Raw genomic sequence first — 144,179 nt, 5'->3', positions numbered from 1 at the left:
GGGTGTCATTCAAAGCCATTGTTTCCCTATTGATTTTCTGTTTAGATGATATATCCATTCCTGTCAGTGGGGTGATCAAGTCCCCTACTATTATTATATTATTATCAATTAGTTCCTTTATGCTTGTTATTAACTGTTTTATGTATTTGGGTGCTCCCATGTTGGGTGCATAAATATTTACAATTGTTATATTTGTTTGTTGTATTGTGTCCTTATTATTATATAGTGTCTTTTTTTGCCTCTTGCTACAGTCTTTGTATTAATGTCTGTTTTGTTGGATATAAGTATTGCTACTTATGGAGAGATTTTTCTAACGTGGTATCAAATTGTGGTTTTTAGTTGTATTTTCTTAATGGCCTGAGGTGTCGAACACATATTCATGTACATATTTCCCATCCATGTATCTTCTTTGATGAACCATCTGTTCTGATCTTTTGTCCACCCCTAACTTGGTTGTTTCTATTCTTAATATTGAGTTTTGAAAGTTCTCTCTGTGTATTCTGGATAACAGCCCTTGATCAGATTTATGTTGTGTCTAAGGAAACTTGGCCTAACACAAGGTCAAAAGAGGTTTCTGTATGTTTTCCTCTAGAATTTTCTCAAGTTTACATTTAGGTCTATGATCCATTTTGAGTGAATTTTTGCCCATATATAGTAAGAGGGATTGATCACTGCCTACATTTGGGGAATAGGAATATCTGATTGTGCTACCACCACTTCTTGAAAGACTATCCTTTCTACACTGAATTGCCTTTGTATCTATGTCAAAAAATTTGTTGTCCTTACATGGATGGGTTTATATCTGCATCATCTCTTCTGTTCTAATGGCCCATTTGCCTCTCTTTATGCCAATATCACGGTGTTTTGATAACTGTTACTTGATTGATAGTAAGTCTTGAAATAAGGTATTGTTAAAGTCTCCACCTTTGTTCCTCATTTTTAAGGTTATACTGGCTGTTGTACATCCTTTGTAATCCCATATGAAACTTAGAATGTTCTTGTTCATTTCTACAAAAAATTCCTTCTGGGATTTTGAATGAGATTTCGTTGATTCTATAGGTCAATTTGGGGAGAACAGGCATGTTAACACTATATTGCATCTCCTGATGCAATGAGCATGAAATATCTTTCCATTTATTTATGTTTCCTTTAATTTCTCCCAAGAGTAGTGTCAGGGTATATAGTTTGAAAGTATCATCCCTAAGTATTTCATATTTTAATATTTTCTTATGCAGTTGTACATTAATTTCAATTTCTCACTGCTTGTTACAGTATATCCAAATATAACTATTGTATGTTGATGTTGTATTGTATCCTGCTACCTGCCTAAACTCACTTAGTAGTCTAGTTGCTCGTGTGTGTGTGTGTGTGTGTGTGTGTATTCCTTAAGATTTTATGCATACCAGGCCATGACATCTTCAAAGAGAGATCATTTTACTTCTTTTCCAACCTGAGTGCCTTTTATTTCTCCTTTATGCCTTTTTGCCCTGGATAGAACCTCCATAGAAGTGGTAAGTGTGGACATCCATATCTTGTGCCTGATCTCAGGGGGGAATAATTCAGTCTTTCACCATTAAGTATGATTTTAGCTGTTGGATATTTATAAGTGTCCAGTATTTGGTTGGTGAGAGTTTTTACCATGAAATGGTGTTGTATTTTGAAATATCTGTTGAGATGATCATATGGTTTTCTGATTTTAGTTTGTTAGCATGGTGAATTGCATTATCTGATTTTTGAACACCAGGCAAACCTCATACTCCTAGGATAAACCCCATTTGGTAATGATGTATAATTTTTTAAATGTATTGTTAGATTTGATTATTAATGTATTCTTTAGTCATTTTCTATCTTAGTCATAAGTGATGTTGGTCTATACTTTTCCTTTCCTGTAATGTCTTTTTCTGGTTTTTGGCATGAAAGAATGAGCAAGGACATTGAAATGAAGTTATCTGAAACAGCTCATGTTAAATTGGTACTATTTGTTCCTTGAGAGTTTGATGCATTTCACCGGTGGAGCTATCTGCTATTTTCTTTGTGGGAATATTTGTAATTGTAAATTTGGTTTCCTTAGTAGATACAAGACTCTTCAGGATATCTATTTCTTTTTTTAAAAGAGATTTTTTTATTTATTTGACAGTGAGAGAGAGAGAGAGAGAGAGAGAGAGAGAGAGAGAACAGAAGCAGGGGAAGTGGCAGGCAGAGGGAGAGGGAGAAGCAGACTCCCCACTGAGCAGGAAGCCTGAGGCAGAACTCAATCCCAGGACCCTGGGATCATGACCTGAGCCGAAGGCAGATGCTTAACCAACTGAGCCACCCCGGCACCCCCAGATTATCTATTTCTTATTGAATGAACTTTGGTAGTTTGTATAATCTGTCCATTTTATCCAAGTTGTCAAATTTTTGGCATAAAGTTTGCCACAATATTTCCTTATTATCATTTTAATATCTGCAAATTCTGTCTTTTAAACATTTTTTTAAATTTTTATTTATTTATGATAGAGGGAGAGAGAGAGAGAGAGGCAGAGATATAGGCAGAGGGAGAAGCAGGCTCCATGCACCGGGAGCCCGATGTGGGATTCGATCCCGGGTCTCCAGGATCGCACCCTGGGCCAAAGGCAGGCGCTAAACAGCTGCGCCACCCAGGGATCCCGCAAAGTCTGTCTTGATATCATCTGGCTTGTTGTGATATTGGTAATTGTGTCTTCTCTCTCTTTTCCTGACAGTTAACCTAAAGGCTTATTAGATTGATTTTCCTCAAAGGAAATAGCTTTTATTTCGTTGATTTTCTCTAATTGTTTTGTTTTCCTGTTTTCTGTTTAGTGATTTCTGCTCTGATATTTATGATGTCCTTTCTTCTTTACTGTGTCTGGGATTCAGCTTTACTTTGGTTTGATTTTCTCTCATTCTTTTTTTTTTCCTCTCATTTCTTAAAGTGGGATCTGACATCATTGATTTGAGGCTTTTCTTCTTTCCTTTACATATAAAATGTGTTTCTTGTAGACAACCTATAGTTGGGTGGTCCTGTATTTTTTATATCCACTCTGACAATATGCTTTTGAATTGACTTATTTAGACCATTCAAATTTAACATGGCTATTGACATAGAGTAATATCTACTATATTTGTAACTGTTTTCTATTCATTACACTTGTTCTTTGTTTTTCTCTCCCCCTCTTTTACTGGCTTCTCTGGATCAACTGAGCACTTTAAATGATTCCATTTTATCTCCTCCTTTAGCATATCAATCATGCTTTAAATATTTTTAAAAACGATTACCCTAGAATGTGTAATACCTGATCAAGTCTATCCTCAATAACACTATGCTGCTTCATGTGTATTGCAGGTACCTTATAACAGAGTTTCTCTGATTTTCCTGATTTCCCAGAGTTTTTCCTGATTTTCTTCTCCCTCTGTCCCTCATAGCAGTGCTGTCATTCACTTCACTTATCAGTATGCCATAATCATTGAATACGGTGTTACTATTACTTTAAATGATCAGTATCTTTTAGATCAGCCAAGGAACAAGAATAATCAATGATTTTCTTTCACTTTCATTGATTTCTTTGTTCTCCCTTTCCTAATGGAGTTCTGAATTTTTGGTCTTTCTTAGTTTCCTCCTCCTCTCTGAGGAACTTCTTTTAACATGTTGTGCACAGTAGGTCTCCTGTCAATGAATCGCCTCAGTTTCAGTTTATCTGGGAAGTTTTTACTCTGCTTTCATTTTTGAAAACAATTTCACTGGATATAGATTGTTCAACTGGTGGATTTTTTTTTCCTCTCTCAACATTTTCACATCCGTTGCACTCCACTCTCTTCTTATTTGCATGGTTCCTGACCAGAAGCCCAATGTGATACTACCATTGTTCCTCTATACTATGAACTTTCCTCCCGCCTCCCCTGGCTTCTGTCATGATTTCCTCCATTGTCTGGTGTCTCTGCAGCGTAAACATAATATTCCTAGATTTTCGTTCTGTTCTGTTTTGTTTTTGCATTATACTGCTTGGCGTTCTCTGAGCTTCCTACATCTTATGTTCTGGTGTCCATCATTTGAAATATTCTCATCCATCATTATATCAAATATTTCTTCTGCTCCATTTTCTCTTGGTGTTCCATTATGCTTGTGTTTGCTCGTTTGAGACTTACCCTACAACATTCGATGCTATATTATTTTTAAATATTTTCTTTACATTTCAGTCAGTTTGCAAAATTTTTATAGCCATATCTTCAATCTCACTAGTTATTTCATCAGTTGGTCCAGTATACATCAAAGACAGTTTTCATACCTTTTAGCATTTTTAATCTTCAACCATTTGCTTTTGATTCTTTCTCAGTTTCCATCCTTCTGCTTACAACACCCATTTGTTCTTGCATGTTGTCTATTGTTTTTCCGTTAGGGGCTACTTTTTAAAAAAGATTTTATTTATTTGAGAGAGTGAGGAGAGAGCAAGAAAGCTCACAAGCAGGAGGGAGAGAGAGAGAAGCATGTTCCCATTTGAGCAAGGAGCCCAGCGTGGGGCTCGATCCCAGGACAACCGGGATCATGACCTGAGCCAAAGTCGGATGCTCAACTGACTGAGCCACTCAGGTGCTGCATCCATTAGAGCTCTTAATATATTCATTGTAGTTGTTTTAAGTTCCCTGTCTGTTTATGTCTTTGAATGCATGAGTTGTGGCTGATGCTTGGTTTAGGGAAAAGACTCTGACCCTGTGACTGGTTGGTAGTGTTTCTCTAACAAGGGCCTTGGCCTCTGTTCTATAGAGCTCAAAAGAAAGACTTATACCCCGTGCAATATACAGGTCTATCAGGTGGTTGCTCATGAAAAAGCAGTCATTAGAGAGTAAAGAACATAAAGATAGAAAAGAGGGGCAGGGAGGGAAAGTCAGCTATGCTGAGGTCTGTATTTGTAAGAGCCATCAGCTTACCAAGATCCTTAAATCCCTCTGATGATGACGCTGACTATGCTTCTCTCATACACATCCTGATCCTCAGGGTTGTAGGTTTTAGGAGAAAACACCCATTGCGTCCTGTCGCACAAATATTAATGAATAGTGGCCCTGAATGCCTTATCCCCAAACCTCTTAATGGGCCAGAAGACACCATGATCCTACTGGTCAGCTTTAAGACAGACAGTGAACATGGATGGGTCCTCTTAAGTGCTGAAGCATAAGCCAAAGAGATACTCTGCACTCTGCTGCTGGCTTAGGCCCAAGGTCTCTAAAGCTAATACAATAGTAACCATGGAGGATTCTCCTACTCCTGATGATACTGATTGAGACTGCCTGGAGGAAGAAGCTTTGGTAGACTGAATAAGGACCTCCCAAGATTTACACATCCTATTGCTGAACCTTTGAATTTTATCTTATATAGCAATGACTTTGAAGATGCAACTAAGGATCTTGAGATTTGGAAACTGTGCTGGATCACCCCGAGTGGGCCCTAAATACCACCACAAGCAATCTTGTGAGAGGTAGCCTAGGGGGATTTCATACAGAAGAAGAGAAAGCAATTTGATCACAGAAGCAATGATTGGAGTGATGCGGTCATAAGCCGAGGAATGCAAGCATCCATCAAACACTGAAAGAGCCAAGAAGAGGTTATCTGCTAGAGCCCTCTGGAAAGAGCACAACCCTGTAGACAGCTGGATTTCAGCCCAGTGAAACTGATTTCAGACTTCTTGCCTCCAAAACTGTGAAGTTATTATTTGTTTTTGTGCTAAGCCACTAAGTTGGTGGTAATTTGTTACAGCAGCCTCATGAAACTAGTAGGAGCTTACTAACACGAACCAAGTAGAGAAGGTCCCCCTTGAAGCATATGTTATAAACCACCCAAACATAAAAAAATTAGGGAAGAGGGTGCTGGAATAGAAATCTAGGTTTGATTTGAACGGAAAATTTTTGAAAAAGTAAAGATTTAAGCAATTAGCAGGTGAAGAGGGTGCTGATTGGCTCCTGTGCCTATATAATGCTGGCTTTAAATTAACTTCAACTTCTGCCAAGGTGAGTCAATTGGCTGATACATCTTCTGTTCCTCAACTTAGCAATTTATTATGGGATCCACGAGGCTTATGGAAATAGGAGTGCACACCTATGTTGTCCACCCACCTTCACATTGACAGGCACAGCTTGTGGACTTTTCCTTGCTCCTCTGGGTGTTCGTAGCGTATACCATTGATGTAAAAAAAAAAATGAGCATGCCTTCATGAATTGAAGTACTTGGTGGTGGGAGCAATTCTTAAGGAAAATTGGTACAGTGCAATCAGTATATCACTATTCCGAGCACTTCAATGAGTGGAAGACCAGAGCCAGTCTCAAGTAGGTTCCACTTGAAAACCAACATCAGGGAGTTATTTCTCACGGGAGCATCCCCAAATGATAGGATTTCCCCACTACCTTTAATTATTCAACTGGCTATTAAAGCGGCCCTAGAATCGACTGACTGCTCATAAAGAGGGCCCTGAGACCTAGGTCTTCAATTCCCAAGGTGACACTACTGCAGAGGTGAGCCCCCATTTCAGAGTTTCCAGGGCCACCTCCCACCACCACAGACCCCACAGACCTGATATTGATGACTCTGTGATCACATCTGGGCTTCCCCACCTGTGTGATTTGGGGTGATATCCCTGAGGAGCCCCACCTCTTCTATGACAAGCTATTCAAACCATCCCATCTTTTTCTCCCTGGAACCTATCCCCCAAGGTATAGAGCCAACTGCCCCCCCCACCCCCGACATGAGGCAAGTTTCCAGGTCTCCAGTGCCCTCTTGAGGAAAATCTCCCATGCCAGTCCATTGGCTGTCACACAATACCTTTTTGGCCTTAACTGATACGGGTTCCCAAATTACAGTGATCCTCAGAAACCCCACTAAATTTAAAGGGAGGACTCTATGTTTCTCAGGACATTACTAGACATAAGATGGAAAGCAAGCAAGTCTGCCATACATCAGCCACTTGACAGTAATTTGCCTAATTTTTCTGTGGTCACAGCTCCTACACATACCCACCTCCCTGGGTTTCCCTTTAATGGGATAGAACTTCTAACTGGCTCAGTGGCCTACTAAAATAACATAGCTGAAGTCTGTACTATCAGTGTCACCAAATGGGACACTGTGCAGCTGCCCCAACTCCTTAGAACTGTTAATGTGACCCAGTATAAATTGAAATGGAGCTTTCAAGTATTGGGATCCATTATACAAGATCTCTGAAGCAAAGGCGGTAATTATCCCCACTGTTTCTGTTTCACAGCCCAATTTTGTCCATTTATAAACCTGAGAAGAAAGAATGGTGCCTCACACTGGATCACCACAACCCTAATGCCACCATCTCACCTATTAAGGTTCCTGGACCTAATACAATTGATATGACCGATGCCATTCAATCTTCCATTCAATCTTCTTGCTGCTATAGATTTGGCTGATATATTTATGTTGCCTACTTTAACAGTTTCTAGGCCTCAATTCACACTCTCTCTTGAAATGACAAAATACACCTTTATTCAATTGTCCATCAGGTGCCTCAATAGCCCAGCCATAGCATCCAACCTCTGGTGGCAATACCTTAACCTGATTGAGTTGTTCTGAGATACCCAGGTTTGGAACTACAATGATGACATCCATCTACGAGGAGAATCATTGAGGACTCTCATACAGGACATAGAAACACTCACCACTACATTTACTGAGAGGAGATGAGCTAATGCCTGACCATACATCTCAGTTATAAATTCTTAGGCATCACCTAGACTGCTGAGGGCTGCTCCATTTCCTGATGTAGTTAAAAAGAAACTCCTAAATTTGTCATCCTTAACCACTCTCAAGAAAGCCCAACATCAAGAATTAATATTGTGAAAATGTCAATGTTACCCAGGGCAATTTACACATTTAATGCAATTCCTATCAAAATACCATGGACTTTCTTCAGAGAGTTGGAACAAATCATCTTAAGATTTGTGTGGAATCAGAAAAGATCCCAAATAGCCAGGGGAATATTGAAAAAGAAAACCATAGCTGGGGGCATCACAATGCCAGATTTCAGGTTGTACTACAAAGCTGTGGTCATCAAGACGGTGTGGTACTGGCACAAAAACAGACACATAGATCAACGGAACAGAATAGAGAATCCAGAAGCGGACCCTCAACTTTATGACCAACTAATATTCGACAAAGCAGGAAAGACTATCCCCTGGAAAAAAGACAGTCTCTTCAATAAATGGTGCTGGGAAAATTGGACATCCCAATGCAGAAGAACGAAACTAGACCATTCTCTTACACCATCCACAAAGAAACTCAAAATGGATGAAAGATCTAAATGTGAGACAAGATTCCATCAAAATCCTAGAGGAGAACACAGGCAACACCCTTTTTGAACGTGGCCACAGCAACTTCTTGCAAGATACATCCATGAAGGCAAGAGAAACCAAAGCAAAAATGAATTATTGGGACTACATCAAGAGAAAAAGCTTCTGCACAGCAAAAGAAACAGTCCACAAAACTAAAAGACAACCTACAGAATGGGAGAAGATATTTGCAAATGATCTATCAGATAAAGGGCTTGTATCCAAGACCTATAAAGAACGTATGAAACTCAACAGCAAAGAAACAAACAATCCAATCATGAAATGGGCAGAAGACATGAACAGAAATTTCACCAAAGAAGACATAGACATGGCCAACAACCACATGAGAAAATGCTCCGCATCACTGGCCATCATGGAAATACAAATCAAAACCACAATGAGATACCACCTCACACCAGTGAGAACACCAGTGAACATTAACAAGAAAGGAAACAACAAATGTTGGAGAGGATGTGGAGAAAGGGGAACCCTCTTGCACTGTTGGTGGGAATGTGAACTGATACAGCCACTCTGGAAAACTGTGTGGAGGTTCCTCAAAGAGTTCAAAATAGATCTGCCCTATGATCCAGCCATTGCACTGCTGGGGATTTACTCCAAAGATACAGATGCAATGAAACGCCGGGACACCTGCACCCCGATGTTTCTAGCAGCAATGTCCACAATAGCCAAACTGTGGAAGGAGCCTCGGTGTCCATCGAAAGATGAATGGATAAAGAAGCTGTGGTCTATGTATACAATGGAATATTACTCAGCCATTAGAAACGACAAATACCCACCATTTGCTTTGATGTGGATGGAACTGGAGGGTGTTATGCTGAGTGAAATAAGTCAATCGGAAAAGGACAAACATCATATGGTCTCATTCATTTGGGGAATATAAAGATTAGTGAAAGGGAATAGAGGGGAAGGGAGAAAAAATGGGTAGGAAATATCAGAAAGGAAGACAGAACATGGAAGACTCCTATGTCTGGGAAAGGATCTAGGGGTGGTGGAAGGGGAGGAGGGCGGGGGGTGGGGGTGACTAGGTGGCGGGCACTGAGGGGGCACTTGATGGGATGAGCACTGGGTGTTATTCTGTATGTTGGCAAATTGAACACCAATAAAAAATAAATTTATTATTAATAAATAAATAAATAAATAAATAAATAAATAAATAATAAATAAAAAGAAAGAAAGAAAGAAAGAAAGAAAGAAAGAAAGAAAGAAAGAAAGAAAGAAAGAAAGAAAGAAATCCCGACATCTTTTAGGTCTCTTCGGCTCCTGGAGCCAGCATATTCCCTATTTGCATACCACTACAGCCCATTTATGCAATCTCTCACAAATTGGCCCACTTTGAACTGGGCCCTTTAAAGCAGAATGCTCTAGCATCAGTCTAAAGGACCGTATACCAGCCACTTTTTTTAGTGCTTTCTGGAGATTCCTTTATGGTGAAATCTCTGGAAAAGACCTCCTACGCTTTTTGGAGTCTATGGACTACACATGATGGCCACCTTGGTCTTCTGGTGCAATAGACTGCCCATTTCCGCTCTGCATTATATGTCATTAGAACCACTTCTGCTTGCATAGTGAGCCCTCCTGGAAATGGAGGCTCTCACAGAACCTTAACTTGTGACCCACTGCACCCAGCTGCCCATTATACCCTGGTTCAGGCAAGAAGCACCTCGCAAGCTTTGCATCACAACCAATGCCTCCCTGCTGAAATAAAAACAGTACATGCAGGATAGGGTCAAACCTGGCCCTCTAGCCTATCCCACCGGCAGGAGGGGATAATCTCCCTTATCCTCAGTCCCTTGCCAGATGCCATGGTACTGGAGGAGGTCACCTCCCTTTCAGACCCCTCGGTTACCTGGAATCTTCTTGCGATCAATGGAGTGAACAACAAAGGAAGTTCATTTGCTTTATGATGTCATCACCATCATCAAATGTGATGGAGCTTGAGGAGGTATGGTAATCTTTATCTCTTAACCAGGACATCCCAACCAAAGGATGGCACCCACAATTAACACAACTGACCAAACTCCAGGAAGTTATGTTGGTTTTGGATGATACCCTGACCAATAATTGGCCAAAGCACATATGTTTACAGACTCTCTAGGGTCATTGCCAATGGTCTAGCCATTTGGTCTGGCCACTTGCAACAATAACAGTTTCTCATTCAAGGCTATCTACTTTGCGGTAAAGATTATCAGAAAATTCTTTGCCTTTCAGAGACAGAAAGATACATATTAAGGTGATGGACATCTCTGCCCACACCAAGGATTATTCCACTGATGCCCAATTTAATGCCCAAGTTGATAGATTAGCACAAATTTTTGAGTCTAGGACCAAACATCCTCAGATCCCATTCTATTAATTTTGACCCAAAGGGCCCATGAAACAAGTCATAGTAGATCATCTGCTTTTTAAAAAGATGTATTTAAATTCCAGTTAGTTACCATACAGCATAATACTAGTTTCAGCTGTACAGTATGTTCACTCAAACCTTACATATGTCACCTGTTGCTCATCACAATAGTTGCACTCCTTAATCCCTAGCACCTATTTAACCCATTCTCCCACCTACCTCCCTTCTGGTAACCATCAGTTTGTTCTCTGTTGCTAAGGGTCTGTTTCTTGGTTTATCTTTCTCTTTTTTTTTTTCCATTTGGTCATTTCTTTTGTTTCTCAAATTCCACATATGAGTGAAATCAAATGGTGTTTGTCTTTGCCGGACAAACTTCCCTTATCTTTTTTTTTTTAAAGTTAATTTATTTTTTATTGGTGTTCAATTTACTAACATACAGAATAACCCCCAGTGCCCGTCACCCATTCACTCCCACCCCCCGCCCTCCTCCCCTTCTACCACCCCTAGTTCGTTTCCCAGAGTTAGCAGTCTTTACGTTCTGTCTCCCTTTCTGATATTTCCCACACATTTCTTCCCCCTTCCCTTATATTCCCTTTCACTATTATTTATATTCCCCAAATGAATGAGAACATATAATGCAGCCACTCTGGAAAACTGTGTGGAGGTTCCTCAAACAGTTAAAAATATACCTGCCCTACGACCCAGCAATTGCACTGTTGGGGATTTACCCCAAAGATACAAATGCAATGAAACGCCGGGACACCTGCACCCCGATGTTTATAGCAGCAATGGCCACGATAGCCAAACTGTGGAAGGAGCCTCAGTGTCCAACGAAAGATGAATGGATAAAGAAGCTGTGGTTTATGTATACAATGGAATATTACTCAGCTATTAGAAATGACAAATACCCACCATTTGCTTCAACGTGGATGGAACTGGAGGGTATTATGCTGAGTGAAGTAAGCCAGTCGGAGAAGGACAAACTTCCCTTATCTTAATACTCTCTAGCTCTATCCATGTCACTGCAAATGCCAAGATTTCATTCTTTTTTATGGCTGAGTAATACTCCACTGTTTATATATACACCACAATTTATTTATCCATTCATCAATCAGTGGTCACTCAGGCTGTTTCCATAACTTGGGTAGTATAGATAATACCCTTATAAATGTCAGTGTGCATGTATCCCTTTGAACTAGTGTTTTTGTATTCTTTAGGTAAATATCTGGTAATGCAATTGCTCGTTCTTAGTGTAGTTCTATTTTTAAGTTTTTGAGGATCCTCCATACTGTTTCCCAGAGTACCAGTTTGCATTTCCATCAACAGTGCCAGAGGGCTCCTTTTTCTCTACATCCTTGCCAATACCTGTTCTTTCTTGTGTTGTTGATTTTAGCCACTGTGACAGGTGTGAGGTGATATACCTCATTTTATTTTTGATTTCTATTTCCATTTCCCTGGAGATCAAAACAGTATAGTATTGGCACAGAAAGAGACAAACAGATCAGTGGAACAGAATATAAAACCCTGAAATGAACCCACCATTCCATGGTCAGTTAGTCTTTGACAAAGCAGGGAAGAATATCCAATGCGGGGGGGGGGGGGGGGGGGGGGGGCAGTCTCTTCAACAAATGGCATTGGGAAAACTGGACAACAACATGCAAGAGAATGAAACTGAACTGCTTTCTTAGAACATACACAAAAATAAATTCGAAATGAACTGAAGACCTAAATGTGACACAGGAAGCCATAAAAATCTTAGAGGAGAACACAGGCAGTAACATCTTTGACATCAGCCATAGCAACTTCTTTCTAGATATGTCTCCTGAGGCAAGGGAAACAGAAGTAAGAATAAACTATTGGGAATTCATCAAAATAAAAAGCTTCTGCCCAGCGAAAGGAAATAATCAACAAAACTAAAAGGCAACCTATGGAATGGGAGAAGATATTTGCAGATGACGTATCTGAAAAAAGATTAGTATCCAAAATATGTAAAGAACTTATACGACTCCACACCAAAAAACAAATAATACAATTATAAATGGGCAGAAGTCGTGAGTAGACATTTTTTTCAAAGAAGACATCCAGATGGCCAACACACATGAGAGTATGTTCATCACTCATCATGAGGGAAACGCAAATCAAACTACAATGAGTATTACCTCACACCTGTCAGAATGGCTAAAATCAACAACACAAGAAACAACAGGCACTTGCTAGGTTGCTGAGAAAAGGCAACCCTCTTGCACTGTTGGTGGGAATGCAAACTGATGTGAGCACTCTGGAAAACAGTATGGAGGAGGTTCCTCAAAAAAGTTAAAAAATAGAACTACCCTCTGACCTAGCAATTGCGCTCCTAGGTATTTACCCAAAGAATACAAAAACACTAATTTGGGGGGGGGGTACATTAACCCTGTTGTTTATAAGCAGCACTTTCTATGATAGCCAAATTATGGAAGCAGCTCAAATGTCCATCAACTGATGAAAAGATAAGCAAGATGTGCATATATATATAAAACAAAATGTACTCAGACATAAATAAAAGAAGGAAAAATTGTCATTTGCAATGACAAGGATGTAACTAGAGAGTATTATGTTAAGTGAAATAAGTCAGTCAAAGACAAATACCATATGATATCACTCATATGTGGAATTGAAGAAACAAAACAAATGAGCAAAGGGGGAAAAAGAGAGAGACAAATCAAGAAACCCACTCTTAACTACAGAGAACAAAGTGATCTTTAGCAGAGGGAAAGTGGGGGGAGGTCGATTAAATAGGCAATGAGGATTAAGGAGTGTACTTGTTGTGTGATGTATGGAATTTTTGTTTGTTTTTTTTTTTAATTTATTTTTTATTGGTGTTCAATTTACTAACATACAGAATAACACCCAGTGCCCGTCACCCATTCACTCCCACCCCCCACCCTCCTCCCCTTCTACCACCCCTAGTTCGTTTCCCAGAGTTAGCAGTCTTTACGTTCTGTCTCCCTTTCTGATATTTCCCACACATTTCTTCTCCCTTCCCTTATATTCCCTTTCACTATTATTTGAATCACTATATTGTATACCTGAAACTCATGTAACACTGTATGGTAACTATATTGAAGTTAAAAAAAACTTTAAAAAAAAAGAAAATCATGTAAAGAAGGAGGATTCCTTTGATCCTTATATGACAAAGGAAAACAGAGATTACCCCTGTTAGATAAATGTAGAAAGAGGATTGTTTTAGGTTTTTGGGGTTGTTATAATACAATACAAAAGAGTAAGTGGCTTAAACAACAGACATCTCTTTTTCACACTTCTGGAGACTGAAGAATCTAAGACCAAGGTTTTGGAAGATTTGATTCCTGGTGAGAGGCTACTTCCTGATCTGTAGTCAGATGCTTTCTTGATATATTCTCATATGGCCTTCCCTTTGGTGCATGCATTTGGAGATAGAGGGAGAGATTTCTCTCTTCCTCTACCTATAGGGGTACTAATCCTATTATGAAGGCCCCACCCTCATGACTTCATCTAAACCTAATTACCTCTCAAAGACCCCACTCCCAAATGCTGTCATATTGGGGATTCCTAATCCCCATATATTCATATATTCAATATATGAATTGGGGGGGGATACATTCAATCCATAATATTCGACCCTCTGGCTTCCCAAAATTTATGCCCTTTTCACATATAAAATACCTTTATTCCATTCCAAAGGCCCCAAAGTTTTTACTCATCCTAACATCAACTCTCAAGTCTGAAGCCCAAAGTCTCATCAAAATATCAAATATGGGTGAGATTCAAAGTATGATTCATATTGAGGTAAATTTCTCTCTAGCTGTAAACCTGTGAAACCAGATGAGTTATATGCTTCTAAAACACAATGATGTCACAGACATGGGATAGATATTTTTACTCCAAAAGGTAGAAATAGGAAAGAAAGAAGGGATTACGGGACTTAAGCAAATCCAAAATTCAGCAAGGCAAATCCCATTTAGATCTTAAGGTGTGAGAGTGGTCTTTCATTCAACGCTCTGCCCTCTAGGCCCACTGACTGGAGTAGCAATGTCACCCCTGAGACTCCATGGACCAGCCTCAATCCTTTAGCTGGGTAGGGTACTGCCCACATGGCTCTCTGGAAAGGCCCTGCCCATGCCACAGCTCTTTGTAGTGAGCCTGCCCTCTGAATCTGAGGTGGAGGCAGCTTTGTGCTCTGGGCCTGTGCACTCTGGGCCTGTGGTGGGAGTGGCAGCCCTGATGATCCCTGATTTGCCTTTATGATACTTCTTCCTTTTTTTTCAGTTCTTGGTGAAAGCCCACTTCCGGGCTTGTGGACAGCCACTATCTTGATGTGTGCTCACGTGGTTTTTCCTCAGTGCATGTGCATGGAAAGAAAAGGAAAGATTTCTTCTTTCTTCCTTTTATAAGGGCACTAATCACATAAGAGTTCCATCCCCTGACCTCATATAAATGTAATTACCTTTCAAATGTTCCACCTCCAAATACCACCACAATAGATATTATGGTTTTAACAAATACATTTAGGGAGGACACAAACATTCACTACATAACAGTGCCTCAATACCTAGAATGAGATAGAGAACTGAAGGAAGGAAACCAGAGACAAGGATGAGAGGCAGTGGACATGCCTGTGGCTATCGGTGATGGGAGCAGGGAGGAGAAAATTAAGGTTGTCCAATGAGCTATCTAATTCTATCTATATGAACATTTTTTCTTTGTAATTCACAAGTTAGGATCTCCTCCAACCCAGTACGGTGGAAGGCCTATATTTACGGGGATCATGGCATTGCTGCATCAAGTAACACAGTAAGAAATTCCTTCCTCTTTTATTCTAAGAGGGAGAGGATGAAAAAGTGCTTAACCTGACAGCATGAATGTCCATTCAATTGGCTATTTGTCCTCTTTGTCATAATCATGAGTCTATCATATTTTAAAATAACCTTACCTGTAATTTCTTTTTTTAAGATTTTATTTATTTATTCTGGGGGGAGCAGAGGGAGAAGCAGAACCCCGCAGTGGGGAGCCCAATGCAGGGCTCAATCCCAGGACCCTGATATCACAACCAGAGCCGAAGGCAGGTGCCCAAGCAAACAAGCCACCTAGGAGCCCCTTACCTCTAATTTCTACTTGAAGATTTTAACTATAAAGTTAAGCAGTGACACAGTACTAAATTCCCTCCTTGCTTATCAGTTAGCAATTCAGAAGAGCACTGCGGTTCAGAGCACCAACTTTAGAGGCAGGCACATCCGAGTTTGAATCCCATTTCAGCTCTTCCAGCTGTGTACTCTTGTGACATTTCCTTCAATCTTCCAACCAGAGTTTCCTCATCACTGAAATAGCAGGTAAAGTAAAATGTAGTAGCAGATTTAAAATCTACATTTGCGGCAGCAGAAAAAAATGTTTGTGTGTAGGGAAAGGAAAAGTATGTATTAGTGGTTTCAAGGAAATTAAACTATCTGTTGCAAAAAGTAGATAGGTGAAAAGGATGACAAAGCAATAATAATAAGAGAAAACAGGGAAAGAGCCCTAGATTAGTGGGTGTTCCTGAGGAGGATCCACCCTAGTTGCAAATGAAGTAATACTCAAAATGTACATGAAGAACATCCGGCTAAGTAAGAAAAAGTTGTGAGCATGCAGATCAAGAGAACTAAACACATTCCAGGGGGAAAAATAAAAACACCACTCTTGGACACATTAAACACATCCAGAAAAATCATCATATGTGAACTTAGAAGAAATCAAATGAAAATAAGAGCCACAGGTTGTATGAATATTATTACGAATGTTTTAGGCAGCAAATAACAAATAATTAACTCAGATTACCTTAAACCCTGAGGAAAGTATCATCTTGAATAATAGGAAATCCAGAGATTGAGAAGGATTCAGATTTGGTTGCTACAGTGGCTCAATGAAATCATGAAAAACCAGGTTCCTGAAATATTTCTCCTCCACTCTCCACCATGTCCACCTAGGTTGCAAACTGACTGGGAGTAGTATTAAGAACAATATTTAATGTCCACCAGGGGATGAAGGCAAGTTTTCAATGGTTATCTTTTTCTAAGTTAAACTTGTTATTTTGAGATAAATGAAAGTGTGATTGTGAGAAAGAATACAGAAAGATCCTGTATGCTCTTTGTCCAGTTTCTGTCAATGGTAACATCCTGCAAAACTGTAGTACAATATCACAACCAGGATGTTGGTATTGCTATAATCTACTGATATTGTACAGATTTTTCCAGTTTTACCTTGATTCCTGTGTGTGTGTGTGTGTGTGTGTGCGCGCGTATGTGCACACATGTGCTATTTGGTGCTCTTTAGATTTTGTCATATTAGATTTCAGTTTTGTATATCTATGTATCTACCACCACTGTCATGATACAAACAATTTCTATTACCACAAGCATTTCACATATTACCCCCTTTTTAAACCACAACGGACTTACCTATCCTCTACCCTACCCGTAAGCTCTGGCAACCACTAATCTGTTTTCAAGTTCTATAACTTTGCCATTTCAACTCCTTTAACTTCAGGAAAATTATGTAAGTGAAATCATACAATATATGACCTTTTAGGATTGGGTTTTTATTTTTATTGATCACAAAGTGCTAAGATAAACCCAAGTTGTTATATATATAAACAGTTCATTCCTTTTTATTGCTGACTAGTATTCCATGGTATGGATATATATCAGTTTGTTTACTGTGATTTTTTTCAATTGACTTGTTTTATTGTTTTTTATTGAAGTATAGTTGACATAAAATGTTACATTAGTTTCAGGTGTTCTATATTGTGATTTGACAAGTCTATATATTATGCTATGCTCACCACAAGTGTAGCTACCATCTGTCATCATGTTACACATTACATATTACATATTACATATGGCTATTATAATGCCATTGACTATATTTCCTAACCTGGGCCTTTTATCCCCATGATTAATTTGTTCCATATTGGAAGCTTGTTCCGCCCAGTCCAGTTCACATATCTTGCCCATCCTCCCAACCTCTTCCCCACTGGCAATCATCAGTTTGTTCTCTGTATTTATGGGTCTGTTTATGCTTTTTGATTATTTGTCTTATCAAATTACACATGTAAGCGAAATCATATGGTATTTGTCATTCTCTGTCTGACTTAATTCGCTTAGCATATCCTCTAGGTCCATCCATGTTGTCCCAAATGGCAGGATCGCATCCTTTTTTATGGTTGAGTAATGTTTCTTTGTAATACATACCACATCTTTTTTTTTTTACATTTTAAAAATTTAAATTCAAGATAGTTAACATATAGTGTAGTATTGGTTTCAGGAGTAGAATTTAGATCCATCTTTTATATATAACACCCAGTGCTCATCCAAACAAGGGTTCTCCTTAATGCCCATCACCCATTTAGCCCATCCACCCACCCACCTTGCCTCTAGCAATTTTCAGTTTGTTCTCTATACTTAAAAGTTCCTTGTGGTTTGCCTTCTTTTTAGTTTTTATCTTATTTTTCCTTCCCTTCCCCTATGCTCATTTGTTTTTTTCCAAATTTCCACATATGAGAAAAATCATATATTTGTCTTTCTGTGAGTGACCTATTTTGCTTAGTCTAATACCCTCTAGTTCCACCCAAATTGTTGCAAAAGGTAAGATTTCATTCTTTTTCATAGTTGAGTAATATTCCAGTCTGTGTGTGTGTGTGTGTGTGTGTGTGTACGTCTTTATCTATTCATCAGTTGATGGATTTTTGGGATATTTCCATAATTTGGCTATTCTTAAAAGTCTGCTATAAACATTGGGGTGCATTTCCCCCTTTGAATCACCATTTTTGTATCCTTTAGATAAATCCTAATAGTGCAATTGCTGGGTCATAGTGTAGTTCTATTTTTAACTTCTTGAGGAACCTCCGTACTGTTTTCCACAGTGGCTGTACAATTTCATATTCCCACCAACAATGCAAAAGAGTTCCCTTTTCTCACACCCTCATCAATATCTGTTGTTTACTGAGTTGTTAATTTTAGCCATTCTGACCACTGTGAGGGGATATCTCATTGTACTTTTGCTTTGTATTTCCCCGATCTGAGTAATGTTGAGCATTTTTTCATGTGTCTGTTAGCCATTTGTATGTCTCCTTGGGAGAAATATTTGTTCATCTCTTCTACTCACTTATTCAAGGATTTTTTTTTTTGGTGTTGATTCTGATGATTTCTTTATAGATTCTGGATACTAGCCCTTCATACAATATTTCACTTGCAAATGTCTTCTCCCATTCTGAAGGTTGCCTTTTAGTTTTGTTGATAGTCTCCCTTGCTGTGAAGAAGCTTTTTATCTTGCTGAGGACTCCATAGTTCATTTATGCTTTTGTTTCCCTTGCCTCTGGAGACATGTTTAGCAAGAAGTTACTATGGTTGAGGTCAAAGAGGTTGCTGCCTCTTTTCTTCTCTAGGATACTGATGGTTTCCTGTATTACACTTAGGTCTTTCATCCATCCATTTTGACTTTATTTTTGTTTATGCTGTTAGAAAGTGGTCCAGTTTCATTCTTTTGCATGTCACTGTCCAGATTTCCCAACACCATTTGTTGAAGAGACTGTCTGTTTTCTGTTGGATATTCTTTTCTGTTTTGTCAATGATAAGTTGACCATAAAGTTGTGTGTCTATTTCTGGATTCTATTATGTCCCATTGATCTATGTGTCTGTTTTTGTGCCAGTAACATATTGTTTTGATGATTATAGCTTTGTAATACAGCTTGAATTCTTGAATTGTGATGCTTCCTACTGTACTTTTCTTTTTCAACATTACTTTGGCTATTTGGGGTCTTTCCTGGTTTCTTATTAACTTTAGGATTGTTTGTTCTGCTTTTGTGAAAAATGCTAGTGGCATTTTGATCTGGATTGAAATGAATGTGTAGTTTGCTTTGGGTAGTATAGATATTTTAACAATGTTTGTTCTTGTAATTCATGAGCATGGAATGTTTTACCATTTCTTTGTGTCTTCTTTAATTTCTTTCATAAGTGTTCTATAGTTTTCAGACTACAGGTCTTTTACTTCTTTGCTTAGTTTTATTCCTAGGTATCTGATGCTTTGGGGTGTAATTGTAAATGGGACTGATTCCTTTATTTCTTCTGTTGCTTCATTATTGGTGTATAGAAATGCAACCAATTTCTGTACATTGATTTTATATACTGTGACTTTTCAGAATTAATGTATCAGTTCTACCAATTTTTGGTGAAGTCTTTCATATTTTCCTCATAGAGTATCATGTTTTCTGCAAAGAGTGAAACTTTGGCTTCTTTCCTTGACTTGGGTGCCTTTATTTCTTTTTGTTGTTGGTTTGCTGACAATAGGACTTCCAGTACTCTTTTGGATAACAGTGGAGAGAGTGGACATCCCTGTCATGTTCCTGGCCTTAGAAGAGAAGGTCTCAGTTTTTGCCCATTAAAGATGATATCACCTGTGGGTCATTTATATATAGTCTTTATGATGTTGAGATATGTTCTTTCTATCCCTACTACACTGAGTTTTCATAAAGAAAGGAGGCTGTAATTTTGTCAAATATTTTTCCTGCATCTATTGAGAGAATCATATAGTTAACATTCTTTCATTAATGTGGTGCATCACGTTGATTTGCATATATTGAATCACCCCTGGAGGTCAGGAACAAATCCTACTTGACCAAGGTGAATAATCCTTTTAATGGATTTGTTAAGTAATATCCTGTTGAAAAATTTTGCATCCATGTCCATCAGGACTAGTGGCCTGTAATTCTCTTTTTTAGTGGGGTCTTTATCTGGTTTTTGAATTGAGGTAATGCTGGCCTCATAGAATAACTTTGGAAGTTTTACTTACAGTTCCATTATTTGGAACAGCTTAAGAAGAATAAGAATTAATTATTCTTGAAATGTTTGGTACAGCACTGGATTCTTCCAGGAAAGAAAGGCGCTTAGCAGGGAAATCAGGCAAAACCACAGGAGGGGTAGTGGAGCCTCCAGTCTCCCGGAGTCACTAACAGAGGAAGTGCACCCTGGGGGAGAGCACGGTAAAAGGCTGGAATGCGCGACAGGCGGAGCGTGGGGAGAAGCTCAGGCGGCAGCTCCAGATGGAGGGGTCTGTGCCCTGCTGCCTTCGGAGCCACGGCCAGGGGAGCACGATTCCAGCATTGCAGAGCCTGGGCTCCAGGGCACCGAACGGACACAGCCCAGGATCCTGCACTCCCCCGGGACAGGTGGAGGCGGGGAGGGCACAGGACAGTGAGGACTCTCCTACCACCAGGCGACCCCAAGCTGTGCAGGTCAACAACCTCCACCCCTGGAGCATACAGGCCAGTGTGGACTGGGAGACTGGTAGTTACTACTGGAGCTGACTCCAGAGCTAGAGAGCTGGCCACTGCCAGTGTTGTCATTCCTCCTGGTGTCACCCTGTGCCTAGGACGGAGTGGGGCCACCAGGGAACAGGGGCCTAACAGGATAAACAGCTCCCACTGAACCGTGCACCTGGCAAGGGGCGGGGCAGCTTCCCAGATCACTTGAGAATCAGCACAGCACGCCCCTCTGGTAGAAGACCAGCTGGAAGGACAGGGGAAGAGCAAAATCTTGACCAAGCAGCGCTGGAAAGCGCCAAGAGAAGTTGAAGGATTTACAGTGTATAGAAACAGAGGATATCCCTCCTTTTTTTTTCCATTTTCTTTTCTTCCTTTGTCCAGTACAACTTGTTATTAGCCACTTTGCACTGAGCAAAATGACTAGAAAGAAGAACTCACCACTAAAGAAAGAATCAGAAACAGTACTCTCTCCCACAGAGTTACAGAATTTGGATTACAATTCGATGTCTGAAAGCCAGTTCAGAACCACAATTATAAACCTACTGCTGGCTCTGGAAAAAAGCATAAAGGATTCAAGAGACTTCATGACTGCAGAATTTAATCTAATCAGGCCAAAATTAAAAATCAATGAAATGAGATGCAATCCAAAATGGAGGTCCTAGCGAGAGTTAATCAGGTAGAAGAAAGAGTGAGTACATAAAAGACAAGTTGATGGCAAGAAAGGAAGCTGAGGAAAAAAGAGAAAAACAATTAAAAGATCATGAGGAAAGGTTAAGGGAAATAAATGACAGCCTCAGAAGGAAAAATCTACGTTTAATTGGGGCTCCAGAGGGCGCCAAGAGGGACAGAGGACCAGAAAGTGTATTTGAACAAATCATAGCTGAAAATTTCCCTAATTTGGGGAGGGAAACAGGCATTCTCATTCAGGATATAGAGAGGTTCCCCCCACAAAATCAATAAAAAACCATTCAACACCTCAACATTTAAGTGAAACTTGCAAATTCCAAAGCTGAAGAGAAAATCCTTAAAGCAGCAATAGACAAGAGAACCCTAATTGATGGGGAGAAATATTAGATTAACAGCACACTCTCTCCACAGAGACCTGGCAGGCCAGAAAGGGCTGGCAGGATATATTCAGGGTCCTAAATGAGAAGAACATGCAGCCAAGAATACTTTATCCAGCAAGGCTCTCATTCAAAATGGAAGGAGAGATAAAGAGCTTCCAAGACAGGCAGGAACTGAAAGAATATGTGACCCCCAAAACTGGTTCTGCAAGTAATATTAAGGGGGTCCCTGTAAAGAAAGAGGAATCCCAAAGAAATGTTCCACAAAAACAGGGACTGAATAGGTATTATCATGACACTAAATTCAAATCTTTAAATAGTAACTCTGAATGTGAATGGGCTTAATTATCCCATCAAAGAACACAGGTTTTCAGACTGGATGAAAAAGCAAGACCCATCTATTTTCCATCTACAAGAGCACTTAAGACCTAAGGACACCTACAGCCTGAAAATGAAATGCTGCAAGAACCATTTACCATTCAAATGGCCCTCAAAATAAAGCTGGGGTAGCAATCCTCATATCAGATATATTAAACATTATCCCAAAGACTGTAGTAAGAGATGAAGAGGGACACTATATAATACTTAAAGGATCTATTCAACAATCATGAATATTTATGCCCCTAATGTGGGACCTGTCACGTATATCAATCAATTAAAAACCAAAGTAAAGACACTTAGATAATACACTACTACTGGGAGACTTCAACACAGCGCATTCAGCAAATGACAAATATTCTAAGCACAACATCTTCAAAGAAACAAGAGCTTGAAACAATACACTGGACCAGACGGATTTCACAGATATTTACAGAACTTTCCATCCAAATGCAACTGAATAAACATTGTCTCAAGTGCACATGGAACTTTCTCCAGAATAGATACAAACTGGGTCACAAATCAGGTCTCAATCCATACCAAAAGATTGGGATTGTCCCCTGCGTATTTTCAGACCAAATGCTTTGAAACGTGACTTCAATCTCAAGAAAAAATTTGTAAGAAACTCAAACACATGGAGGTTAAAGAGCAACCTGCTAAAAGATGAAAGGGTCGACCAGGAAACAGGAGAAGAATTAAAAAGATTCATGAGAACTAATGAGAGCTAATGAGAATGAAGATACAACTCTTCAAAATCTTTGGGATACAGCAAAAGCAGTCCTAAGAGGGAAATATATCGCAATACAAGCATCCCTCAAAAAATTGGAAAACACTCAAATACACAAGCTAACCTTTCACCTAAAGGAGCTGGAGAAAGAACACAAAACCTACACCAAGCAGAAGAAGAGAGTAATAAAGATTCGAGCAGAAGTCAATGAAATAGAGACAGAAGAACTGTAGAACAAATCAACAAAACCAGGAGTTGGTTCTTTAAAAGAATTAATAAGATAGATAAACCATTAGCCAGCCTTATTAAAAACAAAAGAGAAAAAACTCTAATAAATAAAATCATGAATGAAAAAGGAGAGATCACCACCAATACCAAGAAAATACAAATGATTTTAAAAACATATTATAGGGCAACCTGGGTGGCTCAGCAGTTTACCACAGACTTCAGCCCAGGGCATGATCCTGGAGACCCAGGATGGAGTCCCAAGTCGGGGTCCCTGCATGGAGCCTGCTTCTCCCTCTGCCTGTCTCTGCCTCTCTCTGTGTGTGTGTGTCTCTCATGAATAAATAAATAAAATCTTAAAATACAAAACAGATTATGAGCAACTATATGCCAATAAATTAGGCAATCTAGAAGAAATAGACGCATTTCTAGAAACCACAAACAACCAAAACTGGAACCAAAAGAAATAGAAAACCTGAACAGGCCGATAACCAGGGAGGAAATTGAAGCAGTCGTCCAAAACCTCCTAAGACACAAAAGTCCAGGGCCAGATGGCTTCCTAGGGGAATTCTATCAAACATTTAAAGAAGAAACCATACCTATTCTACTAAAGCTGTTTCGAAGGATAGAAAGGAATAGAGTACTTCCAAACTCATTTTATGAGGCCATCATCACCTTAATTCCCAAACCAAGGCCCCACCCAAAAGGAGAATTATAGGCCAATATCCCTGATGCACACAGACAAAAAATTCTCAAAAAGGTACTAGCCAAAAGGATCCAGCAACACATTAAGAAGATTATTCACCATGACCAAGTGAGATTTATCCCTGGGATGCAAGTCTGGTTCAACACTCGTAAAGCAATCAACGTGATAGATCATATCAACAAGAGAAGAAACAAGAACCATATGATCCTCTCAATAGACGCAGAGAAAGAATTTGACAAAAGACAGCATCCATTCCTGATCAAAACTCTTCAGAGTGTACGGATAGAGGGAACATTCCTCAGCATCTTAAAAGCCATCTGTGAAAAGCCCACAGCAAATATCATTCTCAATGGGGAAACACTGGGAGCCTTTCCCTTAAGACCAAGAACACAACAGGAATGTCCACTCTCACCACTGCTATTCAACATTGCACTAGAAGTCCTAGCCTCAGCAATAAGGCAACAAAAAAATAATAAAAGGCATTCAAATTGGCAAAGAAGAAGTCAAACTCTCGCTCTTTGCAGATGACATAATACTGTACATAGAAAAGCCAAAAGACTCCACCCCAACATTGCTAGAACTCATACAGCAATTTGGCAGCATGGCAGGATACAAAATCAATGCCCAGAAATCAGTGGCATTTCTATACAATAGCAATGATACTGAAGAAAGAGAAATTAAGGAGTCAATTGCATTTGCAATTGCACTGAAAAGCATATGATAACTAGGAATAACCCTAACCAAAGAGGGAAAGTATCTATACCCTAAAAACAACAGAACATTTCTGGAAGAAATTGAGGAAGACACAAGGAGATGGAAAAACATTCGCTGCTCATGGATTGGAAGAATCAATATTGTGAAAATGTCTATGCTACCCAGGGCAATGTACACATTTAGTGCAATCTCTATCAAAATACCAGGACTTTCTTCAGAGAGTTGGAACAAATTACTTTAAGATTTCTGTGGAATCAGAAAAGACCCCGAATAGCCTGGGGAATATTGAAAAAGAAAACCAGAGCCGGGGGCATCACAATGCGGGATTTCAGGTTGTACTACAAAGCTGTGGTCATCAAGACAGTGTGGTACTGGCACAAAAACAGACACACAGATCAATGGAACAGAATAGAGAATCCAGAAGTGGACCCTCAACTTTATGATCAACTAATATTTGATAAAGAAAGAAAGACTATCCACTGGAAGAAAGACAGTCTCTTCAATAAATGGTGCTGGGAAAATTTGACATCCACATGCAGAAGAATGAAACTAGACCATTCTCTTACACCATCCACAAAGTTAAACTCACAATGGATGAAAGACCTAAATGTGAGACAAGATTCCATCAAAATCCTAGAGGAGGGATCCCTGGGTGGCGCAGCGGTTTGGCGCCTGCCTTTGGCCCAGGGCGTGATCCTGGAGACCCGGGATCGAATCCCACGTCGGGCTCCCGGTGCATGGAGCCTGCTTCTCCCTCTGCCTCTGTCTCTGCCTCTCTCTCTCTCTCTCTCTCTCTCTCTGTGACTATCATAAAAAAAAGTTTAAAAAAAAATCCTAGAGGAGAACACAGGCAACACCCTTTTTGAACTCGGCCACAGTAACTTCTTGAAACATACATCCACGAAGGCAAAAGAAACAAAAGCAAAAATGAACTATTGGGACTTCATCAAGATAACAAGCTTTTAAAAAAAAAAAAAAAAAAAAAAAAAAAAAAAAAAAAAAAAAAAAAAAGATAACAAGCTTTTGCACAGGAAAGGATACAGTCAACAAAACTAAAAGACAACCTACAGAATGGGAGAAGATATTTGCAAATGACGTATCAGATAAAGGGCTAGTATCCAAGATCTATAAAGAACTTATGAAACTCAACACCAAAGAAACAAACAATCCAATCATGAAATGGGCAAAAGATATGAACAGAAATCTCACAGAGGAAGACATAGACATGGCCAACATGCACATGAGAATATGCTCTACATCAACTAATATTTGATAAAGGAGGAAAGACTATCCATTGGAAGAAAGACAGTCTCTTCAATAAATGGTGCTGGGAAAATTGGACATCCACATGCAGAAGAATGAAACTAGACCACTCTCTTGCACCATACACAAAGATAAACTCAAAATGGATGAAAGATCTAAATGTGAGACAAGATTCCATCAAAATCCTAGAGAAGAACACAGGCAACACCCTTTTTGAACTCGGCCACAGTAACTTCTTGCAAGATTCATCCACGAAGGCAAAAGAAACAAAAGCAAAAATGAACCATTGGGACTTCATCAAGATAAGAAGCTTTTGCACAGCAAAGGATACAGTCAACAAAACTCAAAGACAACCTACTGAATGGGTGAAGATATTTGCAAGTGACATATCAGATAAAGGGCTAGTTTCCAAGATCCTTAAAGAACTTATTAAACTCAACACCAAAGAAACAAACAATCCAATCATGAAATGGGCAAAAGACATGAAGAGAAATCTCACAGAGGAAGACATAGACATGGCCAACATGCATATGAGAAAATGCTCTGCATCACTTGCCATCAAGGAAATACAAATCAAAACCACAATGAGATACCACCTCACACCGGTGAGAATGGGGCAAATTAACAAGGCAGGAAACAACAAATGTTGGAGGGGATGCGGAGAAAAGGGAACCCTCTTACACTGTTGGTGGGAATGTGAACTGGTGCAGCCACTCTGGAAAACTGTGTGGAGGTTCCTCAAAGAGTTAAAAATAGACCTGCCCTACGACCCAGCAATTGCACTATTGGGGATTTACCTCAAAGATACAGATGCAGTGAAACGCCGGGACACCTGCACCCCGATGTTTATAGCAGCAATGGCCACGATAGCCAAACTGTGGAAGGAGCCTCGGTGTCCAACGAAAGATGAATGGATAAAGAAGATGTGGTTTATGTATACAATGGAATATTACTCAGCCATTAGAAATGACAAATACCCACCATTTGCTTCGACGTGGATGGAACCGGAGGGTATTATGCTGAGTGAAATAAGTCAATCAGAGAAGGACAAACATTATATTGGCTCATTCATTTGGGGAATATAAAATATAGTGAAAGGGAATAAAGGGAAAGGAGAAAAAATGAGTGGGAAATATGAGAAAGGGAGACAGAACATGAGACACTCCTAACTATGGGAAATGAACAAGGGGTGGTGGAAACGGAGGTGGGCAGGGCGTGGGGGTGACGGGGGTGATGGGCACTGAGTGGGGCACTTGATGGGATGAGCACTGGGTGTTATGCTATATGTTGGCAAATTGAACTCCAATAAAAAGAATTTTAAAAAAAGAAAAAAAAATCTGTAGTCATCAAGACAGTGTGGTACTGGGACAAAAACGGACACCTAGGTCAATGGAACAGAATAGAGAACCCAGAAATGGGCCGTTAACTCTATGGTCAACTAATATTCGATAAAGGAGGAAAGACTATACATTGGAAAAAAGACAGTCTGTTCAATAATTGGTGCTGGGAAAATTGGACAGCCACATGCAGAAGAATGAAACTAGACCATTCTCTTACACCATCCACAGAGATAAACTCAAAATGTCTATAAGATCTAAATGTGAAACAAGATTCCATCAAATCCTAGGGTAGAACACAGGCAACACCTTTTTTGAACTTGGCCACAGTAAGTTCTTGAAACATACATCTAGGAAGGCAAGGGAAAGAAAAGCAAAAATGAACTATTGGAACTTAATCCAGATAAAAAGCTTCTGCACAACAAAAGAAACAGTCCACAAAACTGAAAGACAACCTACAGAGTGGGAGAAGATATTTGCAAATGATGTATCAGATAAGGGGCTAGTATCCAAGATCTATAAAGAACTTATTAAACTCAACAGCAAAGAAACAAACAATCCAATCATAAATGGGCAAAGACATGAACAAAAATTTCACCAAAGAAGACACAGACATGGCCAACAAGCACACGAAAAAATGCTCTGCATCACTTGCCATCAGGGAAATACAAATCCAAACCACAATGAGATACCACCTCACACCAGTGAGAATGGGGACAATTAACAAGGCAGGAAACAACAAATGTTGGAGAGGATGTGGAGAAAGGGGAACCCTCTTGCACTGTTGGTGGGAATATGAACTGGTGCAGCCACTCTGGATAACTGTCGAGGTTCCTCAAGGAGTTAAAATAGACCTGCCCTATGACCCAGCCATTGCACTGCTGGGGATTTACCCCGAAGATACAGATGCAGTGAAACGCCAGGACACCTGCACCCCAATGTTTATAGCAGCAATGTCCATAGTAGCCAAACCGTGGAAGGAGCCTCGGTGTCCATCGAAAGATGAATGGATAAAGATGTGGTATATGTATATAATGGAATATTACTCAGCTATTAGAAACAACAAATACCCCCAATTGCTTCAACGTGGATGTAACTGGCGGGTATTATGCTGAGTGAAGTAAGTCAATCGGAGAAGCACAAACATTAATGGTCTCATTCATTGGGGGAATGAAAAAATAGTGAAAGGGAATAAAGCTGAAATGAGAGAAAATGAGTGGGATATAGCATTGAGGGTGACAGAACATGAAAGACACCTAACTCTGGGAAAGGAACAAGGGTTGGTGCTAAGGGAGGTGGGCGGGGGGTTGGGGTGAGTGGGTGGTGGGCACTGATGGGGGCACTTGACGGGATTAGCACCTGGTGTTATGCTAGATGGTGGCAAATCGAACTCCAAAAAAATATACAAAAAATAAAAATAAAAAACAAATAAAAGTAAACGTTTTGTAGCATTCCCTTGGGCCATCTGGCCCTGGACTCTTCTTTATTGGGAGATATTTTTATTACTGCTTCAATTTCTTTCCTTTTTATAGGTCTGTTCAAATTTTCTACTCCGTTATGTTTCAGTTTTGGTAGTCTATATGTTTCTGGTAATTTATCCATTTTTTCTAGATTGCCCAATTTGTTGGCATATGGTTGCTCAAAATATTCTCCTATAATTGTATTTCTGCAGTGTTGGTTGTGATCTCTCCTCTTACATTTGTGATTTTATTTATTTGAGTCCTTACTCTTTCCTTTACATAAGTCAGCCTAGGAGTTTATCAATTTTGTTAATTCTTTGAAAGAGCCAGCTCTTAGTTCTGTTAATCTGCTCTACTGCATTTTTTATTTCTACATCACTTCTTTCTGCTCTAATCTTAATTATTTCCCTGTTCTGCTGGTTTTAGGCTTTATTTTCTTTTATTTTTCAAGCTCCTTTAGGTGTAAGGAAATGCTTGCACATTTAAGACTTTTCTTGCTTCTTGAGGGAGGACTCTATTGCTATATACTTCCTTTTTAGGACTGCCTTTGATACATCCACCAAAAAGGAGAATTACAGACCAATATCCCTGATGAACATGGATGCAAAAAGTTTTAAACTGTTGTGTTTTCATTTTCGTTTGCTTCCATGTATCTTTAAATTACGTCTTTAATTTCTTGGTCAACCTACTCATTCCTTAATAGGATGTTCTTTAACTTTCATGTATTTTAGGTTTTTCTAAATGTTTTTCTGGTGGTTGACTTCAAGTTTCATAGTATTGTGGTCTGAAAATATACAAGGTATGATCTCAATCTCTTTGTACTTGTTACAACCTGATTTGTGACCTAGTATGTGATCTACTCTGAAGAATGCTCCATGTGCACTTGAAAAGAACGTGTATTCTGCTGCTTTGGGATGAGATGCTCTGAATATATCTGTGAAGTCCATCTGGTACATTCAAAGCCCTTGTTCTCTTGTTGATCTGCTTAGATGACCTGTCCATTGCTGCAAATGGGGTGTTAAAATCTTCTATTATGGTATTAATATCAATGGGTTTTTCACTTTTGTTATTAATTGATTTATATAATTGGGTGCTCTCAAGTTAGGGACATAAATATTTACTATCGTTAAATCTTATTGGATAAATCCCTTCATTATGATATAGTTGCCTTCTTCATCTCTTTTTATGGTCTTTAGTTTAAAATATAGCCTTTCTGGGGGCATCTGGGTGGCTCAGTGGTTGAGCGTCTGCCTTTGGCTCAGATAATGATCATGAGGTCCTGGGATTGATTCCTGCATCAGTCTTCCTGCAGGGAGCCTGTTTTCCCTCTGCCTATGTTTCCGTCTCTCTGTGTCTCTCCTGAATAAAAAACCATTTTAATATAGTTTTTCCGATATAAGGATGACTACTCCAGCTTTCTTTTGATGTCCATTAGCATGATATATGGTTCTCCACTGACTTTCAATTTCAATCTGGAGGTGTCTTTGGTTCTAAAAGGAGTCTTTTGTAAGCAACATATCAATGGGTCTTATTTATTCGTTTATTCATGACAGAGAGAGACAGAGACAAAGAGACAGAGACACAGGCAGAAGGAGAAGCAGGCTCCCAGAGTCTTGTTTTTTCATTCATTCTGGTACCATTTTTTTATCAGAGCATTTAGTCCATATAAATTCAGGGTAATTATTGATAGATATAAATTTGGTGCCATTATATTACCCATAATGTTGCTGTTCCTGTAGATTGTCTCTGTTCCTTTCTAGTTTTTGTTTCTTTTGGCCTTTATTTCCCACTCCAAGGGTCCCCTTTAATATTTCTTCCAGAACTGGTTAAGTGTTCACTAACTCCTGCAGTTTTTGATTGTCTTGGAAAACGTTGATCTTTCTTTTTATTCTGAATGGCAGCCTTGCTGTATTAGGTATTCTTAGGTGCATATTTTTCCCGTTTTGCACTTTAAAAGTAACATGCCATTGTCTTCTGGCTTGCCTAGTCTCTGTGGCTAGGTCTCCTGCTAACTTTTTGTGTCTACTCTTGTAGGTTAAGGACATTTGGTTGCTAGCTGCTACAGAATTTTCTCTTTGCATTGTGCAATTTTCACTATATGTCCTGGTGTTGACCTGTTTTTGTTGATTTTGAGAAGAGTTCTCTGTGCCTCTTTGAACTTGAATGCCTCTTTCCTACCCCAGGTTAGCAAAATTCTCAGCTATAATTTGTTCAAATAAACCTTTTCCCTTTTTTTCCCACTCTTCTTCTTCTGGCATTTCTATCATACACATATTATTGTGACTTGTGTAATCACTGAGCTCTGTAAGCCTATATTTCTGAACTAATAGTATTATTTCCCTCTTTTGTTCATCTTCACTATTTTCCATAATGTTATCTTCTGAGGGAGGCTTGTATTGTGATGTATTTCCCTCTTAGAACTGCTTTTGTTGTATCCCAAAGATTTTGAACAGTTCTATCTTCATTTTCATTAGTTTCCATGAATCTTTTTAATTCTTCTCTAATTTCCTGGTTGACCAATTCATCTTTTAGTAGGATGCTTTTGAACCTCCACGTGTTTGAATTTCTTCCAAATTTCTTCTTGTGATTGAGTTCGAGTTTCAAAGAATTTTGGTCTGAAAATATGCAGGAGACAATCCCAAACTTTTGGAATCAGTTGAGACCTAATTTGTGACCCAGTACGTGGTCTATTCTGGAGAAAATTCTATGTGCACTTGAGAAGAATGTGTATTCATTGCATTCAGATGCAAAGTTCTGTAAATATCTCTGAAATCCATCTGGTCCAGTGTATCACTTAAGGTTCTTGTTTCTTTGGTGATCTTCTGCTTAGAAAATGTCATTTGCTGAGAGTGCCGTGTTGAACTCTCCCAGTATTAGTGTATTATTATCTAAGTATTTCTTTACTTTGATTATTAATTGATTGATACACTTGGCAGCTCCCACCTCAGGGGCATAAATGTTCATGATTGTTATGTTTTCTTGTTGGATAGACCCTTTGAGTATGATATAGTGTCCCTCTTCATCTCTTACTACAGTCTTTGGGATAAACTTTATCTGATATTAAGATTGCTACCCCAGCTTTCCTTTGAGGACCATTTGAATGGTAAATGGTTCTCCAACCTTTCATTTTCAAGCTCTAGGTGTCCTTACGTCTAAAATGAGTCTCTTGTAGACAGCAAATAGATGGGTCTTGCTTTTTCATCCAGTCTGAAACCCTGTGTGTTTTGATGGGATCATTAAGCCCATTCATGTTCAGAGTGACTATTGAAAGATATGAATCTAGTGTCATCATAATACCTATTCAGTCCCTGTTTTTGTGGAACATTTCTTTGGGCTTCCTCTTTCTTTTACAGGGTCCCCATTAATATTTCTTGCAAAGCTCTTTGGGGGGTCACATATTCTTTCAGTTTCTGCCTATCTTCAAAACTCTTTAGCTCTCCTTCTATTCTGAATGAGAGCCTTGCTGGATAAAGTATTCTTGGCTGCAGGTTCTTCTCATTTAGGACCCTGAATATATCCTGCCAGCCCTTTCTGGCCTGCCAGGTCTCTGTGGAGAGGTCTGCTGTTAACCTAATATTTCTCCCCATATAAGTTAAGAATCTCTTGTCTCTCACTACTTTAAGGATTTTCTCTTTATCTTTTGAATTTGCAAATTTCACTATTAAATGTCGAGATGTTGGTTTTTATTGATTTTTGGAGGGGAACCTCTCTATCTCCTGGATGTGAATGCCTGTTTCCCTCCCCAAATTAGAGAAGTTCTTAGCTATGATTTGTTTAAATATACATTATGGCCCTCTCTCCCTCTCAGTTTCTTCTAGAACCCCAATTATATGTGGATTCTTCCTTCTCAGGCTATCATTTATTTCCCTTAGCCTTTCCTTATGGTCTCGTTTTTCTCTTTTTTCCTCAGCTTCCTTCCTTTCCATCAACTATGGAAACTCACTATGTCACTCACTCTTTCTTCCACCTCATTAACCCTAGCAGTTAGGACATCCAGTTTCAATTGCATCTCATTTAATTGATTTTTAATTTCAGCCTGATTAGATCTAAATTCTGTAGTCATGAAGTCCCTAGAGTCCTTTATGCTTTTCTCCAGAGCCACCAGTTGCTTTGTAATTGTGCTTCTGAATTGGCTTTCTGACATCGAATTGGAATCCATAACTGTAACTCTGTGGCAGAGAATTGCTTCTGCGTTTTTCTTTTGTAGGGAGTTCTTCCTTCTAGTCATTTTGTTCAGTGCAAAATGGCTGTATGGGTGGCCTGCGTCAAAAATATCAACCACGCCCTAAGTAAATTTCACCCTAGATGATTCTGACAAGGTCAGAGACCAGAAAATGAAAAAGAGGGTCAGAACAAAATAAAACAAAAGGACCACTAAATTGAAAAACACATTTTAAAACAAAATAGTAAAAACTAAAAGGCAAACCTCCCCCCCCAAAGAAGTAGTGGAGAGAGAATGTAGTCTACCTCATGGATCCTAGAGGGTGGTCCTCTTGGTTCTGAGTGTATTTTGTTCTGTATGGTAGAAGATGCTCAATCCCAAATTTATATAAACCAGCAATACTTATAGAAAGCCTCAACACTGACCACCAAAACATAAACAAGATAAAAGAGCAGTAGTAGAATGGGAATGAAGAGAGAATATAATCTCACAGAATGAATCAGCACGAGTATTTCACATGGTTCTGGGTGCATGCTGGTCATGTTTTCGAAGGTATTGTAGAACAAAACGCCATCGTAGAACAAAACGAGGCAGAGAAAACAAAAAACACAAAACAAAAACACATATCTCGTATATCTCCCAAAATAAACTGTGTATGTTGAAGGGAATCCAGAAGTGAAAAATATATCTAAGACATGTATTTGTAGAAATATGGAAGTCAAAAGGAAAAAACTTAAAAATGAAGAGCTGGTAAAATACTGTATTTAAGCTAGGAAAAGAGAAAAAAATGTTGGTATTTTTTAGTCTGATATAAAAAAGAGTTGCAATGGAAAAATGAAAAAAAAATTTAAAAAGGGGACCCTCTATTTCTACATACTGTATTCCCTTGATTTTCCCTTGGTCCTGGAGCTTTCCAGCGCTGTTTGGTCAAGAACTTGTTCTTCAAGCTGGTCTTCTTGGGGAGGGGTCTGCTGTGCTGATTCTCAGGTGTCTGTGCCTTGGCAGAGATGCCCCACCCCCTGCCAGGTGCCTGGCTCAGTGTGAGCCATCTATCCTGTGAGGCCTTTGTTCCCTAGAAGCTCTGCCTCTCCCAGGCACAAGTTGAAACAAGGAGGAAAAACGATGGCAGTAGCTGGATTTCCAGCTCTGGAGTCAGCTCCCTGCAAGTAACTAATGCAGTCTCCCAGTCCACATTGACCTAGATGCTCCCGAGGACTGTGTGGCTGCGCTGATCTACATAGCTTGGAAGTGCCCAGTGGCAGGGGAGTTCTTGCTGTTCTGTGCCCTCCCCAGCTCTGCCTGTCCCAGGGGAAATGCAGGATTGTCAGCTTTGTCCCTTGGGTGCCCTGAGATCTGGGGTCCTGTGCTACTTGAACCATGCTCCTGGGGGGGCCACCTCTCCCAAGAGGAAGGGGGCTCAGCCACCTTCATCTGGTGCCAGCCCATCTAACTGACTGGCTTCTCCCAAAAGTCCTGAGGGCTACAGCGCTCCAGCCCTTTACCAGTATTGGACCACGGGTTGCTGTGAGCTTTCCCCCAGGTGCCCCTCCTTTAATAGTGACTCCAGGAATCCTGAGATTTCACTACCCCTCCTGGGATTTTGCTCCATTTCCCTGCTAAGCACTTTTCCATCCAGGAAAAATCCAGTGCGGATTTTTAAAGTTCCTGCTTCTCCAGGGTTGGACTTTCCTGTCCTGGAGGCTTTCGCAGCTTCACTTAAGCCCTGCTACTCAGAGTGCCCCTCCCCTACTTTATTCTTTTTTATTTATTTTCCACCTTCCTACCTTGTTAGAAGCAAAAGCTATTCTCTCTGTAGTGTTTCAACTGTTCTCACTTTAAATCTCAGGTTGAATCCGTAGGTCTTCAGGATGTTTTGAAAGTTATTTAGGTAAGTTGGTGGGACCAGGTGAGTTGAGGACTGCTACTCTTCCGCCATCTTGCCCCACCTCTTCCATAATGTTATCTTCTATATCACCTATTTGTTCCTTTGTTGCTTCTGTCCTGATTGTTTTTACATCCAGTTGGTTTTTCATCTCAGTTATAACATTTTTTATTTCAGCCTGGACTAGATGTTAGGTCTTTTATCTCTGCAGCCAGTGTTTCTCTGGTGTCATCTATGATTCTTTCAAGCCCAGCTAGTATTCTTATGATTTGTTCTAAATTGACGTTCAGATACATTGCTTATATTTGTTTTCAGCAATCCCTGGCTATGATTTCTACTTGTCCTTCTTTCATTGGTGGATAATTCCTCTGTCTTGTGATTATGTCTGAGTTTTTGTCTTTTGCATGTTAATAAAGCCCCTGAAATGAATACAATATTAAGAAGGGATTATACAGTATCCAGGGCCTAGCACTTCGTGAATTGTTTCTGGCATATGCTGTGTGCACTTTGCTGTTGTGTTTTGGCCGCTCTTTCCCCACAGGTCAGTACTCTGCAGAGTTCCTCTTTGCTTGTAGTGGGAAGTGTTTGGACCCTTAACTAGATGTGGTTTGATTTGTTTGTTAAAATAAGCCCGATTTTAAAAGCTTTATCCAAGAAAAGAGAAAAGGAAAAGGAACAATAAAGCAAAAAAAAAAACAAAAAAAAACAAAAAAAACAAAAAAAACCAGAAATGACATACTATAAGCTGGATCCCAAAGAAAAAGAAAGAAGGAAGAATAATAAAGTAGCCTGATCCAAAACAAATTAAAAAAGGAAATTTAAAAAAGGCAAAAAAAAAGAACCCTATAAGATTGATTCCAAAGACTAAAGAAAAAAGTTTTTTTTTTTAATACAAAATGTATATATATAAAGGAAATCCAGGTCCTTCCAGATCTGAAGCTGGTGCTTTGGAGCACTCTGTGATCCTTAGACTTTGTACATGTGGGGGGATCTTGTGTTGGCTTTCTGAGAGAGAGGCCCACTTTGCTGGCTCACAGTCAGACCTTCCCTAGTAAAGATGCCCCTGCAGGGTGCAGTGGGGGCAGGGTTTGTTGTAAGCGACTCAGCCTCCACTTGAGTCACTGTGTTTTTCTCTGAAGCCTGGTGGGCAGTGGGGTGGAGGTGGAAGATGGTGTTATCCCACCCTCTCATCCCCAGGGAAGGGAACTCAGGCTGCTTCTCTCCAGGTGACCCTTACGGAAAAGCAGACAATCTCCCCACCTGTGTCCCAGGCTTTGGTCAATCCCTGCCCTCACCCTGTACAGGCCCAGATCATTGGATCACCTGGTACCACAGTTCTCCTGTTTTATCTCTGGCCAGTGGCTTGGATTCAAAACTCCAATATTAAAGGACCCAGCAAGGTAAGGACCCACTCTCCTACTCTGGAGAAGAGCCTTGAAGCTGTTCCCAGCACCGTTCTGTCCCAGAAAACCAGGCACATGCTTGTGCAGCTGACAGGAGCCTATAGTAAAGCAGAGTAAAAAGCTGCAACCAGATTATCTGCCCTCTGCATGCACCTCTGTCTCCTGATGTTGAATGGCCACTCAATAGTGCCTGGCAGGCCTATTTGGAGAGGTAAACATGCCCCAGGAAGGGTAGTTTTCTTTCCCAGTGCAGCCCAGAGGATCTCCATACCACAGGTCTTATATTGCTGCTCTCTCTTCCCCTCCCTCTCTTCCTGACTTCTCTCTGAATAAAAGGCTTCCTCCTTTCCACAGAAATGTGGCTTTTCTTTCCCCCAATTCATGTCTCTGAACCTTGCATCTGCCATGTTATCTCGCTCCAATTGTACAGGTTATTTATTTTTAATCCTCAGATCAACTGCCTAATTATTCAAAATGATTTGAAATTGATCTAGTTGTATTCAAAGGATGAGGCAAGCCCAGGGTCCCTTTACTACTCTGCCATCTTGACTCTTCCTATGCCACATTTTCTTTATCCATTCATCTGTTGATGTACCTTGGGCTGCTTCCATATTTTGGCCATAGTAAATAATGTTGCAATAAGCATAGGAGTGCATATATCTTTTTGAATTAGTGTTTCCATTTTCTTTGGTAAATATGAGTAGTGAATTACTGGATCACATGGCATTTTTATTTTTAATTTTTTGAGAAATATCCATGTTGTTTTCTACAGTGATTGTACCAATTTACACTTTCACTAACAGTGCATGAGTGTTCCCTTTTCTCCACATCCTTACCAACAGTTGTTATTTCTTATGTTTTCAATTATAGCCATTCTTACAGGTGTAAGGTGACATTTCATTGTAGTTTTGATTTGCATTTCCCTGATTGTTAGTGATGTTGAACTTTTTTAATATGTCAGTTTGCCATTTTTATGACTTCTTTGGCAAAATGTCTATTCAGGTTCTATGCCCATTTTAATCAGATTATTTGGGGCTTTTATTTTCACTTGCTTATTAGACATATCATTTGCAAATATAATCTCCCATTCAGTTAGGTTGCCTTTTTGTTTTGTTTATGGCTCTCTTCACTGTGAAAAAGCCTTTTAGTTTGATGTAGTCCCATTTGTTTGTTTTTGCTTTTGCTTCCCTTGCCTGAAGAGTCATATCTAGAAAAATGTTTCTATTCCTGATGTCAAGAGATTACTATCTATGTTCTCTTCTAAGAGTTTTATGACTTCACATCTCATATTGAGGTCTTCAATCCAATGTGAGTTTGTATGTATGGTGTTAAAAAGTGGTCCAGTTTCATTCCTTTGCATGTAGCTGCCCAGTTTTCCTAGAATCACTTATTGAAGAAACTTTCTTTTCCTCATTGCATATTGCCTCCTTCGTCATAAATTAATTGGCCATATAACTGTGGGTTTATTTCTAGTCTATCTATTCTATTCTGTTAATTTATGTGTCTATATTTGACACTGTACCATACTGTTTTGATTACCACAGCTTTGTAGTGTATCTTGAAATCTCTATTGGATACCTCCAGCTTTTTTCTTCTTTCTTAAGATTGCTTTGGATATTCAGGTTCATTTCTGGTTCCATACAGATTTTAGGATTATTTGTTCTTATTGTGTGAAAAGTGCTATTTTTATTTTGATAAGGATTGCATTAAATCTGTCAATTGCTATAGGTGCTATGGGCATTTTAATCATGTTAATTCTTCCAATCTATGAGCATAGAATATCTTTCCATTTGTTTGTGTCATGTTCAATTTCTTTCATCAATATTTTATAATTTTCAAAATAGAAATCTTTCACTCCCTTGGTTAAATTTATTCCTAGGTATTTCATTGCTTTTGATGCAATTGTAAATGGAATTGTTTTCTTAATTTCTCTTTATACTGTCTCATTATTAGTGTATAGAAATGCTGGTTTCTGGTTATTAATTTTGTATCCTGTGACTTTACTGAATTTATTTTTCAGTCCTATTGTTTTTCTGTGAAGTCTTTAAGTTTTCCTATATATAGTATCATGTTATCTGCAAGTAGTGACAATTTTACTTCTTTCTTACCAATTTGAATGTTTTAAGACTTCTTTTTCTTGTCTAATTATTGTGGCTAGGACTTCCAGTACTATGTTGAATAAAAGTGGCAAGAGTGGACATCCTTGTCTTGCTTCTGATCTTAGAGAAAAAGCTTTCAGTTTTTCACCATTGAGTATGATGTTAGCAGAGGGCTTTTCATATATGACCTTTATTATGTTGAGTTCCTTCTTTTTTTTTAAATTTTATTTATTTTTTTTTCATGATAGTCACACACACACACACACAGAGGCAGAGACATAGGCAGAGGGAGAAGCAGGCTCCATATAGGGAGCCTGAGGTGGGATTCGATCCCGGGTCTCCAGGATTGTGCCCTGGGCCAAAGGCAGGCACTAAACCTCTGCACCACCCAGGGATCCCTGTTGAGTTCCTTCTAAATCCACTTAATTGATATTTTTTAAATCATCAACAGATCTTTGACAAAATTGTCAAATGCTTTTTCTGCATCATTGAAATTATTATATAATTTTTGTCCTTAATTTTTTGATATGCTGTATCACATTGATTGATTGCTGTATATTGAACCATCCTTTCATCCTCAGAATAAATATCACTTGATTGTGGTGAACGATCTTTTCAATGTATTGCTAAACATAGCTTGCTAAGTTTTTGAGATTTTGCATCTGTTTATCAGGGATAATTCTCTGTTGTCTTTTTTTTTTTTAGTCTTTGGTTGTTGTAGCAGGAGAATGCTGACCTAATAGAATGTATTTGGAAGCTCTTCTTTCTCTTCTATTTTTTTTAAATAATTTGAGGAGAATAGGTATTAACTCTTCTTTAAATGTTTGGCAGAATTCACCAGTAAATCTGTCTGGTCTAGGACTTCCTTGGGAATTGTTTGATTATCTATTCAATTTAGTTACTAGTAATTGGCCTATTCAGATTTTCTATTTCTTCCTGATTCAGTCTTGGAACATTGTATGTTTCTAGAAAGTTACCTGTTTCTTCTAGATTGTTCAATTTATAGGCATATAACTTTTCATAGCATTCTCTTTTAATCCTTTGTATTCCTGTGGTGTTCATTGCTAGTTCTCTTTTGTTTTCTTTAAAGATTTATTTATTTATTTATTTGAGAGAGAGAGAGAGAAAGCATGAATGTGGAGAGGGGCAGAGGGAGAGAATTTTCAAGCAGATTCCCCACTGAACAATGAGCCCAACACAGGGCTCAATCTCATCACCCAGAGATCATGACCTGCACTGAAACCAACAGTCATATGCTCAACTGACTGAGCCACCCAAGTGCTCCAGTTCTCTTTTATTTTTTATTTTACTTATTCATGTATTTTCTTTTAAGGATCTGGTTAAAAGTTTATCAATTTTATTGATCTTTTGAAAGAACAAGCTCCATTGTATACATAAACCACATCTTCTTTATCCATTCATCTATGGAATAAATAAAATAAATAAAAATAAAATAAAATAATAAAATAAAATAAAATAAATAAAGTAAATAAAATAAAATAAATAAAATAAAGTAAATAAAATAAAATAAATAAAATAAAGTAAATAAAATAAAGTAAAATAAAAAATAAAAGAGAACTGGGGCACTTGGGTGGCTCAGTCAGTTGAGCATATGACTGTTGGTTTCAGTGCAGGTCATGATCTCTGGGAGATGAGATTGAGCCCTGTGTTGGGCTCATTGTTCATTGGGGAATCTGCTTGAAAATTCTCTCCCTCTGCCCCTCTCCACATTCATGCTTGCTCTCTCTCTCTCTCTCTCTCTCTCTCTCTCAAATAAATAAATAAATAAATCTTTAAAGAAAACAAAAGAGAACTGACAATGAACACCACAGGAATACAAAGGATTAAAAGAGAATGCTATGAAAAGTTATATGCCTATAAATTGAACAATCTAGAAGAAACAGGTAACTTTCTAGAAACATACAATGTTCCAATGGAATATTACTCAGCCATTAGAAACGACAAATACCCACCATTTGCTTCAACGTGGATGGAACTGGAGGGTATTATGCTGAGTGAAGTAAGTCAATCAGAGAAGGACAAACAGTGTATGTTCTCATTCATTTGGGAAATATAAATAATAGTGAAAGGGAATATAAGGGAAGGGAGAAGAAATGTGTGGGAAATATCAGAAAGGAAGACAGAACATAAAGACTTCTAACTCTGGGAAACGAACTAGGGGTGGTGGAAGGGGAGGAGGGCGGGGGGTGGGGGTGAGTGGGTGACGCGCACTGAGGGGGACACTTGACGGGATGAGCACTGGGTGTTATTCTGTATGTTGGTAAATTGAACACCAATAAAAAATTAATTTATTAAAAAAATGAAAGAACAAGCTCTTGACTTCATTGATCTTTTCTATTGTTTTATTTTTAAGAATCTATTTCATTTATTTCTGCTCTGATCTTTATTATTTTCTTTCTTCTACTCACCTTGGACTTTGTTTCTGCTTCTTTTTTTCTAGTTCCTTCAGATATAAGGTTAGATTGAGATTTTTTGTGTGTGTCTTGAGGTAGGCCTCTTGAGGTAGGTGTCACTATATATTCCCTCTTAGAACTACTTTTACTATAATCCCAAATATTTGGACCATTATGTTTTTATCTGTATTTATCTACATGTACTTTTTTCTCTTTAAAAATTTTTTAAATTTATTTTTTATTTTTTGCCTCTCCATTTTTATTGCTTTAAATTGTTATTTAAATTCCAGGTAGTTAACATACAGTGCAATGTTAGTTTCAGCTGTACAATATAGTCATTCAACACTTCCATTCAATACCTGGTTCTCATCACAGTAAGTGCACCCCTTAATCCACGTCACCTATTTTACACATCCCCCCAGTTACTTCTCCTATAGTAACCATTGGTTTGTTCTCTATAGTTAAGATTCTGCTTCTTGGTTTGCCTCCCTCTCTTTTTTCCCCTTTGTTTATTTGTTTTATTTCACAAATTCCACATATGAATGAAATTATATATTATTTGTCTTTCTCTGACTTGTTTCTCTTAGCATTTTACTCGCTAACTCCATCCATGTTGTTCCATGCTCATGGAATGGAAGAACAGATATTGTTAAAATGTCTATGCTACCCAAAGCAATCTACACATTTAATGCAATACATACCAAAATACATCATTTTTCACAGATCTAGAACAAACAATCTGAAAACTTTTTTTTAATATTTTTATTTATTTATTCATGATCGACAGAGAGGGAGGGAGAGAGAGAGAGAGGCAGAGACACAGGCAGAGGGAGAAGCAGGCTCCATGCACCGGAGCCCGACGTGGGATTCGATCCCTGGTCTCCAGGATCGCGCCCTGGGCCAAAGGCAGGCGCTAAACCGCTGCACCACCCAGGGATCCCAACAATCTGAAAACTTTTATGGAACCACAAAAGATCTCAAATAGCTAAGACAACCTTGAAAAAGAAAAGAAAAGCTGTAGGGATTATGATATCAGACATTAAGTTATATTACAAAGCTGTGCTAACAAAAACAGTATGGTATTGGCAAACAAATAGACACAGAGATCAATGGAACAGAATAGAAAACCCAGAAATGAACCCACAACTATATGGTCAGTTAATCTTACTTCCTCTTTGACTTCGTTGTTGACCCTCTGGTTATTTAGTAGCAGGCTGTTTAGCCTCTATGTGTTTGTGATTTTTCCAGTTTTGTGTCTGTTTATGATTGAGTTCTAATTTCATGCCATTGGAACATGGTTGGAAATGATGCATGATATTATTTCAATTATTAAATTTATTGACACTTGTTTTGTGGCCTAACATGCAATCTATCAGGGATAATGGTGCACTTTAAAAAGAATGTATATTCTGTTGTTTTGAATGGAATCCTCTATATATTTCTGCTAAGTCCATCTGGTCTAATGTGTCATTCAAAGACATTGTTTCCTTATTGATTTTCTGCCTGGGTGATTTTTTCATTGATGTAAGTGGGCAGTAAAGTCCCCCACTATTATTGTGCATCAATTTCTCCCTTTATGTCTGTTAATATTTGCTTTTTGTAATTAGAGGTGCCAATGTTGAGTACATAGATATTTACAATCCCCAAATGAATGAGACCATATAATGTTTGTCCTTCTCCGATTGACTTACTTCACTCAGCATAATAGCCTCCAATTCCATCCACTTCAAAGCAAATGGTGGGTATTTGTTGTTTCTAATGGCTGAGTAATATTCCATTGTATACATACTACATCTTCTAGTGAAAGGGATAAAGGGGAAAGGAGAGAAAATGAATGGGAAATATCAGAAAGGGAGACAGAACATGAGAGACTCCTAACTCTGGGAAATTAACAAGGGGTGGTGGAAAGGGAGGTGGGCGGGGGGTGGGGGTGACTGGGTGACAGGCACTGAAGGGGGCACTTGATGGGATGAGCACTGGGTGTTATGCTATATGTTGTCAAATTGAACTCCAATTAAAAAATATGTAAAAATAAAAAATAATAAAAATAAATAAATAAAAACAAAAAATAGATATTTACAATCATTATATCCTTTTGTTAGATGGACCTCTTTATGATAATATAATGCCTTTTTGTCTCTTATTACAGTCTTTGTTTTAAAGACTATATGATGTCACTGATATGTGAAATTTAAGAAATAAAACATGCGAACATAGGAGAAAAAAGAGAAAGAGAGGCAAACCTTAAAGCAGACTCAACTATAGAGAAAAAAAACTGAGGACTGCTGGAGGAGAGGTGGGGGGGAAGGGTTAAATGAATGATGGGTATTAAGAAAGGCCTGGGTGACTCAGTGGTTGAGCATCTGCTTTCAGCTCAGGGTGTGATCCTGGAGTCCAGGGATTGAGTCCCAAATCAGGCTCCTACAGGGAGCCTGCTTCTCCCTCTTCCTGTGTCTCTGCCTCTCTCTCTGTATCTCTCATGAATACATAAATAAAATCTAAAAAAATAGGACACTCGTTGTGATGTGCCCTGGGTGTTGAATCTAAGTGATGAATCACTAAATTCTACACCTGAAACAAATATTAAACTGTATGGTAACAAACTAGAATTTAAATAAAAACTTGAACCTTAAAAAAAGGCCTATTTTGTCTAATATAAATATGGCTTTTTTTTCCATTTCATTTGAATGGAATGTCTTTTTCTATCCCTTTACTTTCAATCTACATGTGTCTGTAAGTCTGAAGTGAGTCTCTTGTATGCAACATGTAGAGGATCTTGCTTTTTATCCATTCTACCACTCTGTCTCTTTTGATTAGAGCTTTTAGACGATTTACATTTAAAGTAATTATTGATAAGTATGTATTTACTGCCCTTTTGTTCATTGTTTTCTGGGTGTTTCTGTGGTTCTTCTCTGTTCCTTTCTAATTCTCTTGCTATCTTTCCTTTTGATTCATGACTTTCTTTAATATTATATTTGGCTTTCTTTTTTTGTGTGTGTATCTGTTATAGGTGTTGGGTTTGTGGTTACCATGAGTTTTATATATAACACCTTAAGTATATAGCTATTTATATTGAGTTTGTGATCACTTAAGTTCAAACACATTCTTTAAAACTTTTTTATTCCACATATGAGTGAAACCATGATGATTGTCTTTCTCCGATTTGATGGGATGAGCACTGGGTGTTATAGTATATGTTGGCAAATTGAATTTAAATTAAAAAAATTAAAATTTTTTTTTACCCAACTCCATGCTTTATGTATATGTTATCATATTTTTCATCTTTTTGTTCATAATTTTATTCTAATTATGGGCTTTTCTTTTCTACTTCAAGAAGTCTTTTTAACATTTCTTGTAAGGCCATTTTAATGATAATGAACTCCTTTAATTTTGTTTTTGTAGGAAACTCTATACTTTTTTTTTCTTTACACCTTTTTAAAAAATTCTGAAATGATAAGCTTGCCAGGTAGATTATTCTTAGTTGTAGCTTTTTTTCCCTTTCAGCTCTGAATATATCATGCTCTTCTCTTCTGGTCTGAAAAGATTCTGCCAAAAAATGAGCTGACAGCATTATTCTATTTTTCTTATGCATAACTTTTTACATCTCTCTTGCTGCTTTTAAAATTCTCTCCTTCCTGGGATCGAGTCCCACATCGGGCTCCCTACATGGAGCCTGCTTCTCCTTCTGCCTGTGTCTCTGCGCCACCCCCCCCCCCCGTGTGCCTCTCATGAATAAATAAAATCTTAAAATAAAATAAAATAAAATAAAATAAAATAAAATTCTCTCCTTATCTTTAAGCTTGATGTTTTAATTATTGTGTGTTGTGATGTGGACCTCCTTGAGTTCATCTTGTTTGGAACTCTCTGTGCTTCCTAAATCTGGATATCTGTTTCCTTCTCCTGGTTGTGGAGGTTTTCAGCTATTATTTCTTCAAATACATTTTCTGCCCTCCCTGTCTCTTTTTTTCTGGGATCCTTAAAATGTAAATGTGTGTTTGATGTTGATCAAAAGATTTTTTAACATCCTTATAGCAGCAATGTCCACAATAGCCAAACTGTGGAAGGAGCCTCGGTGTTCATTGAAAGATGAATAGATAAATAAATTAAAAAAAAAAAAGGGATCCCTGGGTGGCGCAGCGGTTTGGCGCCTGCCTTTGGCCCGGGGCGCGATCTTGGAGACCCAGGATCGAATCCCACTTTGGGATCCCGGTGCATGGAGCCTGCTTCTCCCTCTGCCTGTGTCTCTGCCTCTCTCTCTCTCTCTCTCTCTCTCTCTCTCTCTGTGACTATCATAAATAAATTTTTAAAAAGAAGAAAGATGAATAGATAAAGAGGATGTGGTATATGTATACAATGGAATATTACTCAGCCATTAGAAACGACAAATACCCACCATTTGCTTCGACATGGATGGAACTGGAGGGTATTATGCTGAGTGAAATAAGTCAATCAGAGGAGGACAAACATCATATGGTTTCATTCATTTGGGGAATATAAAAAATAGTGAAGGGGAATATAAAAAATAGTGAAAGGGAATAAAGGGGAAAGGAGAAAAATGAGTGGGAAATACCGGAAAGGAAGACAGAACATGAAAGACTCCTAACTCTGGGAAACGAACTAGGGGTGGTGGAAGGGGAGGTGGATGGGGGGTGGGAGTGACTGGGTGATGGGCACTGAGGTGGGCACTTGATGGGATGAGCACTGGGTGATATTCTATATGTTGGCAAATTTAAAAAATAAATTTATTTTAAAAAAAGATCTTTTAACATACTCATTTTTCAGTTCCTTTTTCTTGGGGAACCTGGCTGGCTCAGTCAGAAGACCATGCCTCTCTTGGCTTTGGGGTCATGAGTTCGAGCCCCACGTTGGTAGTAAATATTACTTAAATGAATAAATAAAGACTAAAAAAATAAGTAAAATTTCTTTTTCCTTATTGCTATTCAACTTGAGTTTTTATTATTCCATTTTCCAGATCCCTGATTTGTTCTTCTGCACCCACCAATATAGTTGATTCCTTGCAGTGTACTTTTCATTCACTTGTATTCTTCAACTCTAATTGATTTTTTCATATTTTCTATCGTTTTGTTGAACTCCTCACTGAATCTTACTCTTCTTTCCAATCCAGTGATCATCTTTATGGCCATAACTTTCAGTTCTTCATTTAATTCTTGTTCTGAGGTTTTGTGTGTGTGTTTGGAGCATATTCCTATGCATTTCACTTGACTTTCTGTATTAGTTTATATGAATTACATGGAGCAGCGACTTCTAAACTTGAAAGAATGGTCTTGTGTCATGGAGAAATGAACATGCTCTGTGTATGCTGTATGCCTGGTGACTTGGCTGGCTAGCTAAAGCTGTGCCTGAGTGGGCTGCAGGTCCCAAGACAGTCTTATGAGGCTTCCATAGTGGAACGGCCAGAGATGAAGTGGGCATGGGTGCTCCATGTAGTGTCGCCTTGGTAGAGTGGCTGAAGCTAAAGCGGATATGAGCCAGGAGGTTCTAGAGTATTCCATGTTGAGGGTGCCCTAGTAAACCGTCTTGGGCCAAAGTAGTGTGGGCCTGGAGTGTTCTGTGATGCTTTGCTCCTGTGTCACCTCAGCAAGATGGCTGAAGCTGTAGTGAGCACTGACCAAGGATGTCCCAGTGTGAAGCACTCTGGAGCCACCTTGATGGGACAGTTAGGGATGGTGTGATCTAGGGGTCTAGGGCTCCCTGAGGTGGCAGGCCAGTATATTACCTAAAACCCTGAGGTGGAGGGCAAATATGAACTGTGTCACTTGTTAGGCCCTCTATACTAGAGAGAGTTATAGAAGCTTCCCTGCTATTTGATAGAGTTCTAGGGCTGGATCTTTTATATAGTAAATCTTTAAAAAAAAACCCACAGCTTTTATTCTGTGCACCAGGGTAGACAAGTCTACTCTTAGTCCCCATGGTAGTTGGCAGCATTGGGGATGGGGAGGGAGTGCCTTCTTTATCATGTCTCTCTCTCGCAATTCTCTATGTGGTATATTTTTTGTTGCACAGAAAGCTGTACAGCAAGCCCTCAATTATTTTTCAGGAAGAATTTCTCTGTAAATAGATACAGATTTGTTGTGTCCATGGAGAAGATGAATTAGGCATCTTCCTACATTGCCATCTTGCCTCAGACTCTTATTTTCTGTGGTATTTCCCTATTGTAGGACATCTTGCTTGTACCCAATTTTGGGGTAACACAAATGAAGTCACTATAAATTGCGTTGAGATTTTTGCATAACCATGAATTTGCATTTACCTGCAATAAAAATTCAAAAGTACATTTCCTGGGTCATACTAGAGCTGCATGTTCAGTGCTTTTTTTTTTTAAACAAACTGCCAAGTGTTTTTGAGAATTTCTATACCATTTTACATTTCCACTGACAATGTATGACTGACTCGGCTGCTATGCTTCCCTGCTAACATTTGTTGTTGTCACTAGTTTTTCATTTTGGCTATTCAGAAAGATGTGTAGTGATATCTTGTCATTTTAATTCACATTTTCCCTAATGTTTAATGAAGTTGAGTATCTTGTCATGTATTTAGTTTCCATCCATATATTCTTTTCAGTAAAACGTTCAGTATTTTGCCCGTTTCGTTATTGGAGTTTTGGGGTTATTTTTACTAATAATTCTGAGGCTTTTAAAATACATATATATTAGATACTAGTCCTTTGTCAGGTAAGTTATTTGCAAGTCTTCCCTTCCAGCCTGTAATTTTATTTTCGTCCTCATCACAGAGTCCTTTACTAGCTAAAGTTTTCCATTTTGATTAATATTTGAACATTAAGTCAACCACATTCTGAGTTATACCTCATTTGTTTGTAAAGTGTTATCTTTTTAATGTAATGTTGGGTTCAACTTTACAATATTTTGTTAAAGATTTTTTCATTTATGCTAATGAGTGATATTGGTATGTAATTTTCTTTTAACGTCTTTCTTAAGTTTGTTACCAGATTAATGCTGGCCTCATAAAATGAATTAGGATTGTTCTTTGCTCTATTCTCTCATAAAGTTTGGCTATCTTTAGCATCAATTTTCACCATATAGTGATTGAATTTACCAATGAAACTGAAAAATACAGTGGGATGCCTAAGAATTCTTTAGCAGAGACTGTTCATGGTTTTCATCAGGTTTTTCAAAGGATTTCTCCAAATTGTTAAGAACATTCTGGATATATATATCTGATTGTGGTGGCATATGGTTTTGGCTTTTTTATCTTGTGGAGTTGAGAGACATAGGCTTTGATAAAAGTTTTTTTAAGTTGTGATGTTCACTTAGACTTCTAATTAAGTGTTGTTAAATGCCTTTTAATAATTTTATGTAGCAAGTAATAATACATTTTCACTCTAGAATATTTTGAAAATTACTCAAATGAATTCTCTGGAGTCTTCCTCCAAGTTTGTCAAGTTAAGGTCAGTTATGCTTCAAAACTTTTCTTCTTTCCTTGAGAATGTTATGTTCTGTTACCTTTCAAGAGAAGCTGAGGAAGAAAAGAAATCCCAAATAAGAAAGAACAACCTGATGTTGGGGGTGATATGTTGTTGGTGGGATTCTGTCTGACAGTGGAGTGGTGATGGTCATGAGTTCATTACAATAATAAAGTTTAAGGTAAACTTTCTCTAGAATCCTGAAGCAACTTCTCTCCTAACGCTGCTCCTTTTGAATCATTGCTCATCTCCCTTATATATGAGGTGTCGGCATATAGAGATAGATAGATGATAGATAGATAGATGATAGATAGATAGATAGATAGATAGATGATAGTGCTGAAGATTGATAGCTGAGTAGACAGGTATTATTTCTTCTTAACCCTTCATGGAATAGTCCCACTCAGTATGAGAACTGACGTCTGTGTGTGTGTGTGTATGGGGGGGGGGAATCCTGAAAAACTAAATCACTGCCTACTGGTCACAGTTTTCTATTCCATGAATGAGTCAGGAACAAGCAGTAGTGCCCCTAGATGGTGGAGGTATAGCCTCAGAGGGCTAAGTAAAGTGGTATCTCCCTATAGTGAATTCCTCACTCCCACCAACCCTGACAACCTCCATCCCTGAGGGTGCTGCCTATTTTAAACAGATGCTACAAATATGATGAAGGGAAAAATAAGCAAGCATGCCAGCATTATTATAAAACAACCAAGAGAATAACGGTAAAAATTAGGTGAATGTGGTAGTAGAGGAATATTTATATTTAAGGGTCTGTGTTTGTAGCATACATGGTCTCAAATCATGGAATTTGTGTTTGTATTATATCCTTTCCTATGAAGGAAAGAAGAAGGTCAGCTGGTCCTGGGAGAACCTTAAAGTTAGAAAACCTAGGGATTCTCCTGGTTTATCAGAAAGGGGAGACAGTTTGGAAGGGAGAAATCAAGAGAGCTAGAGATTGGGACATTGCTGTCACCCAAAGCATTTTGTAAAACAATCCAAAGTTCTCCTGAATGGGGTCTTCCAAGATTCACGGGGAGCAGCAGGTTGGCTTGGCAAGCCACTGTCTTCAGATTGGTTCTGCATAATATCAATCAACACAACAAAGGCCACATGTTCCTCATCTGGATTGTTGACAGCCTGTAGAAAGATAGGAAATATCCTCACTCTAGTAGTCCCTACCAGCCATGTCATTTCTCTCTTCAACTCAGACCTGGGAAAGACACCCAGGGTTCTTCCTTAAGTGATGTCATACTGTGTATACAAGGCTGAGTCTAGAATTGAAGTCTATCCGCTCTTTCCCTTCACCATTAGATTCTTGAGCTATGAGATCCCTTTTGCACATCCCCCACCCCCTGTTTGAGAGTGGTTTGTTTTTATTTGGAAATTATTCTTAGAAAACACAATCTGGACAATAGATGCATCAATTGAGTCTAAATCTCCTAAATAATATAATTGTTGCACTTGATAGTTTCACTTTACTTCTCCTAGATTAATAGGAAAAGTCCTCATGCCATTCTACTGGCATAGATCCTATTCTGAAAAATAAGCAGAAATGTCTATTTCTTTGTCTTTACTAAAATAGAAAATCTTTTTTTGTGACAACTGTGGGATCTGCCCCAACAAATTGGATACTTCTATAATAAAATAAATCATTGTTAGTGTTCATCCAGGCAACCCACAACTCTTCAAATGATCTAAGATGCCACTGCCCAATGCAGAAAGCCTTTCTTGTATTTGCTCGTTCGCTTGTTAAAAAATGTTTATTGAGTGCTTACCATGTGGCAGTCTATCATTGTGAGAGCCAAAAGTCTGTTTTCCATTGTTGAGTAAATTTAAATGTCTGAGGTAATTGAGAGGATTGAAGAATTCCCCTATGCCTACTGAATTTACTTTATCAATTGCCTATCATTTCCATTTTTCCACATAGATATATTTTTGTCCCCTTCATTTGTAATGTGTTGCATACAACAGACTTCCTCTGTCTAAATGCTTCTCTACTCTTCAATTTTGTCTGGTTCAGCTGACTCATTTGAGGTGTTTCCTGGGCCATAACTGCACTGGCACTGCTGATCTTGGCCTATCCAGCTATCCTTTCTCTCTGTTCCATTCCTTTGTTTCCACACAGTGACTCTCCACAATTTTGAAACATATTTAGCCAGATTCCAAGGTTTATCTTGTATTTAAACAGTGGCATGCCATTTTCCCCTAATAAGACAAATTAAAGTAGAAAATGAAGAACTAATTTGTTCAAGTCTTTCTCTTACCCGTTGCGTATAAGTACACAACTATAAAACTCAGGTCACACAATATAAAATTTAAATATTTCCACAAAATAAAAAGCTAAAACATTATATCCTAAGTTAAAAGCTAAAGAGGTCAGCTTAATCATTGTGCTTCTCTGTCCCCTTCTTTTAACTTGTAGTTAGATACCTTGGAGGCCCATGAATTGCGTGGATGTCCTCTCCCTCTAGCTCCTGAAACATAAGACACTGATTAAGAACATTTTTTTTAAATTCCATGTACTTTGCTTGTTGCTCAATTTTACCACCTATGCTATATTTGAGCTCCAGGAAATCAAGAAAACGAGGACACACAACGTATGATAATGAGTCTTTTTGACAGAACATTGCTGCCAAAGTCAAGAGATAAGAGTTCCCAGGGTGTGGCCAACCACATAAAGCACCTTGGATAAAACAACATCACATAATCTAGCCCTTGCAACTAACTGCAAAAATAACTGTGTTGCCACACTTACACTGCCATATACAAACATCCATTCATATTGACACAAGTCCTGTTAGTAGAAGATACAAGAAACAGTAGCAAAATCACACAAATATTAGTGAAATGATAATAAGACTTTCAATCACTGAGGAGAGTAGACATTATTTAGGTGAATAGTTTTGTAACAACTGTTTAACTATTTGAGGAAGATCAAGGTGACTTTCCAAAGCCATGAGATGAACCTGAATGTCCATCATGATTAAAATATTGTTTAATAACGGAAATCTCAGTTTTTAGAGGTGCACAGTAGAAACAAGAGACGAAACTGAACCAATATCTTAACAATGTTGGTTTGGGCATATGTTTGTGAGGGAAATACAGCATTTGTATCGTACAATTTAAATCTTTTTATGTTTTCCTAATAAAAGGGAAAGATAGAATTGTCACATCTTTCATAGGTGAAGTAACGGTGACTTTTAAAACTTTAAGCATATTTTTCCATATTTTCTAGTATCGTAAAAAATTACCACCTCTTGCATTTTGAAAAGGAGAATCTTTGTTAAATCATAGATATACAGAAAAAAGTGTAAGCAATTAAACAAAAATCACTTGAATTACATTGTTCAATAGTATCATTATTAACCGTCTCTATTGCCTTATTGCCCCTCTGTATTGAGTGTGCGTGTGATAAAATTTTATACATTGAGATATTAATGCGTATGTAACATAAAAGGCATTTTTGAGGTTTTTGTAAGTATAATTCACTTACTTGCCCTCTTCCCATCAAATTAAGTCTCGTTTGTGATAACTGTCATATATTGTGGGTGTCAGAAAAGAAGCAAATGCCTTAGAAATCATGAGAGAATAAATAACATGTCAACATAACCAGAGTTTTCAATTACCATCCAGTGTCCTTCTTCTCAAGTGATACCTATTAGAAACTGGGTAACAGTGAGAACCCTGAATGTGGGGGCAGAAACTCCCCTGGGGCTCCCTATCTAATATCTGGGGTCTAGGGCCCTGGTAAGGCAATGATTTGTTACCAGTGTCTTCATCAATTATAGTCATGATAATTAGCAGGTACAGCCAGCTAACTTTTTCCTGAGTTCTTGCATGGGTCTGAGAAAAATTAGAAAAGAAGGTCAGAATTTATTAAACCAGTACTCTTGTAATGTGGACCTATTGTTTCCCCAGAGGTGTATCCATGACACTGTACAACACTTGGCCCCCTCACAAGGTTTAGGTTTAGGGATTATAGGGGCCATTGCAGAAGTGTAGACTGTTGATTATGCTGGTTGTAGTGCTGTGAGTCAGATTTCTCAAGGCCTGAAAACACGTCTGGATCACCTTCAGCTTAATTTAGTTTGAGTGACATACAACCAGAACAGGCTGTGGCTGACCTCAAGGCTTTCTAGATCAGACATGGTTCATAGGCTGATAAGATTGCATCGGCAAAACGTATATTCCTGCCTGGAGCTCTAGTATACCTGTGAGTTCTCACAGACGAAAGTACTGTGTAGCCTGGGCTGTGTAGCCAGGCTACACAGTAGGCATTCAGGGTTCTAAATTTCACCTAATTCTTTTGGGTCATGTTTCACCCCTGGCTTTCTCTATGCCTGGAACACCCAAGCCCACAACTTCCCCCAAATAAATCTCTCCAGAAGGTAAACCTCCCATGTTCTTCTGGGAGGAATAAAGGAAAACAGTTTTCTGGTTGAGTGGGTCATAGAACAGATCTGGGGGTCTAATACCTCCTTAATAAAGTTTGAAACAATTCTGTGGTTTTTTTATACTTACCACCCACTCCTCTCCTTAAAGATACCTGGTGCCTCCACTTCCTTAGCATTTCTGAGGTACTCTGACTCCAATCTGCTTGCACCTTATTGGCCATAGAACACTGCATCATAATGGGCCTGCTAGGGAGACACAGAAGTAACTATCAGGAAAGATGGGTCCCTGTGCCAGTATCATTAGAGCTTTGGTTTAGTTTTTTTCCCTCTTCCTTGACCTCTTCTGTAAAATAGAATAAAACCTAACCCTGTCACACACCTAGAAATGTTGTAAGATATAAGGAGGTTCCAACTATGAAAGCACTTTATGTTTACAGAGGGGAACAAAAGTTGAATGTTGTCACCATCAGCAATAAGTGACACACAAAGAGATTTAGGCATATCAATTGAACACAGTGTTTATTCTTCATATTTTAAATAATCCACTGGTGGGTTGAGACAGGTGTCTGTACCACAGGATTCCTATATGATATCACTACCCTTTTTGTTCTTACCTTCTGCACCAGTTTACTGGCAGCGTTTTCCCCCATGGAGTGGGGTTGACATCCTATGGAGTGACATCCCACGTAGTACACCTACCTTTTCCAGATGTCTCTTTATTTTAACCTAGCATACACATGTATCCATAATAATTGTTTTTAAAGTTATTTAAATTCCAGTTAGTTAACATATAGTGTAATATTAGTTTCTGGTGTACAATATATTAATTCAACACTCCCACACATCACCCTGTGCTCATCACAGCAAATGCACTCCTTAATCCCCATCACCTATTTAATTCATGCCCTACCCACTTCCCCTCTGACAACCAGCACTTTGTTCTCTATAGTTAAGATTCTTTCTTGGGATCCCTGGGTGGCGCAGCGGTTTGGCGCCTGCCTTTGGCCCAGGGTGCGATCCTGGAGACCCTGGATCAAATCCCACGTCGGGCTCCCGGTGCATGGGGCCTGCTTCTCCCTCTGCCTGTGTCTCTGCCTCTCTCTCTCTCTCTCTGTGTGACTATCATAAATAAATAAAAATTAAAAAAAAAGATTCTTGTTGTTTTTCCTCCTTTTTATTTTTAAAAAATTTTTTAAAAATTTTTTAAAAAGGATTTTATTTATTTATTCATGAGAGACACAGAGAGAAAGAGAGGCAGAGACACAGGCAGAGGGAGAAGCAGGCTCCATGCAGGGAGCCTGATGTGGGACTTGATCCCGGAACTCCAGGATCATACCCTGAGCTTGGCAGACACTCAACTGCTGAGCCACCCAGGGATCCCCTGTTTTTCCTCTTTTTATCTCTTTGTTCATTTGTTTTGTTTCTTAAACTCCATATATGAGTGAAATCATATGGTATTTGTCTTTGACTGACTCATTTCACTTAGCGTAAGAATTTCTAGCTCCATCTAAAGTCATTGCAAATGACAAGACTTTAATCCTTTTAATGGCTGAGTAATATTCCACTGTGTGTGTGTGTGTGTGTGTGTGTGTGTGTGTGTATACACACTATATCCTTTTCCCCCTTGGTTCTAGGGTTAAAGTTAAGATTAAGGCCAGAGTTATGGTTTTGCTTATGGTTATGCTATGCTTATGTTTATGGCTATGGTTATGGTTAGGGCCAGGGCAAGATTATTTGCCTTATATCCTGCAGTTCAGAGATCTCTCCAGAAGCTTACGGTGAGGATTAGCATTAGGGGTTAGGCATTAGGAATCACGGGTTAGGGTTAAGGTTAGGGTTAGGGTCAGGATATGTGCCTGGCATCCTGCTGTTCAGAGACTTCTCCAGAGAATAAAACTCCAGACTTCTGCTGGGGTAAGAATAGACATGGCATTCATGGACTGAGCTGAGGCAAGAAGGCGATTTATGGCTCTAAATACTCTTTAAATAGATATTCAATTACTCCTGCTGTTTTATCTCTACCTTCACACCATTTTTCAGAAATATTCCAATTCTTAAATGTTTGGGATCTTCTCCAGAATAAATAGGCTGTTTCTCACCTTCTCTCATGATAGGATCAGGAACCCACTTTCTCAGATCTAGAGTTGAGGTTAGAGTTAGGCTTAGGGTTAAGGTGAGGATGAGGATATGTGCCTGGTATTCTGCAGTTCAGAGACCTCTCCAGAGGGTTAGGGTTAGGTTTAGGCATTAGGGGTTAGAGGTTAGAGGTTAGGGGTTAGGGTTAGGGGTTAGGGTTAGGGTTACGGTATGTGCCTGGCATTCAGCACTTCAGGCTCCTCTCTAGGGTATAAAACCCCAGACTTCTGTTGGGGTGAGAATAGACATGGCAGCTATATACTGACCTGAGGCAAGGAGGGGTTTCAAGGCTCTTAATACTCTTTAAGTAGATACTCAATTGTCCCTTCTATTTTTGTCTCTACCTTCACAACCATTTTCAGAAATATTACCTACTCTTAAATGTTTGTATATTCTCCAAAATAACCAGGCTGCTTCTCTGCTTTTCATTATTTTTTGATTGTTTAATGTTTTTACTTAAATTCCAGTTAGTTAACATATAGTGTAATATTAGTTTCAGGTGTACAACATAGTGATCCAACACTTCTATACAATACCCAGTGCTCATCACAGCAAGTGCCTTCCTTAATCCCCATCACCTTTTCAATCCATCTCCCTACCCACCTCATACACAGCAACCACCAGTTTGTTCTCAAGAGTGTTTCCATTCTTGAGAAGATACTAAATCTTTAAGAATTGGTAATATTTCTGAAAATGGCTGTGAAGGTAGAGATAAAAACAGAAGGAACAATTGAATGTGAATTTAAAAAACATTTTGAGGCCCAAATTCTCTTCTTAGCTCAGTAGATAGCTGCCATGTCTGCTCTCACTCTAACAGATGTATAGGGTATTATTCCCTGGAGAGATCTCTGAAGTACCATGATACCAGGCACACACCATAACCCTAACCCTAAACCTAACACTAAGCATAGCTGTAACCCATAGCTCCTGATGTCTACTCATAACTCTTACCCTAATGCTACCCTAAACCTAACACTCTGGAGAGATCTCTGAACTGCAGGATACCAGGCACATACCCTCACCCTGACCCTAAACCTAACCTTCACCCTGTTCCTAACCTTAACACTGGATCTGAGAAATAAAAAGAAAGAAACAGACTCTTAACTATACAGAACAAACCGATAGTGACCAGAGGGTAAGTGAGTGGAGGAATAGGTTAGATGGGTGATGGGAGATTAAGGGGTGCACTTGTGATGAGCCTTGGGTGTTATATAGAAGTTTTGAATCATTATATTATACAAATGAAATGAATGTCACACTATATGCAAACTGGAATTTAAATAAAATCTTTTTTTAAAAGAGTGTGTTTCTTGGTTTGCCTCTCTCTCGTTTCCCTCTGCCTGCTTATTTGTTTTGTTTCTTATATTTCATATGTAAGTGAAATCACATGATATTTTTCTTTCTCAGACTGACTTATTTTGCTTAGCATAATACTCTCTAGCTCTGTCCATCATTGTAAATGGCAGGATTTTGTTCTTTTTTTATGACTTATATTCCATTGTATTTTTTTATCCATTGTATTTATATACCATACCTTCTTTACCTATTAATTAGCGGGTGGACTCTTGGACTGTTTTCATAGTTTGGCTATTGCAGATAATTCTGCCATAAACATCGTGGTGCATGTATCCCTCTGAATTAGTATTTTTGTGTTCTTTGGGTAAATATCTATGTGCAATTGCTGGAGAGTGGGGCAGTTCCATTTGGAAAGACATTCCATGCTCATGGATTGGAAGAACAAATATAATTAAAATGTCTATACCATCCAAAGCAATCTACACATTTAATGCAATTCCTATAAAAATACCAACAGCACTTTTCACAGAACTGAATCAAACAATCCTATAATTTGTATGTGACACTAAACACCCTGAATAGCCAAAGCCATCTGAAAAAAAGGAAAGAAAAGCTGGAAGCATCAAAATTCTGGACTTCACATCATATGGTACAGCTGTAGTGATCAAAACAGTATATTATTGGCACAAAAATAGACATGTAGATCAATGAACAAAATAGAAAAGCCATCAATGAACCCACAACTCTATAGTCAGTTTTGACAAAACAGGAAAGAGTATCCAATGGGAAAAAGATGGTCTCTTCAGTAAATGGTCTTGGGAAAACTGGACAGCAACAAGCAAAAGAATGAAACTGAACCACTTTCTTAGAACATACACAAAAATAAATTCAAAATGAACTAAAGACCTAAATGTGAGACTGGAAATCATAAATTCTTAGAGGAGAACACAGGTAGTAACACCTTTGACATCAGCCATAGCAACTTCTTTCTAGATATGTCTCCTGAGGCAAGGGAAAGAAAAGCAAAAAATAATCATTGGGACTTCATGAAAATACTGGCACAAAAACAGACACAGAGATCAATGGAACAGAATAGAGAATCCAGAAGTGGACCCTCAACTTTATGGTCAACTAATATATTCAACAAAGGAGGAAAGACTATCCACTGGAGAATAAAAAAAACAGTCTCTTCAATAAATGGTGCTGGAAAAATTGGACATCCACAAGCAGAAGAAAGAAACTAAGCAACTCTCTTGCACCATACACAATGATAAACTCAAAATGGATGAAAGATCTAAATGTGAGACAAGATTCCATCAAAATCCTAGAGAAGAACACAGGCAACACCCTTTTTGAACTTGGCCACAGTAACTTCTTGCAAGATATATCCACGAAGGCAAAAGAAACAAAAGCAAAAATGAACTATTGGGACTTCATCAAGATAAGAAGCTTCTGCACAGCAAAAGAAACAGTCAACAAAACTAAAAGACAACCTACAGAATGGAAGAAGATATTTACAAATGACCTATCAGATAAAGGGCTAGTATCCAAGATCTATAAAGAACTTACTAAACTCAACAGCAAAGAAACAAACAATCCAGTCATGAAATGGGCAAAAGACATGAAGAGAAATCTCACAGAGGAAGACATAGACATGGCCAACAAGCACATAGAAAATGCTCTGCATCACTTGCCATCAGGGAAATACAAATCAAAACCACAATGAGATACCACCTCACACCAGTGAGAATGGGGAACACTAACAAGACAGGAAACAACAAATGTTGGAGAAGATGTGGAGAAAGGGCACCCTCTTGCACTGTTGGTGGGAATGTGAACTGGTGCAGCCACTCTGGAAAACTGTGTGGAGGTTCCTCAAAGAGTTCAAAATAGATCTTCCCTACGACCCAGCCGTTGCACTGCTGGGGATTTACTCCAAAGATACAGATGTAGTGAAACACCGGGACACCTGCACCCCGATGTTTCTAGCAGCAATGTCCACAATAGCCAAACTGTGAAAGGAGCCTCGGTGTCCATTGAAAGATGAATGGATAAAGAAGACGTGGTTTATGTATACAATGGAATATTACTCAGCCATTAGAAACGACAAATACCCACCATTTTCTTCAACGTGGATGGAACTGGAGGGCATTATGCTGAGTGAAATGAGTCAATCGGAGAAGGACAAACATTATATGGTCTCATTCATTTGGGGAATATAAAAAATAGTGAAAGAGAATAAAGGGGAAAGGAGAAAAAATGAGTGGGAAATATCAGAAAGGGAGACAGAACATGAGAGACTCCTAACTCTGGGAAAAGAACTAGGGGTGGTAGAAAGGGAGGTGGGTGGGGGGTGGGGGTGACTGGGTGACAGGCACTGAGTGGGGCACTTGATGGGATGAGCACTGGATGTTATGCTATATGTTGGCAAACTGAACACCAATAAAAAATAAATTTATAAAATTAAATTAAATTAAAAATAAAAAAATTAATAATAAAAAGATAAAAGATAAAAAATAAAAAGCTTCTGCCCAGCAAAAGGAAATAATCAACAAAACTGAAAGGCAACCTGTGGAATGGGAGAAGATATTTGCAGATGACATATCTGATAAAGGGTTAGTATCCAAAATATATAAAGAACTTATACAACTCAACACTGAACACAAATAATCTAATTTTAAAATGGGCAGAAGATATGAATAGACATTTTTCCAAAGAAGACATCCAGATGGCAATTATACATGTGAAAAGATACTCAACATCACTTGTCATCAGGTAAGTAGAAATCAAAACCACACTATCACCTCACACCTGTCAAAATGGTTAAAATTAACAATATAAGGAACAACACTTGTTGGCAAGGATGTGGAGAAAGGGGAACTCTCTTGCACTGTTGGGATTGCAAACTGGTGCAGCCGATGTGGGATACAGTATGGAGGTTCCTCAAAAAGTTAAAAATAAAACTAGCCTACTATCTGTAACAACTTTTAATAAAAAGAAAAACCTCATAGGCTGTGATAAAATACAGAACATCATGTGAAGGTTAACGTGTCAAGTTGCTTAGGCCATGGTATCTAGATATTTGGTTAAACAGTATTGTGTGCATTTTTGCAAAGGTACTTTTTAGGTTAGATAAACATTTAAATCAGTAAACTTTGAACAAGGTAGATTACCCTTCATTATGTGGGTGGGCCTCATCCAATCAGTTGAAGGCCTTAAATGAAAAAGGTGAAAAGACTGACCTCCCCTGGGGAAGAAGGAATTCTACCTGCAGACTGCTTTTGGACTCAAATTCCCACTCTTCCCTGGGTCTCCAACTTGCCAGTGTACTTGGACTTCCCAGGCCTTACAATTGTGTGAATAAATTCCTTAAGAGTAATCTCCCCCCTCTCTTCTATCTAGTCTCTATCTTGAGAGACAGAGAGATAAATAGAGACAGAGAAACTATTTTTATTTTTCTGGGATACTTTACTAATACAGATCACAATTCCTGACTTTCATAAATGAACTGTTAAATACACTTCTTGGTCTCTTATGTTCATATTAATTGTCCTTCAGTAGCCTGCACAATGGAAGTAAATTCTGTAGTAATATGGATTTTTGATAATAATCTTTCTGTATAGGTGATAGGTTCTTGGAGCCAACATCCTCAAAATACAGCTTCCGTTTGATTTAACAAATGGATAGCTATGTCTACTCTTATCCTCTTATGACTATAGCAATCAAATATTCTTATACTCAACTGTCATCAAATGTTTCCTAACATATGACTCTGGATAAAGAATACCTGCATGTTCTTATTGAAAAATCAATCTCAGTCATGAACATGAATTCATATCTTCTCATATTGTAAAAAAGTTCAGAACTATAGCAACAGTCAAAGAGGACAGAGTGACAATCCTCCTATAATTGACCTCCTGGATATAATCCCTGCTTCCTTTACCTTGGTGTATTGTTGCGTAAAGTGTCTCGCACCATAGTAAGCCTTTGACAAATATTGTTCCCTTCCAGTCCTGTCTTTCCAGGTCCTATAAAAGAGAGAACTTTTGTCTAAACAAAATATCAAATTTAGCAAAGAGAACATTTGAAAATGTAAGTGCAGGAAGTGAAATAAATATGTGTTAGCATTATACTTGTCCCTCTGGCAGGCACTAGGTGTGAAGCCCAAGACAGAGCTATTTTAAAGAGACTTGCAGCTTGTTGAGTGTTCTTGAATCCTGTCTTCTTTCCAGCTCTTCTCTCAAGTCAAAGTAATGATTTCTTACTATATTCCATGACAGGCAGAATGAGTATATGGAATATTATTTCACTCTCTCCCAGATAAAAGGCAACTCAGTCTCAGACAAGCTACTCAAACCTTCACTTAAAGTGAAGACTCATCTGTGGATATAAATATGTCCCCAAACTGTGCATATGTCAAATAAGGAGCAGGTCTCAGAACTTTGGTTTTCTTTGCATATTGCACAAATGTGAAAAGGAGAAGTAAAACACATTATATGGTATTGAATGGAGGAAATAGATTATATCTACTCTGACTTTATTTCAAACTAGTGGTTCTGCTTTGAGTGTGCCATGTGCCAGGCACTGCACATTCTCCTTGTCCTGCATGACCTCATTGATTCCTCACAACAACCTATTCTAGTGGGTGTTAGTACCCTTATTTTCCTAATGAAGAAGCTAAGGCTCATGTCAATGATGCAGTTTGCCTAAAATCACCCACATCTAGGAAATGTTTGAGCCAGAAACTAATATTTTTTTGCCTGCATGTTCTATACTTTCTTCTATGATATACTGCCTAAAAAGCACATAAGTCTATATGATAACCAGGTGAGACTTAGTCCAAGGAGACATATGAGTTCTCCATCACCACCATTAGCAAGAGGTGATATTGAGTAGAAGTCATACATGTATGTGTGCCTGATCCAGTGTGGTAAGAGAAAAGGTGGAATGTTTTTGGGACTGCCAGTATACCTTGAGTCCATAGGTCCCATAGGTTGAGAAGGCCATTTTTTTCTTGAAATTTGATGTCATCAAGATACCTAAAACAAAGTTGAAAAGAGTGATGATAGAGTATTCTTCTCATTTAATCAATTTTAAATAGAAATAGATTTAGAATTTCATCATTTGGAAGAATGTTAACTCACAGATTCTGGCATTTCCATCCTGATAACCTACCTGACTACTTGAAGGTTTCCTTAGAATTAGCTGAGAATAGTTTTCCAGAGAGTCAGTAGAGTATAGAGTTTGGGTGCACAGATGCTGGAACTGGGATCCCTGTGCTGAAATCTTAGGCTCTGGCACTTATCAGCTGTGTAGATTGGCAAATTACTTATTTATCCACCCTTCTGTTTCTTCATCTCCAAAATAAGGATAACAATATCACCTATACTGTGAGATTCCTGCGGAGATAAAATTAATAAGTATACACAGAGTGCTTATTAGAGTGCTATAAAAATATTAGGTTTTTGAGGCACCCGGGAGTCTGCCTTCAGCTCAGGTCATGATCTCAGGATCCTGGGATCGAGCCTCACATTGGGCTCTCTGCTCAGCAGGGAGCCTGCTTCTCCTTCTCCCTCTGCCTGCCACTCTGCCTGCTGTTTTCTCTCTCTCTCTCTCGCTCTCTCTCTCTCTCTCTCTCATAAATATATATTTATGAGCCATATATATATGGCTTTCTTATTATCAAATGCATTTATATTATCTATTGATATGTGTAGAGTTTTCTCCTTTTATTTGTTCACCAAGTGAATTACGTTGCACGATTTCCAAATGCTGTTTCATGCATTGATTTGAAAATAATTTATTGTGCACTAATATGATCTGTCTGGCATTCTGGTGCTAGAATAAATTGGTAAACAAAGCTGGCAGTGAAATACTGGCCTTTTGGAGCATTCAGGGGAAGTTGTCAGTTTTATTGAAGATGACCTCAGGACTCAGGGTATCAATATGGCTCAACACAGCAGATACTTTTGGGGGCCTTCTATGTTTAGGCAGCCTTCTAAGCATGTGAGGTAGAGCACAAAACAAAATAGATACACATAATTACCCTTATATTCTAGTGAAGAGAGAGAGAAGCCAAAATAAAATAAATCAGTAAAGGGGATATTAGAAGATAATAAATGCTATGGGGGAAAGAAAACGTTTAGCTTTCTAGATGTAGAAAATCATATCTTCGGGGATCCATGACCAAATGGAGTTTATTCCTGGAATGCAAGGTTTGTTAAACATAATAAATAAAATACAGTTTATATCAAATAAGCAGAGGAAAAGGGGAAATGATTATCTAAATTGATGAAGATAAAATATTTGATAAAATAAAATTCAATGCTTTTGTTGATAATGCTGCTATAAACATTGGAGTGCATTTACGCCTTACAATCTGTATTTTTACATCTTTTGGGCAAATGCCTAGTAGTACAATTGCTGGATTGTGGAGTAGTTCTATTTTTAACTTTTTGAGGAACCTCTATACTGTTCTCCAGAGTGGCTGCACCAGTTTGCATTCCCACCAACAGTGTAAGAAGGTTCCTCTTCTTCCACATCCTTGACAACCTCTGCAGTTTTCACTTTTGTTAATTTTAGACATTCTGACAGGTGTGAAGTAATATCTCATCGCGGTTTTGATTTGTACTTACCTGATGATGAGTGATGTTGAGCAACTGTTCACATGTCTATTAACCATGTGTTTGTCTTCTTTGGAAAAATGTCTGTTCATGTCTTCAACTCAGTTCTTTCTTTTTTTAACTGGAGTTCAATCTGCCAACATATAGCATATCACCCAGTGCTCATCCCATCAAGTGCCCCCATCGGTGCCCATCACTCAGTCACCCCAAACCCCCGCCCACCACCCTTTCCACTACCCCTTGTTTGTTTCCCAGAGTTAGGAGTCTCTCATGTTCTGTCATCCTCACTGATATTTTCACTCATTTCCTCTCCTTTCCCTTTATTCCCTTTCACTAATTTCTATACTTCCCAAATGAATGAGACCATATAATGCTTGTCCTTCTCCAATTGACTTATTTCACTCAGCATAATACCCTCCAGTTCCATCCACATCGAAGCAAGTGGTGGGTATTTGTCATTTCTAACGGCTGAGTAATATTCCGTTGTAGACATATACCACATCTTCTTTATCCATTCATCTTTCGATGGACACCGAGGCTCCTTCCACAGTTTGGCTATTGTGGGCATTGCTGCTAGAAACATCGGGGTGCAGGTGTCCCAGTGTTTCACTACATCTGTGTCTTTGGGGTAAATCCCCAGCAGTGCAATGGCTGGGTCGTAGGGAAGATCTATTTTGAACTCTTTGAGGAACCTCCACACAGTTTTCCAGAGTGGCTGCACCAGTTCACATTCCCACCAACAGTGCAAGAGGGTGCCCTTTCTCCACATCCTCTCCAACATTTGTTGTTTCCTGTCTTGTTAATGTCCCCCATTCTCACTGGTGTGAGGTGGTATCTCATTGTGGTTTTGATTTGTATTTCCCTGATGGCAAGTGATGCAGAGCATTTTTTCGTGTGCTTGTTGGCCATGTCTATGTCTTCTCCGGTGAAATTTCTGTTCATGTCTTCTCCCCATTTCATGATTGGATTGTTTGTTTCTTTGCTGTTGAGTTTACTAAGTTCTTTATAGGTCTTGGATACTAGCCCTTTATCTGATAGGTCATTTGCAAATATCTTCTCCCATTCTGTAGGTTGTCTTTGAGTTTTGTTGACTGTTTTTTGCTGTGCAGAAGCTTTTCCTCTTGATGAAGTCCCAATAGTTCATTTTTGCTTTTGTTTCTCTTGCCTTCATGGCTGTATCTTGCAAGAAGTTACTGTGGCCAAGTTCAAAAAGGGTGTTGCCTGTGTTCTCCTCTAGGATTTTGATGGAATCTTGTCTCACATTTAGATCTTTCATCCATTTTGAGTTTGTCTTTGTGTATGGTGTAAGAGAATGGTCTAGTTTCATTCTTCTGCATGTGGATGTCCAATTTTCCCAGCACCATTTATTGAAGAGACTGTCTTTTTTCCAGTGGATAGTCTTTCCTGCGTTGTCGAAAATTAGGTGACCATAGGGTTGAGGGTCCACTTCTGGATTCTCTATTCTGTTCCATTGTTCTATGTGTCATTCAACTCATTTCTTAACTACATTATTTGATTTTGGGGTGTTGAGTTTGATAAGTTCATTATAGATTTTGGATACTAACCCTTTATCAGATATGTCTTTTGGAAGTATCTTCTCCCATTCCATAGCTAAAAGTGGAAAGAGCCCAAGTGACCGTTGACTGATGAATGGTTAACGAAGATTTGATTATATATATATATATATATATATATATATATATATATATGTATATGTATATAATGAAATATTTAGCCATCAAAAATAATGAAGTCTTGCCATTTATAATGACATGGATGGAGCTAGAGGGTATTATGTTAAGTGAAATAAGTCATTCAGAGAAAGAAAAATGCCATATGGCTTCATTCATTTTCACTCACATGTGGAATTTAGGAAAGAAACCAGAGGAACATATGGGAAGGAGAAAAAAAAGAGAGAGGAGAACAAATCATAAGAGACTCAACAATAGAGAGCAAATTGAGGGTTGATGGAGGGAGGCGGGTGGGGGATGGGCTAAGAAGGTGATGGGAATTAAGGAAAGCACTTGTTATGATGAACACAAGTTGCTATATGTAAGTGGTGAATCACTAAATTCTACTCCTGAAACCAATATAGCACAATATGTTAAGTAACTAGAATTTAAATTAAAATTTGGGTAAATGGTAGGTATTCGTCCTTTCTAATGGGTGACTGGGTGATGGGCACTGAGGAGAACACTTGACGGGATGAGCACTGGGTGCTATACTGTATGTTGGCAAATCGAACTTCAATAAAAAACTATAAAATAAAATAAAATTTGGATAAAAAGTTCAAGATTCTTTTATGATAAAAACACTCAACAAACCATGACTAGAAAGAAACTACTTTAGCATGATAAAAACCATATAAGGAAAGCACATGAATAATAGCTTACACAATGGAAAAGCTTTTTCTCTAAGATTGGGAATAAGACAGGGATCATGTTTTTTCACCATTTCTATTCAACATAGTTTTGCAAGACCTAGGGACGCCTGGGTGGCTTAGCAGTTGAGCATCTGCCCCCGGCTCAGAGCGTGATCCTGGAGTTCCGGGATCCAGTCCCACATTAGGCTCCCTGCATGGAGTCTGCTTCTCCCTCTGCCTGTGTCTCTGCCTCTCTCTGTGTGTCTCTCATGAATAAATAAAAAACATCTTTTAAAAAAATAAAAATAATAAAATAAAAAATAATAAAATTTTAAAAATATTTTTGTAAGACCTAGCTAGAACAATTAGGCAAAGAAAAAAAACAGGCTTACATTTGTAAAGGTAAATATCACATTAACTCTGTCACACATGACATGAACATATATGTAAGAAAGCCTAAAAAAAATCTAAAAAAATCCTTTAGTACTAATAAAATAATTCACTAGATTTGCAGAATACAAAATCAACACACAAAAACTGGTTTAATTTCTGCACATTAATAAAGAATAATCTGAAAAGAAAATTTAAAAATCAGTTCCACATAGAATCATCAAGAACATAAACTGTCTTGAGAGGGGAGAATAGAAATGTAAAGCTTTAGTGTGCATTCAAAGTTAAGTTGCTATCCCCTTAAAATTGACTGCTATAAATATAGCATGTTTGATAATAATCTTTATGAAGGCCACAAAACATAATTCTATAGTAGATACACAAAAGATGAAAAGATTCAAAGTGTACCACTACAGATAAAAATCAAGTATAAAAAAGAGAGACTATAAGAAGAACAAAAGAACAAGGAATTACAAAACAGAAAACAATGAACAAAATATGAATAGTAAGTCCATAATTGTCAATAATTACTTTAAATATCACTGGACTAGGTATTATAATCTAAAACCAGAGTGGCTTGGGACGCCTGGGTGGCTCAGTGGTTGAGCATCTGTCTTTGGCTGCAGAGTGTGATCCCGGGGTTCTGGGATCAAGTCCTCCATCGTGCTCCCTGTGAGAAGCCTGCTTCTCCCTCTGCCTATGTCTCTGCCTCTCTCTCTGTGTATCTCATGAATGAATAAATAAAATCTTTAAATATAAATAAGTAAAACAAGAGTGACTGACTGAATTTTTTTTTAAAGGCATGATCCAACTATATGCTTCTTACAAAAGAATCACTTCAGCCTTAAGGACATACACACATTAAAGGGAAGGACTAATATTCCATGCAAATGGAAAACAAAAGAAAGCAGGGATAACTCTACTTATATCATAAAAAATAGATTGTAAGCCAAAGATTTTATCAAGAGACAAAAGAAGGTCACATATAATGATAAACAGGTCAATCTAACAAGAAGTCATAGGTGTAAATATTTGTGCACATGAAAATGAACACCTAAATTTATAAAGCAAATATTAACAGTCCTCATGTTTTGTCACCCTCTCTGATTTTTCCCAATCACTTTCCCTTATAATCTCTTTCACTATTTCTTTTTTTTAAGATTTTATATACTTATTCATGAGACACAGAGAGAGAGAGAGAGAGAGAGAGAGAAAGGGAGAGAGAGAGAGGCAGAGACACAGGCAGAGGGAGAAGCAGGCTCCATGCAGGGAGTCTGATGTGGGACTCAATCCTGGAACTCCAGGATCACGCCCTGGGCCAAAGGCTGGCACTAAACCGCTGAGCCACCCAAGGATCCCCCTTTCACTATTTCTTATATTCCCCGTATGAGTGAAACCATATGATGATTGCCCTTCTCCGATTGACTTACCTCACTCAGCATAATGCCCTCCAATTCCTAGCTCTGGGAAACGAACAAAGGGTAGTGGAAGGGGAGGCGGATGGGGTAACTGGGTGATGGGCACTGTGGGCGGCAGTTGATGGGATGAGCACTGGGTGTTATACTATATGTTGGCAAGTTGAATTTCAATAAAAAAATAAAAAAATGAAAAATATTAAAAGCCCTGATGAGAGAAATAGAAGACCATACAATAATCGGGGGGAGGTTAATACCCTACTTTCAACAGTGGATAGATTTGACAGAAAATCAATTAAAGAACATTGGACTTAAACTATACATTAGACCAAATGGACTTAACAGACATTTATGGAACATTCTAACCAACAGCAATAGAACAAACATTCTTATCAAGCACTTATGGAACATCCCTGAGGTACATCATATATTAGGCCACAAAGTATATCCTAAGAAATTTTAAAAGATTAAAATCATATCAAGCATCTTTTTGGATATAGTGATATAAAACTAGAAAACGATTACAGGATGGAAACTGGAAAATTCACAAATACATGGAGACTAAGCCACATGCTTATGAATGATCAATAGGTCAAAGCAGAAATCAAAACAGAAATAAAAAAAATATTTTGAGACCAATGAAAATGTAAATAAAGCATACCAAAACTGATGGAGAGGGAACCTTATAGCAATGAACATGTATGTTAGGAAAATAAGAAAGATCCCCCCAAATCAACCTACATTAAACATCAAGAAACTATGAAAAGAAGAACAAATCCCAGAGCTTATAGAATTAAAGAAATATCAATTATGAGTGGATACAAATGAAATAGATGCTAAAAGACAATAGAAAAGTTCAATAAACAATGGGCTAGTTTTTTAAAAGCTTAAGAAACTGACAAGCATTTAGCTAGACTCGCCAGGAAAAGAGAGGGCTCCAATAAATAAAATACTGAATGAAAAAGGAGACATGTTACAAATGTTAGCACGTAAATAAAAAAGGATCACAAGAGACCACCATGAACTATTATAAACCAACAAATTGGATAATCTAGACAAAATGGTTAAATTTATCAAAGCATATAACCTATCAAGATGGAGTCATGAAGAAATAGAAAAACTGAATAGGCCAATTTCTAGTAAAGAGAATGAATCAGTAGTCAAACCCTACCAACAAATACAAGTTCAGGGCCAGGTGGCTTCACTGATAAATTATACCACGCATTTCAAGAAGAAATAATACTTGGGACACCTAGGTGACTCAGAGGTTAAGCGTCTGCCTTCAGCTCAGGGCGTGATCCTGGAGTCCTGGGATCGAGTCCCACATCAGACTCCCTGCATGTAGCCTGCTTCTCCCTCTAACCGTGCCTCTGCCTCTCTCTCTCTGTGTCTCTCATGAATAAATAAATAAAATCTTAAAGAAAAGAAGAAATAATACCAATTCTTCCCTAACACTCTTAAAAAAATTGAAGAGGAGGGAGCACTTCAAAACTCATTTTATGATTCAAGCATGATCCTAACACCAAAACCAGACAAGGACACAGCAAGTAAAGGAAATTATAGGCCAATGTCTTTGATGAATATAGATGCGAAATCTGTCAACAAAATATTAGGAAACAAAACTCAGTAATACACTAGAAATGATACACCACAAACAAGAGGGACTGACACTAGGAATACACGGATGGTTCAGCATCTACAAGTCAATCAATATAATACAATGTTAGGAAAATGAAGTATAGGGATGCCTGGATGGCTCAGCGGTTGAGCGGCTGCCTTTGACTCAAGGTGTGATCCCGGGGCCCAGAACCAAGTCCCCCATCGGGCTCCCTGTGAGGAGCCTACTTCTCCCTCTGTCTATCTCTCTGCTTCTCTCTGTGTCTCTCAGGGATAAATAAATAAAATCTTAATAAAAAAAGAGAAAAGAAAATGAAGTATAAAAAATCACATGACCATCCCAATAGATGCAGGAAAAGCACTTGACATAATGCAACATCCATTCATGGCAACAACTCTCAACGAAGTGACTATAGAGGGAATACGTCTCAACATAATGAAGGCCATATATGACAAGAACACAGCTAACATCACGCTCAATGGTGAAAAGCTAAAAGCAATTTTCTAAGGCCATAAAAAGACAAGGATGTTCGCTCTCACTCCCCTTTTATTCATTATCATAATAGGAGTCTTAACCAAAGCAGTTAGCCAAGAAAAAATAAGCAGAAGGCATCCAAACTGGGAAGGGAAGAAGTAGAACTGTTTATTTGCAAATGATGTGATATTCCATTTGAGAATTCTAGAGACTCCACCAAAAAAAAAAAGTTAAAAAATGAATTTTAAAAAAGTTGCAGGATACAGAATCAAAGTAAAGTAATCTTTTGCACCTCTACACACTAATAACAAATCATCAGAAAGAGAAATTAAGGAAACAATCCAAATATGATTGCATCAAAAATACCAAGGAACAAATTGATCCAGAGTTAAAAAGCCAACACACAGAAAACCATAAGATGTCGATGGAAAAAATTGAAGAAGTCATGGATTAGAAGATTTAATACTGTTAAAATGTCCATGCTGCCCAAAGGAACCTACAGATTCATCCAGTCTGTATCAAAATCCCAATGGCTTTTTATAGAAATAGAAAAAGCAATCCTAAAATTTATGTAGAATCACAAAATGTCCTGAATAGCCAAAGCAATCTAGAGAAAGTAAAACAAAGTTGGAAGCATTATACGTCTGGGTTTGAAGCATTATACTTCCTGATTTGAAACTATATCACTACTATATAAACTGTATAACTACTACAGTAGTCAAAACAGTATGGCGTTGGCATAAAAACAGGCATATTCAACAGTAGAACAGAATAGAGAGCTCAGATATAACTCCATGCATATGTAGACCATTAATTTTTGACAAAAGTGCCAGGAATGTACAATGGGGCAAGGACAGTCCCTTCAATGAATGGTGTTGAGAAAACCAAACAGTCTCACATGAGAAGAAAAAGAAGAGGAGGAGGAGGTGGTGGAGGAGAGGGACTAGAAGGCGAAGATGAGGGCGAAGGTGAGGAAGAAGAAGAGGAAGAAGAAGAGGAGGAGGAGGAAGACGAAGAAGAAGAAGAAGAAGAAGAAGAAGAAGAAGAAGAAGAAGAAGAAGAAGAAGAAGAAGAAGAAGAAGAAGAAGAAGAAGAAGAAGAAGAAGAAGAAGAAGAAGAAGAAGAAGAAGAAGAAGAAGAAGAAGAAGAAGAAGAAGAAGAAGAAGAAGAAGAAGAACTGCTATCTTACATCATACATGAAACTCAACCCCAAATTGATTAAACATTTGAACAGAAGTCCTGAAACAATAAAACCCCTAAAGAAAACATAACGAGTAAGCTACCTGACATTGTTCTTCAAAAAGTTTTTCTTAAATTTGACATCAAAACCACAAGCAACAAAAAGTAAACTTAAAAAATGGGACTACATCAAATCAAAATCCTCTGTACAGCAAAGGAAACTGTCAACAAAATGAAAAGGCAACTGATTCATGAAAGAAAATATTTCCAAATCATATACATAAAAATGTGCTAATATCAAAAATATATAATGAATTCATGCAATGCAATAGGGAAAAAACACAATAAAAAATGGACAGAAAAAAAATGGACAGAAAATCTAAAGAGGTATATTTCCATAGAAGACATACAAATAGCCAACAGGTGCATGGAAACACATTCAACATTACTAATCATCAGAGCGTTGGAGACCAAAACCACAATGAGATATGATAGGACATCATGCCTGTCAGAAAGGCTATTATCAAATGACAAGAAAGAATAAGTGCTGTTGAGGATTTGGAGAAAAGAGAATCATCATACATTATCAGTGGGGATGTAAATTGGTGTCTCCTCTATGTAACACAGTATGGATAATGTTCAAAAAGATTAACAATAAACCTCCCATCTGATCCAGCAATTCCACTTCAGAGCATTTATCTGAAGAAAACAAAATCACTGTCTCGAAAGGATGTCATCACGTCATGTTCATTTCAGCTTATTTACAATGGCCAAAACATGGAAACAATCTAAATGTCTATCAACAGATGGATGGATGAAGAAAATCTGAGAAAGATGGCAGAGCAGTAGGAGGGCCCTAGGCTCGCTTCGTCCCTCAAATACAGTCAGATAAATATCAAATCATTCTGAATACCCAAGACATCAATCTGAGGACTGACAGAACAAACTGCACAACTAGCGGGAGGGAGGAGTCCACACCGTGGAAGGTAGGAGGTGGGGAGATGTGGTTTGGGGGAGAAACAGATCATAGGCACTGCACAAGGGAGAGCACCCTGATAGTGGAGAGAGGCAAGAGAGAGAGAAGCACACAGGGGATCCCACAAGGAAAACACTTCCCCAAAGCCATTGACTGGGAAAACAAAAGAGGCTGATTTTTATGAATGTTTACAGCTAGTGGGGCTCAAAGACTGGAGTTTTGGAGGTCTGTGGCATGCCTGAGGGCACTGCAGTTCTCCTGTAGAGAAGGCAGGCATGTAACCCGGGGGCAGACAGCTCGATCTGAGCATCCCCTGAGATGCACTGAGAGAGACAGTTCCCCCTTCTTAGAGCACATCTGAGGGAGGTGGCATTGCCTCTCTGGGGATAAAAGAGCTGGTGGGCGTCATTTCCTTCCCCCACCACCCCTCAGCATAGGCACAGAGACACTTGCTGCGGGCAGTGAACCTGGACATGGCTCCTTGGGGTGCGTGCTCCAAACCCCATGCTCCTGTGCAAGCGTGGTGCGAATGCCCTCCTGGGTCAAACCTGCATCAGTCCTAGTGTGGTGAGACCTTCCTCCAGAGGACAAGCACAAATCCCTGCCGCACCAGGTTCCTAAGGCTTGGGGTTTTGAAACTCAGCTAGCCTGGGTTAGAGCCCAAAATTGCATTGTGTAGCAACCTGGACACAGACAGTATGAGAACAGCGATCAGAAAAACACCTAAGATGCACTGGGAGAAATTGTGTGCTCTTTTGGGAGGGCTTCTCTGACAGCAGCAAGCACAAACTCCCCTCTCTAGGGACAAAGGAGCTGGCTGGTGCCATTTCACTCCCCTGCGCCTCAGCATAAACTAACTTGGGTAATAGCACAGTGAAAACACTGGCTGCCTAATCTGTTTACACTAAGCCCCTTCCCTCTGTGATCTGCTGGTGCTGCTTTCCTTGGGCAGCTGTGCCTGAGAACTAGTACAGCAGGCCTCTCCCCCAGAAGACCAACACAAATCCCCACACCCACTACATCTAATGATCACAGAGTTCTGCTTCAGCTCTAGTGGAAAAAGGACCAGGTCTCTTTTAGCAAGCAGACCAGAGCACACCTATCTAAAGATCACCACACTCTGGCCAAGGTCCAAAACTCCCCACTGCAGGCAAGGAGAAACTCTGCTGAGGACTGCCCTGAGGAATAGAGCAGCCATAACACAACAGCAGAGTGCATGCAGCATACCCTAGAGACCCTGGACCAAGCAGCAAGCTCTGGACATTATATGACACCTTCCTCATGAAGCCACTACTCTCAGAAGCAGGAAACATAAACAGGCTTTCCTAATATGTAGAAGACAGAGACCTAGGCACTGTGCAGAGACAGAAGAATTCATTCCAGAGGAAAGAACAAGGTCAGAGCCAGAGATCTAATTGAAACAGATATGAGTAATAATCCTGATCAAGAACTTAAAGCAACAACCATAAGGATATTAGCTGGGCTTGAGGAAAACATAGAAGACATCAGGGATACTCTTACCACAGAGATAAAAGAGCATAAAACCAATCAAGCCAAAATGAAAATGCACTAACTGAGATTCAAAGCTGACTGGGTGGAGGAAGCAAAGGAATAAATAAGTGATATAGAAGATAGAATTAGAGGAGGCGGGGCAAGATGGTGGAAGAGTAGGGTCCCCAAGTCACCTGTCCCTACCAACTTACCTAGATAACTTTCAAATCATCCTGAAAAACTACGAAATCAACCTGACATTTAAAGAGAGAACAGCTGGAATGCTACAGTGAGAAGAGTTCGCCCTTCTATCAAGTACAACTTGTTTGGCCACTCTGCACTGACCAAAATGACTAGAAGGAAAAACTAACCACAAAAGAAAGAATCAGAAACAGTACTCTCTCCCACAGAGTTACAAAATTTGGATTATAATTCAATGTCAAAAAGCCAATTCAGAAGCACAATTATAAAGCTACTGGTGGCTCTAGAAAAAAGCATAAAGGGTTCAAGAGACTTCATGACTGCAGAATTTAGATCTAATCAGGCTGAAAATCAATTAAATGAGATGCAATCCAAAATGGAGGTCCGAACGACGAGGGTTAACGAAGTAGAAGTAGAGTAGAAGAAGGAGTGAGTGACATAGAAGACAAGTTGATGGCAAGGAAGGAAGCTGAGGAAAAAAGAGAAAAACAATTAAAAGATCATGAGGATAGGTTAAGGGAAATAAATGACAGCCTCATAAGGAAAAATCTATGTTTAATTGGGGTTCCCGAGGGCGCCGAGAGGGACAGAGGACCAGACCGTGTATTTGAACAAATCATAGCTGAGAACTTCCCTAACTTGGGAAGGGAAACAGCCATTCAGATCCAGGAGATAGAGAGATCCCCCCTAAAATCAATAAAAACTGCTCAACACCTCGACTTTTAATAGTGAAACTTGCAAATTCCAAAGATAAAGAGAAGATCCTTAAAGCAAGAAGTGACAAGAGATCCCTAACCTTTAGAGGGAGAAGTATTAGGTTAACAGCAGACCTCTCCACAGAGACCTGGCAGGCCAGAAAGGACTGGCAGAATATATTCAGGGTCCTAAATGAGAAGAACATGCAGCTAGGAATACCTTATCCAGCAAGGCTCTCATTCAGAATAAAAGGAGAGATAAAGAGCTTCCAAGATAGGCAGAAACGGAAAGAATATGTGACCCCCAAACCAGCTCTGCAAGAAACATTAAGGGGGGACTCTGTAAAAGAAATAGGAAGCCCAAGGAAACAATGCACAAAAAAAGGGACGGAATAGGTATCATGATGACACTAAATTCATATCTTTCAATAGTCACTCTGAACGTGAATGGGCTTAATGATCCCATCAAAAGGCACAGGGTTTCAGACTGGATAAAAAAGCAAGACCCATCTATTTGCTGTCTACAAGAGACGCATTTTAGATGTAAGGACACCTCCAGCCTGAAAATAAAAGGTTGGAGAACCATTTACCATTCAAATGGTCCTCAAAAGAAAGCAGGGGTAGCCATCCTTATATCAGTTAAATTACAGTTTATCCCAAAGACTGTAGTAAGAGATGAAGAGGGACACTATATCATACTTAAAGGATCTATCCAACAAGAAGACCTAACAATCATGAATATTTATGCCCCGAATGTGGGAGCTGCCAAGTATATCAATCAATTAATAACCAAAGTTAAGACATGCTTAGATAATAATACACTTACACTTGGCAACTTGAACACAGCACTTTCTACAATCGACAGATCTTCTAAGCACATCTCCAAAGAAACAAGAGCTTTAATGATACACTGGACCAGATGGATTTCACAGATATTTCAGAACGTTACACCCAAACGCAACTGAATACACATTCTTCTCAAGTGCATATGGAACTTTCTCCAGAATAGAACACATACTGGGTCACAAAACAGGTCTGAACCGATACCAAAAGATTGGGATCATCCCCTGCATATTTTCAGACCATAATGCTTTGAAGCTAGAACTAAACCACAAGAAGAAGTTTGGAAGGATTTCAAGCACATGGAGGTTAAGGACCACTCTGCTAAAAGATAAAAGGGTCAACCAGGAAATTAGAGAAGAATTAAAAAGATTCATGGACACTAATGAGAATGAAGATACAACCGCTCAAAATCTTTGGGATACAGCAAAAGCAGTCCTGAGGGGGAAATACAATCGCAATATAAGCATCCATCCAAAAACTGGAAAGAACTCAAATACAAAAGCTAACCTTGCACATAAAGGAGCTGGAGAAAAAATAGCAAATAGACCCTACACCTAGCAGAAGAAGGGAGATAATAAAGATTTGAACAGAACTCAAGGAAATAGAGACCAGAAGAACTGTGGAGCAGATCAACAAAATCAGGAGTTGGTTCTTTGAAAGAATTAATAAGATAGATAAACCATTAGCCAGCCTTATTAAAAAGAAGGGAGAAAAGACTCAAACTAATAAAATCATGAATGAGAAAGGAGAAATCACCACCAATACCAAGGAAATACAAACGATTTTAAAAACTTGTTATGAGCAGCTCTACGCCAAAAAATTAGGCAATGTAGAAGAAATGGACTCATTTCTGGAAAACCACGAACAACCAAAACTGGAACAGGAAGACATAGAAAACCTGAACAGGCCAATAACCAGGGAGGAAATTGAAGCAGTCATCAAAAACCTCCCAAGACACAAAAGTCCAGGGCCAGATGGCTTTCCAGGGGAATTCTATCAAACGTTTAAAGAAGAAACAATACCTATTCTACTAAAGCTGTTTGGAAAGATAGAAAGGGATGGAAGACTTCCAAACTCGTTCTATGAGGCCAGAATCACTTTAATTCCAAAACCAGACAAAGACCCCATCCAAAAGGAGAATTGTAGACCAATATCCCTGATGAACACAGATGCAAGAATTCTCAACAGATGCTAGCCAATGGGATCCAACAATACAATAAGAAGATTATTCACCATGACCAAGTGGGATTTATCCCCGGGATGCAAGGCTGGTTCAACACTCATAAAGCATTCAATGTGACTGATTATATCAGCAAGAGAAAAACAAGAACCATATGATCAGCTCAATAGATGCAGAGAAAGCATTTGACAAAATACAGCATCCATTCCTGATCAAAACTCTTCGGAGTGTAGGGATAGAGGGAATATTCCTCATAATCTTAAAAGCCATCTACGAAAAGCCCACAGCCAATATCATTCTCAATGGGGAAACACTGCGAACCTTCCCCCTAAGATCAGGAATGAGACAGGGATATTCACTCTCACCACTGCTATTCAACATAGTACTAGATGTCCTAGCCTCAGCAATCAGACAACAAAAAGACATAAAAGACATTCAAATTGGCAAAGAAGAAGTCAAACTCTCCCTCTTCACAGATGACATGATACTGTATGCAGAAAACCCAAAAGACTCTACCCCAAGCTTGCTAGAACTCATACAGCAATTTGGCAGTGTGGCAGGATACAACATCAATGCCCAGAAATCAATGGCATTTCTATACATTAACAATGAGACTGAAGAAACAGAACGTAATGAGCCAATCCCACTTACAATTGCACCGAAACGCATAAGATACCTAGGAATAAACCTAACCAAAGAGGTAAAGGATCTATACCCTAAAAACAACAGAACACCTCTGAAATAAATAGAGGAAGACACAAAGAGATGGAAAATATTCCATGCTCATGGATTGGAGGAATTAATATTGTGAAAATGTCAATGTTACCCAGGGAAATTTGCACATTTGATGCAATCCCTATCAAAATACCATGGACTTTCTTCAGAGAGTTGGAACAAATCATTGTGAGATTTGTGTGGAATCAGAAAAGACCCCGAATAGCCAGGGGAATATTAAAAAGGAAAACCATAGCTGGGGGCATCACAATGCCAGGTTTCAGGTTGTACTAGAAAGCTGTCGTCATCAAGACGGTGTGGTACTGGCACAAAAAGAGACACATAGATTAATGGAACAGAATAGAGAATCCAGAAGTGGACCCTCAACTCTATGGTCAACTAATATTCGACAAAGCAGGAAAGACTATCCACCGGAAAAAAGACAGTCTCTTCAATAAATGGTGCTGGGAAAATTGGACAGCCACATGCAGAAGAATGAAACTAGACCATTCTCTTACACCATCCACAGAGACAAACTCAAAATGGATGAAATATCTAAATGTGAGACAAGATTCCATCAACATCCTAGAGAAGAACACAGGCAACACCCTTTTTGAACTTGGCCACAGTAACTTCTTGCAAGATACAAGAGAAACAAAAGCAGAAATGAATTATTGGGACTTCATCAAGAGGAAAAGCTTCTGCACAGCAAAAGAAACAGTCCACAAAACTAAAAGACAACCTACAGAATGGGAGAAGATATTTGCAAATGACCTATCAGATAAAGGGCTAGTATCCAAGACCTATAAAGAATTTAGTAACTCAAACAGCAAAGAAACCAACAATCCAGTCATGAAATGGGCAAGAGACATGAACAGAAATTTCACCAGAGAAGACATAGACACGGCCAACAAGCACATGAGGGAATGCTCTGCATCACTTGCCATCAGGGAAATACAAATCAAAACCACAATGAGATACCACCTCACACCAGTGAGAATGGGGAGCATTAACAAGACAGGAAACAACAAATGTTGGAGAGGATGTGGAGAAAGGGGCACCCTCTTGCACTGTTGGTGGGAATTTGAACTAGTACAGCCACTCTGGAAAACTGTGTGGAAGTTCCTCAAAGAGTTCAAAATAGAACTGCCCTACAACCCAGCCATTGCACTGCTGGGGATTTACTCCAAAGATACAGATGCAATGAAACGCCGGGACACCTGCACCCTGATGTTTATAGCAGCAATGTCCACATTAGCCAAACTGTGAAAGGAGACTTGGTGTCCATCGATAGATGAATGGATAAAGAAGATGTGGTATATGTATACAATGGAATATTACTCAGTCTTTAGAAATGACAAATACCCACCATTTTCTTTGACGTGAATGGAACTGGAGGGCATTATGCTGAGTGAAATAAGTCAATCGGAGAAGGACAAACATTATATGGTCTCATTCGTTTGGGGAATATAAAAATTAGTGAAAGGGAATAAAGGGAAAGGAGAGAATATGAGTGAAAATATCAGTGTGGGTGACAAAACATGAGACACCTAACTCTGGGACACGAACATGGGGTGGTGGAAGGGGAGGTGGGCGGGGGTTCGGTGACTGGGTGATGGGCATGAGCGGGGCACTTGGCGGGATGAGCACTGGGTGTTATGCTAAATGTTGGCAAATTGAACTCCAATGAAAATTTTTAAAAAATAAGATAGAATTATGAAAAAATAATGAAGCTGACCAAAAGAGGGAAAGAAAAGTCTTGAATCATGAGAGCAGACTTAAGTAACTCAGTCATTCCAGGAAAGGTAATAACATTCGTATCATAGGGTCCCAGAAGAAGAAGAGATAGAAGAGGGAGCAGAAGATTTATTTGAGCAAATTATACGTGAAAACTTCCCTAATCTGGCGAAATAAATAGACTTGTATATCCAGGAGGCACAGAGAATTCCCATCAAAATCAGCAAAAGCAGGCCAGCAGCAAGACATGTTGTAGTTAAATTTGCAAAACATAGAGATAACGAAAAAATAGTATAAGAAAAAAAAAGCGGCAGGACAAAAGAAGTCCCTAACTCAGAACGGAAGACAAGTAACGTTAGCAGTAGATCTCTCCACAGAAACCTGAAGCCCAGAAGAAAGTGGCATGACATATTCAACGTACTGAATGGGAAAAATCTGCAGCCACGAATATTCTATCCAGCAAGGCTATCATTCAGAAAGGAAACAGAGATGAAGTGTTTCCCAGACAAACAGAAAGAGTTGGTTTTGAGCTTTAGTGCCACCTTATGGAAAGGAAAGGGAGATTAACCTCACCTGGTCTGGTGTGTTGAAAGACCAAGAGAAGGCATAGGGAGCCTAAGAATTTTGCCACAAGAGGGAGCAAGAAGTGTGGAACAAGTGTATCAATAGATCTGAGAAAGCTTCATAATCATCAGCAGGGTGGATGGGAGGTATTTCACTCCTGAAGACCGTAACGACTGGAGGAGGTTACTGACACACACACATCAAATGTGAAGACAGCAGTGCAAAACTTCAAGGAATATGCAAAAAATCAAGGAAAGATACCACCACCAAAGGAAAACAATCATCCAGTAACTGACACAAAGATATGGAAATTGGCAAAGCACCCAATAAATCGTTCAAACTACCTTTCTTAAGGAAACTCAATCAGCTACAAGGAAACACAGAAAGAGAATTCACTGAAGTCAGAAAAGCAATTCCTGAGCAAAATGAAATTTTTAACAAATAGACAGAAATCACAAATAAGAACCAAAGAAAATCTGGAGCTGACGAATAGAGTGAATGAACTGAAAGCTGCAATAGAGAGAATCAACAACCAATTGATACAGTAATAGAAAGAATCTGTGAGACAGAAGACAAGAAAAATTTTGAAGTTATCCAGTCAAAGGAGAAAAAAGAAAAAAGAATGAAAAAGTGTGAAGAATGCTTATGTGGTCTACAGGATAACCCCAAAAGAACCAACTTGAGAATTACTGGAGTTCCAGAAGGAGAAGAGAAGGTGAGCAGGGGCGGGGGGGAGGTGGGTGGGCAGAATGGTCATTTAAAGAAATAATGGCTGACAGCTTCCCAAATCTGGGATATATATTTTTTTATTTCTTTTTATTTTTTATTTCTTTTTATTTTTTAAATAATAAATTTATTTTTTATTGGTGTTCAATTTGCCAACATACAGAATAACACCCAGTGCTCATCCCATCAAGTGCCCCCCTCAGTGCCCGTCACCCATTCACCCCCACCCCCGCCCTCCTCCCCTTCCATCACCCCTAGTTCTTGGTTATCCAAATTCAGGAAGCTCATAGGTCAACAAACAAACTCAACTTAAAGGTATTCTCTCCAAGACAGATTACATTAAACCCACCAAAAGTCAAAGACAAAGAGAGAATCTTAAAAGCAGCAGAGAAGAGCAAACTGAGCCAGAGACTTCAAGTGATGTGCCCAAGGTGACACAGGCGATTAGTGACAAGGCTGGGACTAGACAGCAGGTCAGACTAAGATGTGGGCACATTCTGTGCCACTGTGGCCCCTGGGAAGCGCTTCCCAGCCTGAGTCAGGCCTCTGTCTCTTGCCCCTAGCCTCCAAAGATTCCTGCTGTTTTAATTACTATTTACCACTGCATAACAAATTACCCCCAAACATGGCATCTTAAAAGGATACACAGTTACTACCTCAGGGGTTTGTGGATCAGGAACCACCACGGGTATGACTTAACTGGATCCTCTACTTCCCATCCTTCACAAGGCTGTGATCAAGTCTCTGTCAGCCCAGGAATGGTGGTCTCATCTAAAGACTCAACTGGGGGAAGATCCACTTCCAAGCTCACCCATGTGGCTATTGACAGGATGCAGTTCCTCATGGGTTATTGGTCTGAGGGCCTCAGTTCCTCTCTGGATGTTGGTCAGAGACTGCCATCAGTTACTTGCCATGTGGCCCTCTCCATCAGGACAAGAACACAGAAAGAGCCAGGGAGAGAGAGAATGAATTCCAGCAAGATGAAAGTCAGAGTCTTGATCTAGCCTAAATTCAGACATGGCATGCCATCACTTTTGCTGAATTCTATTGGTTAGGAGCAAGTTACTAGGTCCAGCCCACCCTCAAGGAGAATGGACTCTACTGGGGCATGAGTGCCAGGATGTGGGGATCTGTAGAAACCCTTTTAGAAGGCAACCTGCCATACTTGCTCTCTGTACCCATTTCAGTAGAGTGAGCCCCTGCTGGTATCAGGCACCTTGATGGAATTAATGGTTGGTGGGTCACCTTGAACAGTGCTGTGTGATCTGGTTATCTCAGCCAGCTTCCAGTGGGCCCATTGGATGGGTCTCATCAGGACTCGGATCTGCCTGATCCTGCCTTCTTCTCCATCTCCACCATTAAGATGGTCATGGAGCCCATGGGGTGTGGACAACAGCTGGCAAAAGACCAGCTACCTGTATGGGATGGAACACTTGAGCAGGGCTGGGACCCAGGATGGTGTCCCCAGCCTCTCCTACTAAAACAGATGAAGAGCTCAGCTCCCACACTGAGATGGCGCCCTCCTCAGAAGAGAAAAAAAGTTTAAGGGGTGGGAGAGGGTTGGGTTTGGGGTTATCTGTAAAATCTGTGGTGGTGTTCTTGCTTTTGCCCTCTGGGCTGGGGTTCAGCGTTGTATAATCCCCCATGTTTATGAGGAGGCATCGGGGAACCATTTCTAAGGGGGTGTGGGAGTCACCCATGCAGGAGGGGGAACTGCTATGAAGCTGCATGAAGACTGGGATTATTCAGACACCGGGAAGGGGGATGTACTTTAGGGAGGACATGAGTGAGCATGGGTTGGGGATGATATACACGTGTCCATGATATTTAATTCAAAGGTAGAGAGGGATCTGAAGCACTTATGGCAAAGTCTTATCAGATAGGGGTGGTGGCTACTGAATTGCCCTCTGTTTTTCTGCAAGTTTGAAATAGTATAGTAGACAATACTCTAAAAGTGGAAAATACAAGAGGAGGATGGACTCTCAGAGCCCCTGTACCCCACATTTCCTCGGTATGACTCAGAACCAAATGCAGGAAGTTGAAGGGCCTGGTGAGCTCAGGAGTTTCCAAGGAACCAAGTGGTTCCATTAGGCCATGGGGGCATGGACTACAGGGGGCTGGACTCCCTGAGCAGAGCCTTAGGCAGGAGCAGAGCAGTTCCCAGAAAATCCCAGGCTTTTCCCAATTCCTGGAAGCACTCACCAGACTCAGCTCTTCCCCTACTGCCATTTTATTGCAATACATACTAAGAGCAGCTTACAAAGAGACATGGTGTCAAAATATGAGATAAATGACCTGAGGTAATGGATGAATGAGGCCACGTGCTGTAAGGAACTCTTTCCAAGGGTGGAGTGAGAGTCATTGTGGTCTGATTAGAACTTAGTGGCTCTCATACCTCTAAAAGCCTTGAGTTTGGTGACATCTCCACTCCTTCTGACCTGACCTCCCTGTCCCTTTACTCATGACTCTCGTCCCCACCCCCATGGCTGCCACTCAGTCATGGCCCAACAGCCATCTTTTCTGAAATGTCTGAAACCAGTAGAACGATTACTCCCTATCAACACAGTCCTATCCCAACAGTGGCTGAGAAACAAGCAGTACTGTTCCAAGGCACAGGAGTACTGATTTATCTGGCTAAGTGATGTGGTAACCCCCTCTCCCCACCATCACCCTCCCCCAGTGCCCTCACCAAAAGAGGTAAACCATAAACCACGGGAGGCAGATGCTGGTGTGGAAAAGGACAATAAATATCATGAAGCCAAAGGAATCAAGTGTGGCACATTTATTTTAAGCTAGTGACCGAGAAACTGGGAAAATTGGGGCATGTGGCAGCAGGGGGTCAGGCTGGATTACTGTTCATGGGTGTGCGCGGGTCCTGTGGCCTCAGTTTCTGAGTTTCTGGTATTCTCCCCTATAAGGGCAAAGCAGAGTGACAATTGGGCCCTTGGGAGCCCTCGAGGAAGTCAGGCCTGGCCTGGGGGCTAGAGGGGTTGAGCAGGAAGGAGAGTTGTGCTGGCTTGGCTGTGAGCAGTGAGAGAGGCAGTGGCTGGCTCTGAGCTCTCACCCAAAGGGCTTGGTGAAATATGCCAGGGCTCTCTGGAGCCAGTTCTTTCAAGACCCTTGGGGACCAGCAGGCTCCCTAGGCCAGCCTGTACCTTTGAATGAGTTCTCCGTGATGCTGACAAAGTACATGAAGGGCACAGTGTCTTCAGCTGAGTCAGTTCTGTTCTGGAAAATAGAGAAGGATCATTCTGGCCAGTACTGACACTCATTCTTCTTTCTTCAAGTGTTTGTCGAGGGCCTGCCTACTACGTGCATACAAAGCACAGTTTTCGGCACTGGGGATACGACACTGAACTCTAGAGACCCAGATCCTAGCCCTCCTGGACCTGATGATCTGTGATGCTAGAGGGAAACCAGACTCACCAGGTCGGGACTCAGAAGCAGCAGCAGCAGCAGCGGCAGCAGCAGCAACAGCAGACTGCCAGGGAAGTTCATGTTTTCTGTGAACGTGATGTGCATGTCGTGTGTGAAAGGAGTTATTGTTGGAGGCCAGCAGAGCTCTTTATGCTTCTGGGTATAGAGAGGTTAAGGGCCTGTCCCCTCCTTGAAACTCCAATCTGCCTCCCTGGCCCAGATTTCCACCATTCCATCCTGCAGATGAGTACACTGTGTTCTCTGACACTCCTTCAGCTACTGAAATGTTTCATTGACCAATATCATCGTTTCCTTTTCCTCTCCCTCACTCTCCCTTAAACCCACTTCAATCAGGCTTCCAGCTTCCCCATTCTACTTTAACATAGATGGTTAAGTGACTAATCAAAAGTGACGGCTCCCAACTTTTACTTTACTCTACTTATGAATACATATAAGCCTAAAGACTTAAGGGAAGTCTGATTTGTGCATTATTTTGAGCTCTAATGAAATTCAAACCCAGGTCACTGTTGGTTATACTTTCTCCTCACCAGCCTCCTCCTCCTATCCAGAAACTCATTTTGTAGATAGGAAGGCTCTGCCAAATTCCTGAAACTGCCCCTGAATTCGCAATGAGCAGAGCCCCAGCTTTGCTGGGGATGCATAGTCAAACTCCAGGCTACTCTTCCATGTGTTAGTGAAAGCCGAGGTAGGACATTTGAAGGAAGCACAAATCTAGAAACTTGTGTCTCAGAGACCCCCAAGACCTTTGTCTGTAATTCTTGAGAGTCAAGCTGTTCCATCAAGGCTCAGGCTCAGCTCTGGGAACCCCTCCCGAGGTCCTGACCTTGAGGATGCCCAGGGGGACTGTCCGGGGCTTAAAACAGATTTTCTAGAACACTGCAATGGGTCTTAAGGCCATGACATCTGAGCTCCCTGGGCCCTGTGCTAGGAAGCATCAGTTGTCCCAGCCTGCTTCTAGTTTTGGTCTATGGCAGCAGAAAAAAGGAGACTTGGGAGATGTGCAGTAAGGTAAATATATCACAGCTGGTTATTCTGTGCTAAATCGACTCTAAAGAATCTGCCCCAATTCACACAACATCAGTGTGTGATACCCATTTGGCATCATTAATTTTTTTTAATGTTTGTCAATTCGCAATTTGAAAATTGTAACCTCATTGCTATTTTATCTCCATTATTGTTTGTGCTGTTGAGCTCCTATTCTTTTTGCATTGGCCATTTGTAATGTTGTACACGGACTGTTCAATTTGTTGCTAACTTTCCTATCGTTGTTTGTTTGTGGGTGTGTGTTTCTTGAGTTGTTTCATCAGAATTCTCTCTGCATGTCATAAATATGATTCTTAGTCTGTCCTAATTGAAGAACATGTTTGCCCTCAGCCTCTCGCTCATCTTTGCATTTTATTTCTTGTGTCTTCTCACATGGCTGCTTTTCATCTGGGGCATACATACGGGCTGGTTTATTTAGTCCTCACCATAACCATGCAAAGTTGGTAATACTTGCCCCGATTTTCAAATTGGGAAAACAAGACTTTGAGAAGGTACAATGACTTGCCCCCAGATGCTGATCTGAGATCCTATCCTTTGTGTGTGCAAGAATCAGAAACTGAGCAATGAGTTGGGCCCATGGTAGGCTGTCAGCTAACACTAAGGCCTCTTCACACTTGCCTCCTCCCAGGCATAGAGGTAATAAAGTACACCGCAAAACTATCCCCCTTTTACCCACCAAAGAATGAGCCTACTTTAAACCCCCACAACAAGGTATTGCAGAAGAATGGGACATGATATGGGGCCTGCTGGACAGAAGAACACTGTAATGAGGGTCAGGATATCTGCAGGCCAGCCCCAGACCCATCACTGACTGTGACCTTGGCTAAGTAGCTGACTCTGTCTTGACCATTCTTCTAAAATCAAAATAACAGTTCTGAAAAAGAAGATGCGATATTCCCCCCAGCAGTCATTTTGGCAACCCATAGCCCTCCTCACTGCAAGCTCTCAGCTATTGCTAGTGTCTTCATGATTTTCATGCAAATGGCTGCTGGCCCAGGTCTAAAGAACAAATCAGATCCAAAGCCTACCCTAAAGGGCTTGACCTCAAGGAAACTGCTGAGTGTTGGCTCTGGGCCCAGTTCAACACCTGCTGCTCTGTGAAAGGACCATCCCACTTAATCCTCACAGCCCTTCCGTGAGGCAGAAGGTATTATTCCTATGGATCACTGTACTCATCCCCCCCTCCCCAAAGGGTAACAACATCAGTCCTCAACCCCTCAATAAAGCTGTGGAGATTAATGAGGCAAATCCAACAGCACTGGGAGGTATTAAGAAGCACGGAGCGTGATACAAGTGCAATGGATTACTCATTCAGTCAACTGCAGAAACACACACACACACACACACACACACACACACACACACACACACACGAGAGCTGTTTCCAGTCCATATGAGATAAATGGTTACTGTTACCACTATTCATTACTGAATGCCCACTGCTGAGAATATGCCTGACAGAGTTACAAATACCCCCCCCCCCCCAAATCATGGTTTCTGTCCTGTAGGGAAATGTGGCAAGTCACTGTTACTGGGAACCAGGTTTTTCCTGGCACTCCTCTACAAGTTTTATGCCATTTAGTTCTCATGGCAAGTAGAGAACATAAAGGTTATGATTTCTAAGCCTACCTCCTGCCTCTGAAGGTGGCCAGTGATGAACAAAATTGGCTGACAGGGTCATGGATACAAGCAAAGCCCACCTTGCTGCCCACTAGTGAGATCTCAGTACATTTCCTCACACTGGAGTCACAGAAAAACCGAGTGCCTCCTTATAACTGGTTAGAGTGAAGGAAGGATAACTGGTGCAGGGAGGATGGTCTCTCAAGAGTGGGACTGGTCCTCGGGAGTGTTCTCTCCCTTGAGAAGGCTAAAAGATTGAGTTGCCTACCCCGGGAAGCTGAGGGCCCCACGCTGGAAGTCCCAGTGATATGCAGCTTTCCACGTACAGTAAGAAAATGGAAGATGAATGTGATTTGATATGGACCCCTATGACATTCGCTCACTCATTATTCTGTGCCTGAAAGGCTCACCATTAGACTCCATCTTTTGCATGAGACCAGTGATTTTCACACCGTGCTAGGGAGCTCCCCAGAGGTCTGCAGAATTGCCTCAGGGGATCATAGGGAGCAATGGGTGAAAGGTAGAGCAGATGTACTTCTTTTTCCCCTTGGATTACCACCATCATTTCATTAGTAGAAATAATTTCCCAGTGGGGTGTGGCATGGGATGAGATTGGCCAGTGAGTGGTGGCAACTGTCTCTAGGTGACCTTGTCACCCGGGAACCCCAACACCCTTAAATGTTGTAGCTCTGCTGGGTGTAGGACTGCAAGTACAGAAATGCCCATCCTCAAGACAATGAGCTGACACAGAGTAGGTCAGGATTTCATGGCTCCTAGGCGGGGACAGTGGTGCTTAGGCCACACTGCTGTAACAGAAGGCCCCTTGTCTTGGATTGACCAGGGACCATATCCTGGTTCTGGATCCCTTCGTGGGGATGTGACCCCAGAATGGAGCTCACACACCACCCCACTTCTTTTGGATGACTGTAGGATAAAGCAAGTATGTGTGAAACCCCTATAACACAGCAGGCTGTGTAATGTTTGGCAGAGCTGAGGACAAATACTGCCACCTTCCTAAGGCTGCCCAGAATTCATTGGGATATAGCAACAGAGAGAATGAGGGTAGGTGAGACCAAAAAGAACATGGTTCATCTCTTGCTCGTTTGCTTGCTTGCGCACTCCAATGGTCATCCTATTCACCATAAGAGCTGGGAGATCCTGCTGATCCCATGCCCCCTTCCGAGGAACTATCCATTCTCTTCACCTACCTGAGCCATCCCCTCAGGTTCAAGAATTGTGACATGATGCAGTTAGGGGTGAGGGTAGGGATGTAAGCAAAGGGGGAGAGCTCAGAACTCGGGTTCAGTCATAGTTTAGAAACAAAGATGGAAAATTCCTGACGAACACCCTTCCCTACTACTGACCTCTCTGTCCCCTTCCACCATGTAATTGGCCTTTGTGTGCTTAGAGTGTTCAAAGGGTAATGGGGCCCCTTTTAAAGTGTACAAGTTCACTCATTCCCAGTCATGGTGGACAGTAAGGGGAGGCATATTTGAGGGCTTTGCGTTTTGTTTTGTTTTGTTTTTTGGCTGATTCTGAGCCTTCCACAGCCAGAGAAGAATCAGAGGGCTTAAGGATGTGCACAGCTAGGAGAACATGACTGACTGAGAACACAGGCAATCACTTCTAAAAATGCTGAGCCCGCAGAGAGGGAAGGGCTTGCTCAAGGTCAGCCAGAAAGATCATGGTTCCCCCAGAAAGGGAGAACAGGGATGTTAATGGGAAGGCATAAGGGGGAATATCCTGTGAGTCTGAGGCTGGCAGAGGAAATTAACTCTTGCTCTGAGGCTGTGGAATTCAAAGGCCTGTACAAAGTGGGAGGCAGAGAAGATCATGTGGCACATCAAAGCTAGGAGGGGCCGAAGTGGGTGATGCCAACCTGAGTTCACATCAACAGCAGAGGTGTTCCTTTCAAGAGATGATGTGTAGGGTTGTGTCTGGGTGATCAGTCAGCATCTGGTGGGTAGGGGTAGGTGGCACTGGGCCTGGGGAGGAGGAGCTTAGAAAATAAAATTCTCAGATTTGAAAATCCTTAGATAAGGTGGGATTGTGCCGAGGACGAAGAACAGAAGTGAGGGCTCCTTATTGCCAGGTCCTGCTTTGTTTTTGTTTTTGAAGATTTTATTTATTTATTCATGAAAAAGAGAGAGAGAGAGAGAGACAGAGACACAGTCAGAGGGAGAAGCAGGCTCAGAGACAGAGACACAGTCAGAGGGAGAAGCAGGCTCCATGTAGGGAGCCTGATGCGGGACTTGATGTGGGACTGGATCCCGGGACTCCAGGATTACGCCCTGGGCCAAAGGCAGGCGCCAAACCGCTGAGCCACCCAGGGATCCCTTAAGTCCTGCTTTGTTAATTCCCATCTCTGCTGCTTGGGTTTCAGGGTTGGCTGTCGAGTTGTGTCCCATGTTTATCCACCAGTTTTTACCATATCATTTCTTGTTTCCACAAATATTCGTATCCTACACACACACACACACACACACACACACACACTCCCCAACACCCCCAGTCATGTCTGGTGACTTGCTGTGACAGCAGCTATGAAGGAGTGAATGCCCAATAGTCTCCTCAGGCCCTAATTGTTGGAGCTCCTCTCCTCTTTTGGACAGGGCTGAGACCCATGGTGTGAGGTCTCAGTGCCTTTTGGAGAAGCAGCAATATGGAGCTGAGTTAGGGGCAAGGTTAGGACAACAGAGGCATTGTGGGAAGACAGGTGGTTCCTAGGCCATCAGGAATGGCTGCAGAAACACCAGACACAAAGCAAACCAGTCACACTAAGTTAACAGCTTCCTCTGTTCTGTTCCTCTCAGGTCTTGGCTGCCCTTCAGGGATATAGGAAAAGGGCTATGAAAGGGCTATGGGCCTCCCAAATGTTGTTTGGTGCCTGAAACCTACCCCACCGGAGCTTCATTAGTGTTTAAAGGTATTGAACCTCTGAAAAACTAAAGAACAATTAATTCACACAGCAAGCCCTGTGCAAGTACTTTTTCCTCTCCTGGCTTTGTGTAGAGGACTATGCGAGTTAGGAGGAAATAATATTTTGGTGTTCCTGTGTGCTAGTTAGGCTCTTTGATATTAAAGAGCACAGCCTATGTCTTTGCGTGTGATTTGGGGTGTTGCAATATCTAACAGGGCTTCTACACGTTGTTGGGTTAAAGGGACAAATATGCTCCAACCACTCTGATAGACTGACCTCCTCTACTGATATTATGTTGCAGTACATATCAAGGTCACCTCAGGAAGGGGGAAAAACACCCTTATCATGAAAATGAACAATCCGTACTTAGAGAGGAGGTTGCCAATCTTGTGCCTGAGTCCGGGTGCTTGGGAGCTGACTATACGCTTATGAGTCAACCAGTTTTTCTTAGGCTCCAGAGATTCTTTTTGCACGTGTTCCTCCCCCCTCCCCTCCATATAAGCCCTGCCCAGTCATTTTTGAATGTGAAAACTCTGTGTGGTATTGGGTCATTTCTGCAGTCATTTCCCCATTAGGGTCAGAGCTGCCTCCTGGGAAACACTCACTCTTCATTGGCTAAAGCTATCACAACCGTGACTGAAGAACCATCAGCAGTGCCCCAAGAAGGAGGGTGTACAGCCTATTGAGCTAAGTAAGATGCTAACTCCCTCCCTCTGCCACCCCACCACCACAACTGACAACCCCCAATTCACCTAAGGCTGGAGTCAGTGTTGCAAATTACAGTGTTGAAAAGTTGAAGCAGAAACGGTCAAGTGTGCCAGCATTTATTTCAGGCCCAGTGACCAAGAAACTGGAGAAAGCAGGGAGCATGTGGCAGCAGAAGGGGGCTCGATCACCATTTATGGGTCTGTCTCTGTGGACCCCGTGGTCTCAGTTTCCGAATGTCTGGTATCCTTCCCTACAAAGGCGAAGCAGAGTGACAAACTGTACCCTTGGGAACTCTGGGGAAGTCAGGCCTGGCCTGGGGGCTTCGTGGGTTGAGTAGGAAGGGGAGGCATGCTTGGCTTGGTTGTGAGCAGTGAGAGAGGCAGAGGCTGGCTCTGAGCTCTCACCTGAAGGACCTGGTGAAACATGGCAGGGTACTCTGGAACCAGCTCCTTCAAGACCCTTAGGGACTAGCAGGCTCTCTAGGTGAGCCTGTGCCATTGGATGTATCCTCTGTAGTGTCAGACCAAAAACCACATTCCTTGGTGTCTTTCCCATTCTGGAAAACAAACAAACAAACAAACAAACAAACAAACACAAAGAGTAAATAGCCTCATCCTAGTGGTCCCTGCCTTCCCTGACATTCATTAACTCATTCAACAAGTATTACGTGCATCCCTGGCCCTATTCCAGGTGCGAGGGATACAGCAGGGACTGCTATAGGTCAAACCCCAGCCCCTTGCGGCTGACACTGCAGGATAACAGGGAAAGCAGACTCACTAGGTCAGGAGGTGGAAGGAAGGGAATGAAGATCATACTTCTAGGAGAGTGTGATGTGCCAGTAGTGATGGACAGGACTTCCCTGAAGAGACCAGTAGAACTCCTCACTCTGCTAAGGGGAAAGAGGCTAAGGGCCTGGCCCCTCTACACCCCTCCAGCCCCTCCAGCCCCGCCCTGTCTTTTCTCCCTCCTACAGCTTAGTGCACTGTGCCCAAGCAGTGGATACATTTCTTTTCTGTGACATCCCCCCACCCCGTTCCTGTGCCTTTTACTCCCACCCCTCCTGTGTCTTTTTCTTTCTTTCTTTCTCTTAGTTTCTCTGAACCTCCCAGAAGGCTCAAGCCAGGTTTTTGTTCGCTGACCAAAAAAGCAGAGGTGTTCAGGCAGATGGTAAGTTGTTATTTGATGGGGATGCCATAGACAGGAGTGTTCATGTGGGCCCTCCCCAGAGTTAGATTCGTAGGATTATGTACATCAAAACTCTGATGGGGGGGGGTTGTGCGGATCCAAATGAATTATTAAAGCAAATGAACTAGGTGATGGCATCCATAGTCCAATCAACAGCAGAGCTTTTTCTCTCAGTGGGTTATGTGAGATACCATGTCTATGAGTCAGCATCCAGTGGGTAGTGGACAGGTGGTTTGGGGCCTCATGGGTAGCTTGGAAAATGTAAGGGACAGAGGGGAAGGGTCTGGGCTGGGCTAGGTTGAAAGCAAAACAAGTGAGGTAAGGGCTCATTGTTGCCTAGCTCTGCTATATGAAATTTCATCTTTGAACTTGGGTTTCAAGTGAAGCTGTCTATTTATGCTCCCTTTTTGCCACTGAGAACCATGAGAGTCTGGGCCACTGACTCTAAGGGAGCTTCCTTGCAAATAGGATCTGGGAGGGAAAGAGGAAGTAGGTTGCCTCAGAATCTTTTATTTGGTTTCTGAAGCAATAGTGTGGTTTAAGCAAGCATCTCTTATATAACTGTCAGGATACAAGGCTAATCTTCTCTGGTGGCCTATCAGTGGGCCATGGCCTGGGGTTATAGGAATGAATGAGGCTTGGTTGCTGCTTCAAGCCACTCTGTGCAAGGGAAGCTGAGAAAAGGATGATTACAGTAGAGAGCAATGGAACGAACTTTACATGGCTTTGGGAGGACCAAGAAGGGACAGCCACCCAACCTTGGGAGTTAGAAGAGAGTCTTGGAGATTTCCCAGAGAAGGCATGCCTGAAATGGGTGAGGAAAGAAGTTACCAGGAAATAGAGAAAGGGGAGTGCTTTGCAAGCAGAAACCCAAGGCAATAAAGTGAGTTTTTGTAACCGAAAAATAAGCAGACCCTGTTGTGGGGATTAAGTAGAAGTCAAGGTCAGTCATGAGGTTCCAGTACAGAAGTAGAAAACGGTGCGACACAGAGATACTGAACTCTGTTTTTTTAAGAAGCAAAAGGGTGGTTTTTGTTTTGTTTTGTTTTGTTTTGTTTTGTTGGTGTTTGTTTGTAATTTTGATAACAGTCCATTGATTATTTTCCCTTTGTGATTCACACTTTTTTGATTGAATGTTCTACCTAAGATATCTTTGCCTAACTTCGTGACACAAAAATTTTCTCATATGTTTTCTTGTAGATTTTCAATTTTATAATGTGCACTTAGATCTATGATTTATTTTGAGTTAATTTTCTGCATACAGCATGAGGTATTGAAGTTTTGTTTGTGCTTTCTTTTTCCGTATGGAGATACACTTTTCCCAGTACCACTAGTTAATTATTAGTTAATTTCATTACCTTAGAACCTTTGCCACAAACCAACTTACCATATACGTCTAGGTCTATTTCTGGGCTATTTTATCCTTTGATCCATATATCTATTTTTACAGTATTTTTATAGTACCACCCTATCATGAATACCATGCCTTTATATTAAGTCAGGGAACTTGGTAGTGTGAGTCCTCCATCTTTGTTCCTTTCCAAATGGCCTTGGTTATTTTATGTCCTTTGCATTTCCACATAAAAAGCTATTTGAGATAGCTTTTCATTTTAATTGTGATTATGGTGAACCGCTAGAAGAATTACCAGAGAATTGGCATCTTAAAACTTTTTTGAGTCTTCTGATCCATGAACATAGCACATCTCCATTTACTTAGGTCTTTAATTTCGTTCAGCAATATTTTATAGGTATCTGTGTATAAGTCTTGCACAGATTACATTAAAATTCTCAATAGATATTCCAATTATTTTGCTGCTATTATAAGTGACATTTAAGAAAATTTCCATCTCTTCCTCTGTGAGATTTCTCTTCATGTCTTTTGCCCGTTTCATGATTGGATTGTTTGTTTCTTTGCTGTTGAGTTTAATAAGTTCTTTATAAATCTTGGAAAGTAGCCCTTTATCTGATATGTCATTTGCAAACATGCACATGAGAAAATGCTCTGCATCACTTGCCATCAGGGAAATACAAATCAAAACCACAATGAGATACCACCTCACACCAGTGAGAATGGGGAAAATTAACAAGGCAGGAAAGCACAAATGTTGGAGAGGATGCGGAGAAAAGGGAACCCTCTTACACTGTTGGTGGGAATGTGAACTGGTGCAGCCACTCTGGAAAACTGTGTGGAGGTTCCTCAAAGAGTTAAAAATAGACCTGCCCTACGAACCAGCAATTGTACTGTTGGGGATTTACCCCAAAAATACAGATGCAATGAAATCCCGGGACACCTGCACCCCGATGTTTCTAGCAGCAACGTCCACAATAGCCAAACTGTGGAAGGAGCCTCGGTGTCCATCGAAAGATGAATGGATAAAGAAGATGTGGTTTAAAAAAAAAAAAGAAGATGTGGTTTATGTATACAATGGAATATTACTCAGCCATTAGAAACAACAAATACCCACCATTTGCTTTGACGTGGATGGAACTGGAGGCTATTATGCTGAGTGAAGTAAGTCAATCGGAGAAGGACAAACAGCGTATGTTCTCATTCATTTGGGGAATATAAATAATAGTGAAAGGGAATATAAGGGAAGGGAGAAGAAATGTGTGGGAAATATCAGAAAGGGAGACAGAACATAAAGACTCCTAACTCTGGGAAACGAACTGGGGGTGGTGGAAGGGGAGGAGGGTGGGGGGTGGGGGTGAATGGGTGACGCGCACTGAGGGGGGCACTTGACGGGATGAGCACTGGGTGTTATTCTGTATGTTGGTAAATTGAACACCAATAAAAAATAAATTTATTATAAAAAAAGAAAATTTCCATCTCCAGTTATTTGTTCTTAGTATATTGAAATAAAAAGAACTTTTCTTTATATTGACTTTGTATCCTGTGACCTTATTAAATCGTTTATTAGATCTGGGAGATGATTTTTGTTTCTTGTTTTTTTTTCTTTCCCTAGATTAGTATTTTCTTTGTAGACAACCTGATTTGTGAAAATAAAGACAGCTTTTTACTTCTTCCTTTTCTATCTGCATGCCTTTTATTTCCTTTTCCTGCTTTATCTCATCAACTAGGACCTGAAATATAACATCAAATAGACACAGTAAGAGTGGACATTTGGCCATATTCTTAATCTTATGGGAGAAGCATTCAGTCTTTCACCATTAATTATGATGTCAGCAGCAGGTTTTTGGTAGAATTACTTTATCAGGTTGAGGATGTTCCCTCATGCTCGTAAGTTACCGGCTGTGGGTGTGTTTGTTTGTCCGTTTGTTAGTTTTTTTATTTTTATTTTATTTATTTATTTTGTTTACCACGAATGGATGTTTTATATTATCAAATGACTGTTCTGTTGTATATTGTGATAATTATTTCTTTTCTTTCATTCCCTCAGTATGGCAAAATACTGTATGTATTTTTTAAATGTTAAAATGGCCTTGTATTCCTAGGATAAACTATGCCTGGTCACGGATTATACTTTTCACATGTCCTTGGATTCAAATTTCTAAACTTTTGTTAGTGAGTTTTACCTCAATGTTCATCAAGGATATTAGTCTGTAGTGCTTTCTTTCCCTTGTAATGTCATTTTCTATTTTTTTTTTTTGTATAAAACTCATGTTGCCCTCATAAAATGAATTGGCCAGTGTTTCTCCTAGATTTTCTGGAAAAGGTCTGTAGGACTGTTAGTATTTTTTTCCTTTTAAATGTGTGATACTGTTCACCAGTGAAGCCATCTAGGACCAAAGTTTTCTTTATGAAAAAATCTTGAATTACAAATTCAATGTCCACATATTTGTGTATTTTCCAGTTTCTCTTCTGCTGCTAATTTTAGTTTCACTCCATTGTGATTGGGAAAAGAAAGTACTTAGCACGATTTCCATCTCTTCAAATTTATTAGGGCTTGTTTTGTGGACTATCATACGGTTGATCCTGGAGAATGTTCCAGGTGCACTAGAGAAAAATGTGTATTTTTTTTGTTTGGGGGTGGAGTGCTCTGTATGTTTGTTAGATACCATTGCTCTGTAGGGTTGTTCAAATCCTGTATTTCCTCGTTGATCTTCTGTGTGGTAGTTCTATTCATCACTAAGTGTGAGTCCTGAAGTCTCCTCCTATCATTGTAGAGCTGACCATGTCTTCCTTCAATTCTGCTAATGTTTTCCTCATATATTTTGGAGTTCTGATATTTGGTGCAAATATGTTTATAATTATCATATATTCCTGGTTCATCGACCCCTCTATCATTATATAATGACCTTCATTGTCTCTTTTGACAGTATTTTTTCTTAAATCCTACTTTGTGTGATATTAGTATCACCACTCCAGCTCTTTTGTTTTTGTTTTTAGTTACTATTTTAGGGGAGAATCTTCTCCCATCTTTTCACTTTCAGCTTCTGTGTGTCCTTAGATCTTAAGTGAGTTTGTAGTAGATAGCATATAGTTGGATCATTTTTTTAAGAAAACTATTCTGCCAATCTGTGTCTCTTAATTGAAGAGTTTAATGCATTTGATACATTTGAAGTAATTGCTGGTAGGGAAACATTTTTTCATTTTATTATTTGTTTTCTGTATTCCTTGCAATTTGTTTGTTCCTCATTTCCTCCATTACTTTCTTCCTTATGTTTAGTTGCTTTTTGTGGTTTCACATTTAGATTCCCGTCTTGTCTTTCTGTGTGTGTACTCAGTAGACATCTTCTTTGTGGCCGCCATGGGAATTGCATCAAACATTCTACTGAAGTATGACAATATATCTTAAATTGATCCCAACTTAACTTCAATTGCCTACAAAAACTCTAGTCCTTTTACAGTTTTGCTTCTCTTTTTATATTATTGATTTCACAACTTTTATATTTATATACTGTGTACCCATTAACATGGGCTTATTATTATTTTTTATGCATTTCTCCCTCATATTCTATAGGAAACAAAAATAAAGTTGCAAATGAAAATTACAGTAACATACGTTTTTATCTGTCCATATATTTACCTTTACTGGACAACTTATAGGACAATTCACATGGCTTCAAATTACTGTCTAGAGTCCTTTAGTTTCAACTTGAGGGACTCCCTTTAACATATCTTGCATGGCAGGCCTAGTGGTAATGAACTCCATCAGCTTTTGTTTCTTTGGGAGTGCCTTAATCTCTCTGTTGTTTTTGAAGGACAGTGTTGCTGGATATAGTGCTCTTGGTTGACAGTACTTTTCTTTCAGCACTTAAATATATCATCTCACTATCTTCCGGATGTCAAGGATTCTGCTGAGAAATTTGCTAGTAGTCTTCTTAGGGGTCCCTTATACATAATGAATCACTTTTCTCTTGCTCTTTTGAGGATTCTCTCTTTGTCCTTGGCTTTTGACAGGTTGGTTACAATGTGTCTTGGGGTGGGTGTCTTTGTGTTTATCTTGCTTGAATCCTTCAGTTTCTTGGATTCGAATAAGTATGTCTTTCTTCAAATTTGGTAAGTTTTCAGCCATTATCTCTTTGAATAATCTCTCTTATTCAATGCTCCCTTACCCTTTTGGGACTCCCATAGTGCATATATTGTTTCACCTGATGAAATTCTGGAAGCCTCTTAGTCTTTCTTCACTTTGATTCTTCCTTTTTCCCTTTTGCTCCTCAGAATCAATAATTTCAAATAATCTCTTTTCAAGTCCATTGATTATTTCTTCTGCTTGTCCGAGTCTGCTGTTGAAACCCTCTAGTGAATTTATCATTTCAGGCACTGTATTTTCCATTCCTAGAGTTTTTGTTCGGCACCTTAAAAACTAATTTGTCTTTGTTGCTATTAGCCTTTCATTCCTATATCATCTTCATGATTCCCTTTAGCTCTTTGTCTCTGTTTTCCTTTAGCTCTTTGAACATATTTAAAAGAGTTCTTGTAAAGTCTTGATCTAGTAATTTTGATGCATGTGTTTCTTTAGGGACAGGTTCTGGAGATCTCTATCTAGCTATCATCTATCTACCTACCTATATATTCTATATTCTTTTTAATGGGCCTCCCCCCCCCCACCGTGTACCTTACTCTTCTTCTTTACTGTATTTTGGAACCATACGTTATTGATTTGAGGCCCTTGTTCTTTTATAATATAAGCATTTAATGCAATAAATTTTCCTGTAAGCACTGCTTTATCTGCATCCCTCAAATTTTGTTCTGCTGTGCTTTCATTTCTATTCAATTGAAAACATTTTCTAATTTCTTTTGTGATGTCTTCTTTGGCTTATGGGTTATGAAAATATTTCTTGTTTAATTTCCAAGAAATTTGGGATTTTTTTGCTATGTTTATGTTATTGGTTTATCATTTATTGCTGTCACAGTCAGAAAATCTGCTCTGTATGATTTCAGCCGCTATACATTTCTTGAGACTTGTTTTAAGACCCAACACAGAGTCTGTCTTCATGTAATATCCAACTCTGCCTCTGGTCATATCCTTTGGTATGATGTGCCTGATAATCATATACACACTCGGCTATCTGTTGATTAGTATTTGCATGATTAGTATTCTCTACACTCTCACCTATTAATTTCTAATCTATTTGCATCTTTGTATATACTATCTATAAGTTGTTGTACAAAGCATATAGTGTGGTTTTAGTTTTTTCCATCCGGCAATGTATCTTTTTCTTCAAGTGTCTAGGTCCTTTAAATCTAGTGTAATTATCAATACATTTTGTTTGAAACCACAAACTTGATAGTAGTTTACTATTTGTCACATTTGTTCTCTGTTCTTTGTTCCTCTCATTTGTTACCTATCACTATTTATTTTACTCTCATGGTTACTCTTGGGGTTACAATATGCACCTTTAGCTTATCATACTCTACCTTCAAATAAGAGACACCATTTCACATACAGTGACATTTGCTCCTCTGGCATTTTGCTGGCATCCTCTGCATATATTTTACTTCTACATATGTGGTAAACACCATTGCCCTTTCATATTAATTGGTTATAAGTAGCCAATTATCTTCAATCATTTTTTAAATGAGAAAATGATATCTTTTATATATCTGTACATGTGTTTTATTCATTCATTCCTTTTGGCCAATCCAAGTTTCTGTGTGGTATCATTTTACTTATGACTGCAGAATTCCCTTTAACTAACCTTTCTTTTAGTAAAGATGTGCTTGTGATGATCCAATCCATGTTATTTTGCTTTAAATAGCTTCAATTCCCCATTTTTTAGAACAGTTTGTCAAGATTCAACTAACTCATTTAAATTCTACAATTCAACTTATTTGAGCAAATCCAAGAGTTGTGCAGCCATCACTATAATAAACTTAGAATATCTTCACATGTTAAATACTCTATGTCCGTTACCTGCCACTTCCCCTTTATTCCACAACTGCATCGCCTGAGCTTTAAGCAATGATTAATCTACTTTCCGAATTTGCAGATGTGCCTCTTCTGGACATTTCATATAAATGAAATCATAATGTGTGTGGTCTTTTGTGACTATCTTTTTTTTTTTTTTACATAGAATAATGTTTTCAAGTTTCATCGATGTTGTATCATGTATCAGTGTTTCATTCCTTTTTAAAATTTTTTATTTATGCATTTATTTTAACTGAAGTATAGTTGACATATAGTATTATATTCATCTCAGGTGTACAACATAGTGATGGGACAATTACATACATTACAAAATGCTCACTCCAATAAATGTGATTATCATCTGTCACTATACAAAGTTATAATGATATTATTGACTATATTTTCTACACTGTACTTTTCATCCCCATTTAGTTCATCACTGGAAGTTTGTGCCTCTTCATCCCCAAAGTAGTTGACTGCTCTGCTTACCACCCCCAACCTTCTACCCTCTGGCTACCACCAAGTTCGTTCTCTATGTTTATGAGTCTGCTTCTATCTTATTTCTGCTGTTGTTCGTTCATTTGTTTGCTTTGCTTTGTAGGTTGCACATATAAGTGAAATCATATGGTATTGGTCTTTTACTGTCTGGCTTATTTCACTTAGTACAATACCCTCTAGGGCCCTTCATGTTGTCACGAATGGCAAGAGTTCATTGCTTTTTTTAATGACCAAATAAAGTTTCATTGTGTATATATACCACATCTTCTTTATCCCTTTGTCTATTAACAGATACTTCCATATTGTGGCTATTGTAAACGAAGCTATGATGAACACGGGCGTGCATAAATCCTCTCAAATTAGTGGTTTTGTTCTCTTTGAGTAAATATCGAGAAGTGGAATTACTGGATTGTGTGATCTTTAATTTTCTGAGGAATTTGCATACTGTTTTCCAGAGTGAAAACTCAGAAATTTCCAACTTACATTCCCACCAACAGTACACAAGGGTTCCCTTTTCTCCGCGTCCTCACCAACACTTGTTATTTCTTCCCGTTTTATACTAGCCATTGTGACTGGTGTGAGGCCGTATCTCCTTCTGGTTTTGATATGCATGTCCCTAATGATTAGTTATATTGAGCATCGTTTCATGTGTCTGTTGGTCATCTGTATACCTCCATTGGAAAAATGTCTATTTAGGTCCTCTGTTAATTTTTATTTTTTATTTTTTTGTTTTTTTTTTGTTTTTTTTTTTTCTCTGTTAATTTTTAAATCAGTTTATTTGTTTTTTTTTTCTTACTTTGTTTCTTTGCTTGTTTTTGGTATTGAGTTTTCTGAGTTCTTTATATATTTTGGATACTAAGCCCTTATTGGATATGTCATTTGTGAATATCTTCTCCCATTTAGTAGGCTGCCTCTTTGTTTTGTTGATGGTTACTTTCACTGTGCCAGACCTTTTTAGTTTGATATAGTCCCACTTGTTTATTTTTGCTTTTGCTTTCCTTGCCTAGAGAGACATATCCAGAAAAATATTGCTAAAGCCCATGTCTATGAGTTTACTACCCAAGTTTTCTTTTAGAAGTTTTATGGTTTCAAGGCATGCATTTAGGTCTATAATCCATTTTAAGTTTGTTTTTGTGTATGGTGTAAGAAAGTGGTCCAATTTCCTTCTTTTGCACTGTCCAGTTTTTTGTAGCTGTCCAGTTTTCCCAAAGACTCCTTTTTGGAGAGATTGCTTTTATTTTATTTTATTTTTTGAAGAGACTGCCTTTGCCCATTGTATGTTCCTGCCTCCCTTGTCATGGAGTAATTGACCACATATATGTGGGTTTATTTCTGGGCTCTCTATTCTGTTCCATTGATCTGTGTGTCTATTTCTGTGCTGGTACCATATTGTTTTGACGACCTATAGCTTTGCAGTATAGTTAGAAATCTGGGATTCTGATACCTCAGGCTTTCGTCTTCTTTCTCAAGATTGCTCTGACTATCCAAGGTCCTTGGTGGCTCCATACAAATTTTAGGATCCTTTGCTCTAGTTCTGTGAAAAATACTGCTGGTATTTTGATAGGGATTGCATTGAATCTGTAGATTGCTCTATGTAGTGTGAACATGTAGACAATATTAATTCTTCCATTCCGAGAGCATGGTACATCTTTCCATTTATATATGTCATCTTCAGTTTCTTCCTACTCTACCAGCTTCCTGAGTGTTTTCCAGTACTATGTTTCTATAGCCAAATAACATTTCATTGTGTGGATAGATCACATTTTATGTATCCATTCATCAGTTGATGGCCATTTGTTTTGTTTCCACTTTGGGGGCATTATAATAAAAAATAATACTGCTGTGGACATTGGTATGCAAGTTTTTATGTGGATATATATTTTAATTTTTCTTGGGTTTATACCAAGGACTGGAATTGCTTGGTTATATGATAAGCCTGTGTTTAATATTTGAGAGAATGGCAGACAGTTTTCCAAAGCATATGCACCATTTTACATCCCAATCAATAATGCTTGAGGATTCAAATTTTTCCACATCATCAACAACAATCATTTTTATGATTTCATGCCTTTTTGTTTTTAGCTATTCTAGTGGGCATAAGTAAAATAGATTCTCATTGTGGTTTTTATTTGCATTTCCCTAAGGATGAATGGCATCAAGTTACTTTTCAAGTGCTTCTTGGCCATTTCCCTAATCTTTTTGGGGAAACCGACTATTCACATAATTTCCCCGTTTCTCAAGGAGTTTATATATTTTATCATTGGTTTGTAAAACTAATTTATATCATCTTGGTACAGGTCCCTTATGCTTATATGATTTCCAAATACTTTTCCCCTTCTGCAAGTTCTCTTTTCACTTTCTTGATGGTATTATTTGCAGCAAATAAAGTTTTTAAAAATCTGATGAAGCCCAGCATATCTTTTCATTTTGTTCATTGGCCTTTTGGTGGTATATCTAAGAAAACACTGCCTAAACCAATGTCATGACAATTACTGCTATGCTTTCTTCTAGGAGTTCTATACTTTTAGCTCATACATTTAGATCTGTGATCCATTTTGAATAAATTTTTGTATATGGAGTGAAATAAGGATTGGGTCCAATTTCATTCTTTTGTATGTGGATATCCAGTTGTCCCAGTAACATTTGTTGAAAACATTCCTTTTTACCCCATACAATTACCTTGCCACCTGTTTGAAAATCAATAGACTGTAAGTGTGAAAGTTTTTTTGATGGATTTGCAATTTGATTCCATTAATCTATACAAATATCCTTACACTAAGCCCACACTGTCTTGATTGCTGGAACCTCCTAGTAAGATTTGAAATTGGGAAGTTCGAGGCCTCCAACTTTAATCTTCTTTTTAAAGATTGCCTTGGCTATCCTGGAATACTTGAATTACCATGAGGGTTTTGAGATCAGCTTATTTTTGTAAAGAAGTCAGCTGGGGTTTTGTTGGAAATCACGATGTATCTATAGATGTGTTTGGGGCGTATTGCCAGGTTAATAATATTTAGTTTCCCAAACAATGGGCAGGGGATGGCTTTCCTTTTCCCCCCCTCCTTTTTATAAATTGTGGTAAAATATGCATGATGTAAAATTTAACATTTAACCATTTTTTGGCATACACCTCTGTTTCATTAAGTACACTCACGTCGTTGTGCAACCATCAACATTTTCATCTCCAGAATCTTTTCATTTACCCCAAATGAAACTCTGTACCCATGAAACACTAACTCTTCGCTACCCTTCTCTCCCCCACAATCCCTGGCAGCCACCATTCTGCTTTCTATCTGTATGATGTTCTGCCAATAGCTCCTTTGCCGTTTACTGTTCGTTTCATTTACATGTAATGTAATTAATGATAAGGTAGGATTTATTTCTGCCGTTGTCATTTTTTCCTCAAGTTTTTATGTTTTTCTCTCACATCGTAGAGGTGCCATTTTGTGTGAAAAATATTTTCTCTCCTACCCTTTTTATTCCCTTATTGTTACTAGAGTTTTGAATTATTTTCTTAGTGGTTGCCTCACAGATTACAATTAAGATTTTAATCTTAAAGAATTTAACTCAGATTAATACCAGCTTAATTTCAATATTATGTAAAAACTTTGATCTTGTATAGCTCTGGACCCTCCAGCTCCTTTGTAGTGTTATTGTCATAAAAATTACACCTTTATGCCTTTTAAGCCTATCCAGATAGTTCTATAATTATTGCTTTGTGCACTTGTATTTGATGCTCTTTATTTCTTCATGTAGATTGGAGTCACTCTCTGGTGTCTTTGGGGGGCTTCCTCTTAATATTTCTTGTAAGGCAGGCCTGCCAGTGATAAATTCACTCAGTTTTTCCTTATCTGAGAATGGGTTTATTTCACCTTCATCTTTGAAGGATAGTCTTGCTGGATAGAGAATTCTTGGCTGAGTCTTTCTTTCGGTGCTTTGAATATGACTTCCCACTACCTTCTGTTCCTCATGGTTTCTGGTGAGAAGTCAGCTGTTAATCTTACTAGGGAATCCCTTGTATGTGATGAGCTGCTTTTGTATCTCTGCTTTCAACCTTCTCTCACTGTCTTTGGTTTCCAGGAGTTTGACTAAGCTGTTTCTAGGTGCAGATCTCCTTGAGTCTGTCCTCCATGGAGTTTCAGATCTTTTGGTTTCTCTGGATTAATAATTGTAATAAGATTTGGGAAATATTTGGCCAGCCATTGTTTTTCTAATATTCTTTCTTCCCCTTCCTCTCCTCTCCTCTCCTCTCCTCTCCTCTCCTCTCCTCTCCTCCAGGAACTCTCATTATGCATAAGCTGGTGTGCTTAATCATGTCCTACAAGGTCTCTGAGGCCGTGTTCATCTTTCTTCATTATCTTTTCTTTCTTTTCCTCAGACTGTACTGCCCCAGTTGGCTTTAACTTCCAAGTTTCGTGATTCTTTTTAATCTCAATTGCAATTTCTGTTGAACTGTCTAGTGAATTTTTCGTTGTAATTATTGTACTTTTCAACTCCAGAATTTCTGTTTGATATTTTTAAAGCGATTTCTATCTCTTTGCTGACGTGTCTATTTAATGAATCATCAGTCTCACACTTTCCATTAATTCATAAGACATGGTTTCCATTAGATGTTGAACATATTTACAACAGTTGATTTAAAGTCTCTGTCCAGTAAGTCCAATGTCTGGGTATCCCTGCGTATGCTCCATACTTCTCTGTTTCTTTGCATGCCAGATAGGATTTGGTCAAAAGCTGGACATCTATTCTAAGTAATAGAACGTGGCAACTCTAGAATTCAGATTCTGCCCCCTTTCCAGGTTTTATTGTTGCTGTTCGTTTTTGGTATCCTTGTTGTCATTGGTCTGCTTAGTGACTTTTCTGAACTACTTCTGTAAAGTCCATATCCTCTGTTGCATGTGGCCACTGAATTCACTGCTTGGCTAGCTTAGTGGTTATCTTGTGGAGGCCGAGAAAATTAAGGCCATTCCACCTCAAGTTTAGCATTAGCACAAGTACAGCCATCCCAGGCCCCTGTGAATAAGAGCTGAACTTTACAGGAAAAACTGCAGAATGTCCTTGACAGGGAATCCCATATCAGAAAGATTACAGAGCTCAAAACACCCTGGACAGAGACAGAAAATCCTGTGTTGGAAGGAAAACAGATCTTAAGAAACTCCCCCACCCTTTCCCCCATATCAGAATGAAAAAAATTCCTCCACCCCTTCTGAAAATACCCTAGACCAGCCCATAAAAACCCAGCTGTAACCCACCGTGGGGTCCAAGCCCCTGCACTGCTGTGTGGAGTATACTTGGACCCAAGCTCCAGCTTGTAAATAAACCCTCATGCGTTTGCATTGGTGTCAGCTCCTTGGTGGTTTCTCGGATACATAATCTTGGGCACAACAATCTAATGATTGGGCAGAGGTGCCTTTAAATGATTGTAGCTGCTAAGATGCTCAGTTGTTGACATGGAGCCCTGTGTGTATGTTGGGCATGCCTTCAACACTCAGCCAGGCAGTTGTCTACTCTGTGTCAGCCTTCATTCCGGCTTTCTCAGAGCCTCAAAATAAAGCAGAGTTGAGAGCATGGGGCCTTTTGGGGTCTCTCCAGAGCATACTGTAGTCTTGGGAATGGTTCCGGCCTTCCAGATTCATAGGGATAATGTCATAGCTTTTTAAAGTCCCTACAGACATCTTATTCCTCAGTTTCTCCTTTGAAGGTTTAGGTTCACTTATTGTTCACCGCAAGTGTTACCTACTGCCTGAGGCGGTTGCAATGTTAAACAATTGCTCCTAAATGTTTTGACAAATGCCCCCAGGGAATGGGCACTTCAAATGGGCAAGCTCTGAGTCAGTCCAAATACAGACAGCCGTGTGAGTGGGGTCATCCAGGAAACAACCAGACAGATCAAATGATGACAGTTGTCTGGGAATGAAACTTTGCAGGAGGCCCATCTCCTTTCTGTTCCCTCTGGCAGCTGCCAAGCTGCTGGCTTTTACTGCAATTGTAGACTGTCCAGAGTCAAGGCTATCACAGGGTTGCAGAGAGGGGCATGGGAATATGACCGGTTAAAATGCCACCAAAAACTCACTCTTCCTACTGAGATTCATCTGTCTCTCTAGAATAAACATACTGAGGTTGTTGCATGCTTTTGGTGAATTTCCAGAGTTCTGAAAACATTGATTCTGAAATTTTCTGCCAGTTTTTTTCATGGATTTTAGGGAAGACAGAATTTTCAGAGGTTCTTCCTCTGCCGGCTTTGGCCGGCTTCCAGTACAACCTTTCACTGTGCTTGTCTATCATGGTGTTTGTTGCTGTGCTTTGCACTTACATGTCTCTCGACAAATGACTTTTGTTGGTCACTGACCACGTGAAAGGGACCACAATAGGAGCTGTGGGAGCAAAGATATATAAGGTACTATCTTTGATCTCAAAGGTGTCACTCTTGAAAATAAATGAATTTAACTGGAATATTTAAAGCGTAATGATTGCCAAGTCTGCATCTGGTCATCAAATTGTATCTTTTTTTAAAAAAAAGATTTTATTTATTGATTTATTGATTTAGAGACAGACCATGTGAGCACACAGGGGGAGGGGCAGTAGGAGAGGAAGAGAAGCAGACTTCCTGCTGACCATGAAGCCTGAGGCAGGACTCAATCCCATGGCCCTGAGATCATGACCTGAGCCAAAATCAAGAGCGGGATGCTTAACTGACTGAGCCACTCAGGCACCCCAGTCACCAAATTAAATCTTAATTCAGTTCAGTGGCAGTTAGTTTTGGCCTCCATGTCTTAAATATAACCAGGTCTTCACGAGGATATTTGGCAGCAAGCCTGGACTAATATCTCTGGTCACAACTAATTTCACCCCTAATCCCTTCAGGAAGCTGAGAGCCTCAAGTGAATAAGAGGGCAGATGAAGAACTGCAGAGATCTCCCATATGAAGAGTTAGAAAGAGAGATCCATTTGAACAGCCAGTCTCAGTTTTCATAATTCCATAGCACCAAGTTAGTACTTTACACTGAAATGGTTTATTTTTATATTGATGCAGCCCACCGCCCTGCTGGTTATTGATAGACTTCTGAGCAAAACATAGAAGAGACCCAAAAGACTACTCTTCACACCACAGAATGGAAATATAGCTCCATCTTTCTCCTTTTGAATCAATCTCTGCATACTCAACAAATATCACTTGGCCGTTGACCCAAGAGTCCCACAGTAGCCTTTATAAAATCTGAGTTTACATATAATGTCTATTTATGTGAAACCCTTTGAACTGCAAGAGATGCCTGCTAACATACAACCTGTTTGTTCAGGGCCTGATTACTCAAGGAACTCTGGAACCTTGGATAAATATGTCTGTAAAGTTGTCAAGGAGCCCACAAGTGACAATTAAGATAGATGATTTTTAATTTGAAACTTGGTTCTACCACTTCTTAGTTGGGCAAATTACTTAGTTTCTCCTAGTCTCAGATTTCCAGTTTTCAAAACTTGGAATAATCACGGGGGTGAGTACTAAATGTGACAATGTTTATAGAACATTTAGCACACTACCTGGCAAATAGCGAATGCCCCCAAAATATTAGCTCTAATTACTATTGACAAACCTCCAAAATGCCACAAACCCGCAAAATCTATTACGGTGACCCAAATTAAGAGATTCAGAATTCATTTGCCTCATTTGGCCAACAATGAGTTCCTCCCTCCGTGTGCTTGCACAGATGGACAGTGGCCAGGAGAAGAGCCCCCTGTTATGCTTCGTGATGTTGGGTGACAACAAAATCAACTTGCCGAAAATGAATGCATTTACCAAGTGACAAATTTGACACATCTACTGAATTTCTCATTTGTCATTTTAACAGCTTTTATAGGAAAGCTCATATTTGGTTATTGAAGCTGAAGTATGTTTCTGAATATTAACTTCAATGAAGTAGATATACCTTAGAAATTGGGGGAAATTTTTTTTAAAATAAAAATAAAAGAAATTGGGGAAAACATCCAAAGTTACAGACTGAGAAATTGCCCCTCAAAACTATTATTTCTTTTTTTTTTCCAAACTATTATTTCAACCTAAAATCTGGGTTTTACTTATGATAGAATTGTTTTAATTATTCCTGATTTATCCGGGAATCTTTTGAATATAAATTTCTGTTTCTTCAAAGCACATGCATTTGGGGGCATACTTTTCAAATAGTGTATTAAATAGATGTGCTTATTTCTTCCAATTAGAGTTTCTAGTCAAGGACAAATATATTGAATTCAAAATCTGTATTTAATTTTAATTTAAAATTCAATTATTTTAAGTTGGATTAAAATTGAATTTAAATTTAATTTTAAATTCAAACACATGCTAAAAATCAGGACTTATAATTAAATTCATACAGAGACTTCTGAAGCTTCTGGGAAGATAGAGTAGAAGTACATTTCCCTATTCTTCCCACTAACTACAACCTAAAACTCTAGGCACCATATATAAAATAAACACAGGACTCTGCAAAGTGGAGAGGAGTAGGCAGAACAACTAGGGGTCTCGGAACCAAAGGAAGGACAAAATGGTGAGTTCCCCTGGTTTTCTGTCCGTGTCATATATCCCAGACTTTGAGCTGAGGAAGCCAGCTACCCAGAAATGACAAAAGGCACAAGCAAACCAGTGATGATGACAACCATGACAATGAAAACAAGGACAACAACAACAACAACAACAACAACAACAACAAAAACAAAACAGCTGCAACAAAAGGCTGCCGTCTCTAGCACAAGGGTCAAAAAAGTGACAGCTTAGCAAGACAGGAGGAAAACCCTTTGACAATAACTGTTCCACTTCAGCCAACTACCACAGAACAACCCATGGACTCGCCCCCACGCAAGCCAGCAAAGGTCTAATGGGAAGCCTAGAATTCCACATTTGACTGGAAGAAACAGGAGCCATTCTGCCCCTCCTATGTTAGTGGAAATCAATCACGTGGAAGTTCGGGAGGTATAATTAAATTATACCTCCACCAGGCAGTAAGGAGGAGATCTGCCCTATCTCTGCTGAAATGATTTTAGGACTTTTAATGGCACTCATTGGTAAGGAGGCCACCCAATCTATGGACTAAAGGGAAAATGTTCCAGCACATCAAGAAATGAATCGAACTGAATGGAAATGCTTATAAAACATACCAAAATTTGTGGGATGAAGCTAAAGCATTGCTGAAAGGCAAACTCATATCTTTAAGGGCTTCCGTTAAGTAAAAGGAAACCATCAAATCAATAGTCTAAGTTCTCAGCTTCAGGAAACTAGAAGAAGACGAAGAGCAAAATAAACCCTAAGTGAGCAGAAGGAAGGCAACATTAAAGATAAAGCCCAATAATCAATGAAATATAAAACAGAAGACAATAGAGAAAATCAGTGAAACAAAAATCTGGTTCCTTGAAAAGATCCATAAAACTTAGAAACCTCTAGTGAGACCGACAAAATTAACTTACAATGATTCACTACATTTGCACATATTTACTGAAGGACATTAATAGCCCTATCCACGATAGTCGACATAGGATCTACTTTAGAAACCTAACTACCCATGCTCTCATTATGTATCACACAGTGGAAAGAAGAGTAAGGGAAATATTGGACTCTTGGTTTATTTTTATTTTATTTTTCAAAAGATTTTATTTATTTATTCATGAGAGACACAGAGAGAGGCAGAGACACAGGCAGAGGGAGAAGCAGGCTCCATGCAGGGAGCCCAATGCAGGACACGATCCTGGGACCCCAGGATCATGCCCTGAGCCAAAGGCAGATGCTCAACCTCTGAGCCACACAGGCATCCCTGGACTCTTGGTTTAAAACAACAATGAAATTCGATTTTCAGCATAACAGCTAGATTGTTGTCCTTCATGACACAAACTATTTTTTGTAATACCTCCTGTAATTAGCTCAAATTCTTTTGTAAGTGATAGAATAGATTCCACAGTATCTGTTTATCTGTGCCACGAGTTCAATTTTTTTTTTTAAGCTACGAATCATGGCTTTGCAAATTGGAAAGTCCTTGGAGACAAAATGTACCTAAAGTATCAATTGGTCAAGGTCTCATGTCTCACAACTTGTGTAATGATAAAAATAAGGTATTTGAAACTTCTTTCAGATTTGGAATCAATTCCTCTTTCACATTGTTGGTAAGGTCTGGTATTATATATAGACATAGTTGAAGATCTTCTGCGTTTTGTAAAATATAATATATGGTGTCACTGTTTTCTAACATACGTTCTGTGACTGAAATAATGTTTTTTTATTTATGTTTCTTGGCATGTGTCCATCTAAAATGTTTGCATGCGTGTGCACACGTGTGCATGTGCACACACGCACATGTGCATGCACAAAAGGTCTAAGCCATTTTATAGTGATTAAATTTATAACCCAGGTCATCTTAACAATTTTTTTTAAATAGACTTTATTTTTCAGAGCAATTTTAGGTTCAATTTCTGCAAAACTGAGCAGAAAGTACAGAGAGTTCTCATATACCCTCCGACCCTACACATGCATAGCCTCCCCAGCTGTCTACATCCCCCACCAGAGTGGTACATTTGTCACAATTGATGAACCTACATTGATACATCATTATTACTCCAAATTCATAGTTTACGTTAGAGGTCACTCTTGATGTTGTACATTTGATGGGTTTGGATGAATATATAATGACATGTATCCACCAGTGTAGTGTCATACAAAATACTTTCACTGCTCTAAAAATACTCAATGCCCTGCCTATCCATCCCCTCCTTTCCCCCCGAACCCTGGGCAACCACTGATCTTTTTACTGTCCCCATAGTTTCTTCTTTTCCAGAATGTCGTGTAGTTGGAATCACAGTATATAGCATTTTCCCAACTGGCTTTTTTTTTTTCACTTAGTAATACAGGTTAAGCTTCTTCCATGTTTTTTCACAACCTGATATTTCTTTTCTTTTTAGTGCTGAATAATATTTCATTGTATGAAAATGATACCACAGTTTATCCATTCATCTACTTAAGGACATCTTAATTGCTTCCAAATGTTGGAAAATGTGAATTAAGCTGAAACTAACATCCACGTGTAGGTTTTTGTGTCGACATAAGTTTTTATCACATTTGAGAATACACCAAAAACATAACTGCTGGGTCACATGGTAGGTTTTGTAAGAAACTGCCAAACTGTCTTCCAAAGTGGCTGTAGCATTTTTCATCCCCACCATCAATAGGTGAGAGTTCCTGTTGCTTCACATCCTACAGTGTTTGGTTTTATCAGTGCTTTGGATGTTGGCCATTCCAATAGATTTATGGTAATATTGCATACTGTGTCTGTCTGTTACAGCCTGGGTAATTGAATGCGATCTAGTTTCCATTTCACTAATTTACTACTCAGCTATGTCAAACCTGTCTAACATATCCAGTGAGTATTTTTATTGAGGTGAAATTCACATAACATAAAATCAGCCATCTAGAAACATACAATTCAGTGGCTTTTTGTACATTTGCAATGTTGTGCATGCCCATTTCTGTCTTGTTTCCTCAAAACATTTTCACCAACCCAACAGAAAGCCTTGTACCAGTGAACTGGTCCCTCCTCATACCCCCTCCTCCTGGGAACTATCAATATTCTTTTGATCTCTATAGCTTTAACTACTCTGGACATTGCATATAAAGAGCATCATACAATGTGTGACCTTTTGCTTATGGTTACTTACGGAGCACAATGTTTTTGAGGTTCATCCATATTGTATGTCTCAATACTTCATCCCTGTTGATGACTGAGCAATACTCTCCACAGTGTGGTGTGTATATATCATGGTCTGTTTATCCATTCTTTCATGGTCATTAGGGTTGTTTCCAGATTTGGGCTGCTCTTAGCCTGATTTTTCAGATGGGAAAACCAAGACACAGAGAGGCGAGTAACTTGTGCAAAGTCAAACATCTGGTGAAGTGGGGAGCTGAGGTTCAATTTTAAGCAGTTTGTTTTCAGAGTCCTTCTTTTTGAACATGCCCTCATTTGATGGTGAGGAGATACTGTATTCCAAGCACCATAGCGTTTCTTCTGCCTCCCCAGGCAAAGCCGATTGTTTCCTTCTCCACTTTCCCAAGGCATTGCTTATTTGAAATCAACTGTACCATGAAACTTAAAGATTCCTGGGCACTAACTTTCCATCAATGTGACCTCTAGCTTTGGCTTTATCAAACTTGAGCAAGATAAGGAAATGAAGAGGATAAACCAAGACATGTACTTTTTTTTTCTTCAAATTTTATTTATTTTTATTTTTTTAAATAAATTTATTTTTTATTGGTGTTCAATTTACCAACATACAGAATAACACCCAGTGCTCATCCCGTCAAGTGCCCCCCTCAGTGCCCGTCACCCATTCACCCCCACCCCCCGCCCTCCTCCCCTTCTACCACCCCTAGTTTGTTTCCCAGAGTTAGGAGTCTTTATGTTCTGCCAAGACATGTACTTAAAATGACCCCATTCTTTTCTCTTTTTTTCCCCATAATGACCCCGTGTGGAAAATATTATTATTTTGCAATGGAATGTCAATACTAATAACCAAAACATGCTAAAAACCAATAAAATGGATGGAAATTGAGAGAGTAATGCTCAGCATCATACTTCATCAGGGAAATGGAAATTTTAAAAAACAATTGTTAAAAACGTTGTTGCTGTTATTGTTGCTAATTTCAGGCACTAGATTTTGTCATTATGTTTGGACTGTTAGAGAACTTCTTACCAAATTCATCTTAAATTTGTTTACATTTCTCTTGATATTGTCCACTTTGTTCTCTTTATATTTCTTTGAGCACAACAAATGAATAACTTTTCATCATTCTCTGCTGTTGCAAACACAACAGCAGCAACAGCAACAAGGTGGGGGGCTGGGGGCTGGGATGCTCATCTTTACAGCAAAATGTCTGTCAATGAAAAAGTAGAAAGGAATGATATCAATAGAAAGTCATCATTTTCCAACACCAAGGTAAGAATCAAATCAGACTAGAGCCAGCAACAAAAACTAAGGCCAAGAGGTGAAATTCTGTGGGGAGGAAACAGAATTCCCACACGGTATCAAAATGTCATGCTACGGACTGCTTGTAAGTCACAGAGGGACAAAGGTATCTTTACAATGGACGGAGCTGCCCAACAATACCATAAATAAGTGATCAAACTGAGTAGTGCCAATAGCAGCACTGACAGCTAGACAAACTGACCTTGGGAGCTTCCGGATGTGATGTAATGTAACTAGCCATCACCTATTTAGTATCCTTGCCAAAAATGTTAAACCAAAATCATCTAAATGAGAGGAGAATATCAGGCAAGGCCATATTGCGGACACGTTGGAAGCAAACAGGCCTAGGCTCTTGGAAAATGTCATTGACATGGAAGATTTAAGTTGAGGGACTGTTTGGGACTAGAAGATACTAAAGAGACATGACAACTGAATGCAATGCATGATACTTGATTGAACTGTTGACCCTCAAAAGGACATCATTGGGACAAGTGCGGGAAATTTGAATATGGAGTGTGTATGGACTTAATAATGTTACCATGCCACTGTTAAATTTCTTCAACGTGACAATAATAATATGGTTAGACAAGGGTGTTTGGAACCTGGGTGGTTAGGCAAAAAGAAGAAAAAGGGAGAGATAAAGCAATAGGATAATATGGAATCTAGGTAAAAGAATGTTCACTCTTCCACTTTGTGCGCTTTGAATCTCTTTTCAAATGGATAGTTGAGGAAAATGAATCTCTCATATTTTAGAGTTACATGATGAAGTGTTCCACAATAAAAATAAGATGGCTTATGGTATCTCCTTGAAAATTATCTGGAGGAGACTGAGGGGAGAAGATATATATGAAATGAAATTGGCTATGAGTTGTTAATCGTTGCAGCCCAGTGATGGATACTTGGAGGCGCCCTCACTATTCTCTCTTGTACAGTGTGCTCAAAGGGTGGCTCCCCCTCCAGCAGCATCTGCATCACCAGGGAACTTGTCAGAAAAGCAAACTCTGGGTCCCACCTCTGACTTTTTAGTCTGAGACTGTAGATGTAGAGCTCAGCAATCTGTTTTCACAAGCTCTTTGGCTTATTTGGATTCTGATGCAAGCTAATGGGCCAGGACCAACAGCACTACTGTAATGAACCTGGAGACTGTAAGTTTCTGTACAAACCCTATTTGTATACACTTGAAACTATCCACAGTACAACTTAAGAAAAAAAATGAATAAAACTGGCCCCGCAGCTGTTTACTGGTAATATTTTAATAAAGTCTCAAGACAGAGAATCCCGATGTTATACAAAAACTTCCAGAGGATAGAAAAGAGAACCTATCCCCCAACTCAGTCTATGAGACTAGAAAACCTTGATGCTGGAAGCAGCAAGGATAGTATGAGAAAGACAAACTTCAGGTTGATCTTCCTCATGAGCAGAAAACACAAAAATCCTAAGCAAAATTTTAGCAAACTGAACCCACCAGCATCTACAAAAGATGATCCACCATAACAAAGCTACATTTGTCCTAAGAGAGCAAAGCTGGATTCACATTAAGAACAACAACGACAACAACAACAACAAAAAACAACTATAGATGGAAGGGGGCAAGAGAGAGATTTATGTGTTGCCAACATATTCTGTTGCTTGCTCTAGGTGCTAACTGAATGTGTATGTTTAATTTTTGAAAACTCATTAAGATACATGCTTATGATTTTTGTCATTTTGTGATTAGAAGTTTCATTAAAGATTTTGAAAAAAAGCATCTACAAATAACAGCCACTGTATTAACAGACTAGACAAATAGACCCTTGATCATTTCAATAGAGACAAAAATGTAAAATTCAATATCTAGTCATGATTTTTGAAACAAACTCGTTAAGCTGGAAATATAAGGGAAGCTCCTTAATTGTATAAAGGGAAAGAAAAAAGAAAAGAGAAAGAAAGGAAGGAAGGAGAAAGGAAAGAGAGAAAGGAAGAAGAAAGGAGAAGAAAGAAAGGAGAGAGGAAGGGAGGGAGAAAAAAAAACAGTGAAACAGCAAACATATTTTATTATGGAAATGTTGGCAGCATTCTATTTAATACGAGGGAAAACTCAGGTCCAATTTCGTCATGTCTCTTCAGCCTTGTGTGGAGGCCCGAGCTAGCCGGTAGAGGCTTGAGAAACCTGTACATTGATTACTGTGCTTCTGTAACTCACAGATTCGTGAAAAACAGCAGAATGTCTAAAGACAAATTATTAGATATCGCAGAGTATTTAGCAGGGTGGCTGACTTTAAGGTCGATATAGTTTTTAAACAGTCAAATGGATTCCTATAAGTTAGATACAATCAGAAAATGCCATTTTAAACAGGTATCAAGTACAAGAGCAACAACACTCTAGAATATCTTGGGATAAATGCAAGAAAGGATGTACAAGATCTGAATGTACAAAAGATAAAACTAAACACTAAACTGAAAGGTTAAAACGTTAAGGAAAACCTACCTAACTGGAGAGACATGCCATGTTGGTGACTAGGAGGGCTGGGTGTCCTGAAGATAGTCAATTGTCCCCTAGCTCATCCACAGATTTAAAGAAAATGCAACCCCAAACCGTTACAAATGAGCTTTCAAGGAACGTGGCATGCTGATTCTGACGTTTATACTGGAAGGGAAGAATAAGGAAGATATGCTTGAAGATTACGAATAAGATGTGGGGACTTGCCCAACCATAGATCAGGATGTCATATCAAGAGGTAAAAACTAAGATGGTGTAGTACTGGCACAGTTATAGACAAATTTATCTGTGGAACAGAAGAGGGAGCTCAGACACGGAGACACGCAAAGATGGAACAAAATGACTCAGGCACCGCCAAATGTACCCTGGGGGTACAGAATCCCCCCACACCACCCGGGACCCCGCCGCCCATTGACAATCCCTGACAGGGGAGTATGGATGAATCTTAAAAACACACGGTGAATTTTGTAAAGGTAAGTTACAGAATACCAAGGACATGAGTTAAATATGCACGCACATGTAATATTTCACATCCAAAGAGAGAAAAGCCTGCCAGCCTGTGTCTGGGAAGCACAAAGTTTCACTTCACTTCACGAGTTAGAGTCTGGTTTGGTAAAGCCGCCACACCAAGGCAAGAGGAGAGGGGGCGGGACTTTGTTGGATGAGCTTCGATGGAACTCAAAGCTCATTGGTCGCTGGCCTCAGCTTGGGAGGTGGAAGGCAGCGCTGGAAGCTCATTGGCCTTTGTGGGAAGGGCGGGAAAGAGAGAGAGAGAGAGAGAGAGTGAGAGCGAGAGACAGCTGGGTCCTCCTTCCCACCTCTTGTCCCTGCTGTTGGATTCTGATCTATGGGAAGCTGAGGTAACATTACCTCAGCTGGCATTAGGAATCGGACCCTCGACCCTTCGACCCTCGTTCTCCACACACCTTCTTTCACCCCTCCGTCCTTTCCTCTATTCCTCCCTCCCTCCTGCTTGGGATGACCAACTGTGTCTCTTCTCCTCCACCTCAGTGGGGTACCTCCGCCAGCTCCTGATATACCTCGCACTCTGCCCCACTCCCCGCCGCCCCCCTCACCAACCAACAACCACCAAATGCCTGTGGGAGGAAACCCTTGCCTCAGCCCCCTGACCCCTGGCCTCTGGAACCTGAGGTGGAGCTCATGTCCCTGCCTTTGATTCTGATGTGGTAGTGGCAGCGAATGATTGGGCTGCCTGAGATGCGGTGGTGCACCCCATGTGTGAGGGACCAGGAGGTGGACCATTGAAGTGTGAAGAGGAAAGAGGAGTGTGAAAGATTGCTGAGAGGTTGTTCAGGGAATACGTGGGTTTGCATGAAAGCAAAGAGGGTGTGTTGGCGGAAGAAAGCAATTAGTGCAGTGAGGAGTTGGCTGTTGACTAGATCAGGGTCTGGCATTGGATAGGGGGCTCAACGAGGATCTGGTCACTAAATACTGGAAGGGATGAATAAAAATAATTATTGAAAGAGGGGCTTGGGATCCAGCATCATAATATAATTTCGTGGTGCGCAAAGGGGGTGTCAGCTTAAAGGGGGTGTGTGTGAGAAAATAATTAAGATTACGGTAGGGTGCAAGAAGAGAGTCCGAATGAGGTGTGAGAGGAAAGTTGAATGTAGGACATACATGAGACTAATAATAGAATTCAGGGGGGAGGGGGGCTAGGGGGGCTAGGGCTAGAATCATGAGTAGGGAGTGAATGAATGCAGGAGGTCAGGAAGACAATTGCGGAGGTGGAGACCAGGAAAAATAGTGCAGTATGGCTGAGTACAGGATGATACACGGGAAGGGGAGGGCAGTAATTGTTGAAGGGGGCACAAGAGTGCATGAGTATGCCTGAACATGGGGTCTATGTAGAGTGAAGGAAAGCAACGAGAATAATGATTGGATTGAAAGTTTACAGGAACCATGCCAAGAGTTTCTTGGAATGAGACTGTGTGTGAGTGGGGCTTCCTGGGAAGGAGGCTCTGTGAGCAAGAAGGGTGGATGGGATCTGATTTCAGCGGTGAGCTGGGTGAAGGAGAAAGCCAGGCACCTCAGGTGGGGTTTTCAAAGGGCAGAGGAAGTACGTTGAGGGTAAGGGGATCATGTAGCCATCCTGACCTCCGCTCCTGGCCCTAGAACCATGGATCCCAATGAGATGCCTGCTGTGCCCTGCTGCCCCTCAGACTCCCCCACTGGTCTTGAGACCGGAGCCCCATGGGGGATTGAACTTGGCCCCAAAAGAGCTGTAAGTCGCTGTGTCCACTGCTACAACCACGGCTTCACTGAGCAAATCAAGGACCAGGAGCACTTCTGCCCCTTCCAGGCCTGCGATTGTCACAAGTGTGCCTTTTTCTCGTGAGTATGGTGTCTGACAAAGGGTGTGTGTGTGTGGGGGGGGGGGTGGGTGCGTGGGCCTCCTCTAAATGTGACTGACTGTAGGCCTGCAATTCCCCACTTTAGGGAGCACCGCAGTGTCTTGCCTGCTGAGAGTGCCTTGAACAAGGAGCAGGGGGCACACCTAAAGAGGCATCTGGCTCAAGGACTGACAAGGAGTGGGGCCTCCCTTCCCAAAGCTCACGGCCATGTCACAAAGTTGACCATTCAAGCAGGAGTCATCAGTGAGTGTCTCTGGCCAGGGAGAACATCTGAGTTTGGGGTTAGGGATCATTGAGCAGTTCTGTCACCAGTCCTACTACCCAATTTTGATGTCGCCTTGGCAAGTTACTCCTCGGTCCTTTAGCTGTCCCACCTATAAAACTTCATCAATATTAGTTACCAAGTGTGGGTGCGAAGGAGAGAATGGGGGGTGGGGTGGTCTAAATGGTCCATCTAAATGAGATGAGACCTCAGACTGGGGGTGAGGAAGAGTGGGGTGGGGTCAGGGGGAAAGGCTCACCTAAAGTGTCCCCAGCTTCCCACAGCTGGGAAGGAGAACCTCATGTCCCAGCTTGAGGCCCACCGCTGTGCAGCCCCCGGGGAGGTAAGGAGAGTCTGGGGCCTGTGGGGGAGGTTCCCATCTCACCCACTGCCCAGACTCTTCTCTGTGTCCTGAAGACAGGGGTTCCCTCCCTAACCCTACTGCAGCTTGCCGTGTGACCTTGGGAAAATACCATTTCTGCTCTCTGGGCCTCGGTTCCTCAGGTGGAAAATAAAGAGTGGGAACTGGCTGGTCTTCCAGGTCTTCTCAGCCCTGACATTCTGGGCTCCTATCCTCATCCCAGAACATACCCATACATATGTCCTCTCCGTGGCCGGCCTGGTGCCTGACTCCACCCTGTGCTCTCTGCTCCTGCAGGCAAGCACCCAAGGAGCTCTGCTGACTGGTCAGGCCCCAAAACCTTTGTCTCCATCTTGGACTCCAGCAGCCTTGAGGATGCAACTAACAATTTCTGTTTCGAGGAAGACCCACAGGATCCCTGCCCTGCGCAGCCTGTGAGTAAAGTGAGAAGGGACATGGAGCTAGTTGTATATTATGTTATTGTGTGCCCAGCCTTTGTGCTTGATGTTGTGGGAGAGAGAAGGAAGGAGTGGAGGAGGCAGCCAATGAGGAGGAGAAGGAGGGGGAGGAGAGGAGCAGGACAAGAAGTGGCAGGGGGAGGAGGAGGGGCGTGTGGAGATGGCAGCATATCGGACTAGCGGGCACGGGCAGGGCTCTCCCAGCCTTGCCATTGCCTATTCGTGAGGCTTATGACAAGTGACATTACACTTCCCAGCCTCCGTTTCCCTAGCGGTGTACTGATAGGGACAATATCCTACACCTATAGCACTGACAAGAGGACTAAGCCAAGGCGTGCCACCATAGCAGGACTTCAACTAATGGAGGCTATTATTCCACATGAAACACATTGATGGGATAGAAGGTCCTGCTGAAAGGAGGGCCACGATGGTGAGGGTCACAAGGCCCGGGGTGGGGAGTCCAGAGGTCATTAGAGAAAGCTTCCTGCCCATTAGATGAGCCAAGCTGGTCCTTCAAGTTCCATGGGGATTGGGGAATATGGAGGTGAGAACCAGTCCCTGCACAAGGGACAGCGATCACATCCCTCCAGGTGCCTTGCACATTAAAACACAGACACCTGTGATTTCCCATAATCGTCACTGTGGCCCTGGGAGTTTTGGAAATGCTGGCAGGAATTAGTGTTCCAGGAGAGATACAGAAGAAGGACATAGAAAGGGAAGGAAAACAGACCAAACAGGGGAAAGGACTTGTGCGAGCCACAACGACTAATAGCCAGCAGGCATTCAGACTCCCACATCCAGATATTGCAAAGTCCTGGCCCTGTCTCTCTCTACTGGTAGTATATGTCTGCCTGCCAGAGGGTTTAATCCTCTGGCCTCTCTTCTTGTTTCTAGATGCTCAACCCTGGTCCTCCAGCCCTGTGCCATCCTTGGCCCTGTCCTACTGCAGCCACAGATTCTGGGAAAATAGCGGGGTCCACAACCCTGGCAGGGGCCAAGCTTAGTGAATGGGAAGAGCAGATGGCCTTGGGGTGGGGGTGGGGCCTTGAGCAGAACCCGGGACTGAAGGGGCACTTGCCACATGAGGTGGGGAGGCGTGGGTTTTCGCTTCCCATCCTCTCACACCCTTTCCCTGGCAGGCTCCTGAAGCCTCTGACCAGGACTTGGTTTCTGCCTCAGAGTGGCAGCGGAAGCTGGAAGCAGCCGAGGCTCTGCTGATTCTGAGAGACTCTACCCAGGAGTCTTCTGGCTCCATCTTCCTGCTACAGCCCTGCGTGGCAGCAGGTAGCCCGGTCCTTGAAAGGAGAACGTGGAGTGGTGGGGATGGTTGGGAAATGGGAGGGCATTGTGGTAAGCAGGGCCTAACTGGGAGGTCAGAGTTGGTGGGTTGAACCTCCTTGGGCCCAGGCACCCAAGCTCCTCAGTCTGATGCTGGAGATGGCAGTTGATGGTTGCTCACTCAATCGAGCTCCGTGCTCAACAGCAAATGCCCCTAGCACCCTAGCATCAAGAAACAAGGAAACCGAGACCCCGTGAGTGGCAGGGACTTGCCCTGGGGCATGCAGCCTATCAAGTGGAACACCCAGGTCCCCTCACTCCCAGCCCAGAGCTTTCTATCCACACCCCTACAGTTCTGCTGTGGTGGGCAGGATATGCATAGGTGATGAGAGCCTAGGCTGGAGGGTGATCTGCTCTCTGATTCCAGTCTCCATGTGGAGCCTGGATGCCTTTACACTTCCCTTGTGTTTTGTGGCTAAATTTCATTGATGAGCCTGGAGAGGAAGGAACAGAGGAAGTCTGAGGAGAGGTAGATGCCTGAGAAGGCTGAGAGGGAAGGATGGTCATTCCTAGACGAAAATGTTGGATGGGGTATGGTGCACGAGTGAAGCAGCAACCTGAGTGAAGGAGGAACTGCTGGAACAGAAGGGGGCGAAGCCGGAGAGGCTGCCAATCACAGAGGTCTGGAATGCCAGGCTTAGGGGCTAGACCAGAAACTGTGCGTGGTGAGGAGGCAGGGAATGTGTGAGCTAGGGAGGAGTATATTCAAAGATATTGGGCTCAACAGAAAGAAATGTGGTGGCTCTGATGGAGGGACTGGAGGAGGCAAGACCTGAGATGAGCAAATCAGCGAGGAAGAGTTCTGTGCTGTAGTCTGTAAGTCCAGGTGACAAAGCCTAGATTGGGTGGAACAAAAAAGAGGGGGGAGCCAGGAGAGGAAATGGATCTGACCTGGCTCTGATGCCTTCCTTTCTATCTGCAGCTCCTGCTGGAGATACAGGACTCCAGCCTCCTAGCCCCTCTCTGAGACCCAGGCCAGCCACCACTATTTCTCTGCCTATTGGACATCTGGGGTGCATCTCCCTCTTGAGCTAGAAGCCCAGAAGAGAAGGCCTCACTAGAGTACTGCTTATTTATGCATTTGCAAAGTGTTTAATGTCCAGTATGCTTAACATGTTTTTTTTTTTTTAACCTGCAGGTTCTTTTACAGGCTTTTTCAGGCCCTTTTTATTATAGGGGGCAATTTTTGGCTGAGGGTGGATATTCTTGTACCGCCATCCCTTACTGCCTTGGATTCTGGGGCCTTTTTGTGCGACTGAAGCTGATCATTCTCTCAATAGGGTTCTCTGAAAGGTCATACATTCATATGCCAGAGTTTTCATTTGACTTGTGACCGCAAACATAGCTGTGCACTCATGTACGTATCCATGCTTGTCAAAATACAAGGACGTTTTCATTTTGTATCTAGGTTTATGTGTGTGAACAAATAGTAAACCCTTGTTGTTGTAAGGCAGTGAGATATAGGTGTTGTTTGTTACCACAGTATAACGTAGACCATCCTGACTCTGGTGGACTTGTTCAATTTGCTTTCCAAAGTGAGAATCCCCCTACTCAATAACTGGGATTTCGTAACACGACTAGAGAAGAAAATGGTAGTGGGGAAAAGAAAAAGGCGTTAAGGGTTTTTACTCATTGAGCAAGTAAGTGCCTACCCTCTGCCTGGCACAGACTGTTTCCAGCTGTCCATAGGGCCCCAAATTGAGTTGTCTGCAGGGTCAAGCAGGTCTTATAAATGAGTGGAACAGCCCAGATAGGCTCTGGTCAACTGACAGTGCATTTTCTACCTAAGGGGCCAGGTGGCACCTGGCTCTAGCCGATTGTTGCCATGCAGGAATGTAGACTCTGCATTGCCACATCTCCTGATTTTTCAAGAGAAAATGGAATTCCAGATATCTACGTAAAATATCTCAATTTTAAAATGTTGGCTCTGGTTTCCTCTTTAAGACCTCTACATGAGCCAAGGAAAACATCCATTCAGGCCAACTATGACCAAGCGAATGCCAGGCTGATTCTAGTCCAATGTGTATTTTACAGTGGGGGACACTGAAGCCAACCAGGGCCAGAAGAATCAAAGAGGGGAGGTGAATTAGACCCAGAGCCTATTTTTGAAGGACCCCTGAAATATGAGGAAGAATCAATATCATTTCTTGATTTTGTGCCCCCTGTATGCTGAAGACATATAGCCTCACAGCAGGTCTCTGAGCTAGGCATTATTACCCCCCACTTGCACAAGTGTTTTGGGGGAAATTTTTAGCCAAAGATGGGTGGGAGAGGACTCCCTTCTCTTTACCAGGCCCTGAATTAGCTAATAATTTACCTTCTAAAAAGTTATCTATCTATCTATCTATCTATCTATCTATCTATCTATCTCTATATATCTAAACCATTGAATGAAAGGTTCAAAGTTTGAAGAGGCAGACATCCAGTCAGAAGAGTCTCAAAAATAGTCTCTTTGTTTTGTACTCAAGGTAACAACATGTAGTAGTGGATCCGATCTTACCTCCACTTGTTTCTCAGTCCTCTGCTGATGTTCCAAACAAAGGAAGAGCTGGCGACCCTGCCCCAAAGGCAGAAAGCTCAATTGGATATGCCCCGTCGCTATTTCCCATTGTGTTTTCTCCCTCCTTCCTTGCCTCCCTCATATTTACCCAAGATGACTGATGGTGATGACAACTTATGCTTTCAGGCCTTGAGAAGTCAGGCTTCTAATCAGCCTTATCTAATCCCAGCTAAACATGCAAAGCCACTTGGCACATAGGGGAAGACTGACATCCATCTCAAGCTTTCCTCCCTTCCCTGATTTGCCCCTTAAAGCAGTGACCCGAAACCCCTCTTCTCCCAGATATTAGATAAACAAGCCCACATAATCACAGAGGAAGGAAGCTGTGTCACGTGGAAAAGGACTAAAGCCCTGTTGTGCAACTGCATCCTAGGTGCGCCACAGTCTCACAGCTGAATTGGTAAAAGGGAAATTCTATTTGGGGTTAAAGGATGTGGCATGAGAAGAGGGAGGAAAAGAGAAATAAAGTGATGGAGACTGGGAGAAGGAGTGAGCCCCTTTGTCCTGTACCCTTTCATTTTTCTGAGTCCCGCCTGTCCTTCTATGCAGAACCTTTTAGGCCTGATACTGATGCTTCAGCCCCCCCTGCCACTCCACTTCCCCACACCCCATAAATGCATGCACACAAGCGCACTTGTGTGGGTACACTGCTTTTTATGCCTTTTTAAAAAGCCTCTTCACGGTGGCAAATTATGGGCATCTTAGGACTTTGTCATAAATGAGGAAATATCCATCTATTTTGTCATGTACTCCTCCAGTTCACAGATTCAAAACATCACTTTGTAGAATAAATAGTGTGAGTTAGGCCTCGACTCTCATGTGTTCTACAACGGCATTGTTTGGATCTGAGGATATCCACCACATGAGAGTATCTGCAGAGTGGATCAATTTCAACCAGGGGTATGCCTGTAAGTGTTTAACAACAGGCTCTCTGGGGGAGGGGGTGGCTTGAGGGGAAATGCCCTTTGTTGTAGCATTTGCCAATTTCAAGCTACTGACACCAGGTCAATTAGTGCAGAGTTGGGAAGGGATGCATTTTCAGGTACAATACATGGGCAGGTACAACAAATGGGCATAACCTGAAGAACATAGGTAACAGGAAAGTGTAGGAAAAATAATAAAAAATTGATGAGTTTTTGCTTTTTGTTTTTTTTTTTTGTTTGTTTCCAGTATAATGCATGTCTTGTAATTGATACTTTATATAATTTAGTCTTTAAAACAGCTGTGTTCAACAGCTGGCTTGCAGAACTCCTGAAAAATTAAGTTGGCTCTTATGTTCCAGTATGAGTCCCGTCCAGTATTCTGCCACTTTCAGTCCTTGCCCAGAAAGGCACCTCTTCAATAGTAGGTCACGTGAACCCTGCAGGGCCATCAAGGCCTGACACCACTGGTTTCTGGCCAAGAAGAGCTTAACATGTAGGGAAAGTATTAATTATTAATGAAAAAATGGAATGATCTGGAACAAATATTGAGCACAATGAATTGTCAGAAGTATTTGTGGGTGAACATGTGTTTTCAGAGACAGCCAACATTGGGTAGAAGTGGGAAGTGGGGACACCAGGATAAGCAAAACCCATGCAGCAGCATATTCAACAGATTCTTTGAAGTCTGAAGGAATGGAGCAACTGGTACTTCCCAGCCATCAGATTTGTATCTCTCATCAGAGAGAGAGACATTCAATATACTCTCTCCTCCTTAGATAAGTGCTGCATCCTCTATATAAACTCTTTCACTTTGCCCTTTTTAAAATTTTATTTAAATTCAATTAATTAACATATAATGTAATATTGGTTTCAGAGGTAGAGGTCGGTGATTCCTCAGTCTTATCTAATACCCAGTGCTCATTACATCATGTGCCCTCCTTAATGTTCATCACCCAGTTACTCTGTCCTCCCAACCCTCTCCCCTCCACTTTGCCTTTTTTCACTTAAAAACATAGCCTTCATTGTTATGTATAGGCACCATGTTATACAGCAGATCTCTAGAACATACTCATTTTGAATAACCGCAATTTTATATCCATTAAACAACTCTCCATATTCCCCTTCCCTCCTCTCCTGGCAACCACCATTCTATTGTCTATTTCCATAAGTTTGACTGTATTCGATGTTTTTCTTAAGAGGTATTGTCCATTTAAGAATATGTTAAGAGGGTAAATCTCATGTTAAGTTTTCTTATCACAAGAAAGCAGAAACAAAACAAAATAATGAAGGGACACAGAAGGACTCCTAGAGGTGATGGGTATGTTTATTACCTTGATCATGGAGATGGTTACCTGGATGTGTGCATATACCCAAACTCGTGAAATCGTATACATTACTATGTGCAGGGTTGTTTTTTTTTTTTTTTTTTTTTTTGTACAAATTATACCTCAGTAAATCTGAAAAAAAAACAACAACACCCAGTATCCATGAGACCACTCCATAGTGCAATGTAGAGACATCTCCCACTCCTTGCAACAGTTATAGAGTATGCCACTGTGTGAAGGTACCATAATTTAGTCAGCTAGTCTTCTATTGATGCACACTTTGGTTGTTTCTATTCTGGCTATTATGAATACAGCCACAATGAATAAAATTGTGACATAATCTTTAGCAATATTTATCAATATATCTTTGAAATTGATCCCTAGATGCACTATTGCTGAATAAAGGGTGAAAATACATGTAATCTTGCTCATTATTGTCACGCTCCCTTTCATAAAGGTTGTGGCATAGCAACCAACAGCCAAAGCAATCTTCAATGAGGAGAACAAAGCAGGAGATACCACAGTTCCTTATTTCAAAATAGATTACAAAACTATAGTAATCAAAACAATATGGCACTGGCCTAAACACAGACACCTAGACCAAGGGGACAGATATGGGAGCCTGGATATAAATCCATGCATCTATAGTCAGCTAATATATCAGCTAAGAATATCTTGTCAAATATATCTCTTGACAAGAGTCAAGAACACTCAAGAAGAAAAGGCAGTCTCCCCAACAAATGGTGCTGGGAAAAGTGGAATTTCACATGGAAAAGAATGAAATTGGACCCCTATTTTGCCCCATCTACAAAAATTAACTCAAAATGGAATAAAAACTTAAATATAAGACCTGAAGCCATAAAACTCCTGGAAGAGAACACAGGGAAAAGTCTCCTTGATATTAGCCTTGGCTATGATTTTATGGATGTGACGCCCAAAACCCAAGCAACAAAAGCAACAATGAACAAGTGGGACTACATCAAAATAAAAAGCTTCTGCTCCCAAACGTAGTTAGAGTGAAAAAGCCAAGACAGAAACAATATGTACTCTATAATTCATAATCGTTAAGACTGTCAAAGTCAGTATATGGTAGTGGAAGTTGGAATAATGGCTCCTCAGGCAGGGGGCTCTACGAAGTTCTACTTCTAAATGTGTTTGTGGATACATGGGTGTATCACTTTGTGGATTCAGGTACACATTTTGATTTGTGTAGTTTGTGGATATATGTTACTAAGATGTACTTAAAACTTAGGAAATAAACGAATTGAAAAGACAAAAGCAAAGGAATAACGGACAGTTAGGATGCATGGATATAAATCATTTGGTATTTTAATATACAGAAAATCATTGCCTTCTAATTGTTTCATATTCCGTAGACACACTAAAAACTCCATGGGGACAAAATCTGTACCTCATTCGTTTTTACATCTCCCGAATGTCCACAATAGTATAAGTCAGAGTAGTTATCCTATATATACATAACGACAATTTTTGAATGTTCTATTAATAGAATTCTCTACAATGAATATAACAAATGAGTGAGTTTCTACAATAAAAAATGATAAAGAGCTTCTGCACAACAAAATGAATGATCAACAGAATGAAAAGGCAACCTACAGAATGTGAGAAAATATTTGCACAATCACATATCTGATAAGGAGTTAACATCAAAAAAAAAAAAAAAAACAGAAGGAACTACTACAACTCAATAGTAGAAAAGCAAATGATCCAAATAAAAAATGGACGAAGGACCTGAATAGGCATTTTTCATTATTACTTTTAACCATAATCCTATTGTGGTCAGAGGCTATCCTCTGTATGATTCAATTCCTGTGACATTTGTGGAGTCTGATTATGGCCCAATATCTGATCAGTTTTTCTATACGTTAAGTGTGTGGGGGAGGTGGGGTGTGTGTGTGTGTGTTTGAACTGGATGTGCATCCTGCATTTTGTGGGGGTGGTGTTTTACAAAGGCCCATCATTTCACATTTGCTAATCATGTTGTTTAAGTCCTCTATACTCTCACTGATTTTGTTTTTTTTGGTTTTTTTTTTTTTTTTTTTTTTTTTTTTTTTTTTTTTTTTTTTTTTTTGTCTCTTACATCAGTTACTGAGAGAGGTGTCGATAAACCGACCACAATGATTGCAGATTTGTGGACTTCTCTTTGAAGTTCTGTCAATTTGTACATTGTATAGTTTTGACTATGCTTTTCATTGTATACCAGCTTCAATGATCTAACTTCCTGGTAAATTATGTCATTTCAAACTGTCTCCTTTTTTTTCTATAATAATGCATTTTGCCTTAAAGTCCTTTTTGCTCAATATCAGTAGAGCTAAACCCATGTGGTATGTCTATTGTTTTGCATCCTTTTAATTGCAAACTTTCTGCATATGCTTAGGTTGTAAAGTGTGTCTCCTGTGAGGTACACATAATTTGATTTCCTTTTTATTGTCCAGTCTGATTGTGTTTTCTTTTTTGACTGCCTTTTACATTTTGTGTATTAACTGTCTCATTTTTCTATTTTCCATTTATTCCAGCTCTTCCTGTTTCCACCCGTCACTGTCCTATCCTTGCTTTCTTTTGGATTGATTATTGTTTTGATTTGACATTTCACTTTTCTTGCCTATTTGTCTGTTATCGTGAACACTCTCTCTAAAAAGTGGTCCCCCTAAAAATTACAACATGCCTCCTCAACTTATGAAAGTCTGACCTTCATACTTTTATCACCCTCTTGGACAATACAAGATCTTAGAACATTTCGTCTTGATTTATTTCCCTCCCTAATTTCATGGCATCTTACAGCATCCTTTCAATTAATACTTAAAGCCTCCGTATTATGCTGAGTGAAGTAAGTCAGTCGGAGAAGGACAAACATTATATGTTCTCATTCATTTGGGGAATATAAATAATAGTGAAAGGGAATATAAGGGAAGGGAGAAGAAATGTGTGGGAAATATCAGAAAGGGAGACAGAACGTAAAGACTGCTAACTCTGGGAAACGAACTAGGGGTGGTGGAAGGGGAGGAGGGCGGGGGGTGAGAGTGAATGGGTGACGGGCACTGGGGGTTATTCTGTATGTTAGTAAATTGAACACCAATAAAAAATAAATTAAAAAAAATACTTAAAGCCTCCAACGACATTATGGTTATAGTTTTACACAGTCATATCTATTTGGAGTTACTATAATATTTATTGTTTTCTTCACTCTTCTTGCATCTCAAATTCCATTCAGTTTCATTTTCCTTCTACCTTTCAAATTTTATGTCATGTGAAGATGGTTTCTCATTGTTTTGTTTGGTATTTCCCTCATTACCAGTTGGGGGTGAATGTACTTTCATACTTTCTGGCTGTGTGTATGGCCTCATCTGTGAATTTCCTTCTATGGATTGCTTCTGTGAATTACCGGATACCAAAACTGAGGATCATGGGAGTGTGACAGAATAAATTTAAGTGTCAGCAGAAAATGTCGGGGTGGTTGTGGAACCAGACTGTGTTCTCTTTCCTCCAGGTGTGGTTGAGCTAATACAAGTATAGATCTAGGGATCTGTGGGTCTGGGATAAGGGGGTGGACAGGTGGTCATGGGACCCTGGGTCCTGAATGGTGATGATGCAGCCACATGATCAAGGTGAAGGGGTCTAGATGGGGCTGTAACATGGAAGGCATAGCGATGAGGGAGCTTGCTGAGGGCAGCCTGGTGGAATCTGACAGCTGTTGGGGTAAGTGAAGAAGGCAGCCAACTATCTGGTAAGTTCCCTGTCTCTGTGCTCCTGGCCTATCAGGGCCCTCAGCAAAAGAAGGAAAACAGTTTACAGATGAAGCAGAGCCTGCCGACTCAGTTTCCCAGATCAACAAATTCTGTCACTAGGCCGACTGAACTTGTGTGCCTCCTTCCAGTTGCCATGATTGGATGGTATTGATTTCTCCATCAGAGGCCCATGATGCGTAGTTGTCACTCTTCTTATGATATTTGCAATTGTTGGTGATCATTGACTAGACCTGTGAAATTCTTTAGAAATTTTGTAGTTCTCATATTCTACAATCATTTTATCTTTTGATCATCCTGAAGGAGAGTTCGATAAAGCAAATGCCCACTCTTCTATGTTATTTATCAGTTATCAAAATTATGGGTTTACTCCCTAGCATTCCTCATTGGGGTACAATTATTTTTGTAACGGTGTGCCTATTACATAGATGTGTTTCGGGTCATTAGAGTTATTATCTTTATCAATGCTTGTCTTTGACTAGGTGGATATATCCTTTCGACATGGTCCTGATAGTTTTGGGTGGATTTATTCCTACTGGTATAACAAAGTGTTCCAGGCTCATCTTGTGCTTTTCTTCTCCCGGGCCTGGAATCGATCATCTCCCCAAATTTCCTTGGCTACTTTCAGTGGGAAATGATATTGGGATATCATAGTCTGGGCAGTACTTGTGTTCATTGCTACTGGGCTGGCCATTGTTTCTAGGCCTTTTGCATTGGATTCCGGCTTCCATCACCCACCTGAGGTTCTCCTTGCTGTGATGAACACTTTGGACCCACCCTCCTCTCCACTTTGCACGTCTTACCCCTCAGAGGGGAGATGTGCTCCCTTTGCCAGCCCTGGTCCCACAGTGAGGGACCATGCAGTGTCTTGCTGCAATTACCTTTGTTCCGCCACATTAGGAAGAGATGCTTCCCCTGTTCCTTAACTTGGGCAAGTCTCTTCCCTTCCAGGCCTCTGTTTCCACACCTGGAAAACAAAGAAAGTGGAATTCTATGTCTCTGAGACCCTATCCTTTTATCCAGCTGCTGTTAAGGTAATCCCAGTTTCCTGAACAATAAAAGTATCACTGTCTTGTTCGGAGCGTGGAGAACCCTGGGAACTAAGAAGCTTGGCAGAGGAAATGGCGATCTTTGTGGACGACTTCCCCTCAGAGCTGAAGGGCAAAGAGTCTCTATACTGGGAGGTCCTCGGTATCCCCAGAGGGCTCTGGAGAGGGGCTCTTTAGGAAAGGCTTCTCAGGCTTCAGCATCCCAACCCCTCCTGACCCTGCCCCCTCCCTGACCTGGTTGGAGGTAGGGAGACCTCCAACCAACCCTTAAGAAAGATGGATTCTAAAGGTGTATCTAGAAAGCACAGACACGCCTTAGTCCTTATCTGGGGAGAGGTTGCTCTTTTGGCCTTTTACAGCAGGAAAATGGAGCCTTTGGCTTCCAAATACTGACTCCTCCTCAGACTCAGCCAATACAGCTCTGACCCCAGCAGAGGTGTCCTATACTGGTAAACTCACCAGGACAAGGGCCACTGGAAAAGGAGTCAGCTGATCAGGTTTTAAACCATAGCTTTAACCCTTCACTATCCTTGTAACCTTGGGCTGGGTACCTAGCTCTCCTGATCTTATTTATAATCATTTTGAGAAGTAGTCATGGCATTGCTTATGGACCAATGTACAGGCAGAGGTCCAGTACTGACCCCTGGTTATTTTATCCTCTTTAACACCAGGATCCCGTGCCTCAAATGTGAAGGCCAGTCCTGACACTGGGAAATATTATTATTTTGCATCTTTGTATGTTGTGTATCCCTTGACTAATTTTGGTAGATATAGTTGATTTTTGCAACTTTTGTGTTTTAACTTCCATACTGGCTTTCTGAGTGTTTAATCTACTACCTTTGCTATATGCTTGCTTTTATCTTTATTTTTCATAATTTTCTTACTGCTGGTGATAGCTTTCTCTTTCCACTTGAAGAAGTCCCTTTAACATTTTTTGTAAGGCTGGTCTAGTGATGGTGAGCTCCTTTATCTTTTGTCTGGTAAACTCTTCATCTCCTCCTCAATTCTGAATGCTATCTTTGCCGAGCAGAGCATTCTTCATTGTAGGTTTTGTCCTTTCAGCCCTTTGAGCGTATCATGCCACTCTCTCGTGGCCTGCAAAGTTTCTGCTGAAAGATCAGCTGATATCCCTACGGAGTTTCCCCTTGTTTGTAACTGTTTTCTCTTGCTGCTTTAAAAGGTTTCCATTCTCATTACGTTTTGCCATTTTAATTACTATGCATCTTGGTGTGGACCTCCTTGGGTTCATCTTGTAACACAACATTTTGTTGATTAAAAATATATACATCCCAAACAACAATGCACATTTTTCAAGAACACATACAAAGAAAACTGAACAGGTAACTTCTGAGACCGTTACACATCAACCAGAGGAGAATGATAGTATGAGTAAAAGGGAATCGTTGAATGAATAAAATAGAGAACTTAGAAGATCAAAGGAAATAATGTGCTACTAACCCAGGAGTTTGTTTGCTTTAATCTTCAGCTTTTGGAGGTGGGGAATCAAGCAAACAAGACAAAATCAAAATAATGAATTGTGCTTCTTCCTCCAGCAACGGTGGATTAGGCAATTCAGAATATCCCTCCCACTGAGACACTATAGAAAATTGGTACCCACCATGACTCTAGATGGCTCAAATAGCTATCCAGGTGGTGAAAAGTTACCAAGCCAAGGTCCTAGAGAACATCTAAGCAGAAAGCTATGAGACTGATATTAGATATTAGGTGTTTAACAAATTGAGAATAAAAAGCTGAGTGCTGAACAGTGCTTTTTACAGCCTCATGAGGCTTGGATGGCAAAATAAAAAAGTCCAGAGCCCGCCAAGGGTAATGGTCTTGGTGAGGGACACTGACAAAGGCTGCACTCTAGGTATAACAGTGAAAAGGAAACAAATTCAAAGAATGTGGACCAGCACTGGGGAATCTCAGGAGTCCATAAAAATCTTAATCTCTAACATCAGATTTATATAATTGCAGAATGCTAATGTCCAAAGTTCCTGGGAGCAGCAACAGATAATCATCTGTGGAAGTATTTAAAATAAACCAAAGAGCAGCCCGGGTGGCTCAGCGGTTTAGCGCCACCTTCAGCCCAGGGCGTGATCCTGGAGAACCAGGATAGAGTCCCATGTCAGGCTCCCTGCATGGAGCCTGCTTCTCCCTCTGCCTTGTGTCTCTGCCCCCCTCCTCTCTCTCTGTGTCTCATGAATAAATAAGCAACATCTTTAAAAAAATAAATAAAATCAACCACAACTTGAAATGATATTTATGAATGATTCTTTAAAAAGAAAATATCAGATACACACTGCAAGAAATATATGAAGAGATGAAGAATGAATGAAAATGAGAAAAATGACAGGCCATAGATCCACAAAGCTCTTGATATTGGAATTTTTTGGTGCACACCTAAAATACACACATGCAAACACACACACACACACACACACACACAAGTTATGCTTACTATGTCCAAGGATATAAAAGGAAAGAATGACAATACTGACAGAATATTAATGCATAAACATGACACAAAAATTTTGAAAAAGAACCAGCTATAATTTTGGAACCATAAAATGTATTAACTGATATTAATTCTGAGGTGTTTTACAACACCAACAACAATTCTCTGATTCTCCAGACACAAGCTGGATGCTCCACAATTAAATTAAATTCTGACACTACTACCCTGAGTTAGTGCAGACTTCATGGGTCAAGGGTTCAATCCTCAAAGACTGCCTCCAACTTCCAATGCCAGTCAAAAGTCTCAGGCCTCCCAAACTGCCCTACAACTGGTTGTTTATAATTTAGGAGTACCCATGGCTCCCTCCCTCTTCAGGTTTGTTAATTTTCTAGAATGGGTCACAAACTCAGAAATACACTCTATTTACACTTACTGATTTTTTTTAAATAAAGGATATTATATGAAACATAGAAATGAACAGCAGGATGAAGAGGTACATCGGGCAAGGTCTGGATGGGTCCCAATTGCAGGAGCTTCTTCCCCTGTGGAGTTGGGGTATGCCACCCTCCTAGCATGTGGATGTGTTTGCCAGAAGCTTTCTGCACTCCATTGTTTAGGGGGTTTTATGGAGGTTTCATCACATAGGCATGATTGATTATTAACCCAATCTCCAGCTGTTGCCCCTTCTTCTGAGGTTGGAGGGGTATGGAAATGAAATTTCCAGGCTTCTTATCAAGGTTCGATCTTTCTGGAAACCAGTTTCTATTCTGAAGCTACCATCTAGGGGCTTGCCAAGCCAAGAATTGTCATATTGGAACATAAAGTGCTCCTGTCACCCAGGAAATTCCAAGGGATTTAGGTGCTCTGTGTCAGGAACTAGGGACAAAGACTAACTATATATTTCTTATTATGTCACATAAATCAAAAGATAGGTTGAATAGAAGATTAAAATGTAAAAAAGAGATTTACATATACTGTACATTAGAAATACAAACAATAGGTAAAGTACAATGGCTAAAATACAATATCTGGAATAAAGTTTGGAGACACAAAGGAAGTAACATGGAGAAGAGAGGGTAGGGGATTCAAGTAGAAGGTCGTATTTATCTGTATCTTTAAGGGAAGGAGAGAGAGAAGCAGTGTTTGAAATAATGGAGGAGAATTTTCCAATACTGACCAAAAATATCAAGCCATAGATTTAAGAAGGTCTGTGAGCCTCAGTAGGATAAGAGAGCCATGAATAAACATATCATAACAGGGCTACATGAAATCAGAGACAAAGAGAAACCTGAAAAGTGGTCAAAGAGAAAAGATACATCCCCTTCAAAGAAACAACAAGTAGACCTATAGCCAACTCCTCAATAGGAAATACGGAAATCAAGGAAAACGGGTAAATATTGTTAAGGGTCTAAAAGGAAATGCTTGCCTAAATAAGTCATGGGAATAAAAGGCACAACATAGGGAATATACTCAATGATATTGTAACAGCATCGTATGGTGACAAACGGTAGCTACACTTGTGGGGAGTGCAACATAACGCATAGAGAAGTTGAATCACTATGTTGTACACCTGAAACTGATGTAACATTGTGTATGAACTATACTCAAATAAAAAAGTCACTAAACAAAATTAAAAAATAAAAAGGTCATTTGCTCCAGTTGCTCTCAATCCTGGCCTTACATCAGAATCACTGGAAGGGTTGTTAAAAGTGGCTGGTTACATAACTTGTGGGGTCCAGAGTAAAATAAAAATGCCAGCCTTATATTCAAAAAGTAAAGAGTGGGGGAAAGCCTTTAAAGGTACTAACATATAAAGCTTTTTCCTTTTTAACCATAACTTCTGTTTCTCTGCCTCTCTGTCTCTCTGTCTGTCTCTTGACTTGTCCTGGAATTTTTTTTCCTGCCTAGTGTTATTCTAAATAAAAATCAATCAATCAATCTTTCTAAAAAGCAAAAATCCTAAAAAGTGAACTGAAATAAAAATATGTTCCTTTTTGTGCATCAAAGGACACTATCAATAGAGCGGAAAGCCAACCCATGGGTGGGGAAAGGGACGGAGAAAATATTTGCAAACCATATATCTGATAAGGGATTGATGTCCAGAACACAGAAAGAACACCTACAACTCTTCAACCAAAAAAATAAACAGCCCAATTCAAAAATGGGCAAAAGATATTTGAATAGACATTTTTCTAGGGAAGATATACACATGCCCAATAAGCACGTGAAAAGATGCACAAAATCACTAGTCATCAGGAAAATGCAAATGAAAATCACAATGAGACACCACTTCACACCCATTAGAATTTGCTATTATATTCAAAAAAGAAATAAGCCTTGGAAAGAATATGGAGAAACCGGGACCCTTGTGAATTGTTGATGGGAATGTAAAATGGTACAACCACCATGGTAGGCAGTATGGCAGTCGCTGAAAAAGTTAAACATAAAGCATATTCTACTGCTGGGTATATACCCAAAAGAACTGAAGGTAAAGAGACATATATTTATGCAGTCATGTTCAAAGAAGTGTTATTCATAATAGTCGAAAAGGTGGAAACAACTCAAGTGTCCAATGACAAATAAATGGATAAACGAAATGTATTTACATACAATTGAATATTATTTGGCCTCAAAAGAGGAATGAAATTCTGATACATACTGCAATGTGGATAAAACTTGAAAATATTAAGTAAAATAAGCCAGCCAAAAAGGACAAATATTTTATGAATCCGCTTATATGAATTACTTGGAGTCAAATTCATAGACACAGAGAGTAGAATGGTGAATGCCAGGTGCAAGAGTGAGGGGGAAATAGGAAATTATTGTTTAACGGGTATAGAACTCTACACTTAAAAGTTGTTTACATGGTAAATTCTATGTGATATATATTTTATCCCAAAAAACTTTTTTTCCAGACAAAAAAGTGAAGAAAACTCATAGCCAGCAGATCCCCAATATTAAATATATGAAGGGAGACCTGTCAGAACCACTGTAATTCCAGATGGAAACATGGAAATTCGGGAAGGGTTGGAGAGCATCTCTCACATTTTCTATAGTTATAAATTACTTTTTCTTTGGGAAATTGTAAGAAGAATATTGATTTCTTAAACCTTTTTAAACTTTGCTCACAATGACCAAAAATAATTCTACACTGTAAGTACAAGTCTCTCTTTCCTCATAAAGCCCACACATAGGAATCATACTGGACCATAAACTGCACTAAGGGCAATGATGACAGATCACATTGGAAATGTGAATTTGGAATTCTAATTCCAAGGGGTACATGCACCTCGATGTTTATAGCAGCATTATCTACAATAGCCAAAATATGGAAACAGCCCAAGTATCTGATTAATGGAAAAAGAAGATGATATATATGATATATATGTATGTATACACACACACAATGGAATATTACTCATCCATAAAAAAGAGTGAAATCTTGCTATTTGCAATGACATGGATGGAGCTAGAGAGTATTATGCCAAGTGAAATCAATCAATCAGAGAAAGACAAATAAATACCATATGATTCCACTTATATGTGGAATTTAGGAAACAAAACAAACGAGCAAAGGGGGAAAAAAAGAGAGAGGGAGGCAAACCAAGAAACAGACTCTTAACTATAGAGAACAAACTGACGGTTACCAGAAGGGAAGTGGGTGAGGGGATGGGTTAAATAGGTGATGGGGATTAAGGAGTGCCCTTGCTGTATACTCTTGTGAAAACTCCTTGTGATGTACTCTTTTTCCCCCTTACAAGCAAGGTGGATATTCTTCCTAAGATATTTCCTGTGCACACTTGAGGTGGTGGTTAATTTTATGTGTTAACTTGATTGGGCCATGGCATGCCCATATGTTTGGCCAAACATTACTCCAGGTATTTCTGCAAGAGTGATTTTGGATGAGATTCACATTTAAGGCAACAGGCTGAGTAAAGCAGACTGCCCTTCCTAATGTTGGTGGGCTTGATCTAATCAGCCTGCATAGAACACAATGGCTGACCTTCCTCTGTGGGACATCAAATCTTGAGCCTGTTGGTCTTTGCACTGTAACTACACCAGATTGCTGACTCAACTGGCAGATATTGGGATGTGTCAGAATCCATGATTGTGTAAGCCACTTATAATAAATTAATCAAGGCTCAAGACTTGGGAAATGCTGATAGTTTGGTTTGAGTCCAAAGATGGGAAAAGGATAATGTCCCACAGAGGAAGGTCAGCCATTGTGCTCTATGCAGGCTGATTAGATCAAGCCCACCAACATTAGGAAGGGCAGTTTGGGAGGCCTGAGACTTTTGACTGGCATTGGAAGTTGGAGGCAGTCTTTGAGGATTGAACCCTTGACCCATGAAGTCTGCACTAACTCAGGGTAGTAGTGTCAGAATTTAATTTAATTGTGGAGCATCCAGCTTGTGTCTGGAGAATCAGAGAATTGTTGTTGGTGTTGTAAAACACCTCAGAATTAATATCAGTTAATACATTTTATGGTTCCAAAATTATAGCTGGTTCTTTTTCAAAATTTTTGTGTCATGTTTATGCATTAATATTCTGTCAGTATTGTCATTCTTTCCTTTTATATCCTTGGACATAGTAAGCATAACTTGTGTGTGTGTGTGTGTGTGTGTGTGTGTGTTTGCATGTGTGTATTTTAGGTGTGCACCAAAAAATTCCAATATCAAGAGCTTTGTGGATCTATGGCCTGTCATTTTTCTCATTTTCATTCATTCTTCATCTCTTCATATATTTCTTGCAGTGTGTATCTGATATTTTCTTTTTAAAGAATCATTCATAAATATCATTTCAAGTTGTGGTTGATTTTATTTATTTTTTTAAAGATGTTGCTTATTTATTCATGAGACACAGAGAGAGAGGAGGGGGGCAGAGACACAAGGCAGAGGGAGAAGCAGGCTCCATGCAGGGAGCCTGACATGGGACTCTATCCTGGTTCTCCAGGATCACGCCCTGGGCTGAAGGTGGCGCTAAACCGCTGAGCCACCCGGGCTGCTCTTTGGTTTATTTTAAATACTTCCACAGATGATTATCTGTTGCTGCTCCCAGGAACTTTGGACATTAGCATTCTGCAATTATATAAATCTGATGTTAGAGATTAAGATTTTTATGGACTCCTGAGATTCCCCAGTGCTGGTCCACATTCTTTGAATTTGTTTCCTTTTCACTGTTATACCTAGAGTGCAGCCTTTGTCAGTGTCCCTCACCAAGACCATTACCCTTGGCGGGCTCTGGACTTTTTTATTTTGCCATCCAAGCCTCATGAGGCTGTAAAAAGCACTGTTCAGCACTCAGCTTTTTATTCTCAATTTGTTAAACACCTAATATCTAATATCAGTCTCATAGCTTTCTGCTTAGATGTTCTCTAGGACCTTGGCTTGGTAACTTTTCACCACCTGGATAGCTATTTGAGCCATCTAGAGTCATGGTGGGTACCAATTTTCTATAGTGTCTCAGTGGGAGGGATATTCTGAATTGCCTAATCCACCGTTGCTGGAGGAAGAAGCACAATTCATTATTTTGATTTTGTCTTGTTTGCTTGATTCCCCACCTCCAAAAGCTGAAGATTAAAGCAAACAAACTCCTGGGTTAGTAGCACATTATTTCCTTTGATCTTCTAAGTTCTCTATTTTATTCATTCAACGATTCCCTTTTACTCATACTATCATTCTCCTCTGGTTGATGTGTAACGGTCTCAGAAGTTACCTGTTCAGTTTTCTTTGTATGTGTTCTTGAAAAATGTGCATTGTTGTTTGGGATGTATATATTTTTAATCAACAAAATGTTGTGTTACAAGATGAACCCAAGGAGGTCCACACCAAGATGCATAGTAATTAAAATGGCAAAACGTAATGAGAATGGAAACCTTTTAAAGCAGCAAGAGAAAACAGTTACAAACAAGGGGAAACTCCGTAGGGATATCAGCTGATCTTTCAGCAGAAACTTTGCAGGCCACGAGAGAGTGGCATGATACGCTCAAAGGGCTGAAAGGACAAAACCTACAATGAAGAATGCTGTGCTCGGCAAAGATAGCATTCAGAATTGAGGAGGAGATGAAGAGTTTACCAGACAAAAGATAAAGGAGCTCACCATCACTAGACCAGCCTTACAAAAAATGTTAAAGGGACTTCTTCAAGTGGAAAGAGAAAGCTATCACCAGCAGTAAGAAAATTATGAAAAATAAAGATAAAAGCAAGCATATAGCAAAGGTAGTAGATTAAACACTCAGAAAGCCAGTATGGAAGTTAAAACACAAAAGTTGCAAAAATCAACTATATCTACCAAAATTAGTCAAGGGATACACAACATACAAAGATGCAAAATAATAATATTTCCCAGTGTCAGGACTGGCCTTCACATTTGAGGCACGGGATCCTGGTGTTAAAGAGGATAAAATAACCAGGGGTCAGTACTGGACCTCTGCCTGTACATTGGTCCATAAGCAATGCCATGACTACTTCTCAAAATGATTATAAATAAGATCAGGAGAGCTAGGTACCCAGCCCAAGGTTACAAGGATAGTGAAGGGTTAAAGCTATGGTTTAAAACCTGATCAGCTGACTCCTTTTCCAGTGGCCCTTGTCCTGGTGAGTTTACCAGTATAGGACACCTCTGCTGGGGTCAGAGCTGTATTGGCTGAGTCTGAGGAGGAGTCAGTATTTGGAAGCCAAAGGCTCCATTTTCCTGCTGTAAAAGGCCAAAAGAGCAACCTCTCCCCAGATAAGGACTAAGGCGTGTCTGTGCTTTCTAGATACACCTTTAGAATCCATCTTTCTTAAGGGTTGGTTGGAGGTCTCCCTACCTCCAACCAGGTCAGGGAGGGGGCAGGGTCAGGAGGGGTTGGGATGCTGAAGCCTGAGAAGCCTTTCCTAAAGAGCCCCTCTCCAGAGCCCTCTGGGGATACCGAGGACCTCCCAGTATAGAGACTCTTTGCCCTTCAGCTCTGAGGGGAAGTCGTCCACAAAGATCGCCATTTCCTCTGCCAAGCTTCTTAGTTCCCAGGGTTCTCCACGCTCCGAACAAGACAGTGATACTTTTATTGTTCAGGAAACTGGGATTACCTTAACAGCAGCTGGATAAAAGGATAGGGTCTCAGAGACATAGAATTCCACTTTCTTTGTTTTCCAGGTGTGGAAACAGAGGCCTGGAAGGGAAGAGACTTGCCCAAGTTAAGGAACAGGGGAAGCATCTCTTCCTAATGTGGCGGAACAAAGGTAATTGCAGCAAGACACTGCATGGTCCCTCACTGTGGGACCAGGGCTGGCAAAGGGAGCACATCTCCCCTCTGAGGGGTAAGACGTGCAAAGTGGAGAGGAGGGTGGGTCCAAAGTGTTCATCACAGCAAGGAGAACCTCAGGTGGGTGATGGAAGCCGGAATCCAATGCAAAAGGCCTAGAAACAATGGCCAGCCCAGTAGCAATGAACACAAGTACTGCCCAGACTATGATATCCCAATATCATTTCCCACTGAAAGTAGCCAAGGAAATTTGGGGAGATGATCGATTCCAGGCCCGGGAGAAGAAAAGCACAAGATGAGCCTGGAACACTTTGTTATACCAGTAGGAATAAATCCACCCAAAACTATCAGGACCATGTCGAAAGGATATATCCACCTAGTCAAAGACAAGCATTGATAAAGATAATAACTCTAATGACCCGAAACACATCTATGTAATAGGCACACCGTTACAAAAATAATTGTACCCCAATGAGGAATGCTAGGGAGTAAACCCATAATTTTGATAACTGATAAATAACATAGAAGAGTGGGCATTTGCTTTATCGAACTCTCCTTCAGGATGATCAAAAGATAAAATGATTGTAGAATATGAGAACTACAAAATTTCTAAAGAATTTCACAGGTCTAGTCAATGATCACCAACAATTGCAAATATCATAAGAAGAGTGACAACTACGCATCATGGGCCTCTGATGGAGAAATCAATACCATCCAATCATGGCAACTGGAAGGAGGCACACAAGTTCAGTCGGCCTAGTGACAGAATTTGTTGATCTGGGAAACTGAGTCGGCAGGCTCTGCTTCATCTGTAAACTGTTTTCCTTCTTTTGCTGAGGGCCCTGATAGGCCAGGAGCACAGAGACAGGGAACTTACCAGATAGTTGGCTGCCTTCTTCACTTACCCCAACAGCTGTCAGATTCCACCAGGCTGCCCTCAGCAAGCTCCCTCATCGCTATGCCTTCCATGTTACAGCCCCATCTAGACCCCTTCACCTTGATCATGTGGCTGCATCATCACCATTCAGGACCCAGGGTCCCATGACCACCTGTCCACCCCCTTATCCCAGACCCACAGATCCCTAGATCTATACTTGTATTAGCTCAACCACACCTGGAGGAAAGAGAACACAGTCTGGTTCCACAACCACCCCGACATTTTCTGCTGACACTTAAATTTATTCTGTCACACTCCCATGATCCTCAGTTTTGGTATCCGGTAATTCACAGAAGCAATCCATAGAAGGAAATTCACAGATGAGGCCATACACACAGCCAGAAAGTATGAAAGTACATTCACCCCCAACTGGTAATGAGGGAAATACCAAACAAAACAATGAGAAACCATCTTCACATGACATAAAATTTGAAAGGTAGAAGGAAAATGAAACTGAATGGAATTTGAGATGCAAGAAGAGTGAAGAAAACAATAAATATTATAGTAACTCCAAATAGATATGACTGTGTAAAACTATAACCATAATGTCGTTGGAGGCTTTAAGTATTTTTTTTAATTTATTTTTTATTGGTGTTCAATTTACTAACATACAGAATAACCCCCAGTGCCCGTCACCCATTCACTCTCACCCCCCGCCCTCCTCCCCTTCCACCACCCCTAGTTCGTTTCCCAGAGTTAGCAGTCTTTACGTTCTGTCTCCCTTTCTGATATTTCCCACACATTTCTTCTCCCTTCCCTTATATTCCCTTTCACTATTATTTATATTCCCCAAATGAATGAGAACATATAATGTTTGTCCTTCTCCGACTGACTTACTTCACTCAGCATAATACGGAGGCTTTAAGTATTAATTGAAAGGATGCTGTAAGATGCCATGAAATTAGGGAGGGAAATAAATCAAGACGAAATGTTCTAAGATCTTGTATTGTCCAAGAGGGTGATAAAAGTATGAAGGTCAGACTTTCATAAGTTGAGGAGGCATGTTGTAATTTTTAGGGGGACCACTTTTTAGAGAGAGTGTTCACGATAACAGACAAATAGGCAAGAAAAGTGAAATGTCAAATCAAAACAATAATCAATCCAAAAGAAAGCAAGGATAGGACAGTGACGGGTGGAAACAGGAAGAGCTGGAATAAATGGAAAATAGAAAAATGAGACAGTTAATACACAAAATGTAAAAGGCAGTCAAAAAAGAAAACACAATCAGACTGGACAATAAAAAGGAAATCAAATTATGTGTACCTCACAGGAGACACACTTTACAACCTAAGCATATGCAGAAAGTTTGCAATTAAAAGGATGCAAAACAATAGACATACCACATGGGTTTAGCTCTACTGATATTGAGCAAAAAGGACTTTAAGGCAAAATGCATTATTATAGAAAAAAAAGGAGACAGTTTGAAATGACATAATTTACCAGGAAGTTAGATCATTGAAGCTGGTATACAATGAAAAGCATAGTCAAAACTATACAATGTACAAATTGACAGAACTTCAAAGAGAAGTCCACAAATCTGCAATCATTGTGGTCGGTTTATCGACACCTCTCTCAGTAACTGATGTAAGAGACAAAAAAAAAAAAAAAAAAAAAAAAAAAAAAAAAAAAAAAAAAAAAACCAAAAAAAAACAAAATCAGTGAGAGTATAGAGGACTTAAACAACATGATTAGCAAATGTGAAATGATGGGCCTTTGTAAAACACCACCCCCACAAAATGCAGGATGCACATCCAGTTCAAACACACACACACACACCCCACCTCCCCCACACACTTAACGTATAGAAAAACTGATCAGATATTGGGCCATAATCAGACTCCACAAATGTCACAGGAATTGAATCATACAGAGGATAGCCTCTGACCACAATAGGATTATGGTTAAAAGTAATAATGAAAAATGCCTATTCAGGTCCTTCGTCCATTTTTTATTTGGATCATTTGCTTTTCTACTATTGAGTTGTAGTAGTTCCTTCTGTTTTTTTTTTTTTTGATGTTAACTCCTTATCAGATATGTGATTGTGCAAATATTTTCTCACATTCTGTAGGTTGCCTTTTCATTCTGTTGATCATTCATTTTGTTGTGCAGAAGCTCTTTATCATTTTTTATTGTAGAAACTCACTCATTTGTTATATTCATTGTAGAGAATTCTATTAATAGAACATTCAAAAATTGTCGTTATGTATATATAGGATAACTACTCTGACTTATACTATTGTGGACATTCGGGAGATGTAAAAACGAATGAGGTACAGATTTTGTCCCCATGGAGTTTTTAGTGTGTCTACGGAATATGAAACAATTAGAAGGCAATGATTTTCTGTATATTAAAATACCAAATGATTTATATCCATGCATCCTAACTGTCCGTTATTCCTTTGCTTTTGTCTTTTCAATTCGTTTATTTCCTAAGTTTTAAGTACATCTTAGTAACATATATCCACAAACTACACAAATCAAAATGTGTACCTGAATCCACAAAGTGATACACCCATGTATCCACAAACACATTTAGAAGTAGAACTTCGTAGAGCCCCCTGCCTGAGGAGCCATTATTCCAACTTCCACTACCATATACTGACTTTGACAGTCTTAACGATTATGAATTATAGAGTACATATTGTTTCTGTCTTGGCTTTTTCACTCTAACTACGTTTGGGAGCAGAAGCTTTTTATTTTGATGTAGTCCCACTTGTTCATTGTTGCTTTTGTTGCTTGGGTTTTGGGCGTCACATCCATAAAATCATAGCCAAGGCTAATATCAAGGAGACTTTTCCCTGTGTTCTCTTCCAGGAGTTTTATGGCTTCAGGTCTTATATTTAAGTTTTTATTCCATTTTGAGTTAATTTTTGTAGATGGGGCAAAATAGGGGTCCAATTTCATTCTTTTCCATGTGAAATTCCACTTTTCCCAGCACCATTTGTTGGGGAGACTGCCTTTTCTTCTTGAGTGTTCTTGACTCTTGTCAAGAGATATATTTGACAAGATATTCTTAGCTGATATATTAGCTGACTATAGATGCATGGATTTATATCCAGGCTCCCATATCTGTCCCCTTGGTCTAGGTGTCTGTGTTTAGGCCAGTGCCATATTGTTTTGATTACTATAGTTTTGTAATCTATTTTGAAATAAGGAACTGTGGTATCTCCTGCTTTGTTCTCCTCATTGAAGATTGCTTTGGCTGTTGGTTGCTATGCCACAACCTTTATGAAAGGGAGCGTGACAATAATGAGCAAGATTACATGTATTTTCACCCTTTATTCAGCAATAGTGCATCTAGGGATCAATTTCAAAGATATATTGATAAATATTGCTAAAGATTATGTCACAATTTTATTCATTGTGGCTGTATTCATAATAGCCAGAATAGAAACAACCAAAGTGTGCATCAATAGAAGACTAGCTGACTAAATTATGGTACCTTCACACAGTGGCATACTCTATAACTGTTGCAAGGAGTGGGAGATGTCTCTACATTGCACTATGGAGTGGTCTCATGGATACTGGGTGTTGTTGTTTTTTTTTCAGATTTACTGAGGTATAATTTGTACAAAAAAAAAAAAAAAAAAACAACCCTGCACATAGTAATGTATACGATTTCACGAGTTTGGGTATATGCACACATCCAGGTAACCATCTCCATGATCAAGGTAATAAACATACCCATCACCTCTAGGAGTCCTTCTGTGTCCCTTCATTATTTTGTTTTGTTTCTGCTTTCTTGTGATAAGAAAACTTAACATGAGATTTACCCTCTTAACATATTCTTAAATGGACAATACCTCTTAAGAAAAACATCGAATACAGTCAAACTTATGGAAATAGACAATAGAATGGTGGTTGCCAGGAGAGGAGGGAAGGGGAATATGGAGAGTTGTTTAATGGATATAAAATTGCGGTTATTCAAAATGAGTATGTTCTAGAGATCTGCTGTATAACATGGTGCCTATACATAACAATGAAGGCTATGTTTTTAAGTGAAAAAAGGCAAAGTGGAGGGGAGAGGGTTGGGAGGACAGAGTAACTGGGTGATGAACATTAAGGAGGGCACATGATGTAATGAGCACTGGGTATTAGATAAGACTGAGGAATCACCGACCTCTACCTCTGAAACCAATATTACATTATATGTTAATTAATTGAATTTAAATAAAATTTTAAAAAGGGCAAAGTGAAAGAGTTTATATAGAGGATGCAGCACTTATCTAAGGAGGAGAGAGTATATTGAATGTCTCTCTCTCTGATGAGAGATACAAATCTGATGGCTGGGAAGTACCAGTTGCTCCATTCCTTCAGACTTCAAAGAATCTGTTGAATATGCTGCTGCATGGGTTTTGCTTATCCTGGTGTCCCCACTTCCCACTTCTACCCAATGTTGGCTGTCTCTGAAAACACATGTTCACCCACAAATACTTCTGACAATTCATTGTGCTCAATATTTGTTCCAGATCATTCCATTTTTTCATTAATAATTAATACTTTCCCTACATGTTAAGCTCTTCTTGGCCAGAAACCAGTGGTGTCAGGCCTTGATGGCCCTGCAGGGTTCACGTGACCTACTATTGAAGAGGTGCCTTTCTGGGCAAGGACTGAAAGTGGCAGAATACTGGACGGGACTCATACTGGAACATAAGAGCCAACTTAATTTTTCAGGAGTTCTGCAAGCCAGCTGTTGAACACAGCTGTTTTAAAGACTAAATTATATAAAGTATCAATTACAAGACATGCATTATACTGGAAACAAACAAAAAAAAAAAACAAAAAGCAAAAACTCATCAATTTTTTATTATTTTTCCTACACTTTCCTGTTACCTATGTTCTTCAGGTTATGCCCATTTGTTGTACCTGCCCATGTATTGTACCTGAAAATGCATCCCTTCCCAACTCTGCACTAATTGACCTGGTGTCAGTAGCTTGAAATTGGCAAATGCTACAACAAAGGGCATTTCCCCTCAAGCCACCCCCTCCCCCAGAGAGCCTGTTGTTAAACACTTACAGGCATACCCCTGGTTGAAATTGATCCACTCTGCAGATACTCTCATGTGGTGGATATCCTCAGATCCAAACAATGCCGTTGTAGAACACATGAGAGTCGAGGCCTAACTCACACTATTTATTCTACAAAGTGATGTTTTGAATCTGTGAACTGGAGGAGTACATGACAAAATAGATGGATATTTCCTCATTTATGACAAAGTCCTAAGATGCCCATAATTTGCCACCGTGAAGAGGCTTTTTAAAAAGGCATAAAAAGCAGTGTACCCACACAAGTGCGCTTGTGTGCATGCATTTATGGGGTGTGGGGAAGTGGAGTGGCAGGGGGGGCTGAAGCATCAGTATCAGGCCTAAAAGGTTCTGCATAGAAGGACAGGCGGGACTCAGAAAAATGAAAGGGTACAGGACAAAGGGGCTCACTCCTTCTCCCAGTCTCCATCACTTTATTTCTCTTTTCCTCCCTCTTCTCATGCCACATCCTTTAACCCCAAATAGAATTTCCCTTTTACCAATTCAGCTGTGAGACTGTGGCGCACCTAGGATGCAGTTGCACAACAGGGCTTTAGTCCTTTTCCACGTGACACAGCTTCCTTCCTCTGTGATTATGTGGGCTTGTTTATCTAA

At 40.0% G+C, this 144,179-nt stretch overlaps 2 protein-coding genes and 1 long non-coding RNA gene across 8 annotated transcripts in view; 1 reads left to right on the top strand and 2 right to left on the bottom strand.

Annotated features, from left to right (window-relative positions):
- Nucleotides 1-89,130: 89,130 nt before the first annotated feature.
- LOC111094810 lies at nt 89,131-89,959 on the bottom strand. Its single transcript, XR_005386807.1, has 3 exons — nt 89,799-89,959; nt 89,426-89,577; nt 89,131-89,271 (listed from the first exon to the last, which is right to left on the bottom strand). It is a non-coding gene; the product is annotated as an uncharacterized LOC111094810 (long non-coding RNA).
- An 81-nt stretch (nt 89,960-90,040) lies between these two features.
- On the top strand, nt 90,041-124,804 carry LOC100688890 (doublesex- and mab-3-related transcription factor C2-like). Of its 4 annotated transcripts, none has more exons than XM_038588985.1 (6): nt 90,041-90,188; nt 115,620-115,838; nt 115,944-116,101; nt 116,779-116,915; nt 118,079-118,223; nt 119,200-124,804. In XM_038588985.1, exons 2-6 carry the CDS (start codon nt 115,624-115,626, stop codon nt 119,310-119,312), a joined length of 768 nt encoding a protein of 255 aa, XP_038444913.1. In that variant the 5' UTR covers nt 90,041-90,188; nt 115,620-115,623; the 3' UTR covers nt 119,313-124,804. The 4 variants fall into 4 exon arrangements, with proteins under 4 accessions (XP_038444913.1, XP_038444914.1, XP_038444911.1 ...); XM_038588986.1 differs by lacking the exon at nt 90,041-90,188 and adding an exon at nt 113,031-113,956; XM_038588987.1 differs by lacking the exon at nt 90,041-90,188 and adding an exon at nt 114,394-114,789.
- A 15,700-nt stretch (nt 124,805-140,504) lies between these two features.
- LOC119878363 (doublesex- and mab-3-related transcription factor C2-like) overlaps nt 140,505-144,179 on the bottom strand; it is a 10,906-nt gene continuing 7,231 nt past the window's right edge. For all 3 annotated transcript variants that reach the window (XM_038588981.1, XM_038588979.1, XM_038588980.1), the window contains one exon: nt 140,505-144,179. This exon is cut by the window's right edge and continues 1,923 nt beyond it. The gene's annotated coding sequence lies outside the window, so the exon portion shown is untranslated.

Source organism: Canis lupus, unplaced genomic scaffold (genome assembly GCF_011100685.1).
Source record: "Canis lupus familiaris isolate Mischka breed German Shepherd unplaced genomic scaffold, alternate assembly UU_Cfam_GSD_1.0 chrUn_S1544H1732, whole genome shotgun sequence".
In the NCBI taxonomy this organism is placed as follows: Eukaryota; Metazoa; Chordata; class Mammalia; order Carnivora; family Canidae; genus Canis; species Canis lupus.
This window is presented reverse-complemented; position numbering and strand designations above follow the sequence as displayed.

Bases quoted from the DNA above. Each gene is read 5' to 3' on its own strand.
- LOC100688890 (XM_038588983.1), top strand. From the start codon at position 113,991: ATGCACGCACATGTAATATTTCACATCCAAAGAGAGAAAAGCCTGCCA. The intron at 115,839-115,943 runs GTGAGTATGGTG...TCCCCACTTTAG, and splicing joins CACAAGTGTGCCTTTTTCTC to GGAGCACCGCAGTGTCTTGC. The intron at 116,102-116,778 runs GTGAGTGTCTCT...CTGCTCCTGCAG, and splicing joins CATTCAAGCAGGAGTCATCA to GCAAGCACCCAAGGAGCTCT.